The sequence below is a fragment of the Eptesicus fuscus genome, chromosome 10, assembly GCF_027574615.1.
Source record: "Eptesicus fuscus isolate TK198812 chromosome 10, DD_ASM_mEF_20220401, whole genome shotgun sequence".
Lineage (NCBI taxonomy): Eukaryota > Metazoa > Chordata > Mammalia > Chiroptera > Vespertilionidae > Eptesicus > Eptesicus fuscus.
This window is the reverse complement of record NC_072482.1, coordinates 4415864-4554205: the sequence shown is the minus strand read 5'-3', so window position 1 is coordinate 4554205 and position 138342 is coordinate 4415864. Positions and strand designations below refer to the sequence as shown.

The following is a 138342-nucleotide window of genomic DNA, read 5'->3' as shown; positions in this document are numbered from 1 at the left end:
GGCTTTTGGAAATTTTATGCTGTAATCTTGATAGCTTTTAAATTTTACTTTTTTGCACTAAAATGTGACTGCTTTAGGTTCATTATATGTTATGCAATTTTACCATGAGATGAACTACCAATAAAAATTTTAGTTAACACTTTAGTAACAGCTTTTTTGTCCAGTACAATTGATTTTTCTAGAGTATTTGCTTATTTTGATTGGCCAATTTAAATTAGTCTGAAAACTTGACTACTATTTTACTGTCAAATTTAATACTCTAACAACCATCTTGTTTTACCCTGTAATTATTAGTGGAGAGGATTATTTGCCTTCTTGAGTAGGCCCTGAGAATTCCTGGTGCTAGGCTGGATTTAGATATCCTAGACCCCAGTTCCCCGGATCATGGGTGCAAGACATCTCCATCAAGTCTTGTTGCAGTGAGAGAGCATCTGCTGTCGGCCAAGTCTCTGTTACCTGGGTCCCGATTTGAGCTGGGCATGTGAAGCTGAGCAGCCATGGGGGCAGGAGATCTCCTTCAGCAGGGGTGAGGGTTCAGGCCCCTGCAAACTTGGGGGGGTGAAGGTCTGTGCCCCACCTCTGTTGACCCCCAAGTTCTCTCCTGATGGCCCCTATGCGACTGTGCCTGTCTTAGGTTGTTCCTTCCCTGAGGAATCTTACCCGTTTCTGGCTAACCAGCCATCCTCCGGGGCCAAGCAGGGTGATGTGAGGTTCAGTTCTGTCTCCTTGGTCGCCTATGCCTCCATGGCCTCCACGCCCAGCACTTGCCTTGGGATCCCCTCGCCTGCTGGCAGGGTCCCAGCACTGATCACATATTTTGTGGAACCCAGGTTTCTTCTCCAAGGAGGCCCAGCTCACCCCACTGGGTGAGAGACAGATCCATGGTACCAGCCATCACGAGGTTTCAACCTTGGCATGAACAGAAGCTCAGGCAACAGCTGTGGACAATTGGATTGTGAGAAGCAGGTCCCTCTTGGCCAAAAGGGCAAGAGGGGCCAATTTAGAATGCTCAGGTGCCTTCCCAGGGGGCCCTCTACACAGTGGAAGGGATTAAACCCTTTCATGTCCTTTTTAAATTGCTGCCAGACATTCAAAGAATTAGTTTGTAAGTTTGTTTGGGGTAATTATATAATATGCTGTTGTAATTCTAAAATATCTAGAGATGTGTTATGTTTGTCTCCAAGCACCAAACAGATGATTCCCGCCCCCCCCCCCCCCCCCATGGGCGTGAGGAACTATTATAAGTAATGGGGGTGATCCAAATCTGGGAAAAATTTTAATGACAGTGTAGAATAATATCGTGTAAGGATATTCTTTGTTCTAGTCCATGGCAATACCCTTTCAAACTGGCTGTCTATTTCTTTTTGTATAGACAAGGTCTTAGTTACATTTTCTGCACCTCTACTGGGGGCACGTAGTGATAGTAGTGACACCCTTTCTTTGGTGTCCACACAAGCCAGAAACCTCTCTTTAATTGTACACACAAAGGGGCATTGTTTTGATTTTGTGTCATACAAAAGGGAAGCTGGATGGAGACCCCTGTGTATTTATACTTTCTTGCCCCACCCATGGACCTCCTGGATGACCAAGGTGTTTGGTATTATTGGTAACTACATTAGTCAGGGGATCAGCCCACATGAGTGGTCTTACCCATGAAGAGTCAGGAGCATAAGTCCAAAATACTTACCCTCTTGTACCGGGTAAAATTACCTTACATCTGATGATTGCTAGCATGGCTGGAAAGGCGTTCTCGTGCATTCTTGGGTTTCTGGTTACCTCACAATTTCTTCCCTGAGGTTTGACATTCTGATTGATGTTTCTCTGTTTCTGGATCTATTTTTCCCCCCATCAGTTTATGTTGTTCATTATATTCCACAAATGAGTGAGATCATGTGATATTTATCTTTCTCTGCCTGGCTTATTTCACTAAGCATAATGTTCTCCATCTCCAACCATATTGTTGCAAATGGTAAGAGCTCCTTCTTTTTTACCGCAGCGTAGTATTCCATTGTGTAGATGTACCACAGTTTGGTTGGGTTAATTTGCATACTCACTCTGATTGGCTGGTGGGCTAGTGGAGGTACAGTCAATTTGCATGTTTCTCTTTTATTAGATAGGATGTTGATTTCTGAGAGGAAGGGATGAGAGAGAGAGAGAGAGATAGAGAGATAGATAGAGATAGAGAGAGAGAGAGAGAGACACATCAATGATGAGAGAATCATTGATCTGCTGCCTCCTGCATGCCCCCTACTGGGGATTGAGCACACAAGCTAGGCATGTGCCTTGACTGGAATCAAACCCAGGACCCTTCAGTCCACAGACTGATGTTCTATCCACTGAGCCAAACCAGCTAGGGCTCTCTCTCTTTTTTTTCTCTTGCTCACATTCATGGAAGAAAACATCGGGTTTCTCTGAGGTCTGGGGCCGCATCCTGGGTGTAGGCCCTGCAGCCCCCACTCGGCTTCCCCGGCATCTCTGGGCCTGAGCCTGGTGCTTCTCTGGGTTCCCGGGACTCACCCTGGGCTCACCCTGCACTGACAATGTCTCTGAATTCCCATCACATAGAGAACCACGTCCTTACTCCATCCCTGGCCGCATTCAGGTTCCCGAGAAGGCACCAGGCGGGTGGTGCCAATTATATTGCCTTGACCCGTTGACATTGGCCCGGCAACTGGGCCCAGGCTGAGAGTACTTCCCTTGGGGCGTGGGGAGGCAGCTTTGAAACTGGGACCCAAGGAGTAGAGGCCACCCTCTTTCTCCTGTGGAAAGCAACAAGAATTTAATCTCAGATCTCAGAGGCCAGGAGGGCAGAACAGGGGTGGTTTCTTCAGGCGACGCCCTCCTGATGGTCTCCAGGGAAGTGTCCTCCTCCCTGTAGTCTGATTGGACCGACTGATAAAGGGGCGGGCCCATCCACCCAGCTGGAACAATCAGATTCTCTCCTGGAGGTTTGGCGCGTGCGCAGAAATACACAGTGGGGGTTGCCCCCTCTCCCAGCAGAACTCCAAAGATGGGGGTCCCTGAAGTTCCAGCTTCCTGTTCTGTCCTCCCTGAGACCTGGTTAGTGAACTGTGCCCGCCGCCCTCATTTTATAAGCCAGGAATTTCCAATAAATTCTGCCTTTCTCTCTGTTCTCCACTGCTCCACCCCACCACATGCACTCTTCAGTTTGAAAAATTTCACAAGTCGCAAAGTTGAAAGAATAGTTCAATGAATATTCTTATTTCCTTCTCTTAGATTCACCACCTGGTAATATTTTGCCACATTTGCTCACATACACACATTCAAACTTTTTTGCCTTTCCGAATCATTTGCAAGTCCTTCAGCAAATTCTCCTGGGAATGAAGACATTGTACCATTATCCAGTTATCACAGTCACCTTAAAATTTAGTGGCTAAAATCAAGAACAACAACTATTTTATTATCTATCTTGGTTCTGTGGGTGGGTCGGCTCGGCCCAGTTGGGCGACTGGCTTGGGATCTCTCCCGTGGTGGTAGACAGATGGTGGCAGGGCCGGAGTCATCTACGTTTTCCTCATTTACGTGGCGGCGGCTGAGACTGCCTGGTGCTTCCTCACTGCATGGCAGCTGGGTCCCAAGAGGCAGGCAGTGAAAGCTCCCAGGCCCTTCAGGCTTGGTCTAAAAACTGGCCAGCATCACTTCTAACATATTCTATCGGCCAACTTGTCACAGATCCCAGGTTTAGGGGACAGAGCCCCATCTCCAGACTGGAGGAGTTTCAAAGAATTTGGAAGCTATGTTTTAACATTACCACACAAATCCATACATTAAGTATCAACCCAATAGTATTATCTAAAACACAGTCTATATTTAAGTTTGTCCCAATAATATCCTTTGCAACAATTTTTTGAAAGTCTGGGATCCAATCAAGGTATGCACTGCATTTAGTTGTGGTTCTTGAGTGTCTCAGAACACTCCCCATGCAGTTTGTCTTCTATAATATTACCATTTTTGAAGAGTCCAGTTGTCTTATAGAGCATCCTAAAATCCCTATCTGTCTGATGGTTTCCTCACGATTAGAGTCAGGTGAAAACATTTTTGACAAGAGTATTTGTGACCGAGGTGGTCATATACTTCCTGCAGCACACCTGGCCGTGCGTTTGTGCCTTCATTGGTGATGCTGCGCGGGATCACCTGGTGAAGGTGGCGTCCACCAGATTCACGGTAAAGGTACTTCCCCCTTTTCTAGGTTTACTGAGGTCTCAGAGTTGACCGTTCCAGGTCAACATTCCTAAGCACTTGATAGGCCCTTCAATATGTAGATTATGTTGTCTATTTCTAGAAAGTTTCTTCTCTATCTCTTGTGTGTGTGTGTGTGTGTGTGTGTGTGTGTGTGTGGTTATCATTGTTTGCTATTAGTTCTTTTTTTAAAAAAATATTTCTTTATTGATTTCAGAGAGGAAGGGAGAGGGAAAGAGAGATAGAAACATCAATGATGAGAGAGAATCATCGATCGGTTGCCTCCTGCATGTCCCCCACTGGGGACCAAGCCCGCAACACAGGCCATGTGCCCTTGACCGGATTCGAACCCGGGACCCTTCAGTCCACAGGCTGATGCTCCATCCACCGAGCCAAACCAGTCAGGGCACTATTAGTTCTTTTTATTGTTTTGTTTTTCTTCTTCAAACTCTTCGATTATGTGTATGTTGGATCATTTTTACAAATCTTCTTTAACCAGCTTTCTCTGTTATACTTAAAAAAAAACTTAATTGATTTTATTTTTGTTCTCTTGACTCTTTTCGTTTCTTTAATGATAGGAATGCCTCATTATATTTTCAGTTGAATTTAATTTCCATTGAATACCTTGTATTTTAATCTTCATTTCTGAGATGATTTTGACTTTTTGTTCATTTTCTTTCCTGATTTTTGTTAACTCTCATTTTCTGCTTTCTATTTTTTTGCTCCATTTTTGTTTGATGTTTTAACATTTATGACTTAAAGTACTTTTCATATCTGCAAATGCTTGTTTAAGAATATTTAGTCCAGGTTAGAGTGTTGTGTTAGTTTTCCTCTGCTTGGTGGTGTTTCTCTGGAGGAGAATTCTCATCAGCTGAAATGTTTTGATTCTCACTTTCTATTTCTTATAGTAGATTTGTATGGATATTGTCTGTCCTCCCCCCCACCCCACTCATGTTGAAATATCTTCTATTTCCCTTGGCCAGCAATAATAGGCATTTGCAGACCGGGTGAGGTTTGGGTGACTTACTAGGTGTCTTAGTTCAAGAGAGTCCTCTTCTGTTGGTAGAGTGAAGTTTTATTTATTTATTTATTTTAAAATATGTTTTATTGATTTTTTACAGAGATAAAGGGAGAGGGATAGAGAGTTAGAAACATTGATGAGAGAGAAACATCGATCAGCTGCCTCCTGCACACCTCCTACTAGGGATGTGCCCATAACCAAGGTACGTGCCCTTGACCGGAATCGAACCCGGGACCTGATTTCAGTCTGCAGGCTGATGCTCTATCCACTGAGCCAAACGGGTTAGGGCGGTAGAGTGAAGTTTTAAAAACACTGATGATGCCTTTTTTTGGAGGGGGAGGGGGGAGGGGTTGGTGTGCCTTTTGATCTGGTGATTCTTGTTTCCTTAAGACAGTAACCTGCACAGCTTACTCCTTCCTCTCCATTCGCCAAGGGACACCACCTCCCCCTTCCAGTCACCCTTTCACCCAGAAGTGGTGCTTTTCCAAGACAGCCACTCTGGCCTTGCACATGCTCAGACACCATCTTCTCAGTGCCCACAGAAGCCAGTGCTCTGACCCGCGGGGTCTCAGACCTGTTCTCAGTATTTTCTTTATTTCTTCTTCTTTTCTTAAAATCTATTTTTATTGATTTCAGAGAGGGAGAGGGAGAGAGAGATGAAAACATCAATAGTGAGAGAATCACTGATGGGCTGCCTCCTGCATGCTCCCTCCTGGGGATCAAGCCCACAACCCAGCATGTACCCTTGACTGGAATCGAACCAGGGACCCTTCAGTCCGCAGGCTGATGCTCTATCCACTGAGCCAAACCAGTTAGGGCTATTCTCAGTATTTTCTCACCAGGGCAGGGCTCTCTTTCTCTCTACTTCTCTCTCTCTCTTCTCTCTCTTCCTCTCTCTCTAATTTTATTTGTGTCTCCATCCAGGCTCTTGGCACCCTCCCCTCCTTTGCATGGAGTCTCTCCCTGACCCTCTTACTCCTGGGTCTAGACTTTGAGCTGTCATTTCAGACGTAGATTTCCCTACTTAGCTGTACATTCAAGTTTTCCCTGCTGTTTCCTGGTTACCCTATAGGCAGGGCGGGGTGCCCTGTTTGCATTCCTTGCTATTCTGCACGGCTTTGGGAGGACGGCGGATTTGGATTTTGGCAGCTGCCGTTATCCTAAGGAACCTGGAAGCCAACACAGGTTCACGTAGTGAACCGGCAGTGACCACCAGCAAGTTACACGTCAAGTAAGGTCCTGTAATTTCATTTTACTTTTGCGTAAGTTGGCCAGAGCCATCCTGATGCTTGCAACCAAAGAATCCTAGCTGTGACATCCTGGTTCCTGCCCAGGCTGGAGCGGGGCTGCAGGGAGAGGCAGTGAGCGGGAGAGAGGCACACGAGCTTTGGAGCCCTGGTTTCAAGCCATCCTGAGGCCCAAGGGCAGGTCTGGGAACTGGGCCGCCAGAATTCTGTGTCTTTATTGAGATTTTACTGAGCAAAAGACACTCCCACATAGTGTCACTAGCATCCAGTTGAAGGACAGCGCATACAAGCCCCAGAGGACCCCTCACGTCCCTTTGGCCACGACCCCCTTCAAGAGTACACAGTGTCTGACTCTCTCACTGCAGGTCCCCCTGACCTGATTTTATCCTCGTCTGAATGGACTCACACAGAATCCCGCAGTACGCATGCGTGCGTGTGGCTTCTGTGTTCAGTAGTATGTGTGCGAGTTTCTCCCAGGGTGTTGCATAGCTTTGGGATGTATTTTGGAGTGGAACTGACGACCTGAGATTCGTCCAGCGGCCTGGGCAGCGCTTCACCTCTCGGAACTGTCCTTCGTCTGTGACATGGGGCGGTCACCCAGCTGTCAGTGCTGTGCTCCCACGCTGAGCTCCTCCAAAGGCCTGGAATAGGCGGGGCCCGCCGCCCCCCCCCTCCGCCCGGGAGTGCAGCGTCACCGGAGCACGTGAGCTCGCAGGCCCCGGAGTGTGAAACACGCACCTCTCTCCACCCACACAGCCCTGCCATTTGCGCTTCCAAATCTAGAAAAGTTTCCTGAGCGCCACGGGCCCCGCTCTCCGCTCTGTCCCTTCAGCCCCAGCCCCGGGGACGTGGCTGTCCCATCGGTCAAAGTACCGCAGGAATAACGCCCGCGGACCTCAGCCCTGCGGAGCTTCCGTGGGGTTCAGTCCCCGCTCTCTGCTAAGCTCTCCGGGCCTCTGGAGATGGGGACCGTCCTATGTACCCCAGGGCTGTGGTGAGGCTGGCAGGGGACCCCGTGGCAGAGCTGCCTGGCGCTGTGGTCTCAGGTGTCTCTGGATTAGGGGAGGCATCGGAAGAGGTTCCCTCCCTGCAGGCGGTGCAGGTGAGCCGGCTGCACAGGAAGCTGAGGGGGCGGAGGCCCAGCTGGGAAACAGGCTGGAAATAGACACCGCTCCCCCCTCTCCCCTCCCCTCTTTTCCCCCCCCCCCCCCTGCCCCGCCCCGCTGCCTCCTCCCGGAATCTGCTCAGGTGAAAACCCTCTCCTGGGAGCAGCGCGGAGCCCCGCGGACCTGCCGAGGCCGGGCAGCGCGTGCAGTGAGGGCACTCGGCCACCGGGCGGCGCTGCTGCCCTGCGATGGGCGCGCAAGGCCGGCTTGCGGGGTGGGAGCGCTCTCCCGAAGGCAGGCTCCCCGCGCCCCTTCTCCCTGCATTTGGGGCGGGGCGGGGCCGAAGGGGCCCTTCTGCGGGAGCCCCGGAGAGAGAAGCGGCCACCACCCCCACGCCTCTGCTTCCTGCCCCGCCTTTCCCAGGTGCCTGGGAGCTGGACCCCTGGGCGTGTGTCAGGACCACCTAACCTCTCACCCGTGTCCACCCACCTGCATGGGGCGAGGTGGCCAGTGAACTGGGCCCGGGGGGCGGTTAAGCTGGGCCTTGAGGGGCCGCGAGGGGCTTTCTGAGTGAGAAGAAAAGGTGATTCAGCCACAGGGTGAGAGGGAGAGAGGAGGGCCCAGGGCCTGGGGTGGGGGTTGGGGTGAGGGTGCAGGGGAGGGAGAGAGGACAGGACTCCTCTGGGTCCCGCACGGCATACACCCCTCACCTGTCCCTCCTTATCAGGGAGGAAACTGAGGCTGCAGAGGCCCAGTGACCTGCATGGCGCCCACCACCCACCGCCCAGCGCCCACTGCCCGGGCTGCCTGCAGGCGCAGGAGGCCACGTGGAGAAGGAACCTATAACCACGGAGCACATTAACGGGGGGAAGGGCGGGGTCAGCCTCCCAGGAACATATGGGGTCTTCCATGCCCCTGTCCCCGAGGTCCCTCCTGCCCTGCACCCTCCCCATGCTGTCCTCAGCCGTGCCCTCTGCAGTGTGTGGGAGGGGCCTGTGCCCTGGGAAGGCGATTTGGGCGCTGCCAGGAGGCAGGGGACACTGGGGGCCAAGCCAGTGCCTCCGTGTCCCACTAGTCCCGCAGTCCCTGGGGGCTGACCCAGGGGATAGGGGTCGGGCTGGAGGCTGGGGCTGCGCAGTCCTGGCCCGTGACTCCCCTTCCGGGCTTCGGCTGCCCTCTGAGGCCAGTGCAGGCCCCGAGGCCGGGAGCCAGAGGGGAGGCCCACTGGGCTGCAGGGGAGGTGCCCGGGCGGGGGCTGGGCAGCTCTGTCCTCCGAGGCCCCATCTGCTGCCCCCACGGCCGCTCACCCACTGTGCTCCTGCCCAGCCCCCTCTTCATTGTGGGAGGGCCTCGTACCCCTCTCCAGCTGGTTGGAGTTCTATTAATATTTCAGTTTGATGAATTAAAGATCCTTCCTACCCTCCTTCTGATGTCCCAGGAGGGAATTAAAAACGAATCCGATCCCATCAAACGCCATTGAAATGCAGCCCACGGGAGTGGGCGGGGTGGGCTTTCCTTCCCGGCCCTGCTTTGTCCTCTGGGGGTCTGGGTGGTGGGTAGGTTTTTGTGGGCACAGATGGGGGGTGAGGGGTGAGGGGTGGGGTGTTTGCGTCAATGCTGCTGTGCCTCAGAGGGGGCGGGTCCCTGTGCTCGCTCAGGTTTCCGGGTGCCTGAGGAGGTGGGGGCGGGGCAGCGGCGACCACCACACTCCCCTCGGGTGCTTTCGGGGTCAGGGCGGCCTCCCTGCTCTCCCGGGGGGCGGGGGCTTCGGATACCTCAGCCTGGAGGCAGCGTGGGGCCCAGGCTCCTGAGGCTCTGGGAGTGGGAGGCCCAGGGTCATGTCCAGCTTTCTGTCCTGTCTAGATCCCCTTCCTCCCAGCGCTCGCTGTCCAGGAGGGTCCTACGGAGGCCCAGTGGGGGGATTATAAGAGCCCCCTCACCCCCTGCTTCCCAGCCAGCCATGAGCCAGTCCGCCAGGCGGTGTGGCCTGTGTCTGCCCCAAGGGCCTGGGGCCCGGGTGGAGGACCAGAGCCCCGGACACACTCTGAGGCCCCAGCCGTCAGCACCCCTTACGCTCGGGCCTTTCTCACTCCCATCCTCTCCTTTCATCCAAGCAGCTCTGAGCGAGCGGCAGCAGCTGGACCACATCGGACAGCGGAGGACGCTGAGGCTCAACGCGGGAGTGGCTGGGACACGCGCCCGTCAGGCCGCGCTGCGCTGCGGGGGACAGTGCTGGGCTGGGCGTGTGTGAATGAGACGGGCGGAGTGCGGCGCTGCGGAAAGGGTTGGTGGGAGTGGAGCCGGCCCAGGAGGCACTGCAGGGGGCACTCCCTTCCCCAGGCCTCTCAGCGGGACTGCTTGCCCCCTCCTCCCCCTCCCGGTGCTCCGCTGGCCCAGCCCCTGCCACTCAGCCCAGGGAGGTGGCAGGCCGGCCAGGAGCCACAGGCCGGGCAGGAGGGGCTTTTAAATGCTAATTGTATTTTGACATCCGGGTGTGTGACATCCATCCTAATGGCATTTGGCTCAGGCTGACAGGTGGAGGGAGGGATGCTAAGTCGTTTTAAATTGCTGTGTGGCAGAGGCTGGGAAACCCTGAGTCTTAAGAAAACAGACGGGGAAGCGGGGAGGGAAGGAGGTGAGGAAGCCACCGCCTTCCCTGGGGCAGCGGCCAGCCATTCACTTGCTTACCAAGGGAAGGCTTCTCGGCACCTCCTGCATGCTGGCCAGTCCCAGCCTGGGGGTGAGAGGCCCGGCACCTCCTGCTTGCTGGCCAGTCCCAGCCTGGGGGTGAGAGGCCCGGCACCTCCTGCATGCTGGCCAGTCCCAGCCTGGGGGTGAGAGGCCCGGCACCTCCTGCTTGCTGGCCAGTCCCAGCCTGGGGGTGAGAGGCCCGGCACCTCCTGCTTGCTGGCCAGTCCCAGCCTGGGGGTGAGAGGCCCGGCACCTCCTGCTTGCTGGCCAGTCCCAGCCTGGGGGTGAGAGGCCCGGCCCCTCCTGCTTGCTGGCCAGTCCCAGCCTGGGGGTGAGAGGCCCGGCACCTCCTGCTTGCTGGCCAGTCCCAGCCTGGGGGTGAGAGGCCCCATCCGGGTGCAGCCTGGGCTCTCCGCTCTTCTAAATCCCGCTCCTCCTCAGGGCTGAGGGGCAGACCTCCCCCGCCGACCCCAGCCTCACTGCCCCTCCCTTCCTGGCCAACCCTGGTGTCCCCCCTTCTTTTCCTTCCCCGTATCCCCTCCCTCTTCAGCCCTCCAGGTGGGGAAACTGAGGCTGATGGAGGGAAGGGGTCACATCATCTTTCAGGCCAGGAGGCTCCAGAGCAGACGGAAGAAGCTAACGTTGACCTAAAGTTACTAACGTCTCCCTTCACCTGCCCCCCCCCCCCCACAGCTCCTCCCCTGCCCACCCCAGCCTAGCCTTCACCCCTGTCCTGCACCCCCATTTTGTGGGGCATCATGTTAACACCCCTCTGTCCTAAACCTTCTATACCTCCTCCCTCGTCGTTTCAGGGAGATGAGCTGCGGTCCGCCCTGCGCGGCCAGCCTCCCCTCCCCGTTGGCGTGGGCCGCTGTGCTGGGCGCCTGGAAAGCGCTTGGTCCCCGTGGACGATCACAGGTGCGTAGACCCATCGGAGGCCCTGGGGCCAGACCACTCGGGAACTTCCAGGGACACGGGGTGCGAACATTGCTCATTACCCAACACCCAGAGCCTGGCAGCGTCCTGCGCTGCGTTCCTCAGTGAAACGGAGCCCCCCCCCACCTCCCCCCCACAGCGGGGAGCGACGGCGATGCCCTTTCCCATCAGCTTCTGCTGCTGAACGAGTTCGCAGAGAACTTATGGCCAAGGTGTGGTGTCCCCAGCATTCTGGATTGTGAAACTGTGAAGAAGGGACTGTGGTTTTAGCCGAGTCACTACTTCAAGCCGAAGGTTTGAGAAAGCTGTAGGGGTGCAGGAGGGTCCCTGGAGACCAGACCCGTACAGGCCTAAGGGGGGCAGATTCCGAGGCCCCTGTCCGCTGGGGTTCAGGTGGAGTCACTCACCTGGTGCGGCAGCCTGGAGCCCAGGCTGGGGGTTCAGAGTCCCACGTCCTTAAGACTCAATGTCTCTGTGGGGCAAAGGAGAGGGGCTGGGGTGACCCCGGGAGGCAGAGTAGTGTGGACCAAAAAGGCCCCCCCCACCTTCCCCCGCTAACCCTGACAAGCTCAGGGGAGCCGGCAGTGTCCTGGACAAAGGCCAGTCTCTACCCTCCCTGGGCCTGTCCTTTTGTACCTCAGATAGGACACCTCCCCCAGGCGGTGAGCTTCCTCCCAGCCCCGGGCCTCTCCCCCAGGCACAGCACCCTCACTGTGACCCATCCCCCCATCTCTGTGTGCTAACCACCTGCCCCCCCAGGCACAGCACCCTCACTGTGACCCAGTCCCCCCATCTCTGTGTGCTAACCACCTGCCCCCCCAGGCACAGCACCCTCACTGTGACCCATCCCCCCATCTCTGTGTGCTAACCACCTGCCCCCCCAGGCACAGCACCCTCACTGTGACCCATCCCCCCATCTCTGTGAGCTAACCACCTGCCCCCCCAGGCACAGCACCCTCACTGTGACCCATCCCCCCATCTCTGTGAGCTAACCACCTGCCCCACCAGGCACAGCACCCTCACTGTGACCCATCCCCCCATCGCTGTGAGCTAACCACCTGCCCCACCAGGCACAGCACCCTCACTGTGACCCAGTCCCCCATCTCTGTGTGCTAACCACCTGCCCCCCCAGGCACAGCACCCTCACTGTGACCCATCCCCCCATCTCTGTGTGCTAACCACCTGCCCCACCAGGCACAGCACCCTCACTGTGACCCATCCCCCCATCTCTGTGTGCTAACCACCTGCCCCCCCAGGCACAGCACCCTCACTGTGACCCAGTCCCCCATCTCTGTGTGCTAACCACCTGCCCCCCCAGGCACAGCATCCTCACTGTGACCCAGTGCCCCCATCTCTGTGTGCTAACCACCTGCCCCCCCAGGCACAGCGCCCTCACTGTGACCCATCCCCCCATCTCTGTGAGCTAACCACCTGCCCCACCAGGCATAGCACCCTCACTGTGACCCAGTCCCCCCATCTCTGTGTGCTAACCACCTGCCCCCCCACCAGGCACAGCACCCTCACTGTGACCCATTCACCCCATCTCTGTGTGCTAACCACCTGCCCCCCCACCAGGCACAGCGCCCTCACTGAGACCCAGTCCCCCCATCTCTGTGTGCTAACCACCTGCCCCCCCAGGCACAGCACCATCACTGTGACCCAGTCCCCCCATCTCTGTGTGCTAACCACCTGCCCCCCCAGGCACAGCGCTCTCACTGTGACCCAGTCCCCCCATCTCTCTGTGCTAACCACCTGCCCCCCCACCAGGCACAGCACCCTCACTGTGACCCATTCACCCCATCTCTGTGTGCTAACCACCTGCCCCCCCAGGCACAGCACCCTCACTGTGACCCAGTCCCCCCATCTCTGTGAGCTAACCACCTGCCCCCCCAGGCACAGCGTCCTCACTGTGACCCATCCCCCCATCTCTGTGTGCTAACCACCTGCCCCCCCAGGCACAGCACCCTCACTGTGACCCATTCACCCCATCTCTGTGTGCTAACCACCTGCCCCCCCACCAGGCACAGCACCCTCACTGTGACCCATCCCCCCATCTCTGTGTGCTAACCACCTGCCCCCCCACCAGGCACAGCGCCCTCACTGTGACCCATCCCCCCATCTCTGTGTGCTAACCACCTGCCCCCCCAGGCACAGCACCCTCACTGTGACCCATTCACCCCATCTCTGTGTGCTAACCACCTGCCCCCCCACCAGGCACAGCACCCTCACTGTGACCCATCCCCCCATCTCTGTGTGCTAACCACCTGCCCCCCCACCAGGCACAGCGCCCTCACTGTGACCCATCCCCCCATCTCTGTGTGCTAACCACCTGCCCCCCCACCAGGCACAGCGCCCTCACTGTGACCCATCCCCCCATCTCTGTGAGCTAACCACCTGCCCCCCCACCAGGCACAGCGCCCTCACTGTGACCCATCCCCCCATCTCTGTGAGCTAACCACCTGCCCCACCACCAGGCACAGCACCCTCACTGTGACCCAGTCCCCCCATCTCTGTGTGCTAACCACCTGCCCCCCCAGGCACAGCGCTCTCACTGTGACCCAGTCCCCCCATCTCTGTGTGGTAACCACCTGCCCCCCCAGGCACAGCGCCCTCACTGTGACCCAGTCCCCCCATCTCTGTGAGCTAACCACCTGCCCCCCCAGGCACAGCGCCCTCACTGTGACCCAGTCCCCCCATCTCTGTGAGCTAACCACCTGCCCCCCCAGGCACAGCACCCTCACTGTGACCTAATCCCCCCCATCTCTGTGCTAACCACCTGCCCCCCCAGGCACAGCGCCCTCACTGTGACCCATCCCCCCATCTCTGTGTGCTAACCACCTGCCCCCCCAGGCACAGCACCCTCACTGTGACCCAGTCCCCCATCTCTGTGTGCTAACCACCTGCCCCCCCACCAGCACAGCACCCTCACTGTGACCCAGTCCCCCCATCTCTGTGTGCTAACCACCTGCCCCCCCAGGCACAGCGCCCTCACTGTGACCCATTCACCCCATCTCTGTGTGCTAACCACCTGCCCCCCCACCAGGCACAGCGCCCTCACTGTGACCCAGTCCCCCCATCTCTGTGTGCTAACCACCTGCCCCCCCAGGCACAGCGCCCTCACTGTGACCCAGTCCCCCCATCTCTGTGAGCTAACCACCTGCACCCCCAGGCACAGCGCCCTCACTGTGACCCAGTCCCCCCATCTCTGTGAGCTAACCACCTGCCCCCCCAGGCACAGCACCCTCACTGTGACCCATCCCCCCATCTCTGTGTGCTAACCACCTGCCCCCCCAGGCACAGCACCCTCACTGTGACCCATTCACCCCATCTCTGTGTGCTAACCACCTGCCCCCCCACCAGGCACAGCACCCTCACTGTGACCCATCCCCCCATCTCTGTGTGCTAACCACCTGCCCCACCAGGCACAGCACCCTCACTGTGACCCAGTCCCCCCATCTCTGTGAGCTAACCACCTGCCCCCCCAGGCACAGCGCTCTCACTGTGACCCAGTCCCCCCATCTCTGTGTGCTAACCACCTGCCCCCCCAGGCACAGCGCCCTCACTGTGACCCAGTCCCCCCATCTCTGTGAGCTAACCACCTGCCCCCCCAGGCACAGCGCCCTCACTGTGACCCAGTCCCCCCATCTCTGTGAGCTAACCACCTGCCCCCCCAGGCACAGCACCCTCACTGTGACCTAATCCCCCCCATCTCTGTGCTAACCACCTGCCCCCCCAGGCACAGCACCCTCTCTGTGACCCATCCCCCCATCTCTGTGCTAACCACCTGCCCCCCCAGGCACAGCACCCTCACTGTGACCCAGTCCCCCCATCTCTAACCACGCCGCCCCCACTGATGTAAAAGTAGCAAGTGTCTCTCAGGTTTACTTTTTATCCAGTTCCAGAGATTTCCGCCTCTTTGCTCTCTCACACCCCTTAACCTACCACCAATGAATTCCGGGCAGCCCTCCTTGGATGCTAAGGTATAACGTAAGCTGCAACCGTCCATTCTCCAGACATTTCCTCAGTCCGTTGAGATTTCACTTCCTGGCAATTGTCATCTGTTTGGCTCAAATAAACTCTTACAGACCTTTTCTTAGGCTGGCTGTTCTTTCCTCGACAGTACAGTCGGAAGGACTGACTCCAGGATTCTTAGGGGGGGGGGGCCCGCCCCCCGCCCCCCGCCCCCCGCCCCCACAGCTCTCCACGCGGCAGGGACAAAGGGCTCTCTGGAGAACCGGGGCCATTCCGTGCTCTCCTGCCGACTCTTCATCCTGGAAATGCCCGGCCAGGGGACAGTTATTGTTTAAACAAACTCCGCATCAGAGACATTTCCACCTAACGGCCTGGTTGAGGGGGAACCACAGTTGAAACCCATCAGACCCAGGGCTGAGGCGCTGGCTGGGTCAGCTCAGCACGGGGACCATTTATCAGGTGTTCCTGCCCTGCACCTTCAAGCTCACTTGATATATTTCAACAAATTCCAAACTTCGGGACGTTCAAAGACAATTGCCTGTTCCTAGTAGGATTCTTTAGAAATGGAGACGTCACAGAAGCAGCGTGGTGAGGTTGAGTTGCCAATACCGTGGGTGGGGAGGGGCGGACAAGTTCTTAAGCACGGGAGAAAGACTGCAGCAGCAGGAGGGGGTGAGGGCAGCCCTCAGGAAGAACTTCCAGGCACAAAGGTAGAAGCACAAGTGCAGGACTTTGGATGACCATTTTCTCCAGGACTGCCTGCCTCTCTCCCCCTCAGTGCTGAGCCGGGTCTCCTTTTCTCTGGGCATCTGCACACGGGACTGGTGTGTTAGAGCGAGTCTCCTGCTTGCCCACCAGTGCCGGTCAGGCCAGCTTCCTTTTGGGTTTCAGGATGAGACCCAACCCCAATTCCAGGTCCTTAGAGAGACCTGGGCCCAGCCCCCATCTCTCCTGCGGGAGACCCGTGCTCAGAGAGGCTGCGGCTCTCCCCCAGGTCACCCCGTCTTAGCACTTAGCACGGAGGACTTGCCCTCCTGCCTACAGTCAGAGCAGGGCTCTGAACGGGACGGCTTGCTGAAGAGGGCAGCTGGGATTCAGGCCCCGGTGCCAGCCGGCCCAGCCAGGCCTGGCGACATGACTCCTGAGGTCACTTCTGGTCATTCTTCTCCCACAGAGGTGGCTCTGCAGCCCCCTTGTCCACCAATGACCCCAAAGCCCAGGGCAGGGCCACCAAGCGAAATTCCTTGAGGTCTATGTGTCTGTGTGTATGTCTGAGGGTCTCTCTGTGTCTATGCGTGTCTGTGTATATGAATGTATGTCTCTGTATGTGTATCTGAATGTGTCTCCATGTATGTGTGTGTATTTGTGTGTATGACTCTGTATGTGCCTCTATGTGTCTGTCTCCGTGATAAGTCGAGTCAGCCATAGTCAGCAAGAGGGCGTCCCAGCGGTACGCAGCTGGGTTCAGGTGGGGAGGGCCGGGTGGCTGACCGCTCTGGGGCAGGAGGCCTGGGATGGCCCAGAAGGCTGCCCAGCAGAGCTAGGCCGCAGGCTGGGGACCTTCAAACTGGACGAGTCCACACACAGCCATCTGCCAGCCAACAGTGTTTCCTTTTTTAACCCCTGAGAAATACAGCCTGCCAGCCTTCTGCAGCACAGCTGGGGGGTGGGGGCAGGGTAATTACGGCCCGAGTGAGGCAGGGGTGGGGCAGGGCCTGGGTTAGTTTTGCTCTCAGTAAACAATGGCCCAATTATTTTCAGTTTCATTCATTCATCCAACAAAAGGACAGGGAGGACTATATTCTGCGTAAAAATTGCAGCGGCTCCGACTTATGGGCACTGGACACAGCACTGGGCACAGTGAACACATGGTTCACTCCCTTCCCCTGCCCCTTCGGTAGCTGCATGGATTGGACAACGACCCCCATCTTCTGGGCAGGCACAGCCTTAAGACAGAACACGTCACGTGTCAGGCCTGGCAGCCCCGCTCGGAGGCCAGCATTACAGTCCTTGTTCTACGGGAAGGAACCAGGGACCCTGGGCAGGACTGAGGCTCAAGCGGGGTTCGGATTGAACCCAGGCAGGCAGTTCCCAAGGACGTGGCCCCTCCAGGGGCGACTTGAGTTCCCTGCAAGCCCAGAGCAGCGCACACTCGTCTGGGCAGAGCCGTGGACAGCAGGAACTTCCGTGGCCGAAGCGTAGGTCTCTCTAAAGTGCGTGCTGCTGCCGTGTGCCTGGCCACGGGGTGCACTTCTCAAGGTCACGGGGCTGTTCAGTTACCTGTGTATTCCCAGGGCTGGGAATGGAGCCGGATCTCCGCCGGGGCTGGTCGCATGAAAAAAAGACAGGAGTAATGCATGACTAGGCCCTTCTGTCAGAGACTTCAACCTGACTGGGTAAATAAGACATGTATTTGGGGCCATTACATGTGACAGTAAAGAGAGTTTGTGCTTTGCCAACATTTCTTCATTCACTGAGCTCCGCTGTGGGCCAGGCGAGCTGCCGGCACTAGCGGGGCCATGGTGAACAAGGTGCGGGTCTGGCTGCCACAGTCCGGAACATGGAGGGAGCATCCGAGTGGGTGTTTGGGAAGAGGCAGGGTTGTTGGATAGGGGAATGGAGGGAGACAGGGCAGACCAGGAGGTCAGCACCTGCTATTCTCAGACACCCCAGACATCCCCCTGACTCATATGGAAGTCAGCGGCTGGGTTGTGAGAAGGTGCTGAGTCTCCCAGGCCTGGGCACAGGTGAGCACAGGGTGGCACTCTGCAGGTCAGCCAGGAGGACTGACGGGGAGGCGGCCACGGGCCAGCCCCCCTCCCCCGCTCCCAGGCTTTGTGTTTGAGCACTCTGCCTGGGACAAGGACAGTCACACATCACAGCTCTAATTGAAGTCTCTTCTGCAGCCTGGGAGGCGATGCTCCTGCAATCCTAAGAGGGCCACATGGCACCCTCCTCCCTTCTCCCCGCCCGCCCGTCCTGGGGTTTTCTCAGCCCGCTAGGAAGGGGGGAGCCAGGGCTCCAGCTTCTCCCTGCTGAGGGATTCTCTCCCAGGTTTGCTCCAGCCTGCTGGCCAGGGCACCTGTTACACCTTGCAAACCAGAGGGAGGCCAGCGAGCTGTGGGCTTTGGGGAGGGGGTTCCCCTAACCTGGTGGGGCTCTGGGGTGGCGTGGTGTCTCAGTGGAAAGGGCACCCACAGGCTGTGTGACCAGGGGCAAATAGAATCGCCTCACTGGGCCTCAGTTTCCCGCGTGTCATATGCTCGAACCAGGAGTAGTGGGGTGTGCAAATGAACATGCCACAGGGGGGCACACGCCACAGTTCAGCGGATGTGAGGAGCGGCCCAGCGGGTGGGGGAACTACAGACAATCGGAGGTGGAAGGGGTGGGGGTGGGGAGGAGTGCAACCCCTTTGCATCGCTGTGTTTTGCTGTACTTCTGTGTTCTATGACCCCGACCTTTGGGGTCAGGAGGGGTCCCCGCCACGTCCTGGGTGGGGTTTGGGGGGTCGATGAGCTGACAGCACGGCGGGAAGAGGGGAGAAAGGGGTTTCCAGGAGAGGGCGCCCGTGGGGCGCGGCGGGAGGGGCAGCAGCCGGCGGGGTGTGGAGGGTGGCGGGCGCTCCGAGAGCACCGGCTTCCGGCGGCGGAGTGCGGGTCGGGTGGGCTCCTGGGTGCTCTCTCTTTAAAAGGCCGGCGGAAGCGCCACGCGCTCGGCCCGCACTCGCAGCGCAAACTTGCCGGGTGGGCTGGCGCCGGCTCGCATGCGGCCGCGGCCGTGGGCGCGGGGCTGAGCGGCTGCGGTCCCCTCGCCCCTCGTGCTCCGGGCGCTCCCGCCCCTCCCGCAGCCTCCCCTCCGCGCCTGCCTGGCTCTCCCTGCCTCTCGCTCCCTCTACGGCGCGCTCTCTCGCTCGTTCTCATTTTTCCTGCTGCCGCTGCCGCGGCGCCCGCACCTCGGTCGGCTGCGCCAGTGGTCGGCTCCCGCTCCACTCGCTTCCCAGCCCGGAGCCCTCGGTCGGACCGCGCTTCCCGGAGCCGCCTCGCCCGTTCCCTCCGGCTCGGACCCCGCGCTCCGCGGCGGCCGGAGCAGGGCTGCCCGGCGCTCCCCAACTCGCTCTCGCCGGAGCAGCCGCTGCAGCCCGGCCGCCAGCTCCTCCCCGCGTCGTCCGGGACTCCCGGCGGCTCCGCGCCCGGCTCGGTCCGCAGCGTCAGCGCCGCCCGCCGCGGCCCGGGTTCTGGGCACCGCGAGAACCAGCCTCCGGCTGCCGCCTCTCCGCGCCCCCGGGGCGGGCGGGCGCGCCCCCGACCCCTCCGCGCGGTGCAGACCTCGCCGGTGCGCGGTGAGTTGTGGCCCGCGGGGACCCGGCAGAGGGGACGGTACCCACCGGCCTCGGGCGCGGGCTGCGGCGGGGACCTGGGCTAGGGGAGGTGGCCTCTGACGAGCTCCCGCGCTCAGGGCTCCCGGGGGAAGGCCGGCCGCCTGGAGTTTTCGGGGCTGAGGGTCTCCCCTCGGGGCCGGCCCGGCTTTCCGAATGCCCCGGGGGAGGGTCGGGCGGCGGGGTCTCTGCGGGCCTGGCGGGAAGTGCCCCTGTATCCGGGGTTATGTCAGGTTCTACCGGCCGGGGTCGTGCCAGCTCTCGGGTGGGGGCGGCGGCAGTAACGCGCCCGTTTGCGGGGAGGCAGGGCTGGCGGGGAGCGGGGCATTATCTGCACCCCTTCCTGGTCGCCTCCCGGCGGGAGGGCAGCGCCAACCTCGAGCGCTTCGGCTGCTGCTCCCGCACCGCGTCCCGCTCCCGTGGCCGCCAGCACCGCCTTCGACCCCGGCCGGAGCCCGGCGGCCGCTCGCTCTTGGCCGCGGCCGGTTTGGGGTGGCGCTCAGGGTCGGGGGTCTCCCCACCCCGGGACTGCGGGGTCAGGTGCTCCTCGGACAATCTGCACTGACCTCTCCGGGACCCAGATGAACTCATGCCTCGGTGTGGCAGCCAGGCGCTGTGTGTGTGTGTGTGTGTGTGTGTGTGTGTGTGTGTGTGTGCTGGTGGGGTCCCCTCTGGGGTCGGGCTTCCCCGGCGCTCGGGAGCTGGGAGCGCCCCTCCGTGGAAGCACGGGCGGGAGTGGGAGGTGGAGACCCGACTGAGCGGCGCCCCCGCACCGGGGCGGTCTGAGGCTGTTTGTGCTGAAATGCGAGGCAGTGGCGGCGGCGGGGAGTCCTGAGGCCCAAACGTACGGACGAGCGCCCCCTGCTCCCAGGCCACGAGTGACACCCCCGCCTTTAGACTTTCGGTCCTTTTGGGAGGCGGCTTCTCGCTGCTTTCCCCTCTCTCTCAGCATCTCTGCCCCTCGTGCGGGAGAAAGCTGCTTTGCAGTATTGAGCTGGGTTTGCCTAGTGGGGTGCCCGAAGCTACGTGTCTGATGGAGCGGTCAGTCCGTCTACCCCTCTTGTAGTCTGGCAAGAAGGCCTCTGTGATGGGGGAGGAAGGCGTGTGTGTGTGTGTGTGTGTTGGGGGGGTGCGCACGTGCTCCATCATAGTCCCTCCCTGCTACATTCTAGGGTGAGAGTGGGGCTCAGGCAGGCAGCCAGCCAGCGCTCTGACTCTCCCCACTGCGCATCCGGTTCCCACAGCCTCGCAACCCCGGGGCCAGCTCATGGTGGAAGTAATGACTGTTCTAATTCCCATCTACCCCTCCCCATGCTGTGCCCGGTCTGTCCCACGCTCCCCCTGGATCCACATGGGGTGCTGGGCTGCCCCAGGCTCCGTGTACGCAGTCTCAGCTCTTAGAGGCCTCAGGGCCTCCGTGGGGGGAACTCCATGGAGAGATGAGGACCTCAGTGCTTTCCCCGAGGTGGCAGAGACAGTCCCCACCGAGGGCTCTGGAGGCTCCTGGGTGTGCTCACCCACTGGGCAGGCCCTGGGGACTAGTGGTGAGGGCTGGCTACTGTGGAGAGTGGGGTCAGAGCCCCCCCCTCACCCCCCGCTGGCCACCACTTCCCAGAGGGCCTTAGGCAGACTTGTCCTTGGGATGGGCTGGGGGCCTTTGAGGATGGCGCCCCTGAGCCTCTGCTTAGCCCTGGACGACTTGTGAATTCGGTGACCACTGTCTTCACCTGCCCCAGCTTTGGTCCTCTTAGCCGTCGACTTTCCCCCACCTGTCAACACCCGCACACCTCTCAGAGATGAAGACAGCCAACAGTTCCCCCTCCTGAGCGCTTGGCCACGTCAAGGGCCGCCCCTGCCATGGACCTTTGCGTGTAAGAGAGACCCCGAGAGGAAGATGGCTATGCCTAACCCAAAGGGATGCTCTCTGATGGTGGTGGTGGGTTTTCAGGAGAGATGTATGGGGCGTAGGGGGGCATGCAGAAGGGGAGGTGGAGGCAGTGGAGGTGGGAGTGTGGCGGGAGCTGAGCTGCCTTTTTGGCCTCAGTGGCCTAGCGTGCCCTCCCGCCCCCCCAACTCCCTTCCTCTGGGCGGCTTCAGGCTTCATGTCTGTTGGAGGCGTGACATCTGGAGGGAGCCCGTGCACAGCAGCAGGCAGGCAGCCAGAGGTAGGTGAGGGCGCCTGTGAGTAAGTGAGGAGCGAGCGGGCGAGTGAGCAGTGTGCTAGCCCTAAGGGTCAGAGGGTGGACCCAGGGCAAAGGGCTCTGCGGCCCCCACCCCCTGCCTGGGAGGCCCCCAGCTCAGACTCCAGGATGCTTGGCCACATCAGAACTGCCCCACTACATGGGGACAGCTGGCAGGAAAAGATGGGACCAAGACCCACGGGCTTCCGTGGGTTATAATTACAGCCAACAGACACATCCTCTCCCCTAGACAAGTGTGGAGCTGGCAGCCCCTAATTACCGCCCACCCCAAGACATCTGCCCACCCTGCTGTCCTCCTCTGCTCGGCCTGGAACCCAGCTTCCTGGTGGGCAGGCCCTGTGGCCGCCTGGGCAGCGGGCCTGTGGGCTGGAAGTTTATCTCATTTCTGCAGAAAGGTAGCAGCCTTTGCTGCCGGAGAAGGTGTGGGGAGCTGGCATCTGGGCTTTGCCCTGCTCACTGGGGCTGGCAGAGGAGCTGCTGGTTCTGCAGGCCAACCCGAGGGCCTTCCCCAGGTGGGCAGCGGGCCTGGAGCAGAGGATACCAGCTTCCTGTTGCTCCCACCCAGCCTGGTGCCAGCTTCTGCAAAGAGCAGGGACGCCTTGTTTTCCTGTTAACTCTGCCCTAGCTAGCAGGGGACCATCAAAAATTAATCGAGAGATTTCACTGCCTTTGGCCTTTACAGAATGCAGGCTGCCGTTCCCCTCGCTCCTGGCAGCCCTGGTTCTCTCTCCACTGAGTTCTCTCTCTGCCGAGTCTCCGGTCTCCCAGCCCACCCCAGGCTTGTCCCCAGTCAAACTCTGGGGCTTCTGCCTCAGTTCCCCCACTTCTGCTTCACTGCATGAGCTTCTCCTAAAAGGGAGGTAGAGCCTGGCCGGCATGGCTCAGTGGTTGAGCATTGACCTATGAACCAGGAGGTCATGGTTGGATTCCCTGTCAGGGCGCATGCCTGGATTTTGGGCTAGATCCCCAGTGCGGGGGCGTGTGGGAGGCAGGCAATCAATGATTCTCTCTCATCATTGATGTTTCTCTCTCTCTCTCCCTCTCCCTTCCTCTCTGAAATCAATAAACATATGAAAACAAAAAGGGAGGTGGATAACAGAACTTGCTTAGAAAAGAGAAGGCCTGCCCTGCAGCCCTGCCCACCCCGTGCCCAGCCCCCTGCCGGGGAGCGCCTCTTGCAGCCTGTCCGTGTGTGTCTCTCTTGGATTCTTGGAAAAACGAGCACCGAAAGGATAGTAAAGATCACCCCTTCAATTAAAGCCGATGACGCCTGTCAAAATGTTTTATTATTAATCTCATCATTTAGCAATCTCGAGGCAGCAGTGCGGCTTAAATATGTGCACACACGTATATTAGATAAATCGAGAACGCGGGGCCTAATGCCATTATCCGGACCCCATTCAATTAAGGAGATTTTATCTGCAGTCGTTGGGAAGTAGCCCCGATGACAGCCCAGGCCGTTCGGGGCCGAGCCGCGCTGCCGAGCCGGCTCTGGAGAGAGCGCTGGCCACCCGCTGCTGTGATGACCCTGAGCCCCCGGAGAGCTCCACCAGCGGCCCCTCCCAGGCTCGGCAGCTGCACCAGGCCCAGGGGCTTTGTGTCCTGCCCTGTCCCACACACTCGCCCTCCGTCCCCCAGGACAGCTACTACCCCCTGGACCTGTTTGCTGGTTGGGGCCCACGACTTGTAGTAAAAACAGTCATTGCTACAGGGTGGTTTTTAGATCTGAATATTGAAGTAAGAATCGGGGGCTTGGCCTGATTCTGAAGTTTCTGGTACGTGATGGCTTCTTAGGTGCCACTGTCCCTTCTCCGTGCCGCACCGCAGTGTGGCCGCGATGGAAGTCCCACCCACACCCCTGACTCCGTGTTCACGGCTGTGGGAGACCGTAGAGTTTGGGTGGTGACTTGCTAAGCCAGTGGGCCCAGCTGTCCAGGCAGTGCTGGGTGGGGAGCTCTGACTAAGGAGGGAGGCAGGAAGGAGGGAGGAGGAAGAGAGCATTAGCAGGGAAGCCCACAACAGCAGCAGCTGCAAACAAAGACACTTGCCCACTTGGGTCTTCGGTGGGGAAACAGGATGGTGGCGGCACGTGTTGGGGGCGAGTTGGGGGAAGGAGAGGCCTGGGGCTGCACAAGAGGAGGGGCTGGTGGTAGGAGAAGATCGGGGCGAATTTGAGCTTGGTGGCTGGCCCCCGCTCTGGGTGAGGCGGAAGTCAGGGCTGGGCATTTTCTGGGCTGAACTGGTAGAAGCAAAGGCGGAGGAGAGGTGCTTGCTTTATCCGCCAACTGCTGTGAACTGCTGGGGCCTTGGCAGGCTGCTGCCCGGTAAGCCTCAGGCGTTTCCTGTCAGGAATCCCTGCCTGTCGCTGTGCTCAAAGCCCGCCAGTGGGCCCTCACTTCTCTCTCCACCATGGGTCTTGTGCTTGGTGCCCTCTCTGACCTCCTCTCCTGCTTTGTTCCTGCCTCAGGGCCTTTGCACTTGCTGTTCTCGCTACTGCTACTTGGGATGCGTTTCTCCCAGATACATGCCCATGCTTTCAGTAGCCTTCCTTCCTTCCTTCCTTCCTTCCTTCCTTCCTTCCTTCCTTCCCTCCTTCCTTCCACTGAAGTTTTACATATGTCCGTGCCACTCTCAGCAGTTCCCCAGTGCCCAGAGCGGAGCCTGGCACACAGCAGGTGCTCAGCGCGCATTTGAGTGACGCATTGAGTCATGGTGTGGCAGGAAGGGCTGTCTTCTATGCCTGACCACATCGAGGGTTGTAAGAATTCAGTGCAAGGTGGGATTCCTCTCTGTGGACCCGGATGCCTCCGCAGACCCCCTGCTCATGGCTCTGCCTTAGTGGGGTGGCTGCCATGCTGGCTCTGGGCAGGGACCTGGCTTTGTCTTATTATTTATTGAGAATTTCCTGTGTTTTGAGCCTTGGGCTAGGCATGGGGACAGAGGTGAGGGGGGTCCTATTTATTTATTTATTTATTTATTTATTTATTTTTACTTATTTATTTTTAAAATATATTTTATTGATTTTTTACAGAGAGGAAGAGAGGAATAGAGAGTTAGAAACATCGATTAGCTGCCTCTTGCATACCTCCTACTGGGGATGTGCCCGCAACCAAGGTACATGCCCTTGACCGGAATCGAACCTGGGACCCTTGAGTCTGCAGGCCGACGCTCTATCCACTGAGCCAAACCGGTTTCGGCAGAGGGTCCTATTTAGACAGGCCCTTAATGTGCTCCCAGGCTCCTCAGTGACAAATAACAACAGAGTTGCTGTATGGCATTAGGTGTGGAAGAAGGAGATAATGGGAACGGGAATAATCAGGGCAGGCTTCCTGGAGGAGGAAGGATCTCTTCAAGGGGCTGAGTGTCACAGGGAGGAAGCTGGAGGGAAGCAGGGTGGGGGGAGCACAGGCAGCTGACTTAAAGTTTTCCCTCGTTTCCATTGGCATTAAGCTGAAGAATTACTTTCCCCATCCCTCCCTTCCTCTCGCTTTCCTTCTTTCCTTTCACAGATATTTCTCAGGGCCCAGCACATGCCCAGCACAGAACCAGTAGCTTCTGAATCAGGCCCTCTTGTTTTGGTGGAACAGGGAGGTGTGGTGTTACTGAACTTGGGAGGGTTCAGGACCCAGGGTGGTGAGTGGAGCAGCTCCAGGAAGTGCAGGGAAGGGGCCCTGTGGCCCGGACCCCCTGGTGCACTCCTCCTTGCCCTTAGAACGGGGCTCAGCCTGGGTGAGTGACTGGGAGCAGGGATGCTCGTTCTATTAATAGAGAAATAGATTTCCTGGGAGAGAAGGGCGGGCAGAGCCCAGGAACCATTCTCTCACATCACATCGCTCATTTATGTCCGCGAACTGGCCAGGGGTTGCCAGGCACTGCAGGTTGGGGTGTAGCAATATCAAGAGGAGTAGGACAGGATTCCCCTCGAGTTGTGGTCCGAGTGGGGAGAGGGTTGCTAGGGTTTGAGGGAGCTAATTGGTCAAGCCCTTGCCCCGAGGACCGGGCATCACGCAGGTGGAAATCACTGTCCCTGGCAGCTGGCGCAGAGCATGGCTCCCGATGACCTGCTCCCTGAGCTCCGACTGCAGCCAGCCCAGCCTCTGCCCGCCAGCGCGGGGCCCAGGGGTGGCTCCCGTGAGTGGGGGGCATGTAGGAAGGAGGGAGAGACCTCAGGTTCTCCCTCACCTTCCCCTTGGGAGGTGGAGGCATCTAGACAGACCCAAAGAGACTCACACTCCCCAGCCTCGCCGAGCACCTGGGCTGGGCCGGGCCCCACAGAGGCAGAGGGGACAGAAATGAAGTAAGTGCTGAAGGGACATGGATACACGGGGACGATGAGGTCCCCCGCGGGTCAGGAGGCTTGGCCCAAGGAAGGCAGAGGACGGGCCTGGGGCAGCCCTGGAGCCCCTACCGGGGCCTGGCTGTCCTCACTGAGCCCCGAGGGGCTGGCCTGCTGGGGAGCCAGGAGCCTGAGAGCCCCTCAGAGGGCTGCGAGCAGGAGGGAGCCCCCCGGTGCCCCCCAGCCCCAGCCCCGCGCAGGGTCATTCCGTCTGCTGCTGCCCTTTATTTTGGAGTTTGGGAAAATTCCGTCCCCTTAGGTTTGGGAGAATAAAACGCGGCTCAGTGAGAACGGAATCGGAGTTGGTCAATCGTAGCAGCGATGTTTGGATCTGGTTGTTTTGTGGTTGTGCCTGGCTCAGGCCCTGGTTGCTGAGGGAGGATTAGGTTAGACCTGGGGAAAGCGGGCGCCTGCTGTCAGGACTGGGAAGGGCCCGAGGCAGGTCCGGAGCCCTCTCTGCAGCCCTCAGGTGGTGGAGGTGGCCGGGGAGGGCAAGTGGGCTTCACCCATCCCCCAGCTCCCCTCACATCCCCTTTCACAGAAGAGAATGTTCTGGAAAATGCCCTCGAGCTGTTGCCTTGTGGAGATGACTGTGTGCTCTTCCCTCCCTGCATCCCTTCCTGCCTAGTCTGTCCTCCCCTGAGCAAGGGCCGGAGAGGGAGGTGTAGAGGGGGCTGGGAGAGGGTGCGGGAGGGAGAGGGAAGGTCAGGGAGAAGAGACCGCCTGGGTGGAGCTGCAGCCACAGCCACCCTGGGGCTCCCGGGAGAGGGATCCCCTGGCTGTCCCAGGTGAGCTTTCCTGGCTGTTTGGGACTTGGAGGGTGGTGGTCTGCGGGCTCCAGCCTCCCCCGCCCGGCGCCCCTCCCCCTGCTGATGGAGGCAGCCGCCCCCCAGCCTCTGCTCTCCGCGACTCCTTTCACTCAGGGTATTTTTACTTTTCCCTTTTCCCTGGTTCCTGTTACATGATCAAAGGAAGGAGGGGAGGCTGAAAGAGGCAGCGGTTTGCTCAGCTCTTTGGAGAAGCTCAGAAAAGGCAGGCCTGTGGGCCCGAGGGAAGGGGGGCCCCGTCTCCGGGGAGGGAGGCTGGGGGCAGCCACCCCAGCTTGGGCAGGACCCTGTCCTTGGGCTCCTGATTCTAATCCTGCAGGTATTTGCCTTTCGCCTCACTGAGGTCTCCTTCCCCCTGCGGACGTGTCCTTTGTGTGTGTGTGTGTGTGTGTGTGGTACATGGTGTGCATGGGGTGCCTGTGTGTGCACGCTGCCCAGCCACAGGTGCTCAGGCTGCAAGGAGAAGCCAGCGTGAGCCCTCAGGGAGGACCTGAGCCTGAGCAGGGCCTGCCAGCTGCCGTGTGAGGGCCTCCTGGCCTGAGTGCGCACATTCTGCCCTGATGCTCCAAATCCCTGTCTCAGGAAAACCAGGCCTGAGCTCCCAGGCCGTCCGAACTGGGAGTGGCCCGTGTGGTGGCGTGCAGGGGCCTGGGCAGCCTGCACAGGCTCTGTGTCCCGGGCTCTGTGTCCCCAGCTGAGGTTCGGTGGCTCAGCCTCCTCCTCTGGGTGTTAGTGACAAAAGTATCCCCTAGCCCAGTGGTGGGCAAACCGCGGCTCTCGAGCCACATGCGGCTCTTTGGCCCCTTGAGTGTTCTAACGCCACTTCTTCAAAATAGACTCGCCCAGGCCGAAAACCGACTTCTGCGCATGGGCCACGAAGTTTCAATCGCACTGTACGTGCATGCCCGCACGTGGTATTTTGTGGAAGAGCCACGCTCAAGGGGCCAAAGAGCCACATGTGGCTCGTGAGCCGCAGTTTGCCGACCACGGGCCTAGCCCATAGGGAGGTGAGCATCGCCTGAGGAAATGTAAGCAAAGCACTTGGGACCGTGCCTGGCACGTAGCAGTAAGTTGTCATTTGCTGTCATTTCTCCTTGGGGCACTGCTGGCATTTGGACAAGACAGTGTTTCAGTGCAGGCTGTCCCCACGGCATCTCTGACCACTGCCTGGATGGATGCAGGCTAGTAGGTGACTCCCTCCCATCATTGTGACAATTGAAAATGCCCCTGCATTTTCCTCCAACCCACCCATTTTACAGATTTTGAAACTGAGGACTCTCCAGGGGACATGCCTGGCCCCCTGCATCTGTCTAAGCCTTCTCCGGTTTCTCTTTCTGAATTGCCTAGTATTGGCATCGGCAACTAGGTCCCCACATCCTCTCAGTCCCCACAGCCACCTGGGAACGAGCTCTGATGAGCTCACACGGAGGTGTGAGTGGTGATGACAGCTCCATTCAGCTGTAGCCACCCCCTCTCCTGTATTTTAACAGCTCTTACGCCTCCCCAAAGCACAGGCCCAGCCCTAGGTCACAGGGTCCTGGCTTCAGGGGGGAGGGCGGTATTAGGGAGCTTTCCTGCGGGTGCCCACAGGGCTCTGTGTGACTGGTGCTGGCTTTGAGTCCTGGACCCACCCTGACTTGCTGTGTGCCTTTGGGATGCCGCTGGGCTACGGGTTCACCTGCAGAACGGGGCTAAGGAGAATGGACCGGGTGTCCTTGGCCTCTGAGGAGCTAATGGGGAGGGAGCACTTTGATGAGGGGGTGGGATGGGAGTGCCCGGAGGCGCTTGCCAGAGAGGCCCAGGAGCCGAGGCTGGACTCCCAGGTCTGTACCCTCTCCTATCCTCCCCTGTCCAAGAACTGGAGCAGTCTGGGCCTCTGTGGGGGGCTTACAGGTGGGGGGTGGGTGGCTCTGAGACCACCTTCTCCTCGGAAACCTAATCCAAACGCAAGCCCTTCTTCCAAATGGCTGGGGAAACCGAGGCACACACCGGGCAGGTGGCTTCCTGGTCTTCATTTGACAAACTCATGAGGAAGGGGCCTGGGGTTGGCATTCCAGCCCAGCCCTGACTCAGCTCCCAGCATTCTCCCTGTGGCCTCCTAAATTGAGGGGAGGGAGGTTGCTGGCTTTGAGCAGGGAGGTTGGGGGAGGGAAGGAACCTCAGGGGAAATTAGCCCAAATTAGCAGAGAGATGAGGAAGAGCTGGTGTTCTCTCCTCTACCCTTGCAGATAAATATTTAATCACAACAACAATAATAATGACGACGATCCTAATAGTGTGCAGTAGCTCAGGCCGTAACCGGAGCCCCACTCTCAGAGGAAGGAAGTAGGGGAGAGAGAAGGAGCAATGGAGAGATTGAGAGATAAAGATGGGCAGAGAGAAGGAGGAGGAGGGAGGCCGCTGGGAGGGAGAGGGAGGCTGGCTTCTCACTCAGGAGGCCCAGGGTTTGCTCTCTGCCTGGGGTCGCTGGGCAGCTGGGGTGGAAACAGGAAACAGGAGGGTCCACCCCTGAGTCAGGAGGAGAATCCTGACCCCCGACAGCCCCAGCTTCTCCGAAGCCCTCAGAGGAGCAGCTCCCAGCCGATTCCTTCTCCTGGGGACCCTGTTGGCCTTCCTTGTCTGTGGCCCCAGAGCTGGGAGCTGGGAGCTGGGAGGCTGGGTGCTAGGCGATGTTCTGCTGGTCGCTACCTGTGTGACTTGGGCAAAATGCTCTCCTGCTCTGGGCCTCAGTCTCCTCATCTCTAAAATGGGCTGTGCCCAGTGGGACTGGTTTCTTGCTTCTCTGACGTGTGGAGAGTGTTGAGGAAGGCCCTTGTCCTCCTGAGCCAGTCCAGGCTGTCCCTGGGGCGCGTGCTCACTGGTGCCCAGGCTCCCGATGGCAGTGGGTACAGGCCTCAAGAAATGTTCAAACATGACCCAGTTTCTGCCTTAAGCTCTCCCATTTGACTCAAGTTGAGCAGCAGCCAGGAGGAAACCGAGATGAGATTTGGAGTCTTTGGCGATAACTCCCAGCGTCTCTTCACAGGCTCCTGATGAGAGATCAGAACAGCTGATGTCTTCTTTGGGCTTCTATTTGATTCTCTCTTTCTCTCTCCCTTCTAAGGTTGGTAGGAGGAGAGCATTGGAGCCGTTTTCTCTTTGATGCCAAGATACGCCAAGCTAGGAGCACGCTCCTCTGTTCAGTCATCCACCAAGAACAGGCCTGCAGGACGTGGGGACCGAGGCCAGAGCTCTGCTGCCCCGTGGCCATTCCCTGTCGTCTGTGGGCATGGCCTGTGGGGGCAACTGAGCATTGCCTGAACGGCAAGGAGCACCGGCATGGCTTACCCCGTTGGCAGCCCTCAGCCGCCCCGCTGCTGAAGCCACCCCGGAGGGACTTGTGGGGGCTGCTCTGCTCATGCGCACCCAGGCTGGGGGGCCAGGGGCCTGCCAGGGCTAGGAGTGGGGCTGCCGTCCATGGGTCTCTAGAGATTCCCAAGATGCCTGGGAAGAGCGGCTGGGGCTGGTGGTGGGCCCGGCTGCCCTTCTGCCTGCTCCTCAGCCTCTATGGCCCCTGGGTGCCTTCCTGCCTGGGGAAGCCCAAGGGCCACCCTCACATGAATTCCATCCGCATAGATGGGGACATCACCCTGGGGGGCCTGTTTCCGGTGCACGGCCGGGGCGCGGAGGGCAAGGCCTGCGGGGAACTTAAGAAGGAAAAGGGCATCCACCGGCTGGAGGCCATGCTCTTCGCTCTGGATCGTATCAACAACGACCCGGACCTGCTGCCCAACATCACGCTGGGCGCCCGCATTCTGGACACCTGCTCGAGGGACACCCACGCCCTGGAGCAGTCGCTGACCTTCGTGCAGGCGCTCATCGAGAAGGACGGGACGGAGGTCCGCTGTGGCAGCGGCGGCCCTCCCATCATCACCAAACCTGAGCGTGTGGTGGGTGTCATTGGTGCTTCAGGCAGCTCAGTCTCCATCATGGTGGCCAACATCCTTCGTCTGTTCAAGGTCAGTGGCTGCCGGTTCACGCCAGAGGTTTCCTCCACAGACGTGGTGCCAGGCCTGGCCAGCTCCTTTCTCCTCTTCCCTTCCTGACTCCAGAGGGAAGAGTTTTTTCCTTGGAGTCGTATCTGAACACTTGGGGCCTGTCCCATGCAGAGAGTAGGCCCAGCAGAGCCAAGGTGTGGGGGGCGGGACCCAGCCTGGTGGTGCTGACCGTGGTGCTGAAACAGCACCAGCCGCTGGCAGCTCCTCGATCAATTCCCCTCTGCGGGGAATTCCTAACTAAGAAGGGAAAAGGAAGTGCCCCTGAGCAGCGGAAGGGAGGAGGAGATTTGCAGACCGATATAGAAAAAGACAGACAGACAGAAAGGTAGACAGATGGAAACAGGACTGTTTCCAGAGAGGAAAGGAAGACTTGTTTTGACATTGTTTTCACATAATTGCAATTCCCAAGAAAGATGTGTTTTTCTTCTGGGTCACTGCGTGAGCCCTGCGTGGCCCTCCCACTCCACCCCAAGATTGTGGTTCGAAAATGTGTGCTGATTGGGCGTGGGGCCCCTGAGCCACAGAGCATGGGGATGAGGATGGAAAAAGGCCTGGAGCAGCAGGCGGTCCCTGTTCTGGTGCCCTTGGCCCTGAACCAAGCCTCCCTCCCTCATTTCCTTCCTCTGCCCTTCCTCCTTGCACACCTTTCTCCCTTTCCTTCTGGAATCCCTCCCTGCCAACTCCCTTCCTCTCTTCCTGGGGCAGGAGCTGCTGATTTGCAATTCAATTGGAGCCAAGTGCTTCGCTAAGCTGGTAAAGCAACTGAAAGCTACTGGGTAGAGAGAAAAACATTACAAGCATTTTACCCATAATTATGTGCCTGCTCCTCTCTCAGAGCCTCCTTGTTTGCTCTGTGTTTGTGTGTGTGTACATGTGCGTGCGTGCGTGCATGCGTGAGTGTGTGTGTGAGAGAGAGAGAGGAGAGAGAGAGAGAGAGAGAGAGAGAGAGAGAGAGGGGAGGGGAGGGTGAGGAGGAAGGGATGCAGAGAGGAAGCCACTGGGTCCCTCCTTCACTCTGGTGTCAGATTCTCAGCCTCTGGATGGGTTTGGCCCCTTTCTCTCCTCAGTCTCCAGAGTTAGGGATTGGATTGAGAGAGGCTGTTGGCCCCAAGCAGGGTGGGGAGCGCTGAGCGTAGAGCCCTCTCTCCTGTGCCCTTTCTGGAACCCATTTGCCCAATCCCAGCATGCATCAGTCCTTTGTGTTGTGGGGGTTGGGTCGAAGTGGGGATGAATGGTGCCCGAAGATCCCTGTGCTGGGGCGGGGGGCTGGGGCGGGTGGGAAAGAAAGGAGGCTAGAGTAGCCCTGTCACCGCATGGGTAGGGTCGGAACTTTGTGTGGGCTGGCGTGGGCCCCTGTGCCATGTGGTTCTTGGCTTTGCACCTTCTTGGTTTCACTCGGTGATCCAGATGAAAACACTATTCTCATCTGAGAACAAGTGGGTGCGTTGTGAAGAATGCGACACGAAGATGAAGGAAGTAGGAGACGTGGAGGAAAGCTGCCCTCGCCCAGGACAGTCTGAGCAGGCCCTGGGAGGTGGCCGCTTGGCCCGTTCCTTGGTGGGGTGGTTTGGGAGTGGTAGTTTGGTCCAGCCCTTCCACCTGCCCGCGTTAGCTGCAAGGCTGGGAGACCCAGAGTGGGTGGGCCAGGGCCTGGCTGTCCCAGCTGGGCCTGGTGATGGCGTGGGCTACCTGAGGGGTCACATCAGCCTGCCTGCTGTGGAGGTGAGACCTGGGTCATCTAGCAGAGGGGTCCGTCCGGGACTGCTTGTCAGCCTGTCTGGGTGGGGCACAGGCCCGGCCTCTGAGAAGGCCGGTGCTTGGGTGGGGCTGCTGCAGCTTCCGTATCTGGGCTTTTTGTTACTCCATTTGCAGAAAGATGGTAAAACAGCCTGTTTGGGCCCTTGGGACTGTGACATTGGCGAGGGTCCCTCCCACCCTCTCCCAGAGGGGAGGCCGCGCCCACATTAGAGGGAGGTGGAAAGGTCAAGGAGTTGAGAGGTGTCACTTGACATGGCAAAGGCTCTAAGAAAGGTCGCTGTCAGCGTTAGACCTTAAAGCGTGTCCTTGGGAACATGGGTATTTTGGGACGAGGGGCCCAGCGTGCCATGCGGGGTGGGCTGTGACTTCTGTGCTAACTGTTCCCAGGATGGGGAAGTGCTAGGTGGAACGATGGGGCCTGGGGCCAGGGTGCTCACCAGCCTTCTCCTCTGCTTATCTGGTCACAGAGCTTGTGGCCTCAGCTTGTGCCTCCTCAGAGGGATGAGTGGGTTGGGTGGGGATCGGAGTCCCCCAGGCTGCGAGGAGGGCACAGGTGAGACAGGAAAGGGAGGGGGCGGGGAGAGAGCCAGAGGGAGACTGATGGCTGTGGTCCGCACTCCCTGGGTCCCTTTTAACAGTGTTAATGTTCCAGGCTGGCGACAGGAAGGCTCCTCAATAATTAAACGGATAGACATGAGAGGCTGGGCGAGAAACTTAAAAGCCATTTACAGAGGAAAAAGACTGAACTTTGGGGAGGGAGGTCAGGAGCAGGAGCCTCAGGCAGGAGAGGATGAGGGAGGGGGCCCCCGGGGAGCGGCCATGGCAGGTATCTATTTCGAAGAGCACCACAGCGGGTCCCAGCCCAGCTCCCGCTCCCACCACGGCCATTACGGGGCCTGCTGGGAACTTGTCCAAAGGCTGCGATTACGGCTCTTCCTCCTCCAGGAGGTGGATTTCCTGTGCACGGCTCGAAGCAGAGCTCTGGCTTTGGGGGCTCCAAGGGTGGTTTCCTGCCTAGAGAAAGCTAATGGGGTGCAGTCAGGGTGTGAACAAAACTCAGAACTGGCAGAGCTGGAAGGGGCCTACGCCCCATCCTGCAGATGTGGAACAGCCCTGCTTAGGTGCAGGCAAGGCTGGAAGTCAGGTCCCAGCTCCCAGGCCTGACTCCTTCCAGACTGCCTCCCTGAATAAGCCGGGCTGGAAGTGGGACTCAATCCCAGGCCTTCTTTGGGGATCAGAAGCCCTGACTTTGGGAAGTCATGGATCTGACAGCTTACCTCCCTTACCTCCCTGCTCCCACCCCCTCCCTCATTCTCATTTTGGCCCTGTTCTCCTAGGAGCGGGAATGTGATGGATGTGAAGAATTCCTTTTGGAGGCGATCCTAAGCCTAAGATGTGGCCTGTACAATGCTGTGTTGTGGGGACAGCCCAGGTTCTGGAGCCAGTGAGGCCTGGGTTTTTATATATATGCTAGAGGCCTGAGGCATGAAATTCGTGCAGGGGGCTCGGCGCCCACCGCCGCGGCTTCGTCTGGAAGGTTGTCCTGAAGAACGTGCGGTCTAATTAGCATATTATGCTTTTATTATTATAGATATATTTTAAAGAGGGTTAGAGAGATAGAAACATCAATGATGAGAGAGAATCACTGATTGGCTGTCTCCTGCACGCCCCCTACTGGAGATCGGGCCCACAACCCGGGCATGTGCCCTTGACCAGAACTGAACCTGGGACTCCTCAGTATGCAGACCGACGTTCTATCCACTGAGCCAAACTGGCTAAGGCGAGGCCTGGGTTTGAATCTCTGTTCTGCCAGAGTTACCTCACCGTATCCACTCACTACATCAGTCATTTACACCATAGTGTGAACGAGCCAATAAGATCTTTTCCTGAGAGCAGACATTGTTGAGGGGAGAAGAACATACACTACGTGCCTTGGAAGGAAGCACTTGTCAAATCCTGGTCCTGTAAGAGCACAGAGGGATCCAGAAATCATTTCGTTGAGTCCTTTATTCATTTTACAGTGAAAAAAACCCCGAAGGCTTGAGGAAGGGGAGATTGCACAGTATGCTGGCTAAGAATTTGGACTCTGGAGCAAGACAGCCTTTGCCACCTTGGCAAATTGTTTAGTCTGTGTGTGCCTCGGTTTCCTCATTTGTAAAATGGGGGTGATAATGGTTTCTTAGACCAGGTGTGGGAATTTAGAGTTCATGTCCACAAAAGGCCTAGTGCAGTGCCTGGCACACAGTCAGCCCACAGGAAATGTCACTGCACAGCTTGTAGCTGGGCCTGAAGTCAGCATGGGAGACTCGTCCGTGCGGAAGAGGCTGGAGCGGGTGGGCAGGGACAGACGGTGACCTTTGAGGCTGATCCTGGAGAGGCCCCACCATCTGCCGGGCCTCTTGTGTCTCCCTGCAGAGTGTTGAGACTGAGCAGCCAACTTAACTTTTGGATAATGAGAGTGTCATCGCTGTCACCACAGTGGGGTGGCGTGGAGTGGAGGGAGGGCATGAAGGGACAGGCAGCAGAGAGGATGGAGGGAACGCCAGCCAGCGGGTGGATGGGCAGGTGCCCCGCTTCCCAGGAGAGGCCTGGCCAGGATGCTGGTGACTGACAGCACTCTGTGCACCGCCCCCCCCCGCCCCCCCAGACCCCGCACCTCAGCCAGCCTGGCCTTGCGAGTCCTCTCGTCCCACCTGGGCCCGTACGTGCTGGGAAGGCTCATGGCTGCTCTGGAGAAAGCTGCCTGCCTGGTGCTTGGCTGGTCTGCTCCTCAGCGCCTAGCCCAGGCTCCTGGGGATACTTTGCGGCTTCGCTAACACCAGCTGTTCTGTTGAGGATGTGGGTTTTGTGTCTTCCAAGTATTTTCACTGCACAACGAAGAGGAACTTTCGAGAGAGCCCAGACTCTCTTCCCCAGCCTGGCCATCTTCCTGGAAGGCAGCTCCACCCTCCCAGCGCGCAGGCCGACACACCTGGCGGCACCTGACCACCCTCTTCCTACGTCCACAGCCTCTCCTTTCGCAGTGTGTCCTGGAGATGAGCTCTCCCCACCTCCCGCCCTGGTCTCGCCCAGGCCACTGCGGAAGCCTCCTCCGGCCTCTCCCTGGGCCTCCAAATGGGGCAGCAGATCTTTGCTCAGCGCCCCGAGGCCCAGGGGATCTTTCTGAAAGCCCCCGCACATCTGCCCCTCCCCCCTAACCTTTTCATTGGCTACCTGGAGACCCTGGCCACACCCTCTGTCTCTTCTGGGTGATGTCACATGTGGTGTGCCGTGTTCTTCCTGTCACTTGGAGACACCATGCTATTCCCGCCAGGGCCTCTGTCCCTGCTGCCCCCTCTTGTCTGGAACGTTCTCTCCCATTCTTTGAGGCTGGATCCTTCTCCCATAACCTTAAGCTTAACTGGACTTGCTTCAGAGACCCTCCACCCTGCTCAGTTTGTGGTCATGCCCGTATTTGTCTTTCTGTTTGCTGTCGGCTTTTCCTCCAGTCTGTCTCAGTCTTTGTATGGCCAGTGAGCTAAGAATGGATCTTTGTGTTTTTAATGATTGAACATAATCAAAATCATCATAAAACGAAACAGGAAAGTTTATGAAATTCAAATTTCATGTATGTATTGCCGCGGCTGCTCTCAAGGCATGACCATTGAGCGGGTGAGACAGGCCATCAGCTGACCCCGCTAGACTCCAGCTGCACCTCTAGGACCCCCCGCCGATGCCAGGCCCAGCGGGGCCCTCAGGAAATCCTGGCCGAATGGACTCATGGGGAATAAGGCATCTGCAGCCCGCACGTCCCTCAAAGCTCTGCAGCAACAGCAGGGTGCCACGGTTGGGTGTGTCCGCTCTGGCTGTGCGGGTGGGCACAGCAGGGCCCACCTTACCACTGGGTCAGACCGGTGCCCACCAGTGCCCTTAGGCTGAGTCCTTGAAACAGGGCTAGGAGTACCATTGTTATCCCCATTTTACACATGGAGAATTAAGGCACAGAGAACTTAAGCAACTTGCCCAAGGTTGCACAGCAGGTAAGTGGTGGAACTGTATACGAATCCAGACTGTTTGGCCCTAAACCTGCCCTTTCACCACTCTGCTCTCCTATCTCTTGGCCATCAGATTGGCTTGGGTTTGAGATCTGGCCTAATACTGTGTGGACTTTCTGAGCCTCAGTTTACTCATCTGTAAAATGGCTCACCTGGTAGAACAGCAATGTGCGCAAAGCCTTGAGTAGGTGCTCGGGGATGCCGGAGTTACCTGAGCGGGTTTGATAGGCCCTAGTGCTGTGACGTGCTGGCACCCAGGGAGTGGGAGAGAGTGGACGGAGGAGGCCGTCAGGCGCTGTTCTCTCAGGATGAGGACCATGTAGCCTCCCTCTAATTTTACGGTGACTCTCTTCCCCCTAAGCCCAGATGTTCCTGTGTGGCAGGGGGTCTGGGAGGGTGACCTCAAGACCCAGGGTCAGGCCAGGCCTGAACCGAGAGGAGAGGGAGCTGGGAGGAGGGAATGTGGCATTGGGGAGCAGCCCTGGGGGTCTGGAGCCGCAGACAGCTCCCTGCCAGGGAAGGGGCCGCTGGGGTAGAAGGGGCATTGCCCCAGTGGCTCTCGAGGCTGGGGCTCACCACAGCCACCTGCGGGTGATGAGACTGGGGCTGGGGCTGTATGTGGACACCTGCTGGGAGGCTCTGCTCCACGGGATGCTCTGAGTTCTCCTCAGTATCCCAGTGTCCCTGTCCTGCCCACTCGGCTTCTCCACGGAGTGCCCCCCACTCGCTGTGCAAGCCTCTCCAGCCCTCTTCCTTTGAGGTTCCCTGGGTGGCGGAACCTCTCCGAATACAGGAGGCGTGGGCGTGGAAGCAGGAGGGGTTCAGCTCTGGCAACAGACTGGCAAACAGGCTCATTGTTGTGGAATGAAAAGAAGGCAGCAGAGGCCTCTGGGGCCATTTCTTACGGATGCCCCGGAGGGAGGGCGGGTGGGCTCCTAGAGACCAGGTTGGAGCAGGCCCCTCGGTGAGGTGTGTGACACTGTGGAGGGGCTGAGTCTGGGGAGGCTCAAGTTCATAATGGCTGGCTTCTGGCTCTCACTCTCCCATCTGGACCTCAGTTTGCCCATCTGTGAAAGTCATCCATCCATCCATCCATCCATCCACCACCCACCAAATCTGAACTGAACATCCCCGAGCTTTCACCACTAGAGCAGTGGTTCTCCGTGTGCCGCACATGGACTCACTGAGAACCCCACCCCAGGAATCCAGGTTTTATTGGTTTGCGATGGGGCCTGGCTCCCAGGCGAGGCGCATGTGCACACCGGGTGGAGAACCACCACTCTGAGCAACTTCCTCAGGCGGGAGACAAAACAGACAGAGGCCTTGCCCTGTGGGGTTCCCTGTGTGAAGGAGAGGCAGGCAGTGAACAGGCCAGGCACACAGATGTACAATGCCGAGGGGAGCAGTTCCTGCAGAACAAAGCAGGAAGCGGCTAGAGAGCCGTGGGGGCCCGGGGGCCTTTAGAGGGGTGGCTAGAGGTGGGGACATTTAGAAGAGGGGACATTTGTTGATCAAACCGAATAGAGGGAAGGGCTTGCCCTATGGATACCTGGAGGAAGAGTGTTCGAGATGGAGCAAGTGCGAAGGCCCTGGGGCGGGGCTATGCCTGGTTGTTGACTTGACCCAGGAGCTCAAGAGGGGGACCCAGAGGCTCTGGGAGCCGGGAGAGGAGGATCAAGGCGGCTCCAAAACCCACATCCTGCTCCTTCTTACTGCACAGGGTGTTGCGGGAGGAGGGTCACCAGGGTTCTGACCTTGGACAAGTCACTGGGCCTGTCAGGGCTTTAGTGTCCTCACCTGTGAGAGGCAGGTGGGCTGGCTGGGCCTTGTGCAGCCACAGAGGTGATGGGGAGGAGATACAGGGGCAGAGCCTGTGTGAGAGGCATGCTCTTCCTCTTCCCTCCCACCCTGTGGCCCCCACCACCCAGGCCCCCCTGAGCCTCTTCCAACTCCTCCCTTCTATAGCAGTCAATACCAGGCATCAGGCCGAGACAATGCCAGTGCCCCTGGGGGCAGGGATGAGGCACCAGCACAGAGCCCCGGGGGCCAGTCACCTTGCCAGGAACGCTGTGGGGCTTGCCCAGTTTGTTTCCCCAGTAGCCTCCCCACCGCAGGGGGACAATAGAGAGCTTGGCCAGGATAATGGCTCCACAGATGTGGCTACTTCCTTTGAGCACTTAACACCCAGACCAACATGTCCATTGTCGTCCCCAATGGCGACAAAGCCTTGAACCGGGTCCTCTGGCCCGCACGTGTCTGCTTTTGCACAGGCATGATCTTCAAGACCTGATCCTTGAGGGATGCCCCCAGAAAAAGTCAGCGATCTGATTCCTTGACGGGCAAGGAGAATAGATAGATTTCCTCTAGGGATTTGATCTTCATGTCCTTGAGCAGGCGGCCCAGCTTGGTGACAGGATCCACTCCTTGTCCTCGGCTTTGCCTCTGTGAGCTCCGCGGCCTCGGCCCCTGTCCCTGCCCCGACCCCCGGCCATGACCCCGGCCCCGGGCCCCGGATGCCGCTGCCAAATCCTCCACGGAAGCTGCCTCGACCTCCTGTTCTGGGGCGCCCGGGGCCTCCGGGCCCTCCCGCAGCACCGGCATCATCCGCCGTTTGGTGTTTCTTCGGAAAAGAAGCTGGAAGGCCTTTTTAAAAAAGAAATACTTTTATTGATTTCAGAGAGGAAGGGAGAGGGAGAGGGATAGGAACAGCCATGATGAGAGAGAATCATTGATCGGCTGCCTCCTGCACGCCCCACACTGGGGACTGAGCCCGCAACCTGGGCGAGTGCCCTGACTGGGAATCAAACCGCGACCTCCTGGTTCATAGGTCGACGCTCAGCCCTGAGCCACACCGTGGGGCTGGAATGCCTTTCTGATGTCTGATGGACAGTCCACTCCTCCTTCCACTCTGATCCAAATCCAAGCCCTTCCTCCCCGAAGGCGGAAGTGATCCTGGGGCATGTGGGGTGCTCGTGGATCTCCCCAAAGTCCGTGACCACGTCGAGGGCAGGATTGGGCTGGACCTCTCCTGTCAGCTCCCGACCACCAGTGCCGGCCCGACAGACAGACAGACAGACAGACAAGTCGGGGAGTGTGAGTGCCTCCCTGCCCAGCCCTGAGCGCACTGTGTTTTTCAGTGTCCTCCAGTTTATTAAACTGGCATTTTTATGGCTCAGACATGTTGGAGATGAAAAGAAGGCCAATTCTACTTTATATTCCAATTGACCTTTATGCTTGCCACTCGCCCCGGGGCCTGGGCTGGGGGAGGCGGGGGGTGCAGGCTCAGGCCTCCATTCTTGGTTCTGGGGCCTCCTCGGAGAGTCGAGTCGTGGCGGGAAGCAGTGTTGTGGGGAGGGGAGCAGGGACACCCCTTGTCTGAAGAACTTCCTCTGAACATCTGTCCCAGCCCCTCCTCATTGTCGGGCTGTGGCTTCCTCATGTCCTCCCACATCTCTCTCCGCCCTGGTCCCTTTCAGACGCTCTCTGGGCCTCTCTGGGTGACGTGGGGCAGCCTCCTCTGGGCCCGGGGTTGAGGCCAGGAGGTAGAAGCAGCTGATGAGCCTGCCTGTCCCTGGCCAGGTGCCCCAGCCTGGCACCCACTCCGGCCATCCGCCTGCCTCACACCTGGTCATGGCCATGGCTGCTCAGTACGGAGCCCTACCCAGTGGACACGCAGCCCGCCCAGGCCCTCCCCTGCCTCAGGCTGACCCCCGCACAGCCCCGGAAACTGACCTGACCACGGCACCTCTTGCTCCTGCTCGGGGCTCTGCCCTGCCTGCCTGCGGGATGACTAGCGCTGGCTCTGCAGACTTCCCAGGCTGTGGGGGACCCGGCCGTCACGGGTGTGAACCTCAGAAAGGGAACGTCCTGGCCCTGCCGCCTCCTGACTGACCCGGGGCAGGTCAGTTTGCAGACCCGTAAAGGGGAGGGTGGCTGTATTACATGGGACAAGAGTAACCAGCACAGGGCCCAGTGCGTAGTAGGTGCTTCAGGAACAGCAGCCGTTGTGAAGTGTGCTCGTGTGAGGAAGGGCTGGACTCTTCTCCCATCCCCTTTGAACTCCTTCCCTCATGGACCGGAGTTAACGGCGAGGGCTCAGTCCGGCCTGGCCTCCCCAGGCCTCAGTTTCTCCCTGGGGTCTGTCAAGAGATGCCCCAGGAGGGCCCAGGGGTGTGGAGCTCTGCCCAGCCCAGCCTTGCCCTGGCCCAGCAGGCACGGTGCGGTGGAACCAGGCCATGGGCGGCTGGAGGCCCTGCCTGCCTTCAGCCTCCCCACGGCCAAGAGGGAGTTTAAACTCTTCCTGGCTGGAATACCCTGAAGGGCGGGAGCCCACTGAGCACCCCACCCCCACCCCCTCGCCCTGGGCAAGAGCAGAGAGGGGCCTAATGGGTCTGTGGTGTGGGCTGGAAAGGGCAGCACTTACCTCATTCTCCACCCCCGGCTGTGGTTAGGGGCCAGGACAGGCAGCATTAACCTCTGGCAGGGCCGCTGGGGAGTCTGGCTCCCCGCCCCCCCTCTGTGCCTAGAGCCGCGGCCTCCTCCTGAGCTCAGCTTCTGGAAGCTGCGAGGGAATCCAGTGTGTGGGACCCCTCCCCCCGCCAGATACTGGGGGTTCTGGCCTGGGGGGTGTATGGGGAGGGGGGTGCACACAGCTTTCCCAAGTGTGCCTTTTATTTGTCTTCAGTGTGGGTCTGATGGGAACGGCTTCTCTCATAGATTTTAGTAACAAACTATTTCAAGCCTATGAAAAATTATCTATAATAATAAAAGCATAATATGCTAATTAGACCGGACGTCCTTCCGGATGACCTTCTGGATGAAGCCAGGGCTTCGAGGGAAGCCTGGGTCCCGGGTGCCTGCCGATGGCCGGAGGGAAGCCGGTGCCGGAAGCCGGGGGAAGGAAGGCCTACTCCTGCACGAATTTCGTGCATCGGGCCTCTAGTAGAGAATAATATAATAAACTGCCCTGTACTGCCACTAGCTTAGTCTAATATTGACATTTGCCCTAATTTTGTGTCAAATTTTGTTTCCATTTTAAGAAAGAAAACATTGCAAATATAGTTGGAGGCCCCTTCAGGCACTGGTCCCACTTCCGTCCCCTCAGGCAGCCACGCCCTGTCCGTGGGCACTTAGGTGTGTGTGTGTGTGTGTGTGTGTGTGTGTGTGTGTGTGTGCGCATCTCCACAGGTAATCCCTGGCCCTGCGTGCTTTAAGCTTGACGAAAACTGGTCATACCGGTTCTCTGCAGCTTGCTCAGTGTCCCTTTGCCTGCAGTTTTTGTTCCTTTTCCTTGCTGTGTCAGCCCTCCTTCCCCCACCCCCCTTACGCTGTCCTTGACCATGCCTCCTTGTTCCTGCTCTTGGGGACTTTCTTGGGGCTCACACCCGGAGGGGACTGCAGAGAGGGATGAGCCTCCAGGACTTTCCCAGGGGCTGCCTCCCCACCTGCTGGCCTCCACACCTGCTGGCCTCCACACCTGCTGGCCTCCCCACCTGCTGGCCTCCCCACCTGCTGGCCTCCACACCTGCTGGCCTCCACACCTGCCTTGCCCGTGGAAGCCGGGCCTGCTAAACCAGGTTGAGGGGAGCCTGCGCCTAGGCCAGTGGTGCTAAGAAGACTCGGGGTGCAGTCGTGTCTTCAAGCCCAGGACCGGCATTTGCAGGTTCCCCGTGTCTCTGCACCCACTCACTGTGGGGTGAATTGCTGGGTCTCTCTGAGCTAGGGTGTCCCCGTCTGGAAAATGGGGATGAGGATAAGGGTGAGGGCGGGGCCGGTGGTGGCTCAGGGCGGCTGCAGCCTGCGGGGCTCTGGCGTCCCCTCCAGGAGGTGTGGCTCGGAAGTCCTGCTCAGATTCAGCAAACCTCTCAGACCCCTGCTGTGTGCGACCCGCTGTGCTCTAGGGACGGAGTACGGGCCAGGCACCCTGGTCGGGCCACGTCAGGACAGTGAGCCGGTGCTCTAATGGGGCGGACAGGAGCCCTGGGAGCGGCCGAGGGCCCTTAGCCGCCTGGGTGGGGGTGCAGGGAAGGCTCCCCGTGGAGGACTCGAGTCACAGCCAGTATGTGGAGGGGCCCGCGGCTGGCAGGGAGGGCACTCTGGCGGAGGGAACGGTGAGTCCAAGGCAGGTGTGAGCCGGCCTCGTGTGCTTTTTGCGGGGCTCAGCTCCGGGGCTGCGGGGCTGCGGGGGCTCAGGGTGAGCGGCAGGAGCTGGGCCTGACACCGGTAGGCTCCCCAGGGACGCTCGGACTGCTTGGCCTGGGTGGCAGCTGGAGGGGTTATGAGACGTGTGAGGAGATGTTAAGTGCCTATAAGTGTGGTGCTTTGATTATTTTAAATTGCTTAAGTGGTTTCTAAGATGTCCTAAGCATCCCAGTGACACAGACACAAAGTCAATTAGGAAAGTACAACAAACCCAGCCAGAGGGAAGGAGCCCTCACCTGCCTCCCCTCCCCCCGTCCACCTGGGCCTGGCGGTCAGCCTGGACCCTCCGCCCAGCGCCCAGCGCGCCCAGAGCCCCCAGCCCCGTGCACGGCTCTCCTGGCCTCGAGTCCTGGCTTCCCTCTAAGACAGCGGTGCCAACCTTCCGGACCTCACGGATCCCAGTGGCCCCTGGACCACCGGTTGGCAACGGCTGCTCCAAAGGTTTCCTTAAGGCATTTCCGCCGGGTGGGGGTGGGGGGCAGAGGGGTGGGGCACCTGAGAGGGTCTCCCTTGGAGATGCCTCTCTCCTGAGTGAGCCTTTTGCCCTGTGGCCCCAGCAGACTGGGAGCCCTAGGCATCGTTTCCTTTTCAATTATAGCGCTCTCATTCCAATGCCCAACATTCCGCTGTTCAAAGGACCCAAAGCACAGGCTTCAGCTGGGCCCTGAAGGAAGCGCTGCTCCCTGTGTGCCCCCTGTGTGCCCCCTGTGTGCCCCCTGTATGCCCCCTGTGTGCCCCTGTGTGCCCTCTGTGTACCCTCTATGTGCCCTCCCTGTGTGCCCTCTGTGTGCCCTCCCTGTGTGCCCTCTGTGTGCCCCCTGTATGCCCTCTGTGTGCCCTGTGTGCCCTGTGTACCCTCTGTGTGCCCCCTGTGTGCCCTCTGTGTGCCCTTTGTGTACCCTCTGTGTGCCCTCCCTGTGTGCCCCCTGTGTGCCCTCCCTGTGTGCCCCCTGTGTGCCCCCTGTGTGCCCCCTGTGTGCCCTCTGTGTGCCCCCTGTGTGCCCCCTGTGTGCCCTCTGTGTGCCCTTTGTGTACCCTCTGTGTACCCTCTGTGTGCCCTCCCTGTGTGCCCTCCCTATGTGCCCCCTGTGTGCCCCCTGTGTGCCCTCCCTGTGTGCCCCCTGTGTGCCCTCTGTGTGCCCTCTGTGTGCCCCCTGTGTGCCCTCCCTGTGTGCCCCCTGTGTGCCCTCTGTGTGCCCCCTGTGTGCCCCCTGTGTGCCCCCTGTGTACCCTCTGTGTACCCTCTGTGTGCCCTCCCTGTGTGCCCCCTGTGTGCCCTCCCTGTGTGCCCCCTGTGTGCCCTTTGTGTACCCTCCCTGTGTACCCTCTGTGTGCCCTCCCTGTGTGCCCTCCCTGTGTATCCTCTGTGTACCCTCCGTGTGCCCTCTGTGTGCCCCCTGTGTGCCCTCTGTGTGCCCTCCCTGTGTGCCCTCTGTGTACCCTCTATGTGCCCTCCCTGTGTGCCCTCTGTGTGCCCTCCCTGTGTGCCCTCCCTGTGTGCCCCCTGTGTGCCCTTTGTGTACCCTCTGTGTACCCTCAGTGTGCCCCCTGTATGCCCTCTGTGTGCCCTCCCTGTGTGCCCCCTGTGTGCCCTCCCTGTGTGCCCTCTGTGTGCCCTCTGTGTGCCCCCTGTGTGCCCTTTGTGTGCCCTCTGTGTGCCCTCCCTGTGTGTCCTCTGTGTACCCTCCGTGTGCCCTCCCTGTGTGCCCTCTGTGTGCCCTCCCTGTGTGTCCTCTGTGTGCCCTCCCTGTGTGCCCCCTGTGTGCCCTCCCTGTGTGCCCTCTGTGTGCCCTCTGTGTGCCCCCTGTGTACCCTCTGTGTGCCCTCTGTGTGCCCTCCCTGTGTGCCCTCTGTGTGCCCTCCCTGTGTGCCCTCTGTGTGCCCCCTGTGTGTCCTCTGTGTGCCCTCCCTGTGTGCCCTCTGTGTACCCTCCCTGTGTGCCCTCTGTGTGCCCCCTGTGTGTCCTCTGTGTACCCTCCATGTGCCCTCCCCGTGTGCCCTCCGTGTGCCCTCTGTGTGCCCCCTGTGTACCCTCTGTGTGCCCTCTGTGTGCCTTCCCTGTGTGCCCTCTGTGTGCCCTCCCTGTGTGCCCTCTGTGTGCCCCCTGTGTGCCCTCTGTGTGCCCTTTGTGTGCCCTCTGTGTGCCCTCTCTGTGCCCTCTGTGTGCCCTCTGTGTGCCCTCCCTGTGTGTCCTCTGTGTGCCCTCTGTGTGCCCTCTGTGTGCCCTCTCTGTGCCCTCTGTGTACCCTCTGTGTGCCCTCCCTGTGTGTCCTCTGTGTGCCCTCTGTGTGCCCTCCTTGTGTGCCCTCTGTGTGCCCCCTGTGTACCCTCTGTGTGCCCTCCCTGTGTGCCCTCTGTGTGCCCTCCCTGTGTGCCCTCTGTGTACCCTCTGTGTGCCCTCTGTGTACCTCCGTGTGCCCTCCCTGTGTGCCCTCTGTGTGCCCCCTGTGTGTTCTCTGTGTACCCTCCGTGTGCCCTCCCTGTGTGCCCTCTGTGTGCCCTTGGTGTACCCTCTGTGTGCCCTCCCTGTGTGCCCTCTGTGTGCCCTCCCTGTGTACCCTCTGTGTGCCCTCTGTGTGCCCTCCCTGTGTACCCTCTGTATGCCCTCCCTGTGTGCCTTCCCTGTGTGCCCTCTGTGTACCCTCTGTGTGCCCTCTCCGTGTACCCTCTGTGTGCCCTCCCTGTGTGCCCTCTGTGTGCCCCCTGTGTGCCCTCCCTGTGTACCCTCTGTGTGCCCTCTGTGTGCCCTCCCTGTGTGCCCTCTGTGTGCCCTCCCTGTGTACCCTCTGTGTGCCCTCCCTGTGTGCCCTCTGTGTGCCCTCCCTGTGTACCCTCTGTGTGCCCTCTGTGTGCCCTCCCTGTGTGCCCTCTGTGTGCCCTCCCTGTGTGCCCTCTGTGTGCCCCCTGTGTGCCCTCTGTGTGCCCTTTGTGTGCCCTCTGTGTGCCCTCTCTGTGCCCTCTGTGTACCCTCTGTGTGCCCTCCCTGTGTGTCCTCTGTGTGCCCTCTGTGTGCCCTCTCTGTGCCCTCTGTGTACCCTCTGTGTGCCCTCCCTGTGTGCCCCCTGTGTGCCCCCTGTATGCCCCTTGTGTGCCCCTGTGTGCCCTCTGTGTACCCTCTGTGTGCCCTCCCTGTGTGCCCTCTGTGTGCCCTCCCTGTGTGCCCTCTGTGTGCCCTCTGTGTACCCTCTGTGTGCCCTCCCTGTGTGCCCTCTGTGTACCCTCTGTGAGCCCTTTGTGTACCCTCTGTGTGCCCTCCCTGTGTGCCCTCTATGTGCCCTCTGTGTGCCCTCCCTGTGTACCCTCTGTGAGTCCTTTGTGTACCCTCTGTGTGCCCTCCCTGTGTGCCCTCTGTGTGCCCTCCCTGTGTGCCCCCTGTGTGCCCTCTGTGTGCCCTTTGTGAGCCCTTTGTGTACCCTCTGTGTGCCCTCCCTGTGTGCCCTCTGTGTGCCCTCCCTGTGTGCCCCCTGTGTGCCCTCCCTGTGTGCCCTCTGTGTACCTTCCCTGTGTGCCCTCTGTGTGCCCTCCCTGTGTGCCCTCCCTGTGTGCCTTCCCTTTGTGCCTCCTGTGTGCCCTCTGTGTACCTTCCCTGTGTGCCCTCCCTGTGTACGCTCTGTGTGCCCTCTGTGTACCCTCCCTGTGTGCCCTCCCTGTGTGCCCCCTGTGTGCCCTCCCTGTGTGCCCTCTGTGTGCCCTCCCTGTGTGCCCTCTATGTGCCCTCTGTGTGCCCTTTGTGTACCCTGTGTGCCCTCCCTGTGTGCCCTCCCTGTGTACCCTCTGTGTGCCCTCCCTTTGTGCCCTCTGTGTGCCCTCTGTGTGTCCTCTGTGTGCCCCTGTGTGACCTCTGTGTGCCCATTGTGTGCCCTTCCTGAGTACCCTCTATGTGCCCTCCCTGTGTGCCCTCTGTGTGCCCTCCCTGTGTGCCCTCCCTGTGTGCCCTCTGTGTACCCTCCCTGTGTGCCCTCCATGTGTACCCCCTGTGTGCCCTGTGTGCCCCCTGTGTGCCCTCCCTGTGTGCCTCCTGTGTGCCCTCTGTGTACCCTCTGTGTGCCCTCCCTGTGTACGCTCTGTGTGCCCTCTGTGTACCCTCCCTGTGTGCCCTCCATGTGTGCCCCCTGTGTGCCATCCCTGTGGGGTAGGTCCCAGCAGAGTGCTGGGCAGAGGGCACGTGTGTTTGTAACCTCTTGCCCTCTTACCAGAGCGGTGAGAGCTGGATGCACAGTGCCCTGTGGTGGGAGGTCCCGTGGCTGATCCTGGAGTGGTCTTCATGCAACCTCGTGCAGGGGATCAGGGAGTGGACTCAGGGCCCCAGCCCTCAGCTTAGAGATGCCCAGGGGTGAGTGCGCCTTCCTCACTGAGGGTCTATGTGGGGTGGGGCAGGAGGCTCCCTGTACCCAGGAGCTGAGGCCACCACCCCACACAAGCCCCCTCCACCCCACATGCCCCCTCCACCCCCACATGCCCCCCAACCCCACACATGCCCCCTCCACCCCACATACCCCCCAACCCCACACAAGCCCCTTCCACCCCACATACCCCCTCCACCCCCACATGCCCCCCAACCCCACACATGCCGCCTCCACCCCACATGCCCCCTCCACCCCACATGCCCCCTCCACCTCACACATGCCCCCTCCACCCCACACATGCCCCCTCCACCCCACATGCCCCTTCTACCCCACGCAAGCCCCCTCCACCCCCACATGCCCCCCAACCCCACACATGCCCCCTCCACCCCACACATGCCCCCTTCACCCCACACATACCCCCTCCACCCAACACATGCCCCTTCCACCCCACACATGCCCCCTCCACCCCACACATGCCCCTTCCACCCCACACATGCCCCTTCCACCCCACACATGCCCTTCAACCCCCCACATGCCGCCTCCACCCCACACATGCCCCCTCCACCCCCACACATGCCCCCTCCACCCCACACATGCCCCCTCCACCCCACACATGCCCCCTCCACCCCACACATGCCCCCTCCACCCCACATGCCCCCTCTACCCCACGCAAGCCCCCTCCACCCCCACATGCCCCCCAACCCCACACATGCCCCCTCCACCCCACACATGCCCCCTCCACCTCACACATGCCCCCTCCACCCCACACATGCCCCCTCCACCCCACACATGCCCCCTCCACCCCACACATGCCCCCTCCACCCCACACATGCCCCTTCCACCCCACACATGCCCCTTCCACCCCACACATGCCCTTCAACCCCCCACATGCCGCCTCCACCCCACACATGCCCCCTCCACCCCCACACATGCCCCCTCCACCCCACACATGCCCCCTCCACCCCTACACATGCCCCCTCCACCCCCCACATGCCCCCTCCACCTCACACATGCCCCCTCCACCCCCACACATGCCCCCTCCACCCCACACATGCCCCCTCCACCCCACACATACCCCCTCCACCCCCACATGCCCCCCAACCCCACACATGCCCCCTCCACCCCCACATGCCCCCAACCCCACACATGCCCCCTCCACCCCACACATGCTCCCTCCACCCCACACACGCCCCCTCCACCCCACACACGCCCCCTCCACCCCACACATGCTCCCTCCACCCCACACATGCCGCCTCCACTCCCCACATGCCCCCTTCACCCCACACATGCCCCCTCCACCCCCACACATGCCCTTCAACCCCACACATGCCCCCTTCACCCCACACATGCCCCCTCCACCCCACACATGCCCCCTCCACCCCACACATGCCCCCTCTACCCCACACATGCCCCCTCCACTCCACACATGCCCCCTCCACCCCACATGCCCCCGGGAAGATGCTGAGAGCTGGGTGGTGGGGCTGTCACTGGCCGGGCTGGACTGGCTGTCTGCCCGCCCCCCCATCATTGTGCTGTGACTAATCCTAGCGAAGTGCTGTCAGGCCATACTCCGCTGTCCTCGGAGCCCACGGCTGCCTCATCCCTTTCACAGATGAGCCTCTGTGAGAGGTGACTCATGGGGTTCTCTCTGCTGGGAGTGCCCGCCCTTTGCCTGGGGACCCGGGCAAAGTCATTTAGTCCGTCTGCTCCTCAGTTTCCCATCTGCAAAATGCGTCCAGACCCAATTTTACTGGACACTTTTTGAGGGTAGCGAGGAAAGAGCTTTCCCACTTCTTCCTGGAGGGCCTTGAAACTCTTCTTTCGGGGGGCTTGAAACTGTGCTTTTTTGTTTTCCACATAAAACATGGTCTTAAGTATCCTACCTGGAGGTGCACCGTGAGGCGAGAGAGCTGAGAGCATGTCCCCTGGAGCATTGCACGTATTTATTTTGTGTAATTCATAAACTTCCTTTGAAAAAGACATGGCTCCTCCCCTTACTGAAACCCTACCCATTCTTCCCTGTCCTTCAAGTCCAGCTTCAAACCTCCTCCTCCTCCTCCTCCTCCTCCTCCTCCTCCTCCTCCTCCTCCTTCTTCTCTTCTCCTCCTCCTCCTCACCCTCCCGCTCCTCTGGGACCCTCCCTGCCAATACCAGCCCTCACCTGCCTCTCACTCCCACTCCTCATGGTCAGTGCTGGCCGCTGAGCTCTCGCCTCTAGTCTCCCCATTCAGAGAGGGAGAAGGAGATAGAGGGAGAGAAAGGGGCGGGGAGAGAGAGAGAGAGACCCTGAGGTTACAGACTATGTTACCCATTTCTTTTGTGGGTCCCCACAGAATCCAGAGGGATGAGTCAAAGTGTTTTTTTAGCAGAGAGGTGTCCATGTGGAAAACATCTCTGTTTTAGGCGCAGAACCCACTGGAAATGAGCCAGCAGTGCCGATGCAGCGTTGGCCATTGCCCTGTTTCGTGAGCGGGTCCGCTCCAGCGTGTGCAGCTGTATGCATTTGACACGTTTGCTGAAGGTCTGTAGGCCCAGTTTTGCTGTTGAATGAGGAAGTGACTTTTCCCTTAGCTTTTGCTTGGTTCCCAGTTCAGTTGAAAATATGTGTATTTTATGTTCAGCTTGGGGTTCAGCATGTGAATGTGGCCCCCAGTTTTCAGGACATTTGGGTGCCTGCTGTGGGCGGCTTCTGAGCACTTCTTACCGAATGGGACAGGGACACGGGGCCTGGCGGGGGCCGGAGACGGGACTCAGGGATCCATCCCAACAGCTCGCAGTTCAGCCTCTCCCATCACTTTGTGGTCATCGCACATGTCAGTCCCACAGCGTGGTCAGAACAGGTGCCCTCGTTCACAGGTGAGGAAACGGAGGCCCAGAGACGTTAATGTGTGGGCGGCCACCTGGCACTTCGTAGAGAGCTGAGCTCAGACCCGGGCTCCCAGACTCCAGCCAGTGCCCAGCCCCTCCCGTGGCCGGACGCCGCGGCCGGGCGGGCCCTTTTAGGCCAGCGGCTCTGCTGCAGGAGCTGGGGGTGGTGTGGAAGGTGGTTTGCAGGCTCCAGGCATGTCGGTCCTCCCTCCGCCCCCCAGAGCAGGGACAGCAGCCTCGGTCCCTGTGAGAGTGGCCTGGCTCCGCCTGTGGCTCCTCGTCTGTGTCATTTACGAAGTTGACATCCCAACATCTACGTGGTTCTAGCCTGGTTCTAGCCGGCGTTTGTCCCCGAGACTGCAATTGGGGGCATCTCCCCAAATCCTCAATGAGCCTTGGAAGCATGGTGTTTAATGGGGTGTGTCCCCGTGGGGGCGCTGTCACCGTGGATGTGCCACGTCTCCCTGGTGGCGGCTCCCTCGGCCCTGTCGCATTTCCAGTGGGCTGTCACCATGGGCGCGTGTGGGAAGCAGCCGGTGGGAGGGCCGTACTTAACTGGGGCGGTGATCCTGAGAGCCGGTGCTCAGGTGAGCTCCCGGTGACAGCGGGTGGGAAGGTGGACGTGGCGGTGGAGTGTGGGAGGCGGAACCAGGTGTCCTCGGTGATGCTGTGGCGCGGGACGCGGGCCCAGGGAGACATGCCGAGCTGGACTGCAGGCATGGGGCTGGGTGTGGCTGCCGGTATTCCTGCTCAGGACGAAAGCCCTGGACCCTGCAGTGTGGCGGCTGAGGGAGGGGGCAGGGGGCCTCACTCATACCATTGCTGAGGGCAGGTGGGCGATGTGGCAGGAGGGGCCCGGGGGAAGGAGGCAGCGGCCCCGGGGCTCTCAGGGTGGTATTACCTTGGCTGCCATCTCGCCCACCTCCAGCCCTTGGCTGCCCATCCGGCCCCTCGCTCCAGCCCCGTCCCTTCCGCTGCAGTCCCCTGGGCCACCCTCCCCAACCCTCCATGTCCAGCCGGCCAGCCTCTGCCTCCGATGTCCCCTCAGCCCTGGAGTGCTCTGTCCGCCTTTGCTTTACATTTTTAAAAAATTGAAGCATAACATCCACACAGTAAAGTGTTCGAGTTTCAGGCGTACTACTTGCGAGCTTTTATGAATGCGTGTAGCATATGAGCATCAAGATGGCGAGCGTTTCAGCGCCCGGCGCCCTGTGAGCCCCTCCCGCAGGCTCCCTCCCGCCCCGGAGCCCGGAGCCCGGAGCCCGGAGCCGGAGCACGGAGCCGGAGCCGGAGCCTGGCACACAGAGCACTTGGGCCTGGTTTTGAGCTTCAGATGAGCAGCATCGCGTGGCAGCCTTCTGTGTCTCCGTCTCCCCGGCCGGTCTGAGACGCCCCCGGGTGCCTGTTGTGATCTGCTCCTTCTCATTGCTCTGTGGTATGCGATTGTGTGATTGTTTGCACAGTTCTCGTTCGTTTGTCCCTTCTGCTGCTGACAGCAGGCTGATCCACTGCTTGGTCATTAGGAATAAAGCTACTCCGAACGCGTGCGTGCCTGCCTTTCGTGGACATAGCGCCCATTTCACGTGGCTCTGCCCGCTCGCAGGCTGCGGGAGTGATGAGCTTTAGGAGGACTGCCCAGAGGTCTTCCCTCTTCTCACCTCGATTTTTGCTTTGAAGTTCCGCCTGCCCACCCAGGCCCACCTCGCATGCCCCCTCCGTCGTCCTGTGGGTAACAGCACGGGTCGCTCGGGCGTTAGCGCTGCAAGGCAAAGCGAATGTGTCTCTTCTTCCCTGCCCGGTCCCCTGGCCTGCAGCACAGCGGGTGCAGTAGGACCAGTGGTGGGGTTCATGCACCGTGTGAGCACTGGGCCGGCAGTTTCACGTAGGTTATCTAATGCCGGTCACCGGCTAGGAGCTCGGTATCTCTGGCCCCATTCCACAGGCGAGGAAACCGAGGCTCGCCCGGCAGCAGCAGAGCCCGCGGCGCTGCCTGGGAAGGCTGTGTGCGCCAAGCTCCTGGCGGCATGTGTTCGGAGTTTCTTGCTCTTTTTCAGCTCGCCCACTTTGATTTCACTTGGCCTCATATCCTAGTCCGGGGGTTGTTGAATTAAATCTCATGGGTGACCTAGTTAGCTTGTGACCCAGCCAGCTCCGGAAAGATCTGTCAGCTCGCTTCATGCCGAGTCTGTGCCCCAGAATTGGGGACGTCCAGGTTGGGGTGGGGATAGGAAGGCTGCAGAGACCCCCTCGTATGTAATTAAAGCCTCCTCTGGCATGGCCAAGACTTGTACCTCATTTGTACTTTTTCAAAGTTCCCTTCCATGAATGGTGACAGTCTGTGGCGGTCACAGCCTGGCTGTCATCGTTTGCATTTTTCGAGTGACAAGACTGGAGTCCAGGGATGGGATGTGCCGAGTTTGTCACGGAGCCTGGCACTCCTGCCTTCCAGCCGCCTGCTGTGACGCGTTTCCGGCCGGAGCTGGTGGAGGACTGGAGTTGGGCTCAAAACCCAGCGAGGCTGGTCCCAGGGCCGCTTGGGGAAGCTGGAAAGGCTCCTGCCGGCCATTGATTTATAAATGGCCTTTGAGAGCCTGAAAGCTTTGCCGGTGTCTCAGGGGCAGCCTCTGGGCTGAGTTAACCTCAGGCCCCAGAGGAGCCCGAGGCCTGGGCCGCTGTCCACAGTCCTGAAACAGGGCCTCCCTGTTGGGAGGCAGGGAGGGGCAGCAGGGTTGGCCTGGCCGGGGGTGGGGGAAGGGGGAGGGGGAGGAGGGGGCCACTTATGGCTCCCCAGGAGGTGCTCTCCTGCCAGTCTTGGTGGCAGCTGGGCATGTTGCCGGGCAGACAGTGCGGGTGCCTTGATGTTTTAACTGAAGCCTGGAGACACGGTGGCTCTGTCTGCTGTGCTAACAATGTACTGAATAAATAATTCAGTGGTGGCCGTGCTGTGCCTGCTGTCCTCCCCAGGGGGTGGCCACGCGTGTGCTCACACATGCAAGCTTCTGGGTGGGCCGGGAGCTACTACTAAGGGCTGGCGGCTGGACCAGAGGCAGTGCATCGCCGTTTAACAGGGCTCTGGCCGCCTCCTCCCGGTGAATCAGTGTCCTCCCGGGCACCCCCTGAGGAGAGGTTAGTGGCACGTGGGGCCAGCGTCTCCTACCTGCCGTGGTTAAGTGGCACTTAAAGGTCCGTTCGTCCTCAGACCAGCCTGAGTGCCAGCAACCTGGAGGAAAGGCCCCTCTTAATGGGCACCCTCCCTGGGCTGTGTCGGAACGGGTTGCATTTGACTCAGTAAACCTGGAGCTCCAAGTCTGTGCGGGATGCCAGGCAGGTGTGGCGACGGGAGAGCTTGCCAGAGTGAATAAATCTGGGTCCTTCCTGGACGGGGCGGTGTGGCACACGTGTGATTTGCCACCGGTTCATTTAGGGGAGGGTGTGTGGGGGCTCAGAGGAGGGAGAGCTCAGTTCTGACAGGATGCATGGGTGGCTGCCTGGAGGAGGCGGTCGGTGGCCTGCAGGCAGAGCGGGAGCCATGACAGTGCTGTGGGTGGAGAGGGCATGTCTGGCTGGAACTGAAGGTGTGTCTGGTATGGAGGCAACAGGGCGTGTGGCACGGAGGAGGGGCGGGTTGGGAGTAAGTGGTGACGCGCTGGGGTGGATTGGGGGCTTAAGGCTAGGAGTGTGGACTTGATCCTGCAGGGCAGTGTCCTGGTCAGATCTGGGTTAGACACACCCCTTTGGGTGTGGAGTGGAGGTTTGGGTGCAGGCCGAGGCCTGTGGCTGAGAGTGATTAGGAGGCAGATGGGAAACGTGAGACTGGAAATGATGGTGGCCCAAATGGTGGCCTTCAGCATTTTGTCATTCACTCATTCATTCATTCATTCATTCACTCTCTAGTCAAATCGTGAATCCAATGTTGGACTCGGTTAGGAATACAGTGAACAAGAACACGTCCTGCCCACAGGGAGCTGACTTCCTAGGGGGAGAAAGACCGGGACTGAGATACGCAGTAACTCGAGTGACGGTACCTGCCGTGGAGGCGGAGTGCCCGGGGTCAGGGGTTTGAGAGGGACATGGGAGGGGAAGGGCTCCTTTCAGCAGGCGGCCAAGGAAGGGACCCTGGACTAGAGCAGGCAGGTCAGGAGGGGAGCCAGGTGTCTGGGTGGCGGAGAATGTTCTTGGCCGTCTGAGGAGCAGCGGGTCCTGCTCAGAGGGAAGCGTGGCAGGGCTGGACCGCGGGAAGTCCTGGGCCCAGAGCAGTCTGACTGTGCTCTCCGTGCGGTGGCAGCCTTTGGAGGGCTTTAAGCAGTGACAGGATAAGATTTATGGTTTAAATCAGAGGTGGGAACCTTTTTTCTGCCAAGGGCCATTTGGATGTTTATGTCATCATTCACAGGCCGTACAGAATTATTAACTTAAAAATTAGCCTGCTATACTTGGTCAAACATTTAATTAACTCAGCCCTAATGCCTTGACGGGACCAGACCAAATGATTTCATGGGCCTTATATGGCCTGCAGGCCCGACACTCCCCACCCCTGGTTTAAAAGGCTCTCTGGCTGCCCGTGGAGACTGAATTTGTAGTTTTGTCAGTGGCTCCTGTGGGCATTGTGGAGTTTTTGTAATAAGCCTTCCCTCTCCTCCCTTTCCCTCCCCTTCCTTCCCCTCCCCTCCTCATTCTCCCCTCCCCTCCCCTTCCTCCCTTCCCCTCCCTCCTCTCCTATCCTTCCCTTCCCTTCTCCCCCCCCCCCCCTCCTATTCTCCTGGGTGCAGTCAACCCCCAGCCCTCTCCACAGCGGCCCCTGAAGAGGCTTCCAGGGGGCAGCTCTGAGGGCTCTGTCTTTCCCCACCCCCTGCCCTGCACCCCTGGTCGCCTTGGGCTGGGACCCCCAGCCATTGCTAGATGGGTCTTGGGCAGGGCTCTCTCTGAGCCTCAGTTGTCCTCACCTGTGAGGTGAGCACCCTGACAATGTCTCCCTCTCCGGGTTGATGTGGGTTTAAATGGGAGAATGCATGTAAAAGCTGCAAATGGAAGGCAATTAGTATGAATTTCAAAGCCAGAGGGAAGCCAAAGGGGTGAGGTCCTTGGGAGTGGTACTGGGAACCTGTGACTAGAAGGTGGCCCGGGATGAAACATAAATGCAGTAAAAAGCTGCAGGGAAGAGAAATTTGAGGAGCCAGATGCCCAGCAAACTGCCAGAGGGCATGGGCACATCCTCGGCCTGCGGGTGATGCAGTGACGGGTGCTGGAGCCCGGGGCTGAGAGCCCGAGCCTGGGTCGTCCCAGCGTCCTCCAGCCCTCCCACCGGGATGGGGCCGGGATGGTGTTCCACTGGAACCCGCTGTGGGCACTCAGATGTCCTCATGTGGGGGTGCTCACACTCCCCACTTCCACCCCAGCCCTCCTCCCTGGCAGAAACTGGTGAGTCCCCCCCCCCCCCCTTCTGAAAGGCCCAACCACAGGAACCTCCTCCCTCGTCCCGCCTCAGGAGGGTGGTTGGGTTAACTGTGCTTCATATTTTTGGCAGGGACCTGGCAGTGAGACTCACGCTGGGAGCTGGGAGAGTGCTAATTGAGGGGTTCCGTCTGGGGAAACCCCTGTGATTGGCATCAGGAATCCTGGTCCTCTGGGCGCAGCTTACAGAGCTGTAAGCAGGGAGACGCCGCCTCCCCTGGGTGGGAGGGGACAAAAAGAAAGGCCTGTTTAACTTAATTCCGTGGGGTTTTTGTTTGTTGGGTAAATAACCTTCATTAAGATGGAAGGTGGGGGGATGGACAGGGAGACGTTTGATTAATTTTGAGCTGGCTTCTTGTTTGTTAATTTTCTCCCAGTTCAGCAGGATTATTAAAACAAATTACAGACATTGCTTTCTCCTGCCTGGCCTGGAGGGGGCTTGGCTCACAGGGAGGGATCCTGCCCCCTTTCCACTACAGTTATTTATGTGAAACTTGGGGTGTTGGGGGAGGCCTCCCCACCTCAGGATCTCCAGGCGAGACCCCTGTTTCTTGCTAGGGGGGACTCTGACAACTAGGAAACACAGCAAGGGGATGCTGGCCAGGACACCCTCCCCCAAGCAGTGCCAAGTGCCTGGGTGGGCTGGTGCCTGGGGTGAGGGGCAGGCCTGCCATGGCAGCCCCCACCTATGGTGTCCGAGGGAACAGGACAGCAGCTGAGCAAGTGAGCTGGCTCAGCCTGTGGGCCACCCCAGCTGGTGCCTGATCCCCTGCCCCCCACTTCCCCAGCCCATCAGCGCTTGCCAGGCTCCAGCTCCGCCCCTGCCAGGCTGGATCCCATCAGCTGGATCTGCAGAAGAACTGCCCCCTGCCAAGGGGCAAACAGGCCCGCACTTTCATCTGGGCAGTTTAGGGCTCCAGCTGCTTGATGACAGCTGGGCAGAGTGGTGACATCCGGGAGGTTATGAACACTTTGCACTGTGAATGCTGCCCCGGCAGCCCTGGCTGTACCGGGGAGTACCGTGTGTGTGTGTGTGTGTGTGTGTGTGTGTGTGTGTGTGTGTGTGTGTACCCGCAGGCACGTGTGCTCATCACGTGTGTGCTCGTGTGCCCAGGGATGTGTGTAGGCCTCAGGGAGTGCCTCCCGGGTGCACCCGATGAGCTGGTCCTGCATGCGGGGGTGGGCGTTGCAAGTATGCCGCGTGCATGTGTGTACCTGAGTGTGCCCGCCTGCCTCAGAGCACGCTGTGTCCTGGTGTATTTGTGACTTAGATGTACTTCTCTGTGTGCCTCTGTGTGTGCGTGTGTACCTGGGGGCACGTGGAGTGGGTGTGTGAGCACTGCAGTGGGGATGTGTGTGAGCCTTCCCCGGACGTCCCTGCGGCACACCCAGGTGTGCAGGTCCTTCGGTTTGGGTGCCCTGGCCGGGCCTGCCTGTTCCTGGCACGGCTGGGTCCTGCCGTGTCTCCTCCTCCCTGGCCCCGCTGCCACCAGACTGAGTTACCTGGAGCTGTCAGCTGGCCTGGGCAGCCTGAGGGTGACCGAGGGGGAGACCTGGCTCTGCTTTGCTCCTTGTAGCTCGTGGGGTTCAGGATGCTCCTGGAGACAGGCCCAGGCCTGCCCTCGGGGCCCTTCCGGCTGTCACCCCATCTCCAGGCCTGAGCTGCCTGGCAGGACAGATGGCCCTGCAGCCTGGGCCGGGGGAGGGGACCCATCGTGACCTCTGATGCCCAGGTGTGGGGCAAACCTTGTCTCCTGCGGCTCACAGGCTGTCGGGGCTGCCAGTCCTGCAAGGCACAGCCCAGAGGCTGAGCCTGACCGTACAAAGAGGGACAGTATATAAAGCCGGGGTGAAGGGCCCTGGGTAAGGAGCCCGGAAGCGGGGTGGGGCTGCCGTACATGTGCTGTTCAGTGACAGCCTCTCTGGGAAGGTGACATTTCCTCAGGGACATGAATGACATGAAAGAACATGCAGACTAGCCAGCAGGCAGACCACAGGTCACCTGCAGAGGCCGGAGGCAGACCGGGCTTCAGTGCTCAGGGACTGGGGAGGAGGCTGGCGTGGCCCTTGGCGTGGCCCGAGGGAGGTGGTGAGCAGAGGTCAGTGAGGTGGCAGGCTCACTCAGGCTGGGCTTTTCTTGGAGATGGGGAGGGTTTAGGGGGGGAGCACAGTGCCCAGAGTCGCATTTTAAGTGGCGGTCCTGCCTCAGCGTGTGCACTGTCCCGTGTGTGCAAACGTGTACATGTACAGACCTGGACCAGCGAGTGCAGGAGACAGGCCAGGCGCCGAGGGGCTGCAGGTGGGGTGTCAGTGTAGAAGGGAGCCTTGGGGGGCCTCCAGCTGAGGGCGCAGGCTGGGTCTCTGGCTCCAGAGGACAGACCTGGAAGCACGTGTAAGCGGCAGGGAGGCAGATTTCAGCTGGGAGTCCCGAGAGCCCGCGGCACTGGAGCTGCGACAGGCCACCGCCTGCAGTGGCGAGGTCCCCATCATAGGAGGAGGCAGGCACAGGCCAGAGCCCTGTGGGGGCCGCCGTGGGGGGCAGTCCCGCCCTTCTCACCTAGTCTGGTTAAAGGCACCTTCTTCCAGGTAACGTGGTGGGTTTGAGCAGAGACTCACTTTGATGCCAGTGACGGGGGCTTGGACCCTGAAGCAGCCGTGGGAGGTGCTTGGGGGCCTAGGGCCACGCTTCGGGCTCCTCCCCATTTACCCTGCAGGTGCCCACTGCCTGCTGGCACCTAGGGAGGACCTGGCTGTGCTGGTGCCCTGGGTGCCAGGCCCCTCTCCCGGCTCTGCTCCCAGAGGCTGCCCAGTGGACCTGCTGAGGCCTGGGGTGACTGGGGCCCAGCTTTGTTAACCCTCTGGCTTTTATGGAGGTTCTGGGGTAGGAGCCTGAGGGGTGGGACAGGGTGGGCGGGGCCCAGACCCTCCTGGCTTCCCTCTTAGCCAGTGTCAGCTTAGATCACCAGTTGCTGGAAACCAGACACAGTGGGCTGGGCCGGGAGAGCCTGTGGGCATCTCCTGCGGGTCCCCTGGGACCCAGGGGTGCTGGCAGCTGTTCCCAGACTGGCATGGGGATCAGGCAGCGGGGAAGGGTCTCTGCCTTGGGCACCGTGGTCCAGGCTCAATCAGCAACTAAGCCCCTGAGCATGGATGGCTTCTCTCTGCACCCTCCCTACAAAGCACGGATAAGCATGCACTTTGAAGGTGGTTTGGCGTAAGTTAAGCGAGGTGATGGCGGAAAGCACCATCACAGCTCGGTCCCGGGAGCAGGCCTGAGGGGAGGGTCACAGGCAGCGTTCCTGGGGTGACCTCGGGACGCACCAGTGGAGAAGAGGGAGCTGCTCAGGTGCCTGAGTGAGCGGGTTACCTCGGGGGTGGCCAGGGCCCACCCACTGGGGCTGCTGGGGACTGTGTAGGGCAGGTCTCAGTACTGGGCGGGCAAGTCCTGTCCCCCACCTTGTCCCAGCACCGGGCACATGGTGGGCAGGTGGAAGGTGGTCGCTGAACTGAATCAACACTTGGAGGTTTCTGCCGAAGGTGGAGAGAAGTAGGAGGGTCTGGGGAGACCCACCCCGACTCCTAGAGGCCTGGTTTCTGGTTGAGACCATGGTGCACAGCTCCCACAGACTGGAGGCCTCCAAGGAGATCGGTCCAATCGGACTCCACAGGGAGGCGCCGAGCGTGCTGGCAGGCAGGGCCCAGCTGTGAGGGCCCACATCCCCGCTGGCCCCTTCCCAGGTGCAGATCTCTGGGCAAGTGACTTACTTCTCTGGACCCCAGTTCCTTCTCCTGTAAGACAGGCCACGTGCTAGCACCTGTGTGTGGCCGGGGGTGTGAGGACTAAGTGCGTGAATGCACAGCGGTGCTGAGAACAGAGTAAGTGCTCAGTAAAGGCAAGCTATTATTACAGCTATCGCTGTTATGGCTATTAGGTGAGAAACTTGGGGTGTGGGCAGGAAGAGGGCCGTGACCCTCATTCCAGGCCCTCGCAGCCCCGCCTCTGCCCAGCACCTCCCGGGGCTGTGACTGTGCACATCCAGTGAGAGTCAGCCCTCCCGAACTGCGCCCGCGTGCCTACCGCGTTCTGGAGCCGTGAGTGCAGCGCTGGCAGTGCATTCTCAATGAAGGAGCGTTGGGGTGGAGGCCCCTGGCATCGCCACCCTTGTCCGGGGCCAGGAGCCCTCATTTTGCAGTTGGAGATGGGGCTCCCACGGCAAACGTCCCCCAAGAGGGAACCCTGGGGAGGAATGTCACCCCGAGGGTATGTGCTGTGGCCCCTTCCTGCGGCTGCTGGCAGGAGCTGGGTCGGAGCAAGGGGCCGCCGGTGCGTGAGGAGGCAGTGGGGCAGCCAGGGATCAGAAGCCCATGGAGGGTGGGGGCGCCCTGCGGGCTGGTGCCACCGGAGGCCGTGCTGCTCAGTGGGGTGCGCAGGGGAGAGGTGGCCTCCAGAAGCGGCTGACCACCAGCCCACCCTGTGGTCTTGGCTGAATGGCTGCCACGTGGCCGGTCCACTTCTCAGTTTCCGGCTCTGGACCAGGCCAGTGGTGCCCACACTCTTTAGAAGCAGATGTTTTCCCGACGGAATGTTGTGGAGGAACTCATGGGAATCAGGCAAAGCAGTCTCCACTCTGGCTCCTCCCTCATTGGTCGTTCATATTCATTGGCAGAGCCTGCAAAATGAGGGGCTTAGTGCCAGCTACTGTCCTAAGTCCCGGGCTACCGCCGTGAGCAAGGCAGACAGAACCCCTCGTCCCGTGGGCTCGACATTCTAGAGGGGAGGCGGGGGTCCACAGGACACGTGGATGAGCTGTCAGGTTTTGTAGGTGGTGATACGAGGAACAGCCAGGGCCGGGCCCTGCGCTGGGTCCTGCCTGGGGCGCTGGGAGGAGCAGCACGGGGGCTGGAGAGGCTGGAGCAGAGGGGGCCGGGGCAGGAGTGGGATGTGAGGCCCGGAGGCTAAGGGGAAGGACGGGCAGGGCCTGTTGTGCATGGAGGACCGTGGCTTTCCCTCTGGCTGAGATGGAAGACTCTGGAAGAGAGGAGGGGCAGGATCTAACTGGGTCTGGTGGGTCCTGGGCTGCCCGGTGGGCAGGGGACTGTGCCTGTGTTGGGGGTCGGAGGTAAGTGTGGGGGGCAGGAGGCCAGTGAGGAGGCTGCGACGTCTAGGCCAGAGACGCTGGTGCCGGGCCAGGGCGGTAGCAGCGGAGGAGGAGCTGTGGTTGGGTTCTGGATGTTTTCAAGGAAGAGCCAACAATGTTTGCTGCTCAGTCAGTCTTGGGGCCTGAGAGAGAGGAGTCAGGGTTGTGTCCAACATTGGTCTGGCTGGAAAGACTTGGGCAGGATCTGGGGGTCAGGGGCTCAGCTCTGGGCATTTGCAGTTTGACATGCCCATTCCATGGCCAAGGGATCAGGCGGTGGGTGGGGCCTGGAGTTCAGGGGCGTGTCATCAGGCCTGGGAGCAGCGGAGAGAGAGGGGGCGCTGGAGGACTGAGCCCCCATCAGGCTGTCCGGGAAAGGAGGCAGGAGCAGCGAGGAGGCGGAGGAGGAAGGAGGGCCCTGGGAGGGGAGAGCCGGGCGCATGGTCAGTGCACTGGCGGCGGGGGAGGTGGGGGGTCATGTGTGTGGAGCCTGGCGGGAGGGCTCTGGGCTGGGAGCCCCCGAACCACAGCCTGCATTCCGGCCTGCGGTCGCCTGGCCTTGCTGCTTGGCTGCACCTTCCCTTTGAGCTGGTTGGGCTCCGTCCGCCCGGGACTCAGGCCCCTGCCCCGGCGGAAGCCCCAGAGCTCCAGTGGGGCCTGCCTGCTGCCCGCCTGGTGCCCGGCTGTGGTATAAATTACCCGGGTGACGGCGATGTGACTTATCGGCTCGTGTTCAATAACGTTAATACACCCCATTATATTACTAAGGGCCATAGATTACACACAGGGCAGCACTAACTTAACTTGGGAGAGCACCAGGCAGACACTGTGGTTACCTTCCTCACAGCCTGGCCACGCCCCCATCGCTGGCGCTCGGCTGCCTGGTGCGGGTGTAATTATAGACACCCCAGGGCGCCCCCCTCACTGAGGCTCTTCCGGCTCTTCTGGCCCTCCTGCAGCCTGTGGGCAGGCCGTGGTTTTGTGGAAGAGGCTTTTGGATGCCACACCTACATTGTGGAGGCCCTGCTTTCTATCCTTACCTTGTGAGTCCAGTGGGGCAGGTCATTAGCCCCATTGAACAGATGTGGACACTGAGGCTGAGTTGTGAAGCGGCATGCTCAAGGGATGGGGAAAGGCCCGGCAAGGAGTCTTGACTCCCTAACCTGGCTGCCTCCCAGGCGGGGGTGGTGTGGGCACAGGGCCGGAGGCAGGAATGAATGGGGAGTGACAGGCAGATGGCCATGGGTGAGAGCTCTCGGGGCTGGAGTCAGCCACCCCTGGATCCAAGCCCCTCTTTGCCACTTGCTCTGTGAGTTTGGGCCTCAGTTTACTCCTTTGAAAAATGAAGGTAATAGTGTTCACTTCATGGGGTTATTGTGTGAAGATTAAGTGAGAAAACCTCTGTGAAGTGCCCATTAAATGCTAGCTACTGGTTAGTGGTGTTATTACCACAAACACCTGAACAGCCTCATGCCTCCCCCCCCCCCCGCACCCCATCAAGGTGCCTGGCTCTGGCCCAGCAGCACCTTCAGCTTGGCCCCTGGGATGCAGCCACCTGGGGGGTGTCGGATCCCCGGCCCGTGGGAGCCCCGGGAAAAGCCCAGCTTTGCCATCAGATGGGCCCGGGAGCCACTTCTGGGCCCAATGCTGGTGACCGGGCGGGTACCTCAGCTTTCTGAACCGCTTGTTCTCCCATCTGAACGGGCTCAGGGTCCCTGCCTCAGGGCTGAGGGTTAACGGCAGGAGACTCTGCCTTCGCTGACTGCTGCACCTGGCGTGCTAACCGAGTCTAATGATGGTTTGCTTCCCTCTTTCCAAGCTCCTTTAGCGTCCAGGCTCCCTCTGAGCCCCTCCACGAGGTTGGCAGAGCCCGGATTCTCACCCCCTGTGCCCACTCAACAGATGAGGCGACTGAGGCTCCTAGGAGAGCTGACTTGCCCTGGTCAAAGAGCCGGGCAGGGGTGTGGCAGCCTGCCTCTCACCTCCAGACGTGGGCAGGAGAAGGAGAGAGAGCAGGCCTCTCCTCTTCCAGCAAAACTCACATACCAGCCTTTCTTTGGGAGCCCTGCCAGGTGCCCCCAAGGAAAAGGGGCACAGTGCTATGGCCCCTTGGGGCCCCCCCAGGGCTCTGCCCTCCTCCCCGGGCCTCTGAGCTCTTCCATCCCTGGCCTCCCCCACATGTATCACTCTTGACAAGGTTACGGAGTCAGCATGTAAAACCTGCAAAAGTGAGTGTAATTTATTGATCTACATTTCGCTTATGAAATAGGACAAGTGCTGATTTGAGGATCTCGCTTGCTCTCAGCCGCGCGCTGCCCACACCCCGCCCGCTCTCCTGGCCGCTTATCTGCGGTAAATCCTCCGAGCGCATCAGAACCTCCTCTGGGGGCTGGCCAGGCTCCGCGCCCGTTGTTCTTCTCCGGCCTCCATGCCTTATCTGCCGGCCTCCCTTTTCTTCCGGACTCCTGAGAAAACATAATGTTTAAAAGGGTGAGACAAGGGACTGAACAAAGTGCTTTCTGGGGAAATACTTGTTCAAAGGCCTGTTGCCTGCATCTGTCTGTTTCTCTCCCGGAAAGCATAATTCAGAACAGGCCTGGAAATTAATCCAAGTGTCTGCTTGTTCTCCCGATAAGTGGCTGGGCAGGCCCTGGAGCGGGGCGGACAGAGACGGGCGTGGGACGGTCCCCCCAACGCTTGGCTTCTGGGGTGTTGCTATGAAATCAGACAGCTGCAGCAGCCCCAGGAGGTGAGGGATGCTGGAGGTGAGGCTTGCCTTGGGGAGGGAGGAAAGAGACCCGAGAGCATGTCCGGTGTGCCAGGCACGGTGTGGAGTGGCTCACCTACCGCAGAACCAGCCTTTGGGTTGCCCCGGCGAAGCGTCAGGCCATGTGAGAGTCGGAGCGTGGCCACTGCAGCTCTGTGACCTCAGGAGGCCCCGGGGCCCTGAGCCTGTTTCCTCACCCATCCAAGGCGTTCATGGCACTGCGGCTCGTCCTCAAGCTGGATGCCTGGATCGAAGGAAGTGGCCCCTTCTTTCATGGAGTACCTGCCCTGTGCCAGGTGCTATGCCAGGTGTCTGAGGGCACCGTGGGGACAAAATGGTCCTTGGACTCATGGAGCTGATGTTTTGGGGGAGGTGGATAACAAATGCAATAAGTCAGTAAATATAGAGCGTGGTAGAAAGCGATCCTTGTTATGGGGGAATGTAAGCAGGCATGGTGGAGATGGGCACAGGGGACGGTGGGGGGAGGCCTCCCTGAGGTGACACTGGGGCAGCCTTGGAGGGAAGGAAGTGAGGGAGTGAGCCGCATGCTTATCTGGGGGAAGCATCCAGGCCCTGGGAACAGCCGGTGCAAAGGCCCCGAGGCCCCGAGGCAGAGTGCCTGGCATGTTCATTGTACAGCAGGGAGGCCGGTGTGGCTGGAGCCAGGAGAGCCCGGCCACGGTGCGAGTGGTTGGAGATGAGGTCAGAGGTCACATATGTGAAAATGCGTTGGTAAAATACCAAGAGTTGCTGATAATTCTGACAGCTTGCCCCACACTGAGCTGTAAAGGGCATTGTATTAGCACCTGGCAGGGCTCCCAAAGAAAGGCTGGTACGTGAGCTTTGCTGGAAGAGGAGAGGCCTGCTCTCTCTCCTCCCGCCCACCGAGGGCCCCAGTTCTTCTGGCGGCAAGATGGTTGCACTTTCCCAAGCCGTTTCCCCATTTGATGCCGGAGGAGAGAGGCCAGCTGTGACTGTGGGGCCAGAGGTGGGGTGGGGGGATGGCAGTGGTCCTGGGGAGGGCCCTGACCTGCCAGGGGGCACTGGTGACTGTGGAGGTGCCCACACATTCTGGCTGTGCCTGCGGCCCTAGGGCGGGAAGTCAGGGGCCACGAGCCCACTTTCTGGCAGCCTTGGGTGGAGTTGGTGATCCTAATTAAAAGCTTGGGTCCAAAGGGCTTGATGATAGAATTCCTAATTAAATCACTTCATCTCGTCTGGGAGACAGAGGTTTGTGAATGATCCTTTGTGTTGGAGACAGATGGGCCACTTCAGCCCCTGGCATGGCAGCCGGGAGTGGAGGTGGGGGCTGAGCAGGAGGGGAAGTAGGGCTGGCTCTGCCGCCGCTGCCCTGAGAACCCTGCCCCACAGGATAGTGGGCGGCCCTCCTTGTCACCGGAGGCTGCCGCTCTCACCTTAGGTTCTGCGTGTGTGTATATGTGCGCACATGTGTGTGGGACCCATTGTGTAAGGGGAGGCTGAGGTTTTACATGACAGTTAGTAGCAAGGGCTCTGGGCTAGTTCCTCTGGGTTCAATTCCTGGCTCAGCCAGCCACTCACTAGCTGTGTGACCTTGGCCAAGTTACTTAACCTCTCTGTACCTCAGGTTTGGGAGAATGGAGAGAATAAGATCGGAGGTGTTAAGGCCTATAAAACCACTTGGGACAGTTCTTGGCACATAACACTCAATAACTGTGAGTCCCCACGACGCTGATTGCATGTGTGTGTGTCTGTTTGGGTGAATTTAATTCATTCCAGCTCACACCGGCCTGTGAGGAGTGTGAGCTGACACAGCCAGGCGCGTGGGCGGAGACAAATGGGAGTCCTTCCAGGCTCTCGGGGAGGGAGAGCACTGTGCCACCTGTGTGTGTGTGTGTGTGTGTGTGTGTGTGAGTGTGTGTGGTGAGGGGCTGCTGCAGGAACAAACCATCCCCAAGTCTGTGGCTTAAAATACGTACACGCAATACTGCCATGTTCCACGTCTCCATGGCAGGCGGGGTGCCCTGCCCATCTCCTCAGGGACCTGAGCGTCCCTGGTCCTGGCAGCAGAGGGAGCATGGGCCCCGTGGGACTCAACGGCAGGGCCGTGCTCTGGCCTCGAAGTGGTCGTCTTTCCTGGAACAGGCCACACGGGCCCAGCCAACCTCAGGGCCAGGGAGCTGAATGTGACCGCGTGCCAGGAAGGCAGAGGCTGGCAGTGGCTCAGGACCAGCACCATCGTAAGTCGTGTGCACATCCGTTCATTGTTGAGTGTCTCTCAGCAGTGACAGCTCCCTGACGGCAGGCATTGATTCCTCTGTGTGTTTACCCGGGGGCCGAAGATTGTGCAAGGCGCATAGCAGGTGCTCGGGAAACCATTGCTGAGGAGTGACTTCGTGAATGAATCCACAGTCTCTGAGGAGTGTGGGTGGAGGGACAGTGTGGGAGGCGGAGGCTGGCGGCCGTGGGAGCCGCTGTGGCGAAGGGACCTCGTGGGCCTGGTGTGCAAATTTTATCGTCTTTTAAGAGCCTTGTCGCCTCAGAGACTCTCATGCCCACTTCTCAGTTGCAGTGGGAAACGCTGCAGGCCTCGGTGTGAGGGCAAGGGGCCTGTGTGATGGGCAGAGGAGGGCTGGGGCCACCCAGTCCCCAGGCCTGGGGAGGGGCGGAGCTGGGAGGCTGAGCGCCCTGGGGTGGGAAGACCAGCAGGCTCAGCTCTGGGCAGAAGGCCCCTCAGGGCTTGTCCAGTGGCCGGCGGGGCAGACAATCGGTGGCCCTGGGGCATAGGTCGGTTGGCCCAGGGCCAGGCCCCGGGTGACCGGATGCTCGGGCTGGGAGTCACAGCCGGTCTGTGTCCACAGAGCAGGGTAATGAGGTCTGACTGGTGGGAACGTCCTGACCTGCACTCCCTCAGGGGAGGGGCCGGCCCCCCAGTGGCCCAGTGAGTGTGGGGGAGGCCCTTAGTGTGCGGCCCTGAGCAGGCTGTGGGGCAGGTGGTGGGCAGTTCCGTCTGGGCCTGTCCTGGTCCTTCCACAGGCCGCCCAGCCCCGGCCCAGGCCCCTGCCTGGGGCACCTCCACTTCCCAAGCTTTGGAAGTCTCTTCTCTGTTCTCAGATGATTGTGGGGCGCCCAGGGGTATGGGTGTGCGGCTGGGGTCACTCTTGTCTTCTGCTCCTGGTGCTGTCACCACGGGCCTGGTCAGGGCTGACTCTCCTTGGCGTCGGGCAGGTGGACTCTCCCCGGCTGCCCTGCGAGGCCCCAGGAGTTCCTGGGTGCCCCACACCCAGCGCTTCAGCCGGGAGACATTTCCCTCTGAGGACCTCCATTTCCCGCCCGCCCTCCCCGAGGCTAGTTCTCTGCATGCCGGCACCCGGCGGACAGGAGGTGCTCATGCTCCATGAGGGTGTGCCGTGCCCGGTTCTCAGTGGGACACCCCTCCCCGCTGGCGACACCTCCTGCTCCTCAGGGCAGTGTCTGCAGCGGAGGCCCTCACGGCTCAGCGGGTGAGGGTGTCGGAGGGGACCGTGCAGGCCGGGCCTTTGGAAGCTGCCTCCTCGGGCCGGCTCTCCGACCCGCACGTTCCTGCCCGCATAGCTGTCGTGTACCTGAAAGCCCGCTGCCTTTCATGTGAAGAAAAGCGATGCTGAGAGCCCGGTCCCGGAGGCCTCAGGCAGCTGGGATGGGAGGGCCCGGAGCAGGCAGCCAGCTCCAGGGTCTGCCCGGCCCGTGCATGGTCCCTGCTCCCTGGCTGAGGGGATGAGGCAGGCAGGCGGGCTCCAAGGTCTGTGTGGGCCCTGGCCTGGGCGGGGCTAGCAGCAGAGGTGGCTGCAGGATCCCACCCTCATTCTGCTGCCTGGCCTGGCTGTGGGTAGAGCGGAGGGAGCAGGGTCAGCTGGGAGGGTGAGCAGCGCCGGAGGCCTGGACTCAGGGTGGTGAACAGGGAGGCAGAGCAGCTCCCTGGGCCTTGCTTCAGGTATCTCCTGGCTCTGATACTCCGAGCGCATTTTCATCTCTCGGAGCCTCATTGTCCTCATCTGTGAAATGGGCATGAGGGCCCGGCCTTGCCTCCCTCCCAATAATAATCTCTAGCGTTTGCTGAGGGCCCCCGTGTTTTAAGCACTTTGCGGGGACTCACTAATGCGGTCCTCTCTATTGTTGCTATGACTACTTTAGAGGGGGGAACTGAGGCCTGGAGAGGCCTCTCGCTTGCCTAAGGTCTTGCAGGATGGCAAAGCTGGGTGGCACAGTCCCGGGCAGGCAGGGTGGCACAGCCCCGGGCAGGCTGGCTCCAGGGTGCGCTGGGAGCTTCCGTGCTGTGCCAGCATTGGGGAAGGGACAGAGGAGGTGCTTCTACACACTGAAGAGGGTGGGTTCTGTCAGGGGGCCCTGGGGCAGCTGCGGTGGTGGGCATCCACCCACTTGGCTTGGGGTGTCGGCCTCGTGCAGGTCAGGGTAGGGGGTTCACTCCTGCTGTTGTGAAAAGCCTTGAACAAAGCACCGGCCCAGGAGACTGAGCCCTAAGGGGGCCGAGACACCCCCTCTCCTCTCGGGGTGGTGTGGGCTGGACTGGCTGCTGTCAGTCTGGGACCCAGTGATCCCGGGCCTGAGTGTGTGCCGGCAGACTCACCAGACCAGGGTGTGTGTGGCTGCAGGTCAGCACGGCAGCCAGAGAACAGTCAGGCTCTAAACACACGTGTGTGCATGGACACAATGCACATGCCTGCTCACACATGTGCACCACACACACGCATGCATACAGGCCTTTGCACTGGCTGTTTCCTCTGCACGAAACGCCCTCCTTCAAATACCCACGTGGCTTCGACCTTCGTTTCCTTGGGTTCTTAACTCATTGTCACCTGTTAGAGGGGCTTTCCCCGGCCCCTCTCTCTGACAGCCCCCTGCTCCTCCATCTTCCATTTCCGTCTGGACCTCGTCCATCTAACGGCCCTGCATCACCTCCATTGAGACTCTGTCTAGATCGGGAGCCCACGAGGGCCGTGGTCACCGTCTGTCTCCAGTCCTCAGCGCTCGCTACACGTGGCAGGCAGTCGCTTAATGCCTATTGGTAGGAGGAGTCAAGAGGGAGTGTGCTGTGTACTTGTGTGCTCAGGGCACATGCTTCCCACACGTACGCACTCACGCAGATGCACTTGGCATTCATCTTCATTGTGTTTCAAGCCCGGAGGCAGCTTTTGTCTTTCTGCAGCGCAGGAGCCTCCTGGTCACCCAGCCGGGGGTGTTTTCAGCTCCTAGTAAGTGCGCTCCCAGGCAGACACGCTGCTGGCACCGGCGGGAGCGGGGCCCATGTGCCACCAAGGTTCACAGGTGCTTGTGTTCCAAGGGCTATGTCTGCATGATCCACATGCAAAAGGCACAAAGGGCGTAAGGTGAAAGGTCCCTGCCCAACCCTGCCCCAGCCATGTCAGCCATGTTCCCTCCCAGAGGCGCCTTAGCCGTGTTGTGGAAGATCTGTGTGTGTAAAGCCGGGTACGCACGGCCCCTCACGCAATAGGGGCGCCAGGGCTGCACCCTGCTTCTCTGTTGCTGTTGTTTTGACCCTGTGTCTTAGAGAGCGGCCCAGAGCGGTCCCTGGAAGGCTGCCTGCTCTTTCCCGCAGCTGCACAGCATTCCTGTGTGGCCATAGCTTCTTCACACATTGTCTCCAAAGTGTTCTGTACGGAGGGTGCTGCAGTGAATGGGCACAGAACTGCAGCGAGAGGGGCTCAGACAATCCAGAACAACCATTGGTTCCCTCCCCTGGGCTCCCCCACGCCTCCCAGGGACTGGGTCCCTTCCCACGAGTGAGCTCATGGGGGCCCTGCTGGGGCCATCGCAGGGGCCGAGCTGGCCATGCCCTTTTCCCCGGTGGAAGGTGCGTCTGACTCTCCTTGGGGATGGGGACACCAGAGGCACAGGCTCGTCCTGGGCGCGTCCCCAAGCCTCTTGCCCCAGAACATTTCCCACCCTCAGTTGCCACAGGGACGAAAACTCTGGCCACGAGTGTTTGTGGCCAGGATTGAATCTTAGTGATTCCTTACGCGGATCAATCTTAGGTTTGACTCCAGCCCAGATCAATATGCCCACCCCTTCACCCTGTCACCCTGGACAGCTGAGGGCAGGGCAGAGGGTACAAGGAACAGTGCGTTTGGTGTGCACGGAGGTGGGAATGGAGAGCGGGGAGCACCGAGCACCCCTGGGGAGCCCGGGCAGTGCGCCTGTGCGGAGGGCACTGGGCTGTGAGTGCGGGCCGGGAGGAGGGGAGGCGCAGGGGGTCTGCACGGCCCCGTCCACAAGCTTTGGAGGTGGTTGATGTCAACCTCAGGAGGCAGGCAGCCTAACGGCTCCGCATCTCACCTCTGCCTGGGGGTGGGGAGGCGGGGGCTGTGGGCCAGGAAGGTGCTCCAAGGCCGCGGTAAGTGGGAGCTGGGGCAGCAGGCCTAGAGTCTGTGGGACGGTGGCCCCTGCCCCTCTGGGCCCTGAGTCCCAGACTGTGGGAGCGGGATTTCTCAAAGGCCCCACCCACTCTGGCCTCCTGGGATTCCATCCATGGGAGGGTAGAGCGGGGGGCGAGAGGAGCTGGAGCCTGGGTCCAAAGGGAGTTGTGGGGACAGGGTCTGCTGGGTGGTGACCCAGGGGCTACCTGGGGAAAGGAGATGGACCCTCAGGGTCCCCTCTTACTACCATCACCCTACCCCATCCCCAGGCCAAACCATCCCACACACCTGGGCATTTTCCCCAGCTGGGATCTTCCAACTCTTTATGTAAATCAAGGCACCCAGAGGTCCCTGGGATGTGTATACACATGCATGTATGTGTGTGCATATGTGAGATTCCCGATGACTTCGTGGTGTGTGGTTGGGGGACCACCAGCCACAGGACCCAGGTAAGCTGGCGGGAGGCTTTCTGGAGGAGGGCTTGATGCTGAGGTGCCAGGCACGTCCCCGCCTGATGCCAGCCTCACTCCTGCTGGGAGTGGGAGGCCCACAGGGGCACAGGGTCAGGGAGAGCTGACTGGAGGTGGGCAGCATCAGGACCTGGCCTGGAGCCAGGGGCAAGGCCGGCCGACCATTTGCCCACCCTCTCTGGGCCTCAGTTTCCTCCATGTCACAGGGTCTCCCCCAGGATTAGAGGAGGCAGTGCCCGCGGGAAGACTGGGGGACTGGAGGGAGGTTGGTGTGTAGGGGTGCGGTGCTGGATGGGCAGGGAGTGTGCCAACCGCCCCCATTAGTGGCCCCTCTCACCTCCAGATCCCCCAGATCAGCTACGCCTCCACAGCCCCGGACCTGAGTGACAACAGCCGCTACGACTTCTTCTCCCGCGTGGTGCCCTCGGACACGTACCAGGCCCAGGCCATGGTGGACATCGTCCGCGCCCTCAAGTGGAACTACGTGTCCACGCTGGCCTCGGAGGGCAGCTACGGTGAGAGTGGCGTGGAGGCCTTCATCCAGAAGTCCCGAGAGGACGGTGAGTCAGGTGCCGCCTGCAGGGTCATCTTGGGAATGGGGGGCCTGTCACAGCACCTCGCTGTGCACTGCCCCCCAGCCATTGGCTGGATCCTGCTGTGGGCTCTGCCTGCGCTGGGCCCTGCCCTTGTGGGCCTCGGTCTCTCCTCTGAGCACTGGGCCATGGCCTTGCCGGGAGCTGGGTGACTCCTGGGGGCGAGGGGCGGGTGTGAACGACTTAGCAGAGGCGGCCAGGCCGGAGGGACTGGCAGTATTCCTGGTGTGGGAGCTGGTGGAACAGCCTCTGTTCTCAGGCAGAGGGGAGGGGCAGGGGGAGGGGAAGGAGGTGGCCTTGTTTAAGGGGCTGTCAAGGGCCAGCTAGCAGGTTCTTGAAGCACCTTTTCGGGATCAGGAACTCGGAGTCCCTAAGACTGAGCAGTCTGGTGGGTGCGGGTGGGGCCGTGGGTCACATCTTGCTGCTGGCTCTGGCTCCGTGAAGTAGGTGCCGTGGGTGGGATGTGAGGACTGTGGGAAAGTGAATTGCTCTCCTTGAGGACCCCCGCCCCCCACAGGCCTACTTCCCCGGTTAAGCTCACTGCTTTCCCTGAATTGCGTCAGCAACTCGAGCTATCAGCCCGTGGTAAGCGGTAAGCGGCTGACATAACAAGGTTTCACCCTGGGTGGCCCTGCCCAGGGAGAGCAGCCCTCTGCTGCCTGCGGTGGCTCCCGCAGCAGGTGAGCCCTATCTGGGGGGGGGGGGGGGCAGTGGGAGGCAGCGCCACCTCCCTGTGCAGAGGCCCCTCCGCCCCTCTCCTGGCCGCTCCCAAGGCCCCGTCTCTAAATAGCTCCTGTGGCACCTCGACCTTGGGGTGGCGTCTGTATATTTATACCCATATAACCCGGCACTCTAATTGCTTTTTCTAAGGACCACAGTGTCCAGAGGCTGGCGTCGGTAACACCCTGCGGGCCTAATCCCGCTATAAATCTTGGATAAGCCTCTTTAATTGTACAGCCAAACCCTCCGGGTGCCTGTGACCTGGCGGAGAGGGCGGCCTGCGGAAGTGGGGCGGCACTGACTGATGGCTGCGGCTGCGGCCACTCCCACTCCCGCAGCCCCGCCTGCAGGGGGAAGGGGCTGGCTGAGCCCTCTCCCACCTCCTGCCACGGGGGTGGCAGCTGCCGACCCCAGATGCGGTGGCAGTGGCAGACTCTGTGCTGCAGCCCTCCCCCTGGCTGTCTGCGTGCCGCCTCCTTTGCTGACTCTGGGCTGGCCCTTGCCCCTGCTTCCAGGTTTCTCTCCACACAAATCCATTGCCTTTCTGTTTGAGATGCAACCTCTGCAGGATTTGGGGACAGAGGTGCCGGCTGGGGGTAGGGGCAGAGGTTCTGCATCTCAGTGCTCAGTTGCGGTCAGCCCCTGCTGTGAGGGACCTGGCAGCCCCCCCAGTACTTCCTACCCCCTCCGCCCGACCATGTGCCATAGCAGTGCGGAGCACCTGTCTTATGCCTGTTGTCCTGGGCATTCCTCCTGCCCTGTGAGGTAGGTGCCCCATTTTACAGGGAGGACCTGAGGTACAGAGAGGCCAAATAGTAACTGGCAGCAGGTCACACAGTGCATTATTGGTGGAGAAGGGATTTGAACTCTGGAAGTCCAGCTCCAGGACTAGAGGTTTTAACTGCTCTTGTATTCTTGTCACTCTATCTTCTGCCCGTTTCCCACTGCATTAATTGAGACCCGTTTGGGCCAGCCCGTGCGACACACACACACACACACACACACACACACACGGGCACGTGCGAGTGTGCAGAATTAAGGCATGAGATCTGGGTGAGGTCTGGGCATTGTGTTTTATCTGAAGCTAAGATTCCATACAAATTTCCCGTTAGCATCTAATCAGACATTGGGTAGTTAGAAAATACAATGTCTACGCAAGACTTTTGAGGACTTGCAGAAAATAAGAGAGCTAGCTTCTCTACCGAGCCTCTAGCTCAGGGACTTCTGCCTGGCACAGGTGCCCCTCACAGTGCCGCTGCCCCCTGCCCTCATCCCATTGCGGAGGGCCTGGCCTCCCCTGGCAGCACCTCCCATGCCCCCAGGTGCTCCCGCTGTCACAGTGCCCGGTGCATAGCCCTGGGGGCTGGCTGGCCTGCCCTGGTCTGTGGGCAGCTCGGCCTCCGCGCCCTGCCTGCTGAAAGAAGTTGATTGGAGGACCGTCTTAGGTGAGTGAAAAGAAGAGAGAAAGCCACGCTCCAGCTGGCCAAATTGAAAGGAGAATTGAATGGCCAGTAGGAAGAGGCCACTGTACCTTGTAGCCTCATCCCTGTGAAAGATTAAAGATGTCTTTGGCCATATACGGTACTGATTTGTCCTCTGAAGTGTAATCATCAGTGAGTTGCTCAGGGGAGCGCCAGGGAGGGGAACAGAGGGCAGGGTGTGCACACAGAGCCCTGGCCAGGGCTCGGCCAGCAGGTCCTGGGCACCTACTGTGTGCTGGGCTCCGGGACCTGCATAATTATGCCCATTTTGTAGATGAGGCAACTGAGGCCAGAGAGGGTAGGTCAGTCTCCCAAGGCCATGAAGCCAGAACGTGGAGGAGCTGGGACGGGAAGCCTGCTCTGTCTTCTGGGTGGGAGCTCCCGGGGAGCGCTCAGCACTGACGGACACTGGCATGGGGCTTGAAGAGAGCAGGGTCAGTCCAGGGGCTCACTGGGGGTTTGGGTCGGGTCCTCTCCGTGAGCAGTTCCAGCACCCTGGGCATATCAAGGCCTGTGCTTCCAGGGTGGGAACAACATGGCCTTCCTCGGTGTGGCAGGAAGGCGCTTCGGGGCCCAGGCCTGCTCCCGGGAGGACACCCCGTCCTTGCACAGCGGGAAGTTCCGAGGCCGCCTCTCCCAGTCATGCTCCTGCGACCCCGTTGATATTCCAGCGATGCTGATGAGCCAACCTGTTGCTGCCTGACCTCCAGCTCCAACTCCCAGGGCTGAGCCTCAGACTTGTATTTCGATGGCCCCTGTCAGTGCAGTGGCATTGGCGTGGGCACAGGTGGTGACGGGCAGGGCCGTGGCTGTGTGAAATCTCTGGGCTCAGCTTCCCTGGCTGTACACGGAACGTGGGCCGCCTGGAGGCTGCGCGGGGCTGGGAAGAGCTAGACCAGCTGGAAAGAGCTGTGCCAGCCCCTCCGGGTGCTCATGTTTCTGGGAGACCGGAGAGGAGAGGCACCCCTAAAGGGGCACTTAGAGAGTCCCTTTCTGCTGCCTCCCCTCTCCTCCTTGACCTCATCTCCTCCCACTTCTCTGTCCCTCTGCTCCCCCACTCCAGGCTCAAGCCCACCCAGGGCCTTCGCACTGCTGGTCCCTCTGCCTAGAAAGCTCTTTCCCTGGATATCCATGTGGCTCTCATCCTCAGTGCACTCAGGTGTCTTCCCAGGTGTCCCCTCTTCAGGGAGGCCTCTGATCACCCATTACTCTTCATCCCTCTTCCCTGCGGTTTCTTTAAAGCACGTGACAAGTACATTTTTATTTGTTTATGGCCCACCAGGACAGAGACTTTTCACCTGCTTTGTTCTCTGCTACATTCCCAGTCTCTAGCACAGTCCCTGACTGGCACATAGTAGTTGCTCAGTAAGTGTTTGTGGAATGGATGACTGATCACAAAACCCAGCTCCCAACTACTCACTTCTTTAGCCCCCCTCCCACCCCTGGGCCTGCGAGATTGCTCTCCTAGCCTACCGAACGGCAGACTGAGGCGGGCAGAGCATCGGCATCTGGGGTTAGGTCAGGCTGCCAGGGACTCAGCCTCCATCCCCACCGAGCTCCCTGCTGTCTCTGAGCCTCCATTGACTCACTGAGGACAGAAGTCCTTTCTGGGGGGCAGAGGCAGGGCTGTGAGAACTCAGGGCCTATCTGCAGCAGCTTCAGGCTGAAATGTGGGGTTCAGCCTCCTCTCATTTCTCCTACGGTGCCTGCCTCAGATGTGGTACCGAGAGGCTGCCTGCCCCAGAGGGCGGGAAAGGGAGAGGCTCGGCCTGCAGACCCACTTGCGCCTCCCGGCTGGCCTGAGCCTCACAGACTTATTTCACACCGGCGGGTGTGGAGAGGCGCCTGGCCGTGGGCCCGTGGCTCTTGGTGGGCGTGGGAGGAGCGGTGCCCTGCCCTGCAAGCAGTAGGCCCTTAGTGAGTGAGTGTAGGGAGCAGGATGCATCTGTTGAAGTGAAGAGAGACACTCCGGGGACGCGGGGGCCCTGCTGAGCCAGAGGGCAGGCCAGCAGGGCTGCGGGAGGGTGCTTGGCCTAGCACGGAGGAAGGAACAGGCCTGCCAGGTGGGGGAGCAGCATGAGCAAGAGTCTGGAGGTAGGTGTGAACAAGGCAGATGGGACCCCGGCGAGGGGCCTGGCCTGGTCCTAGTGGCCACAGGACAGGGGCCAGTGTGAAAGGGAGCTGAGCAGAGTTTCTTTTAGGACAACCCTGTGTTTTTAAACGTTTTGGCACTTGGGGTCACACCTGCTTGCCTGAGAGACGATGTGAGCACACACCATCTCTGCCTGACATGTCCAACCTGCTCAGGGCCGGGGGTCTCCCTGCCCATCAGGGCTCAGCGCCAAGGCCCCTCCTCACTAGGCTTCCCTGACCTCTTCCCGCCAGCAGCGCTGCTCACCTGGGCGGGGACGGTCTCCCCAGCGTCGCCCCCCAGAGGGCTCGGTGCTGTGACCTCTCCCTCTGCCTCGTGCACTTGACTGGGTGCCCCTCGCCCGCCGTTACACAGCAGGTGTTTGTCGAATGGACACCGAGGTGAGCAGATGACCAGCCCTGTGCCCTCGGCATGCCACTGCCCCTCAGGGCTTCCTCTTCTCCCCTGCAGCAGGCGGGCGTCAGCTCACCCCCAGGGCCCAGCCTGACCCTGCGGGCTGCGTCCTCCATCGCGCCGCCTCCACATTCTTAGAAGCGAAGGCTGTCAGGGCCTGTTCCCACGAGCCTGGCTCGTTCTGCAAACACCTCAGACATTCATGAAACTCCTTACTGGGGCGGCTTCTCAGAGCAGGGCTGGGAAATGAACTTCCTCAGGCCCAGGGGGTGGATGTCCAGTGGGGCACTTCAGGGCGTGGCCTTCGGCCCAGGGCTGCGGGGCCAGCGGCACAGGGGCAGAGCCTGAGCACCAGCCTTCTTGCCCCGGCCAGGTGAAATGGGTTGGCGTTAGCCGAGGGGATGGCAGCTGGAAGCAGGGAGGGCCCTGCCACGGGGTTGCTGTTGATGAGAGTGGGATGCTTTGCAGCATCTTCTCAGGAAGAGACCTCTGGACTGTCCCTCCAGTTGCCTCCTGGACTCACGGCCCAGGGACCTGGCAGCTGGCACCCGGCGTGCCCTGCCCGCTGACCATGCATTCTGCAAGGGTGTGGGAGGGAAGTGGGCCCGCCCAGCAGCCAGCCCCCACCATTCTAGCTCATCCACCAGGACTCCCTGAACCGGAGACCCATCGCATCGTCAGCTCCCCTGTGCCACCCGTCCCTCCCCGTGGGTGGAGATTAAGTGGACCTGGCCCGGGCACCTCCTGCCGAGCCACGAGGCCTGCCACACGCTCGCCGAGTCTGTGGCAGGCACTCGGACACGGGCAAGGTGCTGGCGTTAATGTGACTGCGAGGCGGTTGTCAGGTCAGTCTGTGTCCCGCCACGAAGATGAACCTGCGCCTGCCTGGCCCGCCTCGGGGATTTCGCCTGTCCTCTCCGATTTCCCTGCCGCTCTGGCCTCTCCATGCTGCCAGTCCCCTGGTTGAGTGTCCCTTTCCCTGCTCTCTCCGCCTCGAGGGGCTCGCCCCGGCCTATCACAATGGGAGCAGGAGATAAAGTGCCGTCTGGATTCGCCTCAGCTCGCCGGGAGTGACAGCAGGATGTCAGACGCGAGCCTGCTGCTCCGGATGCTCGGCCTTTCCCTCTTGGACGGAGCGACCGTTTCTTTCTCTGTCCTCCTTTGCGGCACAGGCACTTGAAGAAGATTTCTTTGGGCTTTAAAACACGTCCCTTTGCTGGTTGCAGCCCCTTTGTGGCCTTGGCCTCCTGAATCCTGTCCTATTCTGGGTGACACAGCAGAGCGGAGTGGTTAACAGCCCGGATGCCGGCTCTGCCCCCGGGAGCTGTGCCACCTCGAGCCGCCACTTGAAGTCTCCGGACCTCAGGGTTCACCCGGGGAAGCGGGGCAGTCACAGTACCTGCCGCACGGGTTGCTGTGAGCACTGAGTCGGTGTGATGAAGCCTTCGCTCAGCCTGGGCCTCACTGGGCTAAGCTGCCAAGGGGTGGGCTTCCTCGTTGACCAGAGTGGAGGGGGCAGCGGGCTGGCTGGGGGCCTGGCCCAGGTCTCGCCCGGGCTCTGGCTCTGGGTGGCGGTGTGACCTGGTGGGTCACTTCCCCTCTGAGCCCCAGTTCATCGCCAGTGTGAAGGTGATGTGTCAGGACCTCTGAGGTCCCCCTGACCTGGGTCTTCACACCCTCCACCCAGGGCGAAGCTTTCCTACTGCCGCACGGAGGTCCGGGTACCACAGGTTGGCCTTTGGTTTCCGGGTGTCTACTGTTTTGGGCCCAGACCTGGGCCCACCGAGTAGCCGCACCCACAGCCACCCGTGTCCTCAGCCCTTCCGGCCTCTTCGGTTTCTCGGCCTCCGATACTTTTGAAAGTAAATCTCTAAGCCTGGTTTGAACCCCATTTTCTCAAGTTCACTGTCTTGCCCTTACCTGAGCCTCCTCACCGAGAGCATGTAGGCCTTGCCCTCCCAGGTTCAGGCCTCAGAGTCCCCACTCTGAGCTCCTTGGAGATGTGGCTAAGGCAAGGCCCCCCTCTTATTCCCTGCTCCTCGGAATGGCCCTGCAGGCTCACCATTTTCTTTCCTTCCCACCTGAGACTTTCTGCTGCCGGCTGGTATGTGGCTGCTGACTGTCCTGGGGGGGCCCTGTGTCAGCCCCGTCTCCTACTCCTAGGTGACCTCAGACAAGGCACTTCCCCTCCTGCACCCCCAGTTCCTCACCCGTGAGCCCCGGAAGAGGCTATGTGCGGTCTTCAGTGGGCTCCTGCTGTGGACACGCCGAGGGCTGCCCACGGCCCTTGGCCCTTGTTATTCTGTCCGCATCCTCCAGGCCTCCTCCCGAGCCTTTGGCCCCAAGGCTCTGCCTCCTGCCTTGGCCTCAGCCAGCCTGGCCTGTGAAGACTCTGAACTTCCTTTTGTTTTAATGTACATATTTTTAGGATGGTGTCATTAACTGTTATAGAAGCTGCCAGGCCTGGCCCCACCTTGGCCCCTGCACAGCTGCCCTGAGAATTGTCCCCATTTTATAGGGGAGTGACCATGGCCTGGGCTGCCTGAGGCCTTGTCAGGGGCAGAGCTGGGATTTGCACTCGGCCACTCCAACACTGCCCGGCTCTGCAGCTCAAGGGGAGGGAGGCGGAGCCCTCCTTTTAATGGGGCATTGGATTCTCTTCACCTGCTTCTCCAGGGAAGCACTGGTGCCAGTCAGATGGACGGACCTAGGAGCACTGCCCCCAGGGGGCCAGGCAAGGAAGCGGCAGAGTGGCTTCTATGATGGGAAGTGTGTGTGACAGGGATCACCAGCCATGGGTGGCTCAGTGGTTGAGCATTGACCTATGAACCAGGAGGTCATAGTTTGAGTCCCGGTCGGGGCACATGCCCCGGTTTCTGGGCTCAATCTCCAGTGTGGGGCGTGCAGGAGGCAGCCGATCAATGATTCTTTCTCATCGTTATTTCTACCTCTCTCTCCCTTCATCTCTGAAATCAATAATTTTTTATAAAGTGGACATAACAGGCCTGGGAGGTGGGGCAGGACCCGTCCCCTCCTTCATGGTCACTCCTTCAGTGCTGGCCCAGGACTGTGATGGCAGGGAGGGAACCGGGACGTTCCTGTCTCCTGCTATTCAGCCCTTTCCTCCCCACCTCAGCACAGTAATTCATTCATTTGATGAATAAATATGTATCGAGCACCTACTGTGTGCCAGGCATTGAGTCGTGACACTGAAGATACAGCCTGCAGTAAGCAAGTAAGTGCACTGCTGTGTAATTCCACCAGGAGCTCCTGGGCATCGCCAGGAGGAAGGATACTGCAGCGGGAGTGGCAGAGGGGCAGGTGGTCAGGGAAGGCCTTCCTGCAGCGGTGACAGCGTGGGCGTGAGCCGCGTGGAGATCTGTGGGGAGACAGCCTCAGGCAGCGGAACCAGCGAGGGCATGGCCCGGGTGGGGCCTGCCTGGCATTTGGGGCGTAGCCAAGAGGCAGGAGGGGAAGGGCACGTCGCCCAGGGCTCTGGGTCACTGTGAGGACTTTGGGCTTTGCTCTGAGTAAGATGGGAGCCAGCGGAGGGCTGCGAGCAGAGGAGGGACATGAATGGACTCGGATTCAATAGGATTCTGCCAGCCGAGTGTGGGGAAAGGATGTGGGCCGGAGGCAGGAAGGCCAGAGAGGAGGCTCCTGCTCTCATCTAGGCAAGAAGTGATGAAGGAGGGTGTGGGGGGTGAGGATAGATTTGGGGTGTACTTTGAGTTTGAGCCCACTGGACTTGCTGTCACGATACCTGTGGGCAGAGAGAGCGGCATCGCGCGGACACTCCTGGCTTCAGCACCACGGATAGCGGCACCCCCCAAGGCGGGAGACATTCCCGGAAGCTCTGGTCAGCTCAGGTCCCCAGCAAAGGCCAGCTCTCCAGTTCTGCAGTCTGTGCACGCTGAGCGAGAGCCTCATTTGTAAAGTGCGGATCCCTTCCCCTCGATTTTGTTATCAATTTTTTTTAGCCAAATATGTTTATTTCTGGGCACTGCTGCAAATTCTTTCAGGGACGAGGCAAGTCTGAATGCAGTTTTACAGCTGGGATGAGAGATTTGGAAGCAGTTGTTTCCAAAAATCTCTGCATCTGGCTAAACTGTTGTGGGGGTGGGGCAGGGTGGGAACGGGGGAGGGGTCTTCCTTGAGGCTGGGGGTGGGCGGGGAACCTTGAAGAGTGGGTGGGTCAGTCCTAGGGGAGCAGGAGGGTGCCCTGGGAGGGGAGCTTCGTGACTGAATTTGGTCCTTCATGCCACCTCCTTCTGAGAGTGAGGAGGGCAGCAAGCCCACCAGGGGTGAGTGGCCATGGCCGAGTGCTGCCCCGGGCTGGCCACGGGCTCCTGTGTGTCTTTGGACAAACCACTCTTCCTTTTCGGTTCTCGGTTTCTTCATCTGTAAAACGAGGATAACTGTGGTCCCTACGTTGTTGGTTGTGGTTAGAATGACGGAAACAGGTGAACTAGCCGCCGGAAAGGCCGAGAAAGGGGGCGGCAGGGCTGCCTCCGAGGCCTCGGACCCCAAGGGTGAGCACTTGGCCTCTTCCCCCCTCCCATGCGACCGTCCTCTTCCTCCCAGCTTTCCCTGGTGCATTATAGCCGTGCTCCATTTTCTGTAGACAGAACGATCATATGGATATTCCACACAAACTCTCATTTTTAATGAGCCGGAAGGAAAGCTAATGACCATTTGCAGACGTCTTGGGCCCAAGGGAGGCCTTGGGATGGGAGAGGAAGGAGGACAAAGTGACAGCAATAGGAGAGAGGAGGGGGAGAACGAACTGGAGGGGGGGTGGAGTAGAGGCTGCCTGTCTGCCCCATAGCGAAGAGAGAAGAGGCAACTTGCCAGTCACCTCAGAAGTGGGAGGGAGAGAAAGGAAGGTGGAGAAGGAGAAGGAGAAGGAGAAGGAGGGAGAAGATGGGCTGGAGAAAGGGAAGGTGAGGCAGCCAGGACTAGGCTCTGGTTTGCGGGGCTCAGTTTTCCTATTTGTACATTGGACGTAATACCCAAGACTGGGCTGATTGGGAGGATCTAATGAGAGACCATGTGAAAAAGTATTAAACGGAGGAGTGCTGCGTGAACGTGAGGGACCATGGACTAATGAGGGAGCAGGGTGTGTGTGTGTGTGTGTGTGACAGTGAGCGAGGGGAGTGGAGGAGACAGGATGGGGCAAGGGAGTGAGTATGGGAAGAAGGGAAGAGGAGGTGGAGGGACAGGAGCTGAAGATGGGGCATGGACAATAGGCCAGCTCTTAACTAGGCCATCTGTTCGTTCATTCATTCATTTGTCCGTTCATTCATTCATTCATTCATTCTTTAGCATCGACCATCTACTTCAGAGACGGATGTCTGCCCCCTGAGGGCAGGGTTCCTGGATTTCTTATTCATGGCCATGCCCTCAGTGTCTAGGACAGCGCCTGGCACTGGGAGGGGCTTAGCAAGTTGTTGCTAAATCAATGCCTGCTCCGTGCCAGGCACTGTCCTAAGCACTTTAATGTATGAACTCACTTATTATTCACATTCTGTTAGGAGGAGACAAGGCCCAGAGAGGTTAAGTAACTTATCCATAGCCACACAGCTAAGAAGTGGCAGAGCTGCAATCTGAACCCAGGCAGCCTGGCTCCAGCCCTCACGCCCTGAAGCATGAGAATTATAGAACCGGCCACAGCTCAGGCAGAGGGTATCGAGTGCCAGCCGTGAGGGTGTGATGAGAGCAAGAGGGCAGCGGTGAGTTCTGACTGGGGGAGGGTCTGAGATGTTTGGGGAGATGGAGGAGAGATGGGGCCCCTCGGCTGGGTGGGGATGGCAGGTGGAGAAGCAGGGGGTGCTCTGGGAGAGGGACCAGCACCAGCTCCAGGTGGGAGAGTCCGAGTTGAGGTGGAGGGAGTGGTCCTGCTGTGGCATTGCATGGAGTTGTGAGGCCGAGGAGGGGCGAGGAGCTGCTGTGTGACCTCACGCCAGCTGTGCCCTGGAGCTGGGGGCAGATGGGGAGGGGGTTGTGGGTCTCACGGTTGTGGCTCCTGGGCAGAGGACTCGGAATGAACTCTCAGCAGTCCGGGCCACACTCCCCTTCTCTGAACCACGTCTGAGAAATGGTGGTTTCCCTGATTCTCACCACTGAGAGTGGGGGAGTGGGGCCTGGGCCAGGGCAGTGGTCTCCCAGGGCGGCTTGGGGTGGGGGCAGGCCAGGAGCCAGCCATCTCTCAGTGCTCTGCCCCACGCCCCCCATTAACCACCTCCCCCCATCACCGGCCTCAAAACACGTTCATTTCCTTTTCTATTTTTTTCCTTGTTTCTTGCTTCGAAGGTGTTTTGCCTAAATGGGTTTGTGTTAAGATATAAGGTCGATCACTCAGCACATTTCCCTCTGCTCAGAGCTGAGAGCCATGAATAATGCAGCTCTGAACGAGGCTGCTGCTGCCCAGCCGCCTCCTGGGGAGGGGACAGCTGCTGGGCTCAGAGGCACTGCGCCCCAGCGGCTCAGACGGGTCGCCCAAAGCCCGCACCCTCCCCTCCCAAAATATCTCCCGGGTGGCCTGTGCACAGGTGAGCCCTTTGTCCGGGGTGAGGATAATGCATCCGTTTTATACATGTAGAAATGGAGGTTCAGAGAGGGTGGGCAAAGTGGCTGTTATGACGGAGCAAGCAGGTGATTGAGCCACACCAGGCCAGCCCTCTGATGCCTGTGCCCCTGGCAGACCCAGCCCATTCCCCTGCAGGGGCAGGGCTGGGTGAGGGAGGTCTGGTGGGCCTAGGGAGAGGGCTTCAGAGGAGACAGGACTCTGCCTCACGTGGGGCCCCGAGGCTGAGCTGGATGGCAGGTGTGGTGCCTCCACCCAGGCAGTGACCCGCTGCCCATTGCCAGCAGCCGTGGAGGCGCTCACGGTGCTCACGGTGCCGAGGCAGACCTGTGGCTGTGTGGCTGTAGGGCGTGGCTGTGTAGGTGTGGCTGTGTAGGTGTGGCTGTGTAGGTGTGGCTGTGTAGGTGTGACTGTAGGTGTGGCTGTGTAGGTGTGGCTGTGTAGGTGTGGCTGTGTAGGTGTGACTGTAGGTGTGGCTGTAGGGTGTGGCTGTGTAGGTGTGACTGTGTAGGTGTGGCTGTGTAGGCGTGACTGTGTAGGGTGTGACTGTGTAGGTGTGACTGTGTAGGGTGTGACTGTGTAGGTGTGACTGTGTAGGCGTGGCTGTGTAGGCGTGGCTGTGTAGGTGTGACTGTAGGTGTGACTGTGTAGGTGTGGCTGTGTAGGTGTGGCTGTGTAGGTGTGGCTGTGTAGGGCGTGACTGTGTAGGTGTGGCTGTGTAGGTGTGACTGTAGGTGTGACTGTGTAGGTGTGGCTGTAGGGTGTGGCTGTGTAGGTGTGACTGTGTAGGTGTGGCTGTGTAGTGTGGCTGTGTAGGTGTGACTGTATAGGTGTGGCTGTGTAGGTGTGGCTGTGTAGGTGTGGCTGTGTAGGTGTGGCTGTGTAGGCGTGGCTGTGTAGGTGTGGCTGTGTAGGTGTGGCTGTATAGGTGTGACTGTGTAGGTGTGGCTGTGTAGGTGTGGCTGTGTAGGTGTGGCTGTATAGGTGTGACTGTGTAGGTGTGACTGTGTAGGTGGCTGTGTAGGTTGGCTGTGTAGGTGTGGCTGTGTAGGTGTGGCTGTGTAGGTGTGACTGTGTAGGTGTGGCTGTGTAGGTGTGACTGTATAGGTGTGGCTGTGTAGGTGTGACTGTGTAGGTGTGGCTGTGTAGGTTGGCTGTGTAGGTGTGGCTGTGTAGGTGTGGCTGTGTAGGTGTGGCTGTGTAGGTTGGCTGTGTAGGTGTGGCTGTGTAGGTGTGGCTGTGTAGGTTGGCTGTGTAGGTGTGACTGTGTAGGTTGGCTGTGTAGGTGTGGCTGTGTAGATTGGCTGTGTAGGTGTGGCTGTGTAGGTGTGGCTGTGTAGGTGTGGCTGTGTAGGGTATGACTGTGTAGGTGTGACTGTGTAGGGCATGATGAGTGTGGTTGTGTGAAGCTCTGTGGCTTCTGCCTGAGCTGTGGCTGTGGGGTCGGGAGAGGTGTGGCCCTGTGTGTGGCCGTGTGCATGTCCTGTGGGTGAGGCTGTATGAGGTTGTCTCTGGGTCTATGCTCATGATGGGTGGAGCCATGGGTCTCTGTGTGAGGGTTTGTGACTGTGAGGTTGTGTGAGGTATGTAATTTGATTTGTGAGGGTGTGAGTCACCGTGTGTGTGTGTGTGTGTGTGTGTGTGTGTGTGTGTGTGTTGGGGGCGTGCTGAGACTGTTCAGGAAAGAAAGGATGTGTGTCTTGCCCAGAACAATCCCCGGACCCTCAAGCTATGGCCCGGGGTTCTGCCCAGCACCCGTTCCTCAAGTCCCCAGACACATGCATCCCACAGCCCTGGGTCCTGACCCCAAGTGGGTGGTGAGGTCCCTGTCGTTCCAGCGCCGCCCCGCCAGGCCTGGCCCACTCCCCGCGGCACAGGCTCCCGGAGGCAGCCCCGGGCCCTCACAGACACCATCACATTTAACCCGCACTGCAGCTTCACAGGGGGGGTTCTTCAAGTCCGCCCCATTTTGCAGGTGGGAAGCCTGATGCTCAAAGAGGCTGAATAACTGTGTGATGTCTCACAGCGAGGAGCCACCGTCTTCGGCCTTAGCCAGAGTGGGAGGAGCTGTGCGCGTGCGCTGCTGATGCTTTGCGCAGTCCTTTGATGGAGTGCATCAGGGGGCCAGGGCTGGGGGACACCAGTGCCCGTCCCCTCCTCCCGGGGCCGCTGCCTCCGATATTCATGCCTTTCTCTGCTGGCCCAGCTGGTGCCAGGCCCGGCACCCGTGGGGCTCCACCAATCCGCTCAGCTGCCCTTTACTTTTCTCCACTCTTCTGCTTCCCATGTGCTTCCTCAGCGCCGATAGCAAGGAATTCACATCTAGACGGAGAAGTAAAACCCCAAGAGAAGGCTGGACTCGGAGATGTCCAGGGGGTTCGTGATGCCCAGCCCACACGTGTGCATGGACCTCCTGGGCGGGTCCTGCCAGGGCAGACACTGTGGGTGGACTATCTTTGTAGCCCAGAGCCTGGCATGAAGTAGGTGCTAAGTGCGAAGTGGGTGCCCAGTGGGTGTGCACACAGCCGTCTGGGCACTCAGCGTGACCAGGTGGTGACATAGGGGAGGTCCCAATGGGCTGTGGGGTTAGGGAGGCCCGCAGAGGAGGTGGGAGGGTTTGAGCAGGTGCAGGTGCCCATCCTGGGTTCCTGCAGAGCCTCTGCCCACGCCCATGCTCGCAGCTCCTCTGATGCTGCCCTCCCATCCCTGTCAGCTGGGCGCTCGGCGGCTAATTCACCCAGGAAGCATGGACCGCTGCCTGTCCCGAACAGGCACAGAATGTGCTGGGTCCTGCAAGGCCCCGAGTGGAGAGGCAGACGCCGAGGAGGTGACCGAGGCCCAGCAAGGGCAGGGCCGCAGTGACCAGCCCCGGGCCCTCCTGGCTGCGGGAGCAGCTTCTGCAAGGCTGTTGGGGAGCAGATGTGGTGAGATGGTGCATTCTGATAGAGACCAGGGTGAGGATGGATGCTGCAGGCCTGAGGAGGAAATGTTGGCTTTGAGGGTCTCTCTCTCTCTCTCTCTCTCTCTCACTCACACACACACACACACACACACACACACACACACACATGCTCACATGCACACACACTTGGAGCCACCGAGGCAGGGAGCCACGTGTCAGATTTGTGCTTTGGAATGAGGCTGGAGTGAGACTGGATGGTGTGGAGTGGGGCCGGAGCAGGAGCAGAAAGGGAGGGTGGCCAGGAACCAGGCCTGAACCCTGGCCCTGCCCCTAACCCCCTGTGGAGCTCCAAGCCCTCCCCTCACGGTCCTGCACAGTCCTGCTCCCCCTGGAGTAGCCTCAGGTTAGGGGCACTCACCCCGGGCCTGGGTGATTTCCTCCTCAAACACCCCCCGGCCACAGTGCTGATGCCTGGAGTCCACCACAGAGCTCCATTACTTAGGCTCAGGCGTCCTTCCCAGCGGAAACAACATAGCACCGTATGCCAGGCCGTGTGGCTCGGTTGGTTGAGCACCATCCCATGCCCCAAGAGGTCGCTGTTCAGTTCCTGGTCAGGGCACATGCCCGATGTTGCAGGCTGGATCCCCAGGAGGGGGCGTGCCGGAGGCAGCCGGTCACTGTTTCTCTCTCATCCATGTTTCTGTCTCTCTCTCCCTCTATCTTCCTCTCTCTCTAAAAAAATTAAAAAGAAGTAGCACCTTATTAGTCATTGGCCCCTCGGAGTAGCTCCTTTTTCTGAGTGCAAATTTGGGGAGAAGGCCTGGTTTTGGAGTGGGAGGGAAGGAAGGAAGAATGGTGTGAGCACTTGTGTTGGTGCGTGCATGCATGTGTGTACATGTGTGTGCATGTGTGTGAGGCCATACGGTCCAGGGTGACTCCCTCATGCCTTTCCCCCACCTTCCTCTCTGCTGGGAATCTAGGGGAGCCTGGGGGTCCCCGTGGGGTTGTGTATCTCCCCCCTTTCTCTCCACATTGTAATATGCTGCCTTCACATTTTGCTGTAATGTTGATTTTCCACTTGATTTCCTAGAATTTGTCTTTTCATTGTTTTTCTCCCCTTTTTAAATTTAAAGGTGGCTTGCTCAGACTGTGAAGGGACGGGGCAGGCCTGGCTGTGGGCCCTGCGAGGTTGGGCCTCAGGGAAATTGATGCCCTAGAGGAGGATTTTTCCTCCCTGTCTGAGCCCAGAGCCCGGGGGCTGCTCGGGCACAGTGAGCAGCCTGGGTTGCAGAATGCGGCCCCCGGGCCCTGGGCGCTGGAGCAAGGACATGGGCGTCCCGTGCCCTGGGAGCTGTGGATGCGGTGCCCTGTCTTGGTCACCTGGGCCGCCTCCCTCCTGCAGGCTGGCCGTTTGCTCCTTCCTGGGGAAGGCCCGATCCTCCGTGGGGCCTGGCAAGGTGGGTCTCCCGGTGAGAGGGAGACTGAAGGCGTTGGAAGAAGCCTGAAGGAGAGCGCCCCTCAGGCAGGCTCCCTGGACCACCTGTGCTGACGGAGGGCCAGGCGTGGACAGTCCCGCGGGGAGGGCAGGAAGACGAGGCCACTCAGCAGAGCCTCACGAGGTGGCTTCCAAGTCAGAGCGTTCAAGTCCTGGCTCTCAGGCAAGGCGGCTCCTCCGGGAACGTCCGAGCGGCGTGCAGCGTGCAGGTCTGCCTCCACCTCTTCAGCGGCTGTCTGGCTCGGCCGCCCTGCCCTCCGGGTGGGGGTCCTCAGCCCCCCGCTTCACTTCGCCCTGCTTGCTGCCACCCCTGCCCTGACTCCAAGACCGTGTCCTTTGCTTCTGCCCTGTGACGTGGCGGCGTGGAGGAGCCGGGCTGTCCTTATGGCTGCCTCCTGGCATCTGACCCCGGCGGGAACACACTGGGCTTCAGGAGATGCGTGCTGACCCCTGCCTCCCGGCATCTGACCCCGGCGGGAACACTCTGGGCTTCAGGAGGTGTGTGCTGACCCCTGCCTCCCGGCATCTGACCCCGGCGGGAACACACTGGGCTTCAGGAGGTGCATGCTGACCCCTGCCTCCCGGCATCTGACCTCGGCGGGAACACACTGGGCTTCAGGAGATGCGTGCTGACCCCTGCCTCCCGGCATCTGACCCCGGCGGGAACACACTGGGCTTCAGGAGATGCGTGCTGACCCCTGCCTCCCGGCATCTGACCCCGGCGGGAACACACTGGGCTTCAGGAGATGCGTGCTGACCCTTGCCTCCCGGCATCTGACCCCGGCGGGAACACACTGGGCTTCAGGAGATGCGTGCTGACCCCTGCCTCCCGGCATCTGACCCCGGCGGGAACACACTGGGCTTCAGGAGATGCGTGCTGACCCCTGCCTCCCGGCATCTGACCCCGGCGGGAACACACTGGGCTTCAGGAGATGCGTGCTGACCCCTGCCTCCCGGCATCTGACCCCGGCGGGAACACACTGGGCTTCAGGAGATGCGTGCTGACCCCTGCCTCCCGGCATCTGACCCCGGCGGGAACACACTGGGCTTCAGGAGATGCGTGCTGACCCCTGCAGGAAGAGCAGTGGTGAGGTGGGCAGGCCGTGTGGTTGAAGCTCCGGGTCTGGGGAAGGCTGTGGCGGCCTGGCGCCCAGGGGGCCTTCCCTGCCAAGGTGTGCCCTGCGGGGCAGGAGCGGCCCTGGGCTGACTGCCTCCTGGCTCCCGCGGAAGGGGTCTTACTTGCTGTCCTTTCTTAAGGCCGATTGTGCCAGGCACTGAGCAGGGCACTTCTCGAATGATGACTGGACGAGCGAACACACAGACCCAACCCTGGCCGTGGGGAGTGCAGGGGGGGCAGACTCCGGGACAGATGCATCGCCGGACCCGGAGGACACCGGGAAAGGTCACCGACACAAATGGAAAGGTCGCGGAGACCACAAACACAATAGGAAACCGATAACAAGTTTTGTAGTGGAGTCTATGTCACATTCGTGTCAGGATAGGTGGCTGGAGCCTGGGGGCGGTGCCCCGCGGCCGCAGGGGCGGGGAGGGGGGCGGCTGGCCGGTCGGAGCCCACCTTGGGGCAGGTAGGATTTCGGGAACCGGCTGGCTGGCAGGATAAGAGCAGCTCCTGGCCGGCCCCGCCCCCGCTCCCGGTACTTAGGATGGCACTAGGCCAGGAGTGGCCGAGTGGCCCCCTGTCATGAAGGGACAAAGGGAGAACATGTGGGTTCTCCATCAGGCAGCACACGTGAGGAATGGGACACCTTCGCTGTCGCTCGTGTCCGAGAGCCGTGTCCGGCCTGGGTCCCGGAGCCGCCTGTACCAAGCATTACATTTTGCCGTATCTGCTTCTGACTTCGTTTGAAGAAATAAAACGGGTTGCCTGGAAGCCCGTCCCTGTGGAGCCCGTCCTGTCCTTTGCTTCCTGAGGTAACCGTGACCCTGAAGGGGGCGGGACCCCTCCGGTCCTCGTCAGCCTCTCCGGGGCATTTGCTGAGCTCCTGGTATGTGCCAGGCGCTGTTCTAGGCAGAGGGGAGATGGCAACGGCTCCAACAGACAGAATCTCCTGCCTTCGTGTGGCTTTCGCTTCATGTGTGCGTGGCCATAGGCACATCTCAGTGCGTGTGGTCCTCAAGCTACAGGAAAGGGACGGATCCTGCTGCAGTTTGCTCTTCAGGCAACTTCGTTTTCAGGACGTTGTCCCGCTGAGAGCTGCCTTACTCACCGGAACCCGTACCAGCCCGCTGTCCACACACCACAGTGGCCTGTGCTGCTGCTTCCATGTTGCTGTGGCACGTGTTGCGGTGCGCTTGTCTGCAGCGTCCTCACGTCCCGTGTGGGTTTCTCTGGGCCGGAGTGAGGAGGGGCCGTGTGGCTGTGGGCACTCGGCACACTCAGCTTCGCAGGACGTCACCCGCGGTCAGCCTTCCCGTGACACTCGTGGTCACACTGTCCAGCTTTCGGGAGCAGAGGCAGGGCCTCGGGGGTGGGGCCAAGGATAAGCCGGTGTTGACTGCCGCGCTGGGTGGGGTGGGTGGAGGGCCGGGCTCTCACTGCGGGGCTGGGAGAGGGCGGGGGTGGGAGTCGGGGAGCTGGGAGAGGGGAGTGGGGCCTGGGAGGTACGGGGTGCCCCACCTCACTGCGGGCTTTAGTCCTGTGGCTCAGTAACAGTGACAAGCAGGTGGGAAGCAGTCAGAGGGCTGGCCTGGATGCGGACCCCGGGCGCCTGGTGAGAGCCTCCCCTGGAGTGGGCACTGCCCTTCCCTGGCCTCAGGCTCCTCCCTCCAAGTCCAGCTTGGGCCAGGCGGCCTCTGAGGCCCTGCCACCTCCGTGTGCTCAGCTGTTCCTGGCAGTGGCTGTGGCTTCCCGCCCTGGCCCTGCAGTGAGAGCACTGGCTTGGCGGGCGGCAGCTTGCAGCTGGCACATGGCAGCTGGGTGCTCGCCAGGGGCTGGGTGCCTGGCGTGTAGCGTGAGGGGCGTGCCAAGGGGGACCCAGGAGGGCCTGGAGGCGATGGGGAACCCAACTCCTCCCTGCCCCGCTCCTTGTGATCCTGTGCTGGAGCCGGGACGTTGGGGGGTCCCAGCCCTGCCCGGAGACGGGGAGTGGGCTTGCTCCTTGCTGCGCGGGTTTGATGTGATCACATTTACTATCGAGTGGACTCACGGATTCTTATTTTACCCAACGAGAGACCAGGAGCGGGGAGAAGGGTGTGAGAAGCGCCCCTCCTTGGTGCAGAGGTTGGAAGAGGGTGCTGAGGGGTGTTAGCCACGGTCTCCATGGTGATGGAGCCACGCTGCAGGGGCTGATGCCGGAGGGCTGGCGGGCTTGGTGTGTGACTCGGTCTTTCCAGGGCTGGGGAGGCGCTGCAGGAGATGGGGGTTAACAGACCCAGTGGCCCAGGCCTTCCCTTCCCCTGGGGCTCTGCACACAGACTGGATTGCAGTCCCACTTCCCGCTGTGTGAGCTCTGTCAGGCGACTTAGTTCCTCTGAGCCTCAGTTTCCTCATCTGTAGGATGGGGCTGTTAGCACCTGCCCCCGGCTGTGTGAGGATTCACGGAGTGCCAGCATGCAGTGGGTGCCCTCGGGCCACTCCAGTCCTCTCTAGCTATGGAAGGGGGCCAGGAGGGCAGTTGAGGCAGATGCTGGGCCACCCACTCCTGGGAGCTTGTGTCACCCCAGGGAAGAGCCTGCTGAGCCAGCCCCGTGTGACCCTCTGGGGTCCCCTGAGCAGCCATTCTGACAATGGGGCAGGACTGCAAAGGGGCCCCGTTGGCACTGGTCTCTCACCCCGGGGCGGGGACAGCAGTGGGTGCGTACCCCAGGTCAGGTGCGTGCACAGACACGTCCAGGCTCACGGCCCCCAGGTGTCCCCTGACAACACACCCCAACCCCTTCCCCACGTGGCCTTGTCATGACACAGGGGACAGGCTGAAGGGGCGGCTGAAGGAGACAGGCGGCCTGTCGCCAACCCCTGCTCTGCCTGTGACTGTGTGACCTCGGGGAAGCCACTGAGCCTCTCTGTGCCTCAGTTTCCTCATCTGTATATTGGAGCTGCGCTGACGATGCCGCCCTCAGATGAGTAATATAACATCTGCAGAGAAATATTCAATGTGGGTTAGACGCCCCATAGTTCACTGAGCTCTGCATAACCCCCAAACTCCCCCCCCCACCCCCCGCTTCGTAGCTCGGGTCATGCTCTCATCTCAAGTGCCTGCGACGCACATTCTCGCTGACAGAGCTGTGGTCACCATCTTCCTTCACCAGCAAAACGAAGCACGCGAGACATGCCTGGGCGGCAGGCGGGGCTTCCAGGACCTCTCACAGGGGCACTGCCCAGAGAGACTCCTTAACCGGAGTTTCTCCTCATCGGAGAACAATTGACTCCATCCTGCCTCCCTCCCCGGCCCTGGGCCCCTCCCTCCTGCAGCCAGGTGGCTCCCCTCACCCCACCCAGCCTCCTCCTCTTGTCCATCTGTCTCCCCAGATGGGGCAGAAATGCTGCAGTTGGCCCACTTTCTAACTGCAAAGCAACCATATGGAGGGCTTAGCCGGAGCCGAGTGTCTGCCTGGCGGCCATTAGTGCCGGGCAGCGCTCCCTGTGCCCCAGGACTGAGGGGCCCGGTCCTGCCAAGGACCTCTTTCCTTCTCTCCCTTCCTTCCCCATGAGCTCCTGACATGGGGATGGGGGTTCTTTGGGTGTCTGCGGAGAGAAGGGGGGAGCTTGGTCTGCCTGGGAGAGGCAGAAAGGGAGGTGGGTGCTGGGCAGGGTGGGGGCAGGGGCATGGCTGCCTTGCCTGCTGCAGAGGGCAGGGGTGCCCTTCCCGGGACAGGGGTGTGACAGTGTGTGTGCTGTGTGGCCTCAGGCCTGGCGGGCACCTGGCGCGGAGCTGCCCCCTCTATTCCCTGTACCTTGTTCTCTCCAAAGTGCCCCTGCCTGGCTGCTTACGCCGCCTCCCTCTAAGACCCAGCTCAGGGTCACCGCCTCTGGGCAGCCTCCCCTGGTTACCACCTCTGCCCATGGGTGGAATCTCTTCTTGGGTGGAGCTGGGTGTTGGCACCTTTCCCCTGGGGCTGGTGGGTGGGTGCCCCGGCACAGTGAGCCCCTGGCCGCCCAGGCCTGGACACACAGGTGCAGGGAGCCGTGCCGAAGCCTCAGGTTGCCCCACCTGGACCGGGAGGCCACCCGGAGGCCAGGGGTGCCCAGCCACGTGGATGGCTTGAGGCACTGGCTGGGCCCCGAAGGGCTCCTGTTTGAGGTGGAGCTGGGCCAAGCCCCTGAGGGGGGCTCAGAGGTGGTGATGGCCTTAGTAAAGGGTCTGGCTGCATTCAGAGTAATCCCTCCTGCTTTTCCATCAGCGGAGCCCTGACTGTGCCACCAGAGGCCCTGGGGTCTTATTCCCTGGAGGGGAATACCCCTCTGTACCCCAGCCGGCGGGGGTGGGGGGGAGATTCTGTAGCTTTGAGCCAGCCGCTTCTCTTCTCCGAGCCTCAGTTTCCTCGTCTGTCAAATGTGGTTGATGATAGAAGCACAGGTCCACAGTGCTTTTGTACGAGGAGATCAGGGGGTTTAAGTTCGTGGGTAATACCATCCTCGCCAGCGCTGGGACAGTCTGGGGCTGGAACCGGCTGGGTGAGGGGTACAGGCTCCCAGGGTTTCTGTGAGCCGCCAGCCTGGGTGAGACCGGCTTCTTGCAGAGGAGTGAGCAAGAGGCAGGCTGGCCCTGGTCCCCTCCCCCGGGTCCCAGCCCGGCAGGCAGTGGGGCATAGTGACAGGAGGGCTCCCAAAGACCCCCTGACCCCAGTCACTCCCCTGTCTGTGCAGCACCGCCCCTCCTGCCGCACCCCCCTGCACGGCCTCCCCAGGCTCATAAGAGGGGGGTAGCGGGGAGGGAGGCTGTGGTGTCAAGGCACCAGCCAGGCCAGAGTTGGAGCCCGAGCAGGGCCTGTGAGCACTCAGAAAGGAGCCTGGAGCCTGGACGATACGGAGCGGGTTTGCGGCAGCGCCGCCCAGGTGTGTGGCACCAGCCAGCAGCCTTGCACACTGCTTTTCGAGCGGCCTGCTGGTGAGCACAGGGCCTGGGACAGAGGCCTGGGAGGTGGGGGTGGGCGTGGGCGTGGGGGGCACTGATGGGGCGCTTTGCTCTCATTCTCAGATTCACTCCTAAAAATCCTTTCGGTGTGGTTCCAATGAAGCAGTCAGCATTTTCTCAGCACTTACTGTGTGCCAGATATGAGTGTATTTACATGCAGTAGCTCAGCTTTACAACAACCCTGTGAAGTAGTGGTGTTATATCTTCACTTTACAGACGATGTGTTTGAGGCACAGAGAGGCTCAGTAACCGCCCTCAGGTCACACAGTAGTAAGCAGCAGAGCCCAGATTTGAACCCAGGCAGACCAGCTCCTAAACACAATGCCGTATTGCCTCTTGCCTACTTTATAATGGGGAAACTGAGGCACAGAGGACTTAGGTGACATGGCAGGGTCACCCAGCTGGTGAGTATTGGAACTTGGGGGCTCCCGCCTGGTTCTCCTGGAGGGAGTATGAGTTGGGGGAAGGGGAAGAGAGACTCCGGCTCTCCTGTCCGCCCCAGGCTGACTGGCCCCCTTCCCGCAGGGGGCGTGTGCATCGCCCAGTCGGTGAAGATTCCGCGGGAGCCCAAGCCGGGGGAGTTTGACAAGATCATCCGGCGCCTTCTGGAGACCTCCAACGCCAGGGGCATCATCATCTTCGCCAATGAGGATGACATCAGGTGAGGGGGCAGCGGGGCAGGGGTGGGGAGCCAGGGACCCTGCTGGTGACCTTCCTGCACAAGTCTGACCCCAGAGAGGGGTCCAGAGGGCAGCGTGGTGAGTGAGTGTGGGGCTGGGACGCCCCTCAGGCAGGGCCACAGGCCAGAGCTAGTGGGTGCCCCTGTTCTCCCCCCTCCCTGTGTCCTGCGTCGGTTCTACCAGCCAGGGGTGGGAAGCAGGTACCGTAATGGAGGGGCTCCGGCCCTGGGGTTAGGCCAGAGCACCTGGGTGCTAAGCCTGCTCTCTCTCCTACTGGCTCTGAGACCCCAGGCAAGTTTTCCAACCTCTCTGGGCCTCTCTTCTGCTTAGAAAGAGGGGCCTAAGGCTGTCTGCCTGGCGGGGTTTGAAAACCGTGTGCCGGAATGGCACAAAGGGCTCAGAGTGGCTGGCACGCAGCAGGTGCCTAATGCACGGTGGCCACTTCTCAGCTCCTCCCTCCTTTCTTGGTGAGCTCAGGGTAGCGGGGAAAGGCCTGGGCTGTGGTTCTAGTCCTGGCTTGGGGACACACTCACTGTGGGCAGTATTGTCCCCTTCCTGGGCCTCAGTTTTTGCGTCTGGAGAATGGGAGCAGGTGGACTCCAGGTGCCAGGACCATGCAGTGCAGCAACCCTGGGCCAGCCCACAGCTTGCACACCTGCCCCTGGTGCCCGAGGCACAGGTCCAGAACTCGGTGCCTTTAAAAGATGACCCCTGAACCCCTCCTAACCTCCTTCCCTCCTTCCTGCCTTTTCCTGTTACCTCCTCTCGGAGACTGGCCAGGCCTCTGTGACCCCCCAGTCTGAGGGGAGACACAGCCCTGCCCTGGGGGAGCCCCCATCAGAGGGAGGTCACAGCCCCTGCTCAGAGTCCGGTGGGGGAGGCATACCCCTGCATTTGCAGAGTCGGGTGGGACAGCAGCCCTGGGCCTCCCCAGGCCCTGCCCTTAGGGAGCTGGCGGAGCTGCTGTGCTGGCAGGCTCCCCTGCCTACTGGCCCCTCCCTCCTTCCCTCCCTCTCTCGTTCCCTCCCTCCCTCCCTCCCTCCCTCCCTCCCTCTCTCCTTCCCTCCCTCTCCCCCTCCCTCTCCCCCTCCCTCCCTCTCCCCCTCCCTCCCCCCTCCCCATTGCTAACAAGCGTCCTCTCTGGGCTCATTCTGTGCAATACTTCCCCCACGTGGTGAGGAGCCCACCTGGACTCCTGAATGACAGGAAGCAGATTCCCCGGTAGACATTGCCGGGTCCCTAAGTTCTGGAACATCATCCAGACCTCAAAACGAAGGACCATCTCGAAGGGAGGCACCTCTGGCAGTGAAGGGCCAGGGGTGTCCTAGGAGTCCCCCTGACGCCTCTGAGTGAGCACAGAGCTTGCTCATGACCCCTCAAAGCTCGTAGGTGCCTTAGTTCTGGCTCTGGAGGTTCCTGTTGCCCTTGGGTCAGCCAGTCTGGGGGCAGGGACAGGGGGTGGGGGTGGGGATGGGAGGGGACCCCTCTGAGCTCCTTGTCCTCACTTCAGTCACAGCCCCCGCACTCCTGCTCCCACTTCCACCCCACAGCCCAGCAGTAGTCAGGGCTCATACCCACCCAGAGAGGCCACTCCGGCCTCCTGCTCAGCTCAGATGGGCCCGGAGCTGGGAGGGCAGATGAGGGCACTGTGCCATGTATCCCAGAGAAGAGGCCCCTGGGGGAGGGGAAGTGTGGAGGGAAGGGGGGGGGGGCATTTCTGGAAATGCACATGCATTTCTAGAAGCAAAGAGAAGTAAAAATAAACCCAGGTGACTTTGCAGGGGTGGAGGTCGGTCATTTCTGGCTGGCAGGATGCCACCGGTATTAATAACCTGCGGTGGCAGCAGCAGGTTTGGGGGTCTGCAGATGTCCGGATCAGGGGATGGGAGGAGGGAAGGTGTGGGCTCTGGGGCCTGGAGACAGATTTCTCCCCAGCTGTCCTTCCCAGTAGGTCGCCTCTGTACAGGCCCAGCAGCACCCCAAGCCTGGGGCTGGGTCCTGGCTCTCACCCATGAGGGGCCTGGCCAGTGTCTAGCATCCTGGCCGCTGACTTGCTGTGTGATCTTGAACAAGTTGCTTGCCTCCTCTGAGCTCCAGTGGAAGGAGCTGGTTGGGGGATTCCTCCCGGCCTCCCTGTTCTTCTCCTTGAACATGTGTTTGAGGGGCCACTTAGACTGCATCTGTTAAGCCTCTCTGCCCTGTGCTGGGTTCAGGGACCCTGACTTGATTAAAACCACTGCCAGGGCAGGGGACAAGCATAGCCCAGGGGGGCAGCTCTGTGCAGGACCTGGACTCTGGCACAGAAGGAGGAGGGGTGGGGCACTGCTGGCGGGGGAGCAGCAGGTGCAGAGGGGTGTATGGGTGTGTGCCTGTGCGTGCATGCCTGTGTGCATGTGTGTGCATGTGTGTGCATGTAAATGTGAGAAGCCGTTGAGATGTGGGTTTAGGGTGAGGGTGGCTTGAACCTGAGAGGACAGGGGTTGGGCAGATGTAGGTCTGGGAGCCTGGGTCAGACACGGGGCAGGTACATGCCTAGGGAAACAGGCCTGGACTTTGCAGGGACAGGTCAGCCCTAGGGGACAGGAGTGGGACTGGGGGAGCACATGGGGCCTGTAGGCAGGCGTGGGCCTAGGGGAGAGGCCAGGTCTAGGGGTACATGTGTGGGATGGGTGAGAGGGGTACCTGTGGGCAGGTGTGGGCCAGCGGCAGAGGGAACTATGGTCTAGGGGGACAAGCACGGGTGCTGGGGCAGCTGTGGGCCCTGGGCTCCTGTGGGTCAGTGGTGGAGGGGGCGGGGGATCCAGGCATAGCCTGGGGGACATCATGGGCTGCGAGGGGGACAGGTGTGTGCCTGGGGGGGTGTCAGCCAGCGGCCAGGTGGGAACAGCATGGACAGCCATGGCTGGGCTGGGCTGGTGTGTGTTCCCACAGGCGTGTGCTGGAGGCGGCACGGAAGGCCAACCAGACAGGCCACTTCTTCTGGATGGGCTCGGACAGCTGGGGCTCCAAGATCGCACCTGTGCTGCACCTGGAGGAGGTGGCTGAGGGCGCTGTCACCGTCCTCCCCAAGAGGATGTCGGTGCGAGGTAGGCCCAGCAGGCCCGACGGCGCGCCCGCCTCTCTCCCCTCCACCGCCGCCAGCGTCGCCCCTCACTGTGCCTTCTTATCGCCCCTCCCTCCCTCTCCCACTCCTTACCTTTCCATCCTGTCCTCCCTCTTCTTGGCCCACAGCCGCTCTGTTCTGGGCTGGCCTTTCTGGCCTCACTCAAGCCCTCCATTGAGATTGAGGGCTTTTCTCTCCCTTCTCAGATATTTTTGGGCGCGGGAGACGTGTGACACATAGAGGCTCATTAGTCAAGCTCTCGCCTTCATCCCCGGATACTCCCATCCCTTTTCCGTCTGGAGCAGGCCCTGGCCCTGCCTGGAGGGGGTCTCTGCTGGAAGGGCCCGGAGCTGCCCGCAGGCCCCGAGGAGAGGGTGCTGGGAGGGCAGGAACGCCCTGCGACCTGCCTGGGGCGGGCAGGTCTGAGTGGTACAGAGGTTGGGCCTGCCCTGCTCGGCATCCCTTCCTCCTGGTCACCCTGGGCAGGAACAGCGGCTGTGCGGACCTCGCTGTGGGTGAGGTGTGGCGTTCCCACTAACGGCCTGGTTTGCCAGGGACCTCTCTGTCCTCACCACGGGGAGGCAGGCTCCTCTGCTCTCGCTCCGTTTGGTGGAAAGGCCTGCGGACATCTGCCTCCACCAAACTTTCCCAGAGACCGAGCCTGAGCAGGGGAGGGACCTGCTCAAGGTCACAGAGCCGTGTCCTCTACTCTCCCGGAGGCAGGGGAGCACAGGCAGCCATTTCCACACCTCCCCTCCCAGCCCCAGACCTTATTGGTACCTGCAGTGCCAGGCCCCACAGACTCCGGCTGGTCTCCCCATCCACCGCTAGCCTCGTGTGGGTGGATGCATCGAGGCCCCGAGAGATCAGGTGACACAGTGGCTATTACGTGGCAGAGCTGGGATGTGAGCCTGACAAGTCCCCTTTCTCTCTGGACGTTACAGAAGCCTTTAGAGCAGTGGCTCTCAGGTGAGGGTGCTTTGGCCCCGAAGGGCATTGGGCGATGTCTGGAGACAGCTTTGCTTGTCACAGTGGCGGGTGATGCTCTGGCACCTAGCAGGTAGAGGCCAGAATGTAGTTCAACAGCTGCAGTGCCCTGAGAGTCCCAGGGCCAAGGTGGAGCAACCCTGCCCCCGGCCAGCCGCCCCGCTCTGGCAGACAGCCCCTGCCCCCCCCCCCCCCCCCCGGGCCCTGCCGCCCAGGAAGCTCGCCATTTGGTGTGGGCCCCTGGAGCTTTCAGCCTCTGGCCTCGCCCAAGCAGCGGAGTCAACTGCGCATTACACGGAACAGTCTAGAAGGGGCGTTGGGTGAGAGAGGGCATTGCTCACCGCCACCTGCCGCCGGGCAGGGTTTTCTGGGCTCAGAGCAGAGTGGGTGAGCTCCCAGGAGCACGTGGAGGCGGAGGCTGCACGGTCAGTGACGGGCAGTTCTGGACTCGAAGGGAGACCAGCTCCTGGCCTTGCTGTGACCCGGGTCACCCAGCCTCTCTGGTCTGGGCTCCTCTTCAGAACCAGAGAGCTCAGGTGTTTCCCCGGTGTGGCACCCCCCCCCCCGGCCCCGCCCCTCTTTGCTCCAGTCTCAGGACCTGCCGCGGCTCCTCACAGAGGCTGAGAGTAAAAAGGCGGCAGGAGTGCCCCTTCGCCCTTCTCTCCCATAAAGGCAGCACTTGTAAGACCACACATGCTCCCCCTGGGACTCCGTAAGCTCTGTTCATTCAGAACGAAATGAAATGCTCCACGTTTTGTTTTCCCCACCTGGCCTGGCTCTTCCCGCCCTCCCTCCCTCTGCCCGGGCCATCTCTAAGCCGGGGGAGCAGGAGGGCGGGGGCGGTGGAGAAGGGCGTTCCCCAGGCCTGACGTCCCGGTTCCCGGCCAGGCTTCGACCGCTACTTCTCCAGCCGCACGCTGGACAACAACCGGCGCAACATCTGGTTTGCCGAGTTCTGGGAAGACAACTTCCACTGCAAGCTGAGCCGCCACGCGCTCAAGAAGGGCAGCCACGTCAAGAAGTGCACCAGTGAGCACGGGGGGCCCTGGGTCCCCGGGAAGCCTTAGCGGGCGGGGCCCCGGTGGACGCTGAGGGGGGCGCTGAGGGGGAAGGCTGCTAGTGCCCAGCCAGGTGGCACATACTGCAGGGCCCAGGCCACTGGGTGAGAAGATGGGCTGGCGCCTGGGCAGGAGTTGGGGTCTCCAGGGGGCGGGACCATAGGGACGGGGCCCTAGGGGCGGGGCCGTAGGGGGCGAGGCCGAGCTAATTTAGGGTTAGGTCCCAGAAGGTTAGGGTGTTAGAAACCTCTGTGGTCTCTCCCAGACAAGCCATCGGTGAGGCTGCTGAGTGGGGGGAGGGGCTCCTAGTTCTCGGGCCTGTGGTTGCCTTGGGGTTCACCTGGAGCCCGCAGAGCTGCACTGGCCCCAGCTGCCCTGTGGACTCCGGTTGGACTCCCAGGAGTGCCTGGCTCTGTTCCAAGCAGGTGGATAGAGCAGTAAACAAGAGTCAGAAATCTCTTGGCGTTTTTAATCTAACGGGGAGACCGACAATCAAGATCAGGAAGTAAATATAGACTATGTCAGAGGAAAACGTGCAGTAGATAAAAAACAGATAAGAAAGAGGACGCCTCCCAGCAAAGGTAACATGTGGGCGGGTCCCGAGGATCCAGGACGGAGTGAACCGGGGCCGGACAGGACAACGGTCCATTTCCCAGGCTGTTTCCCAGGCAGAAGGTGGTAGAGCAGGATTTGAACTCAGCTGTGAGCTCCAGGCCCGCAGCCCCCTGGGGTTGCCCTCAGGTTTGGATGTGGGTCCTGGGTGCTCCTGGTCTGGGCAGCTGGGCAGCAGGACCTGGGCTCAGTGATGCTGGGAGGGGCCGGGCGCCCTCCCTGAGAGGTGCCTGTGCGAGGAGGGCGGACTCCCTCCCCTGTCCTCCTGGACTGGTCGGTGCGGCTGGGAGGGCCAGGTGGCCAAGGGGCCGCAGGACAGGCCACAGGACATGCGTGGATCCTAGGCAGTGGTGGCACACTGGTGCCAGGACAGGAGGGGATGACGTGAGTGGGCAGGTGGGGGGCGTGCTGCCCTCTGGTGGCCAGGCTCACTGGGAATCGTGGCCTCTTAGGACTGTGGATATCCCCCAGGGCCCGGACAGGTTCCTATGCGGGTGGAGGTGGCAGGGTGTGTGCTCGCACACGTGTGTGTGTGTGTGTGTGTGTGTGTGTGTGTGTGTGACTGTGTGTGCATGAGTCGGTATGTCTAAGGGAGAAGAGGCGTGTGGGCTGACAGCCATGTGCACCACTTTATAGTGTATCTGCTGTTTTGGAACGTTAAAGACATGATCTCATTTCACCCTCACAGTAGCTCCGGGGGCTTTTATGAGCCCCGTGTCATGGAGGAGAATATGGAGCGCCAGCGAGCCCAAGCACCGTGTCCAGGGCTGCACAGCAAGTGCTTCATGGCGCAGCAGTCACGGCAGAGGTGGCAGGGTCCCCACGTGTCGGGCAGGGTGACCGTGCATCCTGCTTATTCTGTGTGTGCGCCCCCCTCCCCCCTCCCAGGTGCCTGGCCCAGAGCCAGCACTCCATGGTGTCACCCTGGTCCTTCTGCCGAAGGCATTCTCCCACGGGACCAGCTTGGCAAGGCCACGGGAAGCCAGCGTGTGTGCATGTGTGTGCGTGTGTTGTGTGTGTGTAAGTATGAGAGCATCCCAATTTATTCTCAAAAGTGCCCGAGTGGGGATGGAAGATTGGGTGGTCACCCTGATTATAGGTCATCACATGTGGCTTGGGGCGGAGATGGGTGAGACTGGACATGGGGCCAGTGGGTAACTGGCCTCGCCTGCCCAGGGCGAGGGGCTTTCTGGAGTCACCTGTTGGTCTGGGAGAGGCAGGCGGGGACAAGGCCTTGGTCCGTCCGTGTGGGCTCTGTCCAGACTCAGTCCTCAGGTCGGAACTCGCAAACATCTCCCAACTGGGCTGGTGAACGGGGAGAGGGCCCCCTCGGGCAGCCCCAGGGGTGTCTGGGCTGGCGTCAGCAGGGTTCAGAGGAGGGTCTCCGTCACTGAGCCCGAGGCAAGCTCTGTGGCCTCTGGGCCTTCGCTTTCCTGTCTGAGAAGTGGGGTGATGGTGAGCCAGCCCCGAGGGTGTCTCGGGGGGTGAGGAGGGTTAGTGGAGGCTCTGTGTGAACTGGCACGGTGGCTCCCAGCCTGGCTGTGCATTGGAGCCGCCGGGGCCCTGGCAGTTTGTAAAGCTGCCCAGGTGAGTGCGCGCATGTTCAGGGCTGGGAGCCTTGAGTGGGAGCAGTGCTCCCCCAGCCTGTTCACACTGAATCACTGGGGACCTTTTAAAACGACTGGTGCCTGACGCCCACCCCCAGACACTCTGATTGAATGGGTACTGGATGTAACCAGGGCATCGGGATTTTCAGAAAGTGCCCCAGGTGTTCTACTGTGCAGCAAAGCGTGGGCGGCTCAGAGGGAAGGGGGTGCCGGGAGGGAGGACAGCATGCACCCCAGGCTGGAGGGGCGGCATGAGCAAAGGAGCAGAAGCGGGGTGAACACGGGGTGGCGGGGGGAGTGGAAGGACAGCACCTGGCAGCGAACCTGGATCCTGGCTGCATCTGAAGCTGCAGCAGAGGCTGGTGAGAGTCCCTGCGTGGCCCCAAGTCAGGCGCAGTGGGAGAGGTGCGGAGCGGAGGAGCATGGGAATGTTTGTGGGGCCTGAGGCCCCCTGACACCCAGCGCTGGCTTCCCATGGCCTTGCCAAGCTGGTCCCGTGGGAGAATGCCTTCGGCAGGAGGACCAGGGTGACGCCCAGGGAGTGCGGGCTCTGGGCCAGGCACCTGGGAGGGGCGAGGGGGGCTCACCCCCAGGTCTGGATCTGACTCTGCCTCCTCCCTGCTGTGTGACCTTGGACGAGGTATGGAACCTCTCCGAGTCTCCGAGCTCAGGAGGCTGTCTGTAGAACAAGGAGGATCACACCCGTCTCAGTGGGTGCTGTGCGGGTTGGAGATGGAGTGTCTGAAGAAGCTGGCGGAACACGATGCCGACGAGAGGTGCTGATGACCTGGTTGTTGTTGACAAAGAGAGCGAGTGCGAGGTGGGATGCTTAGGCAGTTGGGTAATTTAACAGCCCACGTGTAGGATCCTGGATCCTGAGGGTGGGGGTCTAGGCTGTCCCCGGCGCTGCCCCCGTTATCGGCGAGGACCTGAGGCAGTTCGTGAACATGACAGCTGGGGAATTGGCAGAGCTGGAGGCACCCCCACGCGAGCCTGGCTCCAGAGCGCGTGCCCTGCCGGCCGGCTGCTGCCTTCCCTCCCTCTGGGCCCCCTCCCTCTTGTCCTCAGCCAGCTCTGTATTCTCCACCTGCCCCCTCACCTCCTCCGGATCCTGCCCCACCCACACTGCTGGCCTCGGGTTGGCCCCCCACCCTGGACCCCTCGACGCTAGCATTCGGCCTCTGCCCCAGGCCCTGCCCGCCCTGCCCGAGGTCTCCCAGTGAGCCAGGGCCACCCTGCGCTCCTGTCAGCGCCCCTGCTGAGAGGATGGGTGGGCCCTCTCGTCCGGGGGTGCTCCCCCTGGGGAGATTGGATCCAAGCTGCAAGGCTGTCTTCAGTTCATTTCCCTCTGAGACAAAGATTAGAGAGCGAGCAGTTCACTGGGGGCGGGCAGACCCCCGGAAACACGGGAAGGCAGCATAAAGGCAGTGGCACCAAGCAGGTTCCCTCTGAGAGCTGGAGCTCCACACCCCTGGGCTCTGGGGACAGAGGAGCACGCCTCTCAGTCACCCCGGGGGTGCGAGGCGGGGGTGGGGGTGGGGGCCAGTAGATGCTACTCCCATCAATCACGGGAGCTCTCCTGGAGGGGGATTCCTCAGCACCCCACCTGCTGCAGGCCTGGGCGATGAGGGCGCCTGTGACCAGAGGAAGCCCAGAAGAGTGGCAGGTGCTGGCAGCTGGAGGTGGGCTGTGTGCCTCCAGGGGTAAGGGTGAGGGTGTGGGTGGGCACTCATTCTTCCTCAAGCATACCGCCTGGGAGTCCGCACACTTGGGTGTGAGTCCTGGTGCTGCGGCTCCCTAGGCGTGTGCCGTGTGCCGTGTGCCGTGTGCCGAGTGGCTGTGGGCAGGTCCCTTCACCCCTGAGGCCTCAGTGTCGCCCCCTCCCCAACCCCGAGCCCAGCCCCAGCAGAGCACCTGCCCGCGGTTCCCGGAGAAGGATGGAGGTGATCTGCAGGAAGCGTGGCAGATGGCCCAGCGACCACCGCACCTGGCACCCGAGCGAGCTAGGGGTCACCCAGCGGGCAGCTCTGCAGCTGTCAAGGCCTGTGGAAGGCAGCGCCTGCCCCTCCCCTCCCGCCTCCTCCTCGGGAGCTACAGAGCAGGGTTTGGAGGCAAAGCTGTAAACAGGGCAGATGTGGCATCCATCTTTTTGACAGCACTGCCAGCCAGGTGATGGCTGAGCGGAGGAAGGCCGGCTTTATGAGGAAATAGGAGAAATTTACTGCTCGCTGCTCCCGGGGGCCAGGAGCTCCGAGCGGGAGGGCGGCTGCGTGGCAGCTGGGGATGTGTGGACGATGCCGATCGCCCAGCCTGTGATAACAGCAATGACAGCAGCAGCTAATGCTTGTACAGCATTTATCACTTGTCGAGCTCTGCTCCAGCGCTTTGCATTGAATCCTCACAGCAACCCATTTTACAGATGAGAAAACTGAGGCATGGAGAAGTTAAAGACTTGCCCAAGGGCACAAGGTAATAAGTAGCAGAGTTGAGATTTGAACCCAGGCTGTCTGGCTCCAGAGATGTTTTGCCTTGGGCCAGCTGATGTCCTATCCCGAGGGCCCTCCTGGCTATTCCAGCGGCTTTGAAGGGCCTTCCACTCCACATTCCCAAAGGAGCCTGAGGGGAAGGGAAGGGAGACCACGTTTGGAATTACCTACTGTGTGCCAGGCCGTGCCACCCATTAGAGGAACTCACAGTTACTCAAGCCATCAGCCAGATGGCTTCCCCTCCGGGCCCTGCCCCTCCTGCTGCTTCTCACGTTCACCCAGCGTTTGCTAAGAGGCTGTGTGCTCAGCCCTGTGCTGGGCTTGGGGATGGGGCCAGGCCTGCCCCGGAGCTCTCCCTGCAGGTGGGGGACAATATGACCTTGCAGACAGGTGTGTACGCCAGGCCTCCCAGGAGTCAGAGCCGTGGGCCTCCAGGGAGGAGCTAACAGTGAGGCCGGAGAGGGCAGGTCCAGGGGCCGCTGGGAGGGGATGGGGAGTGCTGGGGACGAGCATCTTTACAGGAGGTCAGACGTCCTCACTGAGGGGAGAGACTTGAGCAAAGACCTAAAGGCATGAGAGAGCGAGGCATGTGGATTCCTGGGGAAGACCATGCCAGGCAGAAGACACAGCTTGTGCAAAGGCCCCGAGGTAGGCTGGTGCCTGGCAGGTTAGGGGGCAGTGAGGAGGCCCCTGCAGTTGAAGGGAGAGCAGCAGGTAGATTGGAGGGGGAGGGGCGGCAGGTCGTGTGGGCCTTGTAGACAGCTTGCAAGGATTGTGTCTTCCACAGACTGAGAAAAGGCCATGCGGGGTTTGAAGAGGGTGGGTTTAATCTGAATGACCATATGCTTGTATGAATGTCATGCTGTGTGTTACACATATTTTGTATGTTTATTTGTACATTGTGTACATGGACATGCATACAGATGTGCTCAGATTCATGCAGGTTTGTGTGTTGCTAGTCTATATGTGTAGATGTGAAAGCATCTGGGTGTATATCTGGTTGGTTCTGTGTCCTGTGTGAGCATCACCGGTGTGTGTGTGTGTGTGTGTGTGTGTGTGTGCGCGCGCGCGCGCCTGTGTGTGACTCAGGAGGGCTGTGCTGGGCGGGTGAGTTGTGGAGAGGTGAGGGGGAGTCAAGGAGGAGCCCTTATTATTTCAACCTTGAAAACACATTTCAATTACAATTTACAACCTGCAGACAAAGGCTGCAGTCACCGTAGTAACCACAGCTGTGGGGATTGGGGGAGAAATCCTCTCCGCTGGCTCCCTGGCTGGCTGTCAGCGCAGAGGAGCCAAGCGCATCTCCGGCTCATTGTGCCCCGGGACACAATTAGGACATCTTCACACTGTTGCTGCTGTCACTGCTGCTGTGTGTCTGGGATTTATCTCTCCCACTGACTCCTGAATCTCGTGTCTTGCCTCCTCCCAGATCTGCGGTGCCCGTGCCGGGCCTGGGGCTCCCACCACCCGTGGGAGGGGGATTTTCTGACCCCTTTCCCTCCGCGGCCACTACCTCCTAGCCCTGCAGACAAGTCCTGAACTCCCGGCGAGGCCCGGCCTGACAGTTGGCACAGGGCCTGGGCCCCACAAGGGGGAAGAGGCAGGTCAGGGAGAAGGGGGGGGACCGTTCAGGGTGGACAAACTCTTGTGGAACTAGAGCGATCTGGGTTCAAATCCCAGCCAGCCAATCCCCAGGGATGTATGAACACCTACTGGGTGCCGGGGTTCCTGCGAGACTCGGGACGGCACTGGACCACCTGCAAACCTCGGCTCCCTCCTCCGGAGGGGGCCTGCAGCCCCCCCACTGAGCTGAGCCTTGGAGGAGAGCAGGGCGGGCTCGGGAGGGCTCACTGCCGAGGAGCCGGGCTGCGAGGAGAGCCGGGCTGGTTGTGGGCACACTTGGACGGAGCACCTGGTCCTGCCTGACGGGCGTGTGTGACTCCTGCGCCCCACCGGCCGCGAGAACGTGGGCTCTGTCCCTGGGCTTCCTGTGGGCGTGGAAGGGCCTCGGGTTAGAGGTGTGTGTGTGTGTGTGTGTGTGTGTGTGTGTGTGTGTGTAGGGCTCGCTCAGGCCTGCTGCGCTCTCACAGGTAAAGGTGCTTTGCAGGCCACCTCACTGCACCTGTCTTCTCACCTGTAATTGGGGCTAGACTTGAGCAGAAGTCAAGGACGTGAAAGTGTGTTGAGAAGTTTCTAGAAGTCCACGGCTGGCACCCTGGCAGCTTTGGGGTGTAGATTGGGAGGGGCCCACAGCAGCCCGGGCAGAGACAGGCTCCCCAGTGGGAGGGGCCCCTGTGGGGAATGGCTGCTTCGGCGGGACGCTGAGGAGGGGCCCCTGGGGAGACGGGAGAGCAGAGCTGAGGGCCGCTGGGGCCATTGGCCGGTGCGCTGGGGCGCCTGGCCGAGGGAGGGCTGCCTCCTTCTGCGGTGGCCGCAGCCTCCTCCCCCGCCTCCTGGTTAATCATTCAGTCTCTGTCCCTTTGAACCGGGATGGAGCTGCGGGGAGCTGAGTTTTACCTTCTTCAGGCTGCAGAGGGCAGGACCCGGGGGCTGCAGGCTGGGCTGCAGGAGGCAGCGAGTGAGGGGCCTAACCCCTCTGTGGCCCTCTGAGGACAGGATTGTTCCTTGCATTTCTCACCCAGCTCGGCTCTTAGAAGCTTGTGATCAGAGCCTCGGACAGAGCAGGCTGCGCTGCGGAAGCTGGGAGGTTTGCCTTTCACGTCCATCCTGTCTCTGTGCCTTGGCCTAGAAATAGCTTTGCCTGTTAGCAACGCTCTGCTGTGCGGAGCCCGAGGCAGGCGGGGCCCCCACGTCCTGGTACCTGGTGCCTAACAAACTTCTGGAGCAGTTGGCAAGCACCAGGCCTCTCTGCTGCCCTGAATATTAACCCATTAGTCCCCACAGGGTCCCGATCCTGGCCTGAAACTGAAGCCCGAGAGACGGAGTGATGGGTTCAAGGTCACACAGCTAGAGATGTGGGCGGAGCTGGGGTTCCAGCCGGGACAGTCTGGTGCCCATGCAGTGCTGCGTGGCGGGGGGTGAGGGGCTAGGGCACCAGCCTCGGGGCCCACCCATCTCCAGCCCTGAGGCCACACCGCAGAGTGGCAGGCTCTGGACCAAACTGTCCCTGTGGAGCCACTGGACATCTGCCCCAAACTGTCCAATCTGAGCACTGACTCTCGGCTCTGACCCCGAGGCTGGGGAAACGGGAGCCAGGCTCACCCTGGGCCACGGGGTCTTGGCGGCTGAGGCAGGGATAGGAGCCCTGGCAGGCAGGCACGGTGACCGTCACCGTGTAAAAACGCAGGGTTCCCCCCCCCCCCCCCCGGGGGTGAGCTGGGGTCCTGGGGCCTGAGGTCAAGTGCAGTCTGGGGTGTGTGGGGGGGGGAGGGGCTGGAGCTGGGAGTGCTCATCCTGTCCCCGAGGCTGGCGCTGTGACCTGCGGCCGCCTCTCCGGGCTTCAGTTTTCTTATCTGTAAGTGACAGAATTGGAGCAGATGAGCCCACGGGCCTGCCACCCAGCCCCGCGATCCCGTGGTTTCTAGCTTCCACTCAGCAGTCCCTGGGGATCTGTCCCGAGCTAGGCCGGGAAGGGTGGCCACCCTGGTGGGTGGCGACTGAGCGTCTGGGTGTGGGGGATGGGATGGTGGAGCAGACCACAGGGCAGCAGGGTGCCCCGGCACCCACGTCTGTCTCTCAGGTATGGGAGGAAGGGGATGGACGCAGTGACTTCAGAGCTCCCAGGGGTTCAGGGCTGGTGCTGACCCACCCAACCTGGCCCCCACACAACGGGTCCTGAGGCTCAGGCCCGTGGCTCAGGGGGCTGGGCACAGATGTAGTGCTCGCCCTGCTGCCCTCGGGGAATTGCCTTGGGAAGGGGTGTCCCTGGCCCTCCAGCAGGGTGGCGTGGGGTGGGGGTGGCTTATGAGGGCTAATTCCCTGTCCTGGCCTTGAGGGGGAGGCTGCGGCCATGCTGTCCTGGCCTTGTCCTTGCTGGGTGGGTGTCCCAGCAAGGACACCACCTGCTGGGTGTCCCTGGCCCTCCAGCAGGGTGGCGTGGGGTGGGGGTGGCTTATGAGGGCTAATTCCCTGTCCTGGCCTTGAGGGGGAGGCTGCGGCCATGCTGTACACAGGGGCTGGGGCCTCAGGAGGGGAACCCGGGCTTCCGTGGTGGTCTGTCCATCCTGTCCCTCTACCCTGCCCCGTGTCCTCACCTCGAAGTCCCTGCCCCGCCCCCTGCCCTGGCTGTTGTGGGGCCTGCGGCACAGCGTCTAGGGGTCCAGTGGGGAGAACAGCAGGCCCTCCCTTTCACCCCCTGGGGCCCCCAGCTGCCTCCACCAGACGTTTCCTGGGGAGCAGAGCCAGCAGTGGGCTAGGAGCCAGGAGAGCTGGGCCGCCTGGTGGCTGCGCACCTCTGCTCCCCACTGCGCGGTCAGCGAGGGTGGCGGGCGTGGCGGGCGTGGCGGGCGCCCACTCTGGGTGTTTGGTTGCAGACCGCGAGCGCATTGGGCAGGACTCAGCGTATGAGCAGGAGGGGAAGGTGCAGTTTGTGATTGACGCCGTGTACGCCATGGGCCACGCGCTGCACGCGATGCACCGGGACCTGTGTCCGGGCCGCGTGGGGCTCTGCCCACGCATGGACCCCGTGGACGGCACCCAGCTGCTCAAGTACATCCGCAGCGTCAACTTCTCAGGTGGGAGCGCGGTGCGTGGCCCTGGCCAGCCGGGGGTCCTGGGCCCGGGGGGTGGGGTCAGAGGGTGAAACCTCCCCGATCTCAGGCCTCCCCGGAGGCTTCTCTGCCCTGGGCTCATAGTGCTCCAGCCTTGGGGTGCAGGCTCAGCAAAGAAACTGAGTGTGCGACTCCCACGGTCCCCACAGGCATTGCAGGGAACCCCGTGACCTTCAACGAGAACGGAGATGCTCCTGGCCGCTACGACATCTACCAGTACCAGCTGCGCAACGGCTCTGCTGGGTACAAGGTCATCGGCTCCTGGACTGACCACCTGCACCTGCGAGTAAGCGCCTGGCGGGAGGGCGGGGGTGGGGCGCCCGGGTGGAGAGTCACTCGCCCCTTCCCAGCTCGGTCGGGGGGACAAGTGGGGCAGCCCCTGAGTAGCCCTGGCCTCTGGGATTGCTGCCGCCAAGTCGGGGTTTTGTTCCGTGCCCCCTCCCAGACATCAGAGGGCCCCGAGCCCCACTGGAGATGGAAGGACAGGGCCGCTGGACCCCCGCCGTGTCTGCCCCTGCCTCTCCCTTGCCTGGGCCTTTCTGCCTGCCGCCCACTTCCAGGGCAAAAAGCTCTGGATAGAGGCTCATGTGGAGTGAAATGGCTGGTGCGGGCAGCGGGGTGAGCAGGGGGGCTGTGTTTGGACAGAGGATGGTGTTTAAGGCAAAGGGCGCAGTCAGTGGCAGGTGGGGAGCTGTTTGAGAGTCTGTCTCCAGCGTTGTCAAACCCACGGGAAGCCCGCCTTTTCCTGGATCCTCCAGCCACGCTTTCCAGCTCACAGCTGTTCCCGGGACATGGGGACATGGGGACATGGGGACTTGGTGGCTTTCTCTCTGGCCTCGGGCTCCTGCCGTGAAACAGAGCAGTGTTTGCAGAGGGACAGGACCTGTGGTTCGTTCCCTAAGGAAATGCCCGTGGACTTGGCCCCTGCCTTGCAAGGTGAGGGGTGGGCACAGTGTGACATCTGGATGGACCCGAGAGGCTCCGGGCCCGGGTCCATGTCGGGCCTCACCCGTGCTTCTTCCACATCCTGGGAGAGCCGCAGCGTGTCCCGCGTCCCCTCCGTAATGATCTCTCTGGTGACAAGCCCCTGGGGCCCTGTAGAGCAGTTTCTGCCGATGATCTCACTCAGCCCATCTTCTAAGACAGGAGATCTGAGGAAACCCAGCCCGAGGCGTTCCAAGGGCTGCACAGCACGGCGGGACGGAGCTCATTGCTATGGTGATGCTCCTCGGTGCTGAGCGGAGACAGACAGACAGACAGACAGGCAGGCACTTGACAGCGTGGGACAATGCCCCGCAGGGAGCCGTGCCTCATTCCGGTGCAGTGGGCGGGCGGGGGCAGTGACTCACCTGGCTGAGCACCTGCTGTGCGCAGCTCCCGTTCCAGCATGTGGCCTCCCCGTGAGGACAGCGGCGGCAGGCGGGCACGGTGCCCATGCTACAGCGTGCTGAGGGAAGGCCCCTCCCACTGTGCGGCCCTCCCCCGGCCTGCAGTTGGGGTGTGGGGAGGTGACCACACCGGCCCACTTTCTCCCCGAGCGCTCACTGTGGGCTGCGCGGTGGGGGCCACAGAGCAGGCAAGGCTCAGGGGGCCGAGGAGGAGGCCTCTCCGGCCGGCGCCGGCCCTCGCGACTGCTTCTGCAGATTCCACAGAGATTCCCTGGCCCCCTCCCTCCCCCCCCCCCCGTCCCCCCTCCGAGTGTCAGCCCTGTCGGGGCTGGATGTGGGCAGGAAAGCAAACACAAAGACTCTGCCCTTGTGGGGCTGACGTCCTGGTGAAATCAAAGAATTTCCGTTATGACTTCTAAGTGGAACCCCCTCAGTACCAAAGGGCTTCATGTCTGCGCTCCCTGGAACAGAAAACAAGGCTCAGAGGTTGCCGCGTCTTCTCCAGGCACACAGCCAGCTGGCAGCAGAACGGTGACCACATTCACTGCGTTTTCCACTGGAGCCAGAACTTTCCAGAACACCCGCCGTCACCCGAGTCCTCTGGGAAAGGCCCCTCCCCCGCAGTCCCGGCTCCGGGGCTCGGGGATTGCCCGGCCTCGGCGTCCCCGCAGGCCCCGGCCTGGCCATTGCTGTGGTACTAGGGGACCACACGCCCTGTCAGGCCAGAGCCATAGGACAAGCTCCTTCCTCGTGGCTGTCTTCCCCTGGCCATGAGGTCATCTTTGTACCCCCCCCCCCGCCCCCACCTTGTTCCTCAGCTCTGAAACCCGCCCCTCGCTCCGGGGCCAGCTGTTTTTTTTCCTCCAGGAGTAAGCACCCAGCACCCGCGACGCCCCTGTCCGGGCAGGCCCGCTGCTCTCTAAGCATCGGCTCTTCCTTAGAGTCACTTCCTGTGGAGCAGACGCTGTGAATCCGGCCCCCAAGTGGTCAGCTCCCTTTGCCCAGCACCTCCCGCTTACTTTCCAGAATTCTGTGACACTCAGAGCGCGCCCACCCTCCTGTGGCTCACTCGCTCACAGTGACCGTGTCTTTGGAGACGTGGGATGGTGACTAGCACTAGTTTAGAGCAAGATGTGAACACTAACCCTGGGCACGCAGTGGCTGTCCTGGGAGTGAACCTTGGCTCATTGCTCTCCGCTGACCCCAGCTCATGTGTCGCCGGGAGGCCCGTGGGCCGAGCCATCAGCAGCGCTTCTCCCCGCCAGCGTGCACCCGAATCTCCTGGGTCTCCTGAAAACTCAGGCTCTGAGTCAGTGGGTCTGGGGTGGACCAGAATTTTTGCTTTCCCAGCAAGCTCCTGGGTGGAGCTGCTGCTGCCGGTCTGGGGGCCACTGCTGAGCAGCAAGGCCTCCTGAGCGTGCTCTGCTGTGCCGTGTGCCTCTAGGCCAAGCATGTCAAACTCAAAGGCTAACACGGGCCAAATAAACAAGGTGTAAGCTTATGTGGCTGCAAAAAAACCAAAAGCTTCAATTTTCATAGGATCGTAGGTTTATTTCGATAGAGACATGCTGAATACAAAGGGCTGAAATAAATGAGTCATCGTTAACATAAAATAATAGAACATTTTAATAAAAATTCATATTTTTCCTTGAACATTAATTTACCAGACACTAAATAACTGCACAAATTAATAAGGGTAACACAAATAAACCTATTTTTCTTATTCTCCGAAAGTGAAATATTTCCTTTTGCGCACATCAAACAAGTCAGTCCAAGACTAATGACATGGCCATCGGCTGCTAAAATATTCGCTGCTAGTATTAGTGGAGAGAAATACCATAAGGGATATGAATGCAACACAATTATAGTAATTAGTAATTAGCGAATGTTGTAGTTCGTTATTAATAACTAGGGTCCCGGTGCACGAAATTCGTGCACTGGGGGTCGGGGATCCCTCAGCCCAACCTGCCCCCTCTCACATACTGGGAGCCCTCAGGGGATGTCCTACTGACGGCTTAGGCCCACGCCCCACAGGGAGCGTACCTAAGCCGCAGTCTGGCCTCCCTTTGTGGGAGGCAACCGGGCTGGTCAGGGGAAGGCACCAGCCCCATCACCCCACTGCTGCAGCCACTGTCAGTCACCGCAGCCACCAAGGTGTTTTCATCAACATGGACTCCAGTGCCTTCACCAAGAAAAAATGACAACTTTCTTTAGGCATTTTCAAGATGTGTCTTTCATAGGATATGGATTTCTTTCTTTTTTTTTATCCTCACCTGAGGGTATGTTTCCATTGACTTTTAGAGAATGTGGAAGAGAAAGGGAAAGACAGAGAGAAACACTTTGATTGGTTGCCTCCTGCATGATCCCTGAATTGGGCCCTGGCCAGGGAGGAGCCTGCAACCTAGGTACATGCCTTTGATCAGAATCAAACCCAGACCCTGCTGTCTGCAGGCTGAGGCTCTATCCACTGAGTCAAACCGGCTAGGGCAGGATATGACATTTCTTAGCCCTCCAGCAGTGGACCTTCATTTTTTTCTCCAGAAGTGTGGCGGAAAAACCCTAGGTCACCTTTTTGGATTCTTATTACCCAAGTTACTAAGAATATTACCAGTGGCATACAGGAAGCTTATCCAATGTGCAGTCAGAAAAGGTGTTTCCTCTATAGTTCACACCAATCACCGGCTGTGCCCTGCCCAGGCCTAAAGCCTCTGGCTGAAGCTTTAGTCCTGGGCAGGCCTCTCCAGCTCCCTCTGATCACTGGCTCAGCCCCTGCCCAGGCCTGCCCAGGCTGAAAGCCTCTTGGGCAGGAGTGGACCCCCAGCTCCCTGTGATCAATCGCAGGGGTCCGCTCCTGCCCAGACTGAAAGCAGACCCCCAGCTCCCTGCCCAGGTGATCAATCGCAGGGGGTCTGCTGGTGTACCAGGCCGAAGCAACCCCCAGCTCCCCGCTTTCGATGGCAGGGGGGTCCGCTCGCCATGCCCACCATCCAATCAGAGTGAGGAGCTGGGTGTCCACCATGCCCACCATCCATCGAAAGCAGGGAGCTGGGTGTCCGCTCCGGCTCCAGGCGGAGGCTTTCAGTCTGGTGCCAGAGCGGACACCCAGCTCCCTGCAATCCGTCGCAGGGGGTCAGCTCAGGCTGCCTATGTATGCAAATTAACCGCCATCTTGGTCAGTTTTATTTGCATTCTCGCTCTGATTGGATGGTGGGTGTGACGTGGCTGGTGGGTGTGGCAAAGGTGTGGTCAATTTGCATATTACTGTTTTATTAGGTAGGATCCTATATAATAAAAGGCTAATATGCAAATTAGAGTTCAACTGACCAGGAGTTCAACTGACTGGGAATTCGACCGCTTGCTATGACGTGCACTATCCACCAGGGGGTGGCGTGAAACAAAGGAAGGCCCAGCCGGCAGCCGGAAGACCCCGATTGGCCCTGATTGCTGGGAGGCCTAGTGACCCTATCTGTGCGTGAATTTTGTGCACTGGGCCTCTAGTTATGTATAACAGGATATTGTAAAAATTAAGTTATGGGATTTTTATTAAAATGTTTCTTATATACTGTTATATTGGCTGGGCCACAAAAATATTTGTTGTGGGCCACATGTGGCCTGTGGGCCGTGAGTTTGACATGCTTGCTCTAGGCTGCTCTCTGCTGTGCCCCCTACAACCCTGGGGTTTTGGACTTGATCAGGATTTCTCATAGGCCCGTGTATCTGAATCGGGGGGAGCGTGTTTAAATCCAGCTATTGGTTTCAGCAGGTCTGGGGGCCCGGGAAACTGGATTTGTAGCCAACTAAGTGGGTGATTCAGGCCATCCTTGAACCCCTCCCCCTCCTTTATGGTGTGGGGCTACAGGGTGCCAGCCGTGGGGTGGTCCGGGGCACTGGGGCACACCTGAGGCCCACTCCTCCACGCTGTCGTTGCCAGATAGAGCGGATGCTGTGGCCGGGGAGTGGGCAGCAGCTGCCCCGCTCCATCTGCAGCCTGCCCTGCCAGCCCGGGGAGCGGAAGAAGACAGTGAAGGGCATGCCCTGCTGCTGGCACTGCGAGCCCTGCACTGGGTACCAGTACCAGGTGGACCGCTTCACCTGCAAGACGTGCCCCTACGACATGCGGCCCACGGAGAACCGCACGGGCTGCCGGCCCATCCCCATCATCAAGCTGGAGTGGGCCTCGCCCTGGGCCGTGCTGCCCCTCTTCCTGGCCATCGTGGGCATCGCGGCCACGCTCTTCGTGGTGGTCACCTTCATGCGCTACAACGACACGCCCATCGTCAAGGCCTCGGGCCGCGAGCTGAGCTACGTGCTGCTGGCGGGCATCTTCCTGTGCTATGCCACCACCTTCCTCATGATCGCGGAGCCCGACCTGGGCACCTGCTCGCTGCGCCGCATCTTCCTGGGGCTCGGCATGAGCATCAGCTACGCAGCCCTGCTCACCAAGACCAACCGCATCTACCGCATCTTCGAGCAAGGCAAGCGGTCGGTCAGCGCCCCGCGGTTCATCAGCCCCGCCTCGCAGCTGGCCATCACCTTCAGCCTCATCTCGCTGCAGCTGCTGGGCATCTGCGTGTGGTTTGTGGTGGACCCCTCCCACTCGGTGGTGGACTTCCAGGACCAGCGGACGCTGGACCCCCGCTTCGCCAGGGGGGTGCTCAAGTGCGACATCTCGGACCTGTCGCTCATCTGCCTGCTGGGCTACAGCATGCTACTCATGGTCACGTGCACGGTGTACGCCATCAAGACGCGCGGCGTGCCCGAGACCTTCAACGAGGCCAAGCCCATCGGCTTCACCATGTACACCACCTGCATTGTCTGGCTGGCCTTCATCCCCATCTTCTTTGGCACCTCACAGTCGGCGGACAAGGTGAGTGGGGGGTGGAGGGTGGGTGGGGTGAGGCCGAGGAGGGGCAGCCTCCCACCGGCTTGGAAGTGCTTGTTTTCATGCTTTGCCCTAGCTTCTCTCTTCATTGTGTTTTTCCTCCAGGTTCTGGGCTTTCTCTCCTCCCTCCCTTTCTCTTTTCCGGCCTCCTCTCCTTTTCTCTGTCTCATCTCTCCCCTCCTCTCTCTCCTTCCCTGTTCTAGCCTCCTCCTCTTTCCTCATCTCTCCACCCCTGCCTCTCCCACCACCTCTCTTTCTCCTCCCCCTTTCCTCTTTTCTCTGCTCTTCCTCTCTCCTCTCTGAGCCTGGGAGGCTGCACCGTCTTTCATTCTTCATTCTTTTCTAGACGGTCCATTACCTCCCTCTCCACTCAGCCCCACCTTCCTTTCTGTCCATTCCTCTCTTCATCCTCCTCCGCCCACCCTGCCTCTGGCCTCACAGGATCCCCTGGGTCCCTGAGGTGGGAGGTGGGTCAGGCACCTTCTCCCCTCTCCCAGCCCAAGCTGCCCTGCCTAGGAGCCGGCCTGGCAGCGTCAACCCACGGCCCTTCCCTCCCGCGCCTCCCGCTGGCTCTGTAGGCCATCCCGGACCCACCCCCAGGCCCCGGGGACTCTGCCCGCGTCCCAGCACAGCACTGGGGATTATCTCGAAGAGTTGGGTGTCAGTGAAGTAGAGGCCAGCGACATGGAAGATCATGGGGACCCCAGACCCCAGCTCCTGGTCGGAGCTCTGTGTCTAACCGTGGGATCCTAGGCAAGCCGGCTGGCCTCTGCCTGTTTCTTCGTCTGTGGATTAGGGCCGTGATTCTTCTCCTCATCCTATAGGTGTTGTAACAACCACACGACGTGATGGTGTAGACGCAGTTGACCTGCTGTGTGGGTCTGGGACTGGGGAGGGTGGTGGGGACAGGCGGATGGCATGGGACCCAGTGGCTGTGGGAAGGCTGTTGGCTTTTGCTGTGAGTGAGAAGGGAGCTGCTGTGGGGTTGTGAGTGGGAGGGAGGCGTTGCTGTGTAGGGTTAAAAGGATCCCGGTGGCTGCCGGGTGGGGCTCGGAGGAGGTGAGCCGGGATCAGGGCTCCCAGGAGGAGGCTATGGAATAATCCCGACAGAGGCTGCACGGCGGGCTGGGGCGGGGTTCTGGCAGTGTCTGTGGGGGGCTGGCCTGTCTCTGATGGGTTGCATGTGGGTGGGAGACACAGAGGAGTCAAGGATAACACTGTGGCTTTTGGTGTGAGGCTGGGAAGGGAGGGGGGTCGTGCACTAAGGTGGGGAGATGCTAGAGGAGCCGATGTGGGCGGACATCGGTGTCCTCTGGACGTGCCCGTTAGATGCCAAGTGCAGCTGTCATGTCAACGGCTGACTAGATGAGCCTGGACCTCAGGGGCGAGGGCCAGGCTGGATGTAACTGGGAGAGTCGTCAGCCTGTGCGGGCATCAGGGCTGTGAGCCTGGGTGTCGCCCGAGGAGGGCTTGGCTTCAGTGCGGCTGCCACCAAAGCCCTGGCAGACGGGTGCTTGTCATATGCCAGATGCCTTACCTACCGACTAGCTCACCCCACAACCGCAGGTGAGGGTAGCTGTCCCCGTCCCCATTTATACACGAGGACATGGAGGCACAGAGAGGCAGAGTGACTTGTCTAAGGGCACACAGCCATGGGTGGCACAGCTGGACATGGCCCTACTCTAACTCCGGAGCCCCCTCCTGTCCCTGGCCCTGCAGCTCTGGGACACCTTCTCTGCCTAGGGGCGTCCTGGGTGGCTGCCGCCCTCTTCCCCAACAGCTCCACTCTGATGCCGGGCCAGACCCAGGGAAGCCTGTGGCCTGTCTTCCAGGGGTGGCCCTGCGGGCCGGGGTTCCAAGAGGCAGACCTTGGGGCTGGTAGTGAGTGCCCTGAGGTCTGAGACCAGGCCTGGCGCCAGGCCGCTCCGGAGCCAGAGCAGCCACAGGCCTCACTCGTGCTGAGAGCCAGGTCCCCAGCGCCCACCACGCCTGTGGGAGGCCCTCCGTGCTGAGGGCAGGTGCAGGCGGTGGCCCACGCCCTGCAGCACTAGGGAGCCCCACAAAGCCAGCAGGGGGCCACCCCACACTCCAGGAAGCTGGCAGCTTGAGGAATTCCCTCGATAATACCACCATCTCTCCAGGTGACCCCCCGCCCCCTGCCTCTGATGTCTCCCTTTTTAGGAGGCTCCCCTCAGCACTGACTACGAAGAGGAGCCTCTGAGAGGGTCTGCTCTGAGGCCCCGGAGCAGCAGGGCCTTGCCCCAGGTCCCACAGCAGCTGGCTTCCCGCAGTGTGTGCCCACAGCGCCCAGCTCGACCCTGATTGCGTGGGGCCTGGGCTGTGCCCCTCCCCTGGGCTTCTGCATGAGGAGGGTGAGGAGATGAGCTCCAAGTCCTGGGGGTTCAGACCACCAGGCTTCTGAGAGGCGCAGACACCCTGGGCCGCTGTGCGCTGTCAGGTGGCAGCGACAAAACGCCCCCGGGAGCTGCAGGCCTGGCTGCCGTGTGTGTGCTCGTGTGTGCACGTGTGTGCATAGGGAGTGGAAGGCAGTGTGCCCAGGGGTTCATTGCTGCTGGTGTGTGTACATGGGTGTGCAGATTATGTGCAAATGTGAGTGTAAGTGGAGTGTGCAGGTGACGTGTGTGTGCAGATGTGTGAATGTGTCTTTGTGTGTATGCACACCCGACTGTGTACCAGGTACACGAAGGGTCCGTGTGTGTGAGCACAGGTGTGTCTGAGTCAGGTGAGTGTGAGGTTGTGAGTTCAGGTGTGTGTGAATGCAGAGATGCAGGAGTGTACAGGTGTGTGTGTGTGTGTGTTTGTGGGCATGCATGTGTGCAAACCAATTTGCAGGTGCTCTGCTGTGCCTGCTTCCCCGGGTGCGGGTGCGGGTGCGGGTGCGGGTGCTGGTAGCGTGGAGCCGGCTGTGCCGCTCTGGTGAGCCGGCGGCTGGATTTCCCAGCATTAGCCCGGATTTCCAGGGCTTACCACGCAGCCGGCCGCATCACCCTGAGCCGACCAGAGCCGGCTTCTGTGCCGTGTGGGGTTGCTGCTCAGCCAGGCTTGGCCAGGACGCGGCCGCGGAGGCCGGCTGGATGTGGAGAAGTGGTCTGGTGAACGGATGCTGAGGATCCCAGTGGCCACAGGGCTGGCCTGGGCAGAAGCGCAGAGCGGGCAGAACTCCTCGGTGCCCCCCACCAGGCCCCTCGCATTCTGTACCCACCAGGCCTCGTACAAAACAGGAAATCCATCGCCCACAGCCAGGTAGCTCCTCTCTGTGCCCTTTGCCCCACCCCAAGGTGACCTCCGCCCTCCCCCGCCAGCCCCAGCCCTGACAGCCTCCTTCCCGCTGGAGGGCACTGGCTTGTGGGGCTCCGTGCGGGATTCCTGCTTCCTTAGAGGACCAGAGCGGAGCGCAGCGGGGCCTGGCCCAGGGGGAGCGGGAATGGGGCCGTTCAGACCCTCCGGGCTGGGGCACGTGTGGATGGGAGAGACGGGCCGCACTCTGCCTGGCTTTACCACCTGCCTCTGGGCCAGGCCCATCTCCGTGGGAGGGCCCGCTGGGTCCAGAGGGTGTGGAGGATCACTGCTTCTCTGACGGGGTCAACATGCCACTGCCTCCTGGGACAGCGTGCGCCTTCACACGGGGCTCCAGAGCAGGGCCCGAGCTGGGGTGGCGGGGAGTCCCAGACCCTGGGGCAAGGAGGGGCCTGGGGGTGCACGGCCCCACTTCTGCTGTGCACACAGCGCGACCCCAGCCTGGGATGGCGAGAGGAGCCCCAGGGCCCATGCTGGGAGGGACGCCCGGCAGATGGGCGTCGCTTTGCTCGCTTTACACCCCTCCTTGTACTTTGTTTGCACAAAGGCTCTGGGGCCGGGCAGCCCACAGCTGTGCTCAGGGCCGGCTCCAGTTTCCAGGGCCCAGAGCAAAATGAAAACGAGGGGCCCTCGTTCAAAACTTATTAGGATTCAAGACGGCGGGCAGCAGGCATTGACCCCACACCGCGCCCTGTGGCTGCCCGGGCCACCGGCCATGTTGCCGGCTCCGCTCGTGTTAGAGGGCTCAGCAGCCACACTGGGTCAGGGCAGAGTGGGATCTGGAGCCTAGACCCCTGGCCACCACAGGCCTGTGTCCACTGCAGGGCTCACTCTGCCCAGAGAGGGGGCCTCTACCCTGGCCACCACCTCCATATGGGCCCACTGAACCCCCATAACAAGGTGGGGGCAAAGGGCCTAAGATGGATGTCTGAGCTAGAACCCCATTCCTGTTCCTAAGAACCCCCAGTGTGAAAGGAGAGACAGCCCCTCCCTCAGGGAACCCACATGTAAGGGAGACTCGCCCTGTCCCCAGGGCACCCCATCCCCAGGGCACCCCAGTGCAGTGGGGGAGACAGGCCTGTTCTTGATTGCCCGGGCCTCCGTTGTTCCTCCAAGGAGCTCTTGTGATCCTCTGGAGCTGTCCCCCTCCTCCCCGCGGCCACTAGTCCCCTCCCACGGGCTTGTCAGGACCTCCCCGCCCCCACCCTGGGAGACAGCTCCGTGCGTGGCTGAGAGTGTGGGTTGCGTGTGAGGACGGAGGGCGGGCTCGGTCCCACGTGCTGCAGCTTTCATGTGGCTTCACAGCCCGTGCTTGGGGAGGAGCCTCGTGGTTGGGGTAAGGGAGGCACTTCCACCCATTGCACTGATGCGAAAACTGAGGGCAGAGGGGGGCGAGGCTTCCCCAGGGTCACTCGGCTCTCTCCTCGCGGGGAAGGGCTGGACTGAAGGCCTTTAGATTCAGGGGCGAGGTATTTACGGAGCGGGGCAGGAGATGGCGAGGACCCGAGAACAGAAAGACGCGCCCCAGGGCTCCCAGATGAGGCCAGGGCGCTGGGGACCTCAGGAAGCAAATCCAGACCGTGATGTCCAATCTGGGCTGGGTACGAGGACCGAAGGGCTGAAGGGTGTCAGGGGGTTGGATAGAGCTGGGGCCAGGGGAAGGTTCCTGGAAGAGGTGGCATGTCAGCCAGGCCCCAGGGGAGGGGCCCAGGCCCACAAACAGCAGATTTAGGGAGCAGAACTCCCATGGCCAGACCTGGGGCCACAGCCGGGGCCTCCCCTGACCACGGGCGGCCAGAGAGGCAGCTAGGCCTGGGGTCCGGGAGGGAGCAGGCGGGGAGGGGATCCCAGCTGGGGCGGTGGGAGTCTCAGGCCTGCCTGGGAGGCCCCACTAGTGAAGAACGGACTACCCGGCACCCAAATTAATGGGCTTTCATTTCGCTAAACGTCTGTCACTGTTAGTGCTGGCGAGCGAGCGTGAAATGACTTCGCCTGTGCTGCCCTGTGCGTCGCGCTGGGCACTGCGGCTCCCGTGCCAGTGGCTGCTCAGCACAGGGTGGCCCGTGGGGGCAGCCACGGGATGGGGGGCCTGGCTGAGGGGCTGGGGCACCCTCCTGCGGAGGCTCAGCTGTGGTCCCGGCGGCCCCTCCTCAGGGCAGCCCCTCCTCAGCGCATTACAGCGAGGACCACTTCCCCAGCTCCCGGGCTGGGCACTGCCGGGCATACTGTTACCAGGGACCCGTCTGTCCTCCTCGCAGCCCTAGAGGTAAGCGAGGACGAATCACCACGCCTGCATTACGCGTGAGGACACTGGGGCAGGAGGGACGTGGTCAGGTTTGAATCCAGGGCTCCTGTCTAAAGTCCCCGGCTCTGCTCCATGACTCCCTCCGATCGATGGGGCACGGGACTGCCCCAGTCTGTCCCGGCTGTGTCTGCCTCTGGGGTGGGCGGAGGGTCAGCGCGAGGTCAGGGGGAGCCGCTCTGACGCCTCCCCGCCCCGCCCAGCTGTACATCCAGACGACCACGCTGACGGTGTCGGTGAGCCTGAGCGCCTCCGTGTCCCTGGGGATGCTCTACATGCCCAAGGTCTACATCATCCTCTTCCACCCGGAGCAGAACGTGCCCAAGCGCAAGCGCAGCCTCAAAGCCGTGGTCACCGCCGCCACCATGTCCAACAAGTTCACGCAGAAGGGCAGCTTCCGGCCCAACGGCGAGGCCAAGTCTGAACTCTGCGAGAACCTCGAGGCCCCCGGTGAGTGTCTGGCCCCGCCCTTCTCGGCTGGACCTGCCCAGGCCCCGCCCCCTTCCTGGAGAGGGCCAGCCCCCCACCCCGCCCCTAGCCAGGTCACTTTGGAGCCTGCCAGGTGGGAGAACCCCACTGGCGCCCCGCTTGCCAGTCCTGGGAGCGGAGAGGACCTCCAGGCCCCAGCCCATGCCCACCCTGTCCTTGCCCTTTCAGGGATCTCTGCCCTCCACCCCCCCGCCCCCCGCACACCCGGAGGGAGGCCAGGGGGGCCTGATTCATGCACTGTGATGTGAGGCCCCGATTTCTCTGCCCTGTGACCGTCAGTCCCTCTGGGAGAGGCGGTGGTGTAGAGGGCCCTGCTCTCTGGCCCTTTGGGAACCTGGGGGCCGGGCCGTGGCACCAGCCCCGCCACCTCCTGGCAGGGCCCTAGAGATGGGGATCGGGACATGGGCCCTGATGGGTGGGCAGGGGCCTCCAGAGGCCAAAGTTCTCAGGAAGCAGGGTGGCCCTGGGGGTTGTCCAGGGCACCTCAGCTGCAGAGGGTCCTTTGAGGGGCTCAGGGGAAGGAAGGCGGCAGAGAACGGAGCATCTGGGCGGGTGGGACAGGTCCTTCAGGGTGGTGAAGGCATGTGCCTGGGAGGGAGCAGGGCACCCGCTCCGCCAGCTTCCCTGGCCCCTGCAGCCAGCCGTGTGTGAGGAGACGAGGTGGGAGAAGGCCAGAGGGCAGGGCAGGCAGGGCCAGGTTAGGCCCCGGGGACCAGTAGTAGCGGTGACCATCTCTGAACCCTGTATGCCACCCCTGTCAGGTACCAGTGTCACCCCACAGCGATCTTGAAAGAGATATTTTGTCATCTGTGTAATACAGAGGAGGAGAGGCACGGAAAGGCAAGGGGCGACCCAGGTCACACTGCCAGCAGGTGGCGGGCCGGCCCCGACCTCCCACTATCCCCGCTGCCCGCTGCCTCCTGGGACAGCCTCACCCTGTGGGCCTGTGGGGTGGGGGCCTCCATGGGCCTTGCTTCAGGGTAGGGGGGTCGAGGGGTCACTGTGGTCGCCCCACCCCACTGCAGACCTTGGCTCCCTCCCTGGCGCCCTGTGAAGTGGCCACTCCTCCTGCCTCCCACTCCCTTAAAGTCTAGGGGGACATCAGGTCCTGGTGGGACAGGGCGTGAGCCCTCTGTTCCTCCTTCGGGTACTCGGGGAGGCTGAAGGGACAGCGTCAGGAGCAGCGGGAGGGACGCGGTTCTCAGCACCGGCCCACATCCCTGCCCCCGTCCATGCAGATTTTTCACTTGTGGACTTCACAGCATCCTGTGAGGCCTGGGTAGGGCTGGAGGTTTGATCCCAGCTGAGGCTCAGAGAGGGTGAGTAACTCTCCTGAAGGCACACAGCTAGGTGGTGGCTGCCTGGCCCCATGACCCTCACTTCATATGGCCTCCCTGTCTCTGGAGTCCCCATTCTCTGCGGATAGTGTACCCCGCTCTGAAGCACCCCTGCTTGTTGCCACCCCACCTCCACCAAATGACTGGTTCTCACCAGCCCTGCTCCTCCCAGAGGCCAGCGTCCCTGCACCTGCAGCCCTGGGGCTCCTTTCCTCGCACCGGGCCCTCCAGGGGAGAAAGGGAGGCAGTGTCCTCAGAGCTCCCCACCTCTGGCCTTCCGTGTCTACCCGAATGCAGCCCCTCACCTGGCCCTCCTGTCCCAAGCAGGGACCCTCCCCGCTCCCTGCCCCACACTCCCAGGCCCCTCCCTGCAGGCCATGCTCTTCGGGTGCAGGAGCCGCTCTGCTCGGGCTCCTGGGAGTGAGTGGGGCTCAGCCCTCCGGAGGGTGGCACTCATGGTGCTGTGACATCCTGGGGGCCACAGAGGGCAGGTGGGCCTCACGGAGAGCTCTGATCACATCTCTGCCTCTGCTCAGCTGGTCACCTGGGGACGGGACAGTCACCCCCCTCACCCCCCTCACCCCCCCCCCCCCCCAACAAGGAGGGTGTGGCAAGGGAAGACCTTGCTTCCAGCTCCCTGCTTCCTGCAAGGGAAGGATGAGAGCTGCCCACTCACCCCTCCCTGCAGTGAGGCCGGAAGCCGCACCCTTTGCCCCACTGTCTCTCAGCTCGGTGACAACAGGGGCCGTGAGGTCGGGCCAGAGCCAGTGATTAAATCCGGGGACGCCCGACGGAGGGTGTGAGCAGGAGTGGGGAGGTGTCACTCCTCTAGAGCAGGGACATTTTTCACGCTGTCACTGGCAGGCCACGTATCTTTAAACAAACAATAGAGTAAATTATTCAGGGCCCGATTGCAGGCAGATTGGGTGCGGAGACGGCGACGGGGCTGTCAGCTGCAGCCTGACAGAGGCGGCCAAGCCTGTAGACCAGCAGCCACGAGCGGTCTGTCACCAGCGAGGGATGGATGGGCTCAGGGCCTCTGCCCACACCCTTGTCCCTTCCCTGACCCCGAGGATGCCCTGGGGGTCCCTCTCCCCACCCCTCCTCATCGCTGTAGTCATCTCAGCCCTGCCCCTCTGCCCATCATATTGCAGGGCTTAAGAGTATTTCCATCCACCCTGTGGCTGGGAGCCAGCTAAGGGTTACCATCCCATTTCACAGGGAGGGAATTGAGGCTCCCGAGGTTCAGTTTGTTGGAAGGGCCACATGGCAGGTGCTGAGATCCCCGTCCTGGTGAGGGTAGGATTGGACCCCAAGTCTCCCGAGTCCTGGCCAGACTCTTCCTTTTATTCCTCATAGTTAGCTCCTGGGGGACCCTCCTGGACAGATCATTGCTCCCATTTTCCTGATGGTGAAACTGAGGCTCCACCGAAGGACTTGGGTCCCTGGCTTGTACCTGAGGGCCGAATGCACTTCCAGGTTCTGGAATCCATGGGCTGGCTTTTCTGTTGGAGACAGCTCTGGTCTTAGAGGGACCAAGGGGCCCGCCTGTCCCTCAGCTCCCGGCCACTTTCATCCCCCCCCGCCCCCGTCCCTACCGGCTGCCAGCTGCCAGCTGCCTCAGGCTCCCGTTTCCCTGCAGCCAGTGGAGGTGCTGCTGCTGGGCTCTCCTCCCCTGGGGGCCGGAGCTGCTGGCGGGTACAGCTTCGGAAACAATTTTCTCAGTTCACCTCGGAGTGACGGAGCCTGGGAGCCTGTTCTCCCCAGCTGGCCTGCAGGGCATGATTCAGAGTTGGCTGGGGGCTCTTTTTCTGCTGGTGAGGGATCGGGTGGGGTGGAGATGGGGGGTGGGGGTTCCCCTCAGGAAAAGAAGGCAAACTCGGCCACCGCTCGGTGTCACAGGCGGGGAAGCTGAGGCCTAGCAGGCCAGGAAAGGAGCAGCTGGGGCCCCAGAGGAGTTGGAGGCTGTCTCCAGAGTGCTATCTGCTAGTCCCCCCACCTCCCTCTCAGCAGCACGGCCTGGCGGGGTTCCAGCCTCTAGTCCCTCAGCTCCCTTCCCCAGGGGCACCCACCCAGGCCCCTCCTGTGTTGGCCTCCATTAAAACGGACTCATCCCGTGGTCCTCCCTCCCTCTCGGTCACCCAGCACGCTGAGCGGGGTGGACATTTTCCAAGGGAAGCTGGGGATTCTTTGTAACCTAGAAGGTACCGTGCCACGTTCTTATTCTCGTCCTGGATGCCATGGGCACCATTTCCTTCCATTAGCACCTGTCTGGGTGGCACCTAAAACTTGAAACCTCCCTGGGGCTGCCCAGCCTAGCGATCGCTCGTCTTCTGCTTTAACAGTTCTGCTGACAGGGAGCCCACCCACCACCTGGGCGTCCACTCCACTCTCAGCTCTGGCCAGGAGAGAGTTCCTCCTTCAGCTGTCCTCGGGGCTCCCCACTGGTCCCCGTGTGCCCCTCTGCTCACCCCGCCCCAACACTGGTTCTTCCCGCACTCAGTGGACCCCTGAGAGCGGGACTCGGCGGTCCTCCAGTTACACTTCGGTGACAAAAAGGCCCCCGAACAGAGTGGCTCAGTCAGACCATGTTGTTTCTGTCTGGTATAATAGTACACGGTGGTGGCAGGAGCGGGGACCCAGGTTCCTTCCATCTTGTTGCTCCATCGGCTCTGAGAGGGTTGTCCTTGTCCTCATGGCTGAGGCTGGTGGCTTTCCCTGTCTGTTCCGCCCACGAAGGCAAAAGAGAGGAGGTCCAGGGGAAACAACCAATTTTAATCAAATGACATGGAAGCTGCACACAGCCCTTCCACTCCCACGTCAGCAGGAATGCCGTCAAGCAGGGCCGCGCTTTGCTGCAAGGGAGGCTGGGCAATGTAGTCCTGAACTTTGGCAGTCGTGAGTCCAACAAAAGTGGGAAAGAGGGTTGAGGGGACAGTGTGCAGCTCACCACCCACTCCCCTCAATGTCCTCTTCTCCAGGCCAGACGCCCTGACGGACAGGGTCCTGCCGAGGGTCAGGGCAGCTTTATGACAAGCGGTACAGGATTTCCTCCCGTGCAGCCTCCTTCCCCAGGCGGCAGTTCCGCCCTTGACTGCTGTCCTCCCAGGCGACGGAGGGAGACCCTGAATGCTCGCAGGACAGGACAAAACCAAGGACCTGGCCAGCCCACCCCTCCGGCCTCAGTTCCTCACTGGGCTGCGGTGAGGTCAGCCCTGGGGGAGCGCTCACGCTGCCGTGACAGCTGATGTCACCCGTGAAGGCTGTGGCCAGGAAATGGGAGCTACCCAGATATGGGGCTCCCTCCGGGGCCCAGGGGTGGGTGAGCGAGGGCCAGCGTGATGGGTGCAGATAAGGGAGGCCAAGGCTGAGGCAGGACAGGGACACCCAGAAATGGGAGGGGACCTAAGAACTCCCGCTTCCCTTGAGCGTGCGGAGAGGCCCAGTCAGTCAGAGGCCTCAGTGTCTCGCTTAGCAAGGGCCCTGTCTGTCCCGTTACTTCTCTCCTCTGTCCCGTCCCCACTCTTCCCGTAGGCTGCCGGCCCCGTGCATTCTTGGCTTGGGCTCTTCCAGAACGTGCAGTGGGGCTTCTGATAAACCTCCCTTGATCATGTGGTTGACCTTGGAATAACGGGGGGCTTTGGGGTGCCAACGCCCATGCAGTTGAAAAATGTACATATAACTTTTGACCCCCCAAAGCTTAAGTTGTCCCTGGGGATCCTCGGGGGCTTGGCCCAGGACCTCCGTGGGTAGCAGCCCTGCAGATGCTCCGCCCCCACACAAACTGCCGAGGACCAGTGCACGCAGCCGGTTTCCGCATCCGCAGACTCCCAACTGCGATCGAAAACACCGCGGGTATTTACTCCAGACGAAACAAGACAAAAACAAGAAAACCAACGGAATATTAGCAGACCCTTGAAGTTCAAACACGTGTTAAGGGTCAAGGGAGCTTTAAAAATATACAATTATATCACAGATAAAAGTGATTCTTTTAAAGTGTGGTGGAGTCTGGAGGTGGCAGGGGCTCCTGGGGAGATCCTCACGGGGGTGGGGGAGGGAGGAGGATTGGGAGGGAGCACTCAAAGAGGGGTCACATCTAGAGCAGCAGGTGAGGAGGGCGGGCGCTCCCAGCAGGAAGCCCAGCCCAAGCGGAGGTGTGAGGGTGGGAGGAGGAGCTGAGGCGGCCCAGGGCAGGGAGTTGGTGCCCAGGCCGGGAAGGTGGACTGCTCTGACGGGGTCTGGACTGGATGCCCTGGCGGGCAGTGCGGGCGCGGCGGGAGGTGTGGGGAAGCTCGCCTCTGACTCCTGGGTACCCCGGTCTCTCCTTCCAGTGCTGGCCACCAAACAGACCTACGTCACCTACACCAACCACGCAATCTAGCGAGGCTGCCAGAGCCGAACCGGAGAAGGAGGACCCGAGACCCTCGTGATGGTGCGTCGAGCCAGGGCCACTCCCGGGGCCCAGCTGATGTCCTGCCTGCCCGTGGACACCCGCGGATGTGGCTTGGTGCTGAGGACAGCAGAGCCCCAGCGGTCACTGCTGGGTAGCCTGGGCAAGCCGGGTGGGCGCCAGGGGGAGGACCAGGGGCTGGCAGCTTCTGCCGCGCCAAGAGCCTGTGTCTTGGACCAGGGCCCCTCCTGGCCCCAAATCACAGGGGCTCGGTTACGTGGGCCCCAGTGCCGGCCCCCCTGTCCCTGCCTGTCCCATGGGCGACCTTCTGCGTCTGTCTCCATCCTCTTTAGTTTCTCATCTGTGTCGCCTTCTCTGTGCCTGTCTCCATCTGTGTGCTCTGTTCTCCGTATCTTCCTCTCGCCTCTGCGTCTCTCATGAGCGCGTCTCCAGGTCTCTCCTGTTTCTCTCTGCTCCTCCGGGTCTCTCCTCTCGTGCATTTTTCTTGCCTGTCCTCCCCACCTGCACTTATGACCAGCCTCTGCTCTCGCCTCCCTGCCACCTCCTCGCATCACTAAGTCTTCCATGTCACAAAAGAGAAAAAAGGAAAAAAATATCAAAACACAAAAAGCCAAACAAAAACAAACCCTGAGTGTGTTGCACAGTGCTGCGTCTCCTGGTGGCCTCTGTGTGTCCCGTGGCCCGCAGCCCGCCCGCCTGCCCCCGCGCCCGCTGCGTGGCCCGCCCGCCTGCCCGCCTGCCCCTCCTGCCGATGACACGGAGTTCAGTGCCTGGGTGTTTGGTGATGGTTATTGATGACAATGTGTAGCGCATGGTTGTTTTTTATACCGAGAACATTTCTAATAAAAATAAACACATGGTTTTGCACCCTGGCTCCACGTCCGCTGAAGGCCCGGCAGTGGGACCGCAGGCTCAGCCCTCCGCCGGGGGCCGGGGGCAGCGGGGAGGAGGAACGGGGTGATGAGGCGAGACTTGGGCGCTGGAAGCTGCTCCCTGGGCTGCATCGAGTGGGGGTGTGGGGAGGCCTTGGGCAGGGAGGGGCCAGGACATTGTGGAAGATTCCAGAAGTCAGCCCTGCTGGTAAGGGGGAGGCTCTGTTCCTGGCCGCTGCCCTGCAGCTCCCAAGACAGGTACCATTTCTGCCCTTCCTTCCTCTCTGGCTCACATTCTGTGCCCTGGGACCCCAGCCCACCCCATGCCCGAGCCCTCCTCTCTCCCCAGGGAGCTCTCCTCCTGAGCATTTGGCTCCCAGCGGCCACAGTCCCCCCTCCTGCTTGTCCTGTCTTCAGGCCACAATTGCTAAGATGATGGGTGTGTCCAGGTGGGCCAGGTGGGCAGCACAGGTGTGCACACATGTGTCTGTTCTGGCTGCATGTGTGTGTGTGCTCCTGCCACCTCCACATGCACGCTTATTTCTCTGTCTGTTTAGGCCCAAGTGGGTGCGAGTGAGTGCTCACAGCTGGCTTCCCTGCAGGTGGGAGGGAGGGGCAGGGTGTGGCCTAGGGGATGGGCCCTGCCAGGGCTGAATCCTAGAGCCAGCGGCACTGCGAGGCCACAGGCAGCAGCTGGAGCCGGGCTGCCTGTGCTGACTCCCCACCAGCCGCCTCCTAAGCTGAGGGGTGTGGGCGCTGTGGCCGAGGCCTGGGGGCCTCTGGGCGGGAGTCAGGCGGGGCCTGGGTGTGAAGGTGTGTGTGGAGGTGAGGGGGCAGCACTGCGTTGTGCCAGGCATCAGTGCCCTCGGAGGAAGCCTTTTACTGGGGAGGCCCGTCACATGTGAGCACGCCTGCGCTCAGGAGCGGCTGCGAAACGGTGCAGCCCGCCGCGTGTTCACTCGCAGATGTTGGTGCGAGGCGGGGAGGAGAGAGGGGGAGGCGGGTCTCACTGCTGGCCTTGCTTTTGCAGGGCGGACCTCAGGCCCAGGTGGATCCTACCCAGTGTCCCAGGCTAATCAGCAAAACTAGGTTGTCAGGCCAAGGCCGTTTGCCAGAAGCTCCCGGGCCCATTCTGCAGTGTTTGTGCGCGTGTGCGTGTGTGTGCGTGTGCGTGTGTGTGTGTGTGTGTGTGTGTGTGTGTGTACAGGGGAGTGCGGCCAGCTCTCCCCCTGGGGATGCCCTGACGCACCCCAGCCTGCACCTCGCCCTCCCTGCTCATTTCCCTGGCACGGTGAGTGCCTCGCAGGGGCACCAGGCGAGGCTGCAGGCCCGGCCTGGAACCCAGGGTTTGATGCTCGCTCAGCCAGGACTTTTCAGGGGACTCGCACGTCTATGGAGCTCCATCTAGGTTCCGGGGGAGAGTCACCTTCCCCCGGGGCGCTGTCCCTTCCCCTCCCCTCAGCACTCAGGAGAGGCCCGTGGGGGACCAAGGAGGAGGCGGGGTTGAGCAGGGTGGGCGCCTGGTGGGCTTAGGTCAGCGGGCATCCCTGAAACTGGCTTAGTCAGCCTGCCCGGGGCTCAGAGGGGCAGGTGGGGAGGGGGCATCCAGTCTGCTGGGGAGGCACGGGCCTCAGGGAGCCAAAGCAACATGGTTGTGGGAATGGGCGGGGTGGGGGGAAGCCTTGGGTGGGTATGACTTCTGAGCTGAGCCTGGGGTAGGGAGGAGCTCGGGTTCCATGGGCCCAGGCCGGGAGCACGGGCCGTCCCAGCAGGCCTTTTGGAAGTCAGACCCGCGCTGATGCCCTTCCTGGGCCAGCTGGCTGCTTACCTCTGCTCTCTGCCCCTTATTATTAACTCCCTGGGCTCATAGGGGCACACGAAAGGAGGGCTGAGCTCACAATGGCACATTTTAATAAGTTGGGGGGGGGGAGTTCAAGAGTCCCTGCTCCCTGGACAGAGATGTGCGGTGGCCCCCAGAGACCTTTGCTCTGCAGTAGGGCGAATGGGTCTCCACAGGCTCTGTCGCCCACACCCCCATCTCGCCTCCCGGTAAGAGGCCCAGGGGTGAGCTCATGGCAGCCCTCAGGCGTCTCAGGGCAGAATGAAAGATATTCTGCCTGCACCCTACACTGGCACATCCCCAGGTCAGATGAGCCAGTGCTGGCCCCCCCAGGACTGGACCTGAGCTCTATGGGTGGGGCCTGCTGGAGTGTGTTTTACAGGCTCCCAGGGACCCCTGTGCACCCAGGACCCTGGTGCTCCCAGAACTCACTGCGCTCCCAGGACCCACTGTGCTCCCAGGACCCGCTGTGCTCCCAGAACCCGCTGTGCTCCCAGAACCCCCTGTGCTCCCAGAACCCGCTGTGCTCCCAGGGCCCGCTGTGCTCCCAGAACCCGCTGTGCTCCCAGAACCCCCTGTGCTCCCAGAACCCCCTGTGCTCCCAGAACCCGCTGTGCTCCCAGAACCCGCTGTGCTCCCAGGGCCCGCTGTGCTCCCAGGGCCCGCTGTGCTCCCAGGGCCCGCTGTGCTCCCAGAACCCCCTGTGCTCCCAGAACCCGCTGTGCTCCCAGAACCCGCTGTGCTCCCAGAACCCCCTGTACTCCTAGAACCCCCTGTGCTCCCAGAACCCGCTGTGCTCCCAGGGCCCGCTGTGCTCCCAGAACCCGCTGTGCTCCCAGAACCCGCTGTGCTCCCAGGACCCGCTGTGCTCCCAGGACCCGCTGTGCTCCCAGGACCCGCTGTGCTCCCAGAACCCGCTGTGCTCCCAGAACCCCCTGTGCTCCCAGAACCCGCTGTGCTCCCAGAACCCTCTATGCTCCCAGGGCCCGCTGTGCTCCCAGAACCCGCTGTGCTCCCAGAACCCCCTGTGCTCCCAGGGCCCTCTGTGCTCCCAGAACCCGCTGTGCTCCCAGAACCCTCTGTGCTCCCAGGGCCCGCTGTGCTCCCAGAACCCGCTGTGCTCCCAGAACCCGCTGTGCTCCCAGAACCCTCTGTGCTCCCAGGGCCCGCTGTGCTCCCAGAACCCGCTGTGCTCCCAGAACCCGCTGTGCTCCCAGAACCCCCTGTACTCCCAGAACCCGCTGTGTTCCCAGAACCCGCTGTGCTCCCAGAACCCCCTGTACTCCCAGAACCCGCTGTGCTCCCAGAACCCGCTGTGCTCCCAGGGCCCGCTGTGCTCCCAGAACCCGCTGTGCTCCCAGGGCCCCACTGTGCTCCCAGAACCCGCTGTGTTCCCAGAACCCCCTGTGCTCCCAGAACCCGCTGTGCTCCCAGGGCCCCACTATGCTCCCAGAACCCGCTGTGCTCCCAGGACCCTCTGTGCTCCCAGGACCCTCTGTGCTCCCAGAACCCGCTGTGCTCCCAGGACCCTCTGTGCTCCCAGAACCCTCTGTGCTCCCAGGACCCTCTGTGCTCCCAGGGCCCGCTGTGCTCCCAGAACCCTCTGTGCTCCCAGAACCCGCTGTGCTCCCAGGACCCGCTGTGCTCCCAGAACCCGCTGTGCTCCCAGAACCCGCTGTGCTCCCAGAACCCGCTGTGCTCCCAGGGCCCCACTGTGCTCCCAGGACCCGCTGTGCTCCCAGAACCCGCTGTGCTCCCAGGACCCCCTGTGCTCCCAGAACCCCCTGTGCTCCCAGAACCCGCTGTGCTCCCAGAACCCCCTGTGCTCCCAGGACCCGCTGTGCTCCCAGAACCCGCTGTGCTCCCAGAACCCGCTGTGCTCCCAGAACCCGCTGTGTTCCCAGAACCCGCTGTGCTCCCAGAACCCGCTGCGCTCCCAGAACCCCCTGTGCTCCCAGAACCCGCTGTGCTCCCAGAACCCGCTGTGCTCCCAGAACCCGCTGTGCTCCCAGAACCCGCTGTGCTCCCAGAACCCGCTGTGCTCCCAGAACCCCCTGTGCTCCCAGAACCCCCTGCGCTCCCAGAACCCGCTGTGCTCCCAGAACCCGCTGTGCTCCCAGAACCCGCTGTGTTCCCAGAACCCGCTGTGCTCCCAGGGGTCTGCAGTGCCCCCAGGGCACCACTTTGCACCAGGGGGTCCGATGAAGCCACGCTCCAGTAGCAGAACCTTTCTTTAAGTCCGAGCGGCACCCCTGGGCACTTGTTAGAAAAGCAGATTACGGGTGTGTTCTCGGCCGCTGGCCCCGGAGCTCCGGGTGGCTCCTGCCGTCTGTCTCCCAGGCCTTCAGGGCGCCGCCATGCCAGCCTGAGTGTGAGAGCCGCCGCCTAAAAACGACCTCGTCAAAGGCCACGGCGTGTGATGGAACTATGTCTGAGCAGGAAGAGGGGGCCAGGCCTGGGGTTGCCAGGCGGGTGGAGTTCCTGGGACGCAGTACTGACAGACTGGAACCAGGAAAGGCCCAGGAAAACCAGACACACTGGCCACCTACCAGCCCCCTTCTTACCCATCCCTTCAACTGCGGGCCAGGTCCCGGGTGCGCACAAGTGTCTGTACCTGACCGTGGGCTTCTGCATCAAAAGGGAACACGCTGCTGGGCCTGCGTGGCTCAGGGGTTGAGTGTTGACCTTTGAACCAGGTGGTCATGGTCTGATTCCCCGATCAGGGTCCATGCCCTGGTTGCAGGCTCGCTCGACCCCAGTGTGGGGCACGCAGGAGACAGCCGATCAGTGATTCTCTCTCATCACTAATGTTTCTATCTCTCTTCCTCTCTGAAATAATATATATATATTTTAAAAGGGAACAACATCCACTCCAGAGCTTGTTGGGGCTCAAAACCAAGATTGAGCAGGAGCCCCGAGCTCCTGAGCTCCCAGGTGTGCTGGACACGGACACCTTGTGGAGCCCTAGGACCCTGGGGACTCAGCTTCAGGAGCAAGGTACCAACTCAGGCCCCTTCCAGCTCAGGCGCGGGCTCTGAGAGCCAGCGTCCCCGTCTGGTTCTCCCTTCCCGCCGCTCAGGCCCCGAGGCAGAGGCAAAGGGGGCCAGGGAGTGGCCATTAGCACCATGCCCTGCCCGTGACCAAGCCTGTGCCCGCCCACCTCAGCCGGCAGGCCCGGAGGGGCCTCGCAGCCACAGGAGGATGCTGAGCTTCCGGGCGCTGTGTGGCCCCTCCAGCCAGAGGACAGGCCCTTGGTTTTGGTGTGTTCACTGGGGCCCGCTGCGGCCTCCTCCCGCCTGGTCTCTGCCTGCCCACTGAGCAGTGAGCGCCTACGGGGCTCTCCCTGCCCTCCCGCCGGCCGGCACTGCCTGGCTGCCCCAGAGGACAGGGCCCGGGCCTCTGAGCTTCACAGGCCTGGACCTCCCTGAAGACACCGCGGCACTGAATGGCACACAGCGCCAAAGTCTCACTTCAGCTGGCTAAAGCAGCAATTAGCATTAATGAGGCTTCTTGCTTTATTTTTAGGTAACCTCCAAGGCCCTGCCTGTGTAATTCAGCCCGCCATTGCTCGGCAGATAATTAAAACATGTCACCGTAATTTGCCCTTTTCTAAAAAGAAAGCTGGTAATTATGTTTTTATTGCGAGTGAGGGGAAAGAGGAGGACAGAAAGCAGAGAGAGGTGGAGCCGGGCAGGAGCCAGGAGCCCGCTCTGGGGCAGCTGGCTCGGGGCCTCCCGAACCTCAGGGCCCTTTCTGCCCAAGCCCCCCTCCTGGCCGACTCCCTTGCCCGCGCTTCTCGGCCCTCCGCGTCCAGGTTTGGGTGGGAGGAAGTCCTTTTCAGCCCCAGTTGGCTTCAGAGTATTCCCGTGGGCAGGAAGGGGGCGGGGGGTGGCGAGTCTTGAGCTGTGCACGGCCACCTGGGAGTCCCTGGGCTGTGGTACTGTGACACGTGTTTGAAAATTGCCATAATAAGTGGTCAGATAGGAACCCCTCCCAGGAAGGGGTCTGCTGGAGCCCGGCACCCGGTGTCCGCTCTCAGGGGCCCCTGTGACTTGATGCTTCTGACTCCGAGGAGAAGGGCTGTCTTTGTGCACCAGGAACTGCAGTTCAGTACGGCTGGGTGCCGGGCGTGGTGGTGGTGACCCAGGCATCTGCAATGAGACCCTCCGAGCCTGCGGGCCCTGCTGGGAACAGGCAGGCAGCTGCCCGCATTGCTTCAGGGAGGCCGCTGCCCCAAACACCTTGCTGACGCCATCTCTGCTGCCTACCTCCCTGCCGTGACCGCCTGGGCTCCGGGCCGAGGCACAGGCACGCTCTCCATCAGCAAACACGCCCACCCGCTTGCAGCCTACTGGAGTCAGGTGTCAAGACACCAGCGCTGCCCGGGACCCTCAAGGCGTGAGACGGGCAGGTAAGTTTTGGAAGATCTGACTTTGAAAGAACTTGGAGGTTACCTTAGTTCAAGTAGCAAGCAGGACCCCTCCCCCACCACTTTCTGAATACCACTCAGCCCCAGACCTCACGTTCATTATCTTCATCCTCCCGCCAGAATGCCAGCCACCAGGGCCGGGGTGTCTGCCTGTTTTATCACAGATGGATCCCCGGGGCCTGAACGTTACCTGGGCATATGAGAGATGTTTGTTGAATGAATGAATGGGGAGGGGCTGGAGACCTGGAAGGACCCATGCTATCTATGCTATCTAGCTTTATCTCCCCCTGCACTCGCCCAGGACTCAGCTCTGTCTCTGAGTCTGCCCAAAGTCCAATGGTCATTTCTTCACTGTGGCTTCCCAAGGTCCTCCCCAGAGGCCAGAGGAGTGCATGGATGCCGCCCGCTTGTCATTGAGTACGGAACAGACCCCCATTTGCCCTCCCCGACCCTGGGGTTGGAATCGGGAGATCTGGATTCTAGGTAAGGCTCTGCTGCTAGCTCGCTGTGTGCCCTTGGGCAAGTTGCTTTCTCTCTCTGGGCCTTAGTTTCTTCATCTGTAAAATGAAGGTTGGAGCTCTGAGCCCTCAGAACCTGGGTGAGCAGCCAGCATTGCAGTAGTACAGAGGGGAGGTGACTGCAAAGTAGAGTCTTTTGGGGCCAGTTGCTATGGCAACTGTGCACACGATAAGATTGGGGGAGGGGCTTGAGATGCAAATCAGGCCCTTCCTTCCAGACCCAGGCAGTCTGTGATCAGAGGAACAGCTTTGTTAATGTTTTGGGGTCGTGGAAGAGGATGGAGAAATGGTGGGGCTGTGGGGTGAGCCAGCCTGCACTCTGCCATGTGGTAGATGAGCTTGCGTATGAAGAAAGCATAGAACTAGATGTCTAAGCTGGATGGGACCCCAGGACCATGCACTAACCCCCCCCACCCCCCACCCCCACATACAGTAGCAGAGGAAACAGGCTTGGAGAGGCCCTGAAAAACCCTCCACCCCCATTTGGATCAACCTCGCAAGTTGGGGCATGGTTCTTAGAGGCCCCATGAACACTCTTCCTGGAAGGCACTGCCTTCTGAGCTTGAGTGGGGAGGCAGGGAGCCCAGCTTGGAGGGGAGGGCCAGTCTGCGCGCCCCGTCCACGCAGCTGGACAGCTGCTGGCACAGGCAGGGGTGCTGGGTCTCTGCAGGTCTGTGGCTCAGACGCCGGAGCGTCAGCTCCCCCCACTTCAGTTTCTGTGGGAGAGGGATTTCAAGACGGCAAAAGCATCGTAAGACACGGGGTCAGGAGGGGACTGGAGCCTTGGCCCCTTCCCCGGACGGTGTGCTCCCCTCTCCCCTGACCCCGCGCGCCCTCCTCTGTGGGCGTGGGCTTCTTTCTTCACCCATTCCTCAAATGCTGGGCTCCCGGGGGCTCCAGGCCTGTGTCCATTCACCCTTTTCTTCTTCCAACTCCAAAGTTCCTGGCCTCTCATCTAAACCGGTGGCTTCAGTGCCTTCCCGATATTCCGTGCCCCCACCCCCGCCCTCGTGTGTCCCAGCTGCCCCTGCAGTTGGGTGGAGGCCATGTGACCAGATCTGGCCAAGGAGCTGTGGGAGCATCAATCCGTCACCTCCGGGACCGAGTCGCCGTGTCCTCCAGGCCTTTCTTCTGAGCGGTGGCGCCTGGAAGTCCCGTTCTGAGATGGTGGCTCATGAGATGCAGGGCACGTGGGTCCCTAGCCTCGGTTGGAGGAGACCCTCTGCCCACCCACCATGAGCTCTGTGTGAGGTGACCTTCACGGCTACGATGCTGAGGTTTCGGGTTTGTCTGTAAGTTAGAGCTCTTCCTGTCCTGACTGATATGTCAGCAGCTCGCTGCCAAGTGCACGCATCTCTCCCGGCCTCCTGCCCACCAGCTGGCTGCGCCATCGTCCGCGCGGAACCCACAGTCTTCTCCTAAACTGGTGCCTCTCCCGTGGTCTCCATTAGTGACCAGGAGCCACCAAACGCCCTCTCCTCCACGCCCACTGCCGCCTCTGGGCACGCGCCGCCACGCCTCTCGCCCTGCACGGTCTCCAGCTCCTCTCAGCTCTTGGCACACGTGGCTGCCGGTCTGGCTGCTCTTTCCCAGGAGAAATCTGCCACCACCCTCGCCTTTGTCCGTGTGTCTGTGTCTTTCCTCTGCTGCTTTGCCAGTTTCTCTTTGTCACTAGTGTTAAGCGACTTGATTATGACATGCCTTGCTGGAGTTTTCTTCACGTCTCTCTCTTGTTGAGCTTCTTGGATCTGTGGGTTTACAGTTGTTGTTCTATTTGGAAAAGTTTGGCCATTATTTTTTAAAGATGCTTCTGTCTGCCTCTCTATCTTCTCTCCTTTGGGAACTTCTATTACACTTGTGTTAACCTCACGCCATCCAGTAACTCAATGCTGTGCTGTTCTTTTCTCTTTGTGTTTCATTTTGTCAAGTTTCTGTTGCTATGTCTTCAAGTCCGCTAACCTTTTCTTCTGTGCCATCCAATCTGCTCCCATTGTAGCCGGTGCGTTTCTCATCTCAGCATTGTCGCTTCGTCTCTAGAAGCTTGCTTGGGTCTTTTTTTTTTTAATCTTCTATGTCTCCAGTAAAATGTCTAATCTTCCCTCTAGCTTCTAGAACAATGGGATACAGTTATAGTAACCATTTGAATATCTTGTCTCCTAATTCTGCCATCCATGTTATTTCTGGGTTGGTTGCAATTATTGTACCTCTCTTCTCATTCTCCTCCTTCTTTGAGTACCTGGCAACTTCCCATGGGGCGCAGCTGTGTGAGTGTGACCGCACAGGGCGCGGCTATCTCCACGCACACGAACATCCGGGGTCGTCCAGATGCGGCTCAGTTACGTGGAGGGTGGGTCCTTTCAGTGTTGCTTTCAAGGTTGGTGGAGGGGCCCCAGCAGCATCTAGGCAGGGCCCATTTGGCCCACCAGGGAGGCAAACCTGTAGGAGCCCTGGCCCAGCTCTGTGACCTCTGGGCTTCTGCTCTGCTGGTGGATCTCGTGTGGCCCTGGGACTGTTCCCCCAACCGGGCTCGGCTCCTTTCCCAGTGGAACCTGCTCCGTGTTCAGCTGAGTGCTCAGCGATGGCCCTTTTGGGGTTCTCTCTCTTCTCTGACCTCTGACCTGTGAACTCTACTCGCCTTGGCCTTCCTGGACTCCAGCTCTGTCTCCTCAACTACAGGTCCGCCTGGACCCCTCTCCCTGTGCACAGCCTGGGAGCTCTGTCTGGACACTACGAGGGACCCCATGTCCCAGGGACTATCATTCCCTGCTTAATGCCCAGTGTCCTGCGAATGCGGTTCCGGGTTCTGTCCATGTGGTTGCTGCCGTTTGGGGAGGAAGGAGTCTGCTCCCTGCTGCTGTGCTGCGGTTGGGAGTGGAAGCGTCCTCCCGTCTTTCTAAGTTGCACGTCCGCGCAGGCTCTTCTCTGCTCACTTTCGTCAGAAGTCCCTCAGGGCCTTGCCTGGTGCCATGAAGGGCCAGCTCAGTGCTGGGCACGATTCTAAGCTCAGCTGGCGTTGGGTGGTTCCGTCTGTACAGCCCTGCGAGGGAGGTGCTGTTTTTGCTCTCATTTACAGATGTAGACATGGAGCTCACAGGGGTTAAATACTAGTAAGCCGCTTGGGCGCACACAGCCAGGAAGTGGGGGAGCTGGGATTCGAAGCCAGGCCGTCGGCTGTGGTGCCTGCCCTTAGCCTCCGCTCCTCTCCCTGAGATGCTCCTCTCCCTGAGATGCTCCCATTGGCCTCTGCCTCCACCAGTTGTTTCTCTAGCATTTGTTTTTGGAGCGCTGGGGTGCCCAGGTCCACTAGTAGTTACTGGAGAGGTGGAGCAACAAGCATTAAGAAATAATCCTTGCCCTGGCTGGTTTGGCTCAGTGGATAGAGCGTCGGCCTGCGGACTGAAGGGTCCCAGGTTCGATTCCAGGCAAGGGCACATGCCTGGGTTGCGGGCTCGGTCCCCCGTGGGGGGCATGCAGGAGGCAGCCGATCAATGATTCTCTCTCATCATTGATGTTTCTATCCCTCTCTCTCCCTCTCTCTTCCTCTCTAAAATCAATAAAAATAAAAAAAATATTAAAAAAAAATAATAGAACAAGAAATAATCATAAAATAATGGGAGGCAAGTCCATGTTCCAGAAGCTCAGAGCGGTTTCTCTGAGTCCATTTCCCGAAGGAGCAGCACCTGCGCTCATGCCTTAAGGTAAGGGGTCTGGAAGGTGAAGACAGGAAGGATATTTCTAGGATGAGCAAAGAGACAGGCGATAGACAACACGATATCTGGGAGGGCTGAGTAGGGACCTTGGGAAGATGGAGGTGAGCACTCAGAGGTGAGCTGAAACTGGAGAGGCGGCAGGGCGAGGGGAGGAGGGGCCTGGGGCTCCGCAGTGGCCTGACTTTCTTCTAAGGAGGGAGTGGCGGGCTAAGCTGCAACTGGGACAGTCCCTCCGTGGATGACTGATCAGAAGGGCCTGGGCTGGAGGCTGGGAGACCTGTTAGGAGGCCGCTGCATGGGCCTGGCAGGGGGTGAAGACCCGGGGAGGAGGGACTTGGTTGGATGGAGAGGGTAAAGGAGGGGAAAGACGGGCTGAGACTGGCGTGGGTGACTGGATGCTGGAGTTGCTGGAAGGGGAGAGTGAAGACTTGACTTCTCAGTTATATCTTTTAAAGGAATGGGCCTGTGTTCCATTAGTGCTTTCCCTTCCGGCTGGCTGGGCTGCAGATGTGATGGCAGGAGCTGGAGGAGCCATACTGAACTCAGAGCTTGCGGCCAAGTTTAAGGGATGGCGGAGCCACGTTCCACCTGGGAGTAGCTGCCTCTGGGCTGTTGTGGTGGGCGAACTCAGCTGGTATCTTGCTTAAGTCGTTACAGTTTACAGTTTCTGTAAGAGCAACTTAGGATGTACTTGAGTGAATGCACCCCATTGATGCACTGGTTCTCACTATGCTGTTCGGGCCTTCCCACCCTCCACTCTTGACCTTTGTC

General features: G+C 60.6%; 1 protein-coding gene across 2 annotated transcripts; it reads left to right on the top strand.

The window, feature by feature from the left end:
* Window positions 1–30391: 30391 nt before the first annotated feature.
* On the top strand, window positions 30392–126172 carry GRM4 (glutamate metabotropic receptor 4). Of its 2 annotated transcripts, XM_054722174.1 has the most exons (10): window positions 30392–30910; window positions 70739–70955; window positions 93338–93473; window positions 96424–96578; window positions 98471–98611; window positions 107839–108039; window positions 108225–108361; window positions 113395–114330; window positions 120169–120415; window positions 126123–126172. In XM_054722174.1, the coding sequence occupies exons 1-10, from the start codon at window positions 30392–30394 to the stop codon at window positions 126170–126172; spliced, it is 2739 nt and encodes a 912-aa protein (XP_054578149.1). The 2 variants fall into 2 exon arrangements, with proteins under 2 accessions (XP_054578149.1, XP_054578150.1); XM_054722175.1 differs by lacking the exon at window positions 98471–98611.
* Window positions 126173–138342: the final 12170 nt, after the last annotated feature.

Excerpts from the sequence above, each read along its gene's own strand:
- GRM4 (XM_054722174.1), top strand. The coding sequence starts at position 30,392 with ATGCCTGGGAAGAGCGGCTGGGGCTGGTGGTGGGCCCGGCTGCCCTTC. Across the intron at positions 93,474-96,423 it reads GCCAATGAGGATGACATCAG|GCGTGTGCTGGAGGCGGCAC; the intron begins GTGAGGGGGCAG and ends GTGTTCCCACAG. Across the intron at positions 120,416-126,122 it reads CGAGAACCTCGAGGCCCCCG|TGCTGGCCACCAAACAGACC; the intron begins GTGAGTGTCTGG and ends CTCTCCTTCCAG.